General features: G+C 43.8%; 4 protein-coding genes and 1 long non-coding RNA gene across 10 annotated transcripts in view; 4 read left to right on the top strand and 1 right to left on the bottom strand.

Annotated features, from left to right (window-relative positions):
- Positions 1–10910, top strand: part of LOC140635429 (Fc receptor-like protein 1) — a 13873-nt gene extending 2963 nt beyond the window's left edge. The window contains exons 2-12 of one of the 3 annotated variants that reach the window (XM_072830099.1): positions 1116–1142; positions 3325–3594; positions 4079–4129; positions 4647–4934; positions 5097–5372; positions 5705–5818; positions 6840–6867; positions 7856–7938; positions 8150–8218; positions 8875–8906; positions 9825–10910. In XM_072830099.1, coding sequence (XP_072686200.1) covers positions 1116–1142; positions 3325–3594; positions 4079–4129; positions 4647–4934; positions 5097–5372; positions 5705–5818; positions 6840–6867; positions 7856–7938; positions 8150–8218; positions 8875–8906; positions 9825–9905 — 1319 coding nt within the window. In that variant the 3' untranslated portion in view covers positions 9906–10910. The other 2 variants (XM_072830101.1, XM_072830100.1) reach the window with 2 other exon arrangements.
- Positions 10911–17743: 6833 nt separating this feature from the next.
- Positions 17744–35894, top strand: FCRL2 (Fc receptor like 2). Its single transcript, XM_072830098.1, has 12 exons — positions 17744–17984; positions 19435–19455; positions 22083–22349; positions 22584–22868; positions 25361–25648; positions 26045–26323; positions 26630–26746; positions 32024–32051; positions 32993–33078; positions 33344–33409; positions 34561–34592; positions 34682–35894. Exons 1-12 carry the CDS (start codon positions 17951–17953, stop codon positions 34718–34720), a joined length of 1542 nt encoding a protein of 513 aa, XP_072686199.1. The 5' UTR covers positions 17744–17950; the 3' UTR covers positions 34721–35894.
- A 24782-nt stretch (positions 35895–60676) lies between these two features.
- On the top strand, positions 60677–87292 carry FCRL3 (Fc receptor like 3). Its single transcript, XM_072831530.1, is given in 12 exon segments — positions 60677–60707; positions 61424–61444; positions 62445–62516; positions 62519–62674; positions 63125–63388; positions 64731–65015; positions 65326–65604; positions 66349–66373; positions 66375–66619; positions 66988–67107; positions 74927–74954; positions 87094–87292. Coding segments are annotated over 12 exon segments (1725 nt in total).
- A 2915-nt stretch (positions 87293–90207) lies between these two features.
- LOC140635431 (uncharacterized) lies at positions 90208–92404 on the bottom strand. 2 transcript variants are annotated; one of them, XR_012032748.1, is made up of 2 exons: positions 92116–92404; positions 90208–91926 (listed from the first exon to the last, which is right to left on the bottom strand). It is a non-coding gene; the product is annotated as an uncharacterized lncRNA (long non-coding RNA). The 2 variants fall into 2 exon arrangements; XR_012032749.1 differs by having other exon boundaries at positions 92216–92404.
- A 13414-nt stretch (positions 92405–105818) lies between these two features.
- On the top strand, positions 105819–131760 carry FCRL4 (Fc receptor like 4). Of its 3 annotated transcripts, none has more exons than XM_072830097.1 (13): positions 105819–105956; positions 106242–106361; positions 108224–108244; positions 111581–111832; positions 112883–113140; positions 113428–113712; positions 114536–114823; positions 122698–122811; positions 123838–123865; positions 124859–124941; positions 125167–125235; positions 129711–129742; positions 129842–131760. In XM_072830097.1, exons 2-13 carry the CDS (start codon positions 106331–106333, stop codon positions 129956–129958), a joined length of 1578 nt encoding a protein of 525 aa, XP_072686198.1. In that variant the 5' UTR covers positions 105819–105956; positions 106242–106330; the 3' UTR covers positions 129959–131760. The 3 variants fall into 3 exon arrangements, with proteins under 3 accessions (XP_072686198.1, XP_072686196.1, XP_072686197.1); XM_072830095.1 differs by having other exon boundaries at positions 122614–122811; XM_072830096.1 differs by lacking the exon at positions 108224–108244 and having other exon boundaries at positions 122614–122811.
- The last annotated feature ends 12419 nt before the right edge of the window (positions 131761–144179 follow it).

The following is a 144179-nucleotide window of genomic DNA, read 5'->3' as shown; positions in this document are numbered from 1 at the left end:
GCTCTCTACTTTCATTCTGTTTTCTACTCAGTTAGCATCTCTCCTAAGAGTCAAGACCATCCTGAGACACTCCAACCTATCTTGCGGCTTCAGCTCTCCTATAGCACTGATTGCTCTCTGAAATCAGGTTATATATTGATTTGGCTCTCTCTCTAAATTCCTTGATGGCAAACACTGTTGTTCACATTCATTCTTACAAACCCAATCCCACGTGCAGTGCCTGGCACACAGTAAGCACTCGAAATTGTTTGTAGTATGGGTGGCTTAAAAAATGTGATTTTCATGCCAGCTCCACTGATTGCATTCTGCTGAGGAACAAATAAGCTAAAATAGCAGGCTAAGCATCTCAGAGTAAACATGGGCTCGAATAGGTAGCAATAATGAGTAATATTTACTGAATGTGAAATAAATGCCAAGCATGATTCTAAGCATTTTATGGATACCAATATATTTAATCTTCGCAGAAACTCTGGAAAGTAAGTCTATTATTACCTACATTTCACAGAAAAGGAAAGTAGAGCCCAGAGAGGTGAAGCGTCTTCCTGGGGTAGAACAGTTTGTAAGAAAAAGAGGCAGCGTTCAGGTCCGTGCTCTCTGGCTGCAGAGCCTGCAGCTCCCCAGAATGTTCTGTTCTTGATCCTCATGCTGCAACACTACAGTCAAGCCCTTGGGGTATGGGAGGATCTTTGGAGAAATCCAAATCCCTTCTGTGGACCTCCTCTGCCAAGACATTGGTGCATAAAGGGCACTGAGTGTGAAGCAGGACCTAGCTGTTGTCACTGTGGTCGGCCCAGGCTGGGGTTGTCAGGACATTTGAGAGGAGGGATGAGGGCCAGGGGAGTGAGAGCCATGAAACAAAGGCACCACCTCCTAATCATGGATGGGAGCAATGACTGGGAATGATTTCCCAACCACGAAGGGAACTGTGTGGTGATGGGGCACATAGGAGAGGAAGAGGTAAAAAAGGGCAGAGGGAGAAGAACAGGGGGCAAGAGCCAAGGAGAGATGGGAGGGGAAGGGGGGAAGAGGGAGTGGGGGAGGACATGCGGAGAGCAGCATGGGGCTGCCCATGGGCCATCCACACTGGCACTGATGTCTCCTGAATTCTCTCCTAGCTCAACCCCGAGAACCAACCAGTGAAGGTACGTAGCACTTCCCTTTCCTCTTCATGGTCTGCAGGCATCTTGTCACTGGGCCGGTCCATGCAGGGGGCCCGTGGATGCTGTGTGACATTTGGTGACAGCCGCTGAGGTCTACTATGACAGCGGCTCCCCCGGGGACCAGCTGCCTGTGTTCAGACCAGTTTGTGCACCTGACACATGGCTGCTCAGCTAGGAGAGCAGGCCTTGCTCTGACCTTCTCAAAACCACAGTCCTTTCTGTGGGAAGTGTGAGCTCAGGAAGGGAGATGCGCTTCCACAGGAAGTCAGAGAGTGTGGAAGATAGATATTAGAAGAATCTCTGCCTTCCCAGCCTGGGGGGCTCCAAGGCCCCTTGTCTCCCCATAGAGGGCTCCCCAAGGAGTGACGGTGGAAACACTGCCATCTGACATCCGTGGAGGACATGACGGTCGGCCCCTGGGTCATGTGAAAGTGCAGTAGCTCTCTGCCTCCTTTGCATTCCCGGCCCTGCTCTGTCGCCACAACTGCTGCCCTGTGCGGCTTCCTTCTGAGGCCCTGGTTGGTGCAAACCTGCCATTGCTCGGATTCTGATTCACCTTTACCAGACGAAGAGAGGAGGAAGATTTCCCCCAGAAGGAATCTTCCACTGAAGTGGGTTTCAACCCAGGATACATCAGAACTGCTCTCTTATACTTAGGGCACTAACCCCAGGGCTCAAAGAGACTTCCTGTCACCTCAAGAACACAGGTCACACGTACAGCCAGGGGACAAAGCTCTGGAGGGCCAGTGGCCAGAGATATTTAGGGCCAAACCAGCCTTCTGGGTGCTCTCCTAAGGTTTGTCCAAGCTGAACTCAGGCCGAGGGTTAGTGCCAACATGCCTCATGCCTGACCCTTTCACCCTACAAATGCATGTGCCCAATCTGAGCCTAAGCAGAAATCCAAAACCACATCCAGAAGAAACAAAGCTTCCACCCCCCGGCATTTGCCAGGTACTCCGGGGAATACCTGAGAATGATCTGAAACAAGTTCCGAGCTGCAAGACTGAGCTCCCGCCCTTGCAAACTGCCTGTCCGGTGTCTGCTCTACACCACCCGCCCCATTCAGAAGGGTGGGGTCAGGTGCCTAGATGTCTGCTTTATTCCCTTCTTTGTCCAAGAGCTGTGCTGTCCGCAGTGCTCTGGGGACTGCATTTTTCCAAGGAGAGAAAACAGCCCCCAGTGCACAGGAATCCCAGGTCCCAGAGCAAACATCCTGGTACCAGTGTTGGAATTGAGTTTTAAAAGTGCTTGGGTAAAGCATTCGAGGAGCCAGGCTGGAGGATGATAGGTGTTGGTGCAGCAATCACCTCTCTGCGATTGAGAACACTTGGCATTTTCATCTGGTGAGGAGGGAAACTTCCTAAACTTTCCTAAAGAGCAGAGGCTCTGAGTTGGATAGACACATGCCTCAAGAGCCAGTGTACTCAGGGATTTGGTGTTTCCTGGGTGCTGCAGCTGGGCCGATGGAGACGAAGGGAAGCGGGACCCAGCTTTGCCCGTCTGTAGCCCACCCCGAGAAGAGCCCTTACAGCCAACAAGGGAGACATTCCTGAGGGTTAAGGTATGGATTGAAATTGTCCCTCACAACTGTGGCTTCTACAGAGGTTTGCATGAAATCCCAGAGCCAGGGAGCTGGGTGTGGGCACGTGGCACTTTCAGGCAAGTGTGAGCCTGTTCCTTCCATGGGGAGCAGCACTAACAGGGGTGGGAGACAATCCATAAAGAAAGCACTGAATTCCTCTAACTTCCCCTGATTGGCAGACCCTCTGGTGTCACATTCTGTCCATGAAAGACAGTGTGGCTCTGGGATGCCCGGCGGGGTGGGCAGAAGATAACCAACTAGTTTACAACAAGAATGAATGAGACACACTCACTTTTTCTGAAACCTCAGGCTTTACCATCTCTGATAACGGTCATCAGCACCCTGTCCTGTCTCCAAAACAGGGGGTTTTAACTCACAGAGTGGGAATCAAGCTGAAGATGGAGGTTGCCTTGTGGAGAGAGGAGGTGCTGCCCAGGGGCAGGTGGTGCTGAGCTGGGGGGTGGTCTCTGCACTCAATATGCAGGTTGTTTGGGCCTTGTTTCAAATGTTGAGAACACAACGTGCCTCTTACAGGAACTCTGAAACCCATTTCCCTGGCATGTCTTTTGTCCTCCTCTCTAGCACTGCATCTGACAGCCAGGCCCTCCTGGCCCTTGGAGGGGAGATCAATGACCCTGACCTGTGAGACTGAGGCCACTTCTCAGCAGCTGGATGACCAGCTCCAGTTCTGCTTCTTCAGAGATGACCAGGCCCTGGATCTGGGCTGTGGCAGTGACCCGGTGCTCCAGGTTCCCACTGTGTGGAGGAAAGACTCGGGATCCTACTGGTGTGAAGCAAAGACCTCGGCACAGAAAGTCACTCGGAGCCCAAGGATCCAGATACAGGTGCAAGGTGAGCGTGGGGGGCCCTGCACTGGGGGCTGACTCAGGTAGGGCACGGGTTTGCTCTTCCCTGCAGAAGGAGGAGCTGTCGGAAGCTTGCCTGTGCCTGAGCTTCTCTCCTTATCAGAGTCCTTGAGGGGTCTTCCCTTATTCTTGCTAATCCTGCTCAAGTGCACAGAGGAGTCTTAGGAACCCCTCACTGTGTCCTCCGGTGCTGGAGAGTGGGGGTGAATCACTACATAATCATGGCCCGTGATGTCCAGAAGTGCCCTCGGCACTCTCCACGGCTAGGAGGAAACGCGTGGTGGTGGTGGGAGTCAAGGGAGCTGCAGAAACCAGACCTGGATGGTAAGGGCTGGCTTTGTGCAGGAAGCTCCCGGAGGAGAGGCTGGGGCTGGGTTTTGAAAGAGAGGAAGAGAAGGGAGTGTTTTGTGACTCTGAACCATGTCACTCCACATCAGGGTGGACACTCTAACGTCCTCCCCCATTCTCAGACAAGGATGCGTCCATGGTGCCGGGAAGCGGATGTGGAATTCCTCCAGAAGGTTGGCTTTCCTACCCTTGCTCAAAACTCAGCACTGGTGAGGCTGGACCAGAACCAACAACTGCTGGGCAGCAGGCCCCGCTCTAGGCCCCAAATGCATTATGTAATGGAACCGCCCCAGCTGTAGGAGATAACTATCATGACCTCTCACATTGTTTAGACTGGGAACTGAGTCTCAGAGAACAGAGAAGAGAAGCCATTGGAGCACACACAGTAAGATGTACAACCAGCATTCCAGGCCAGAAAGCTTGATCTGCAATCTGGACTATGGCCACTGTATTGCTGTGCCTTGTAGAGTGAGGGTTTGAGAAGCCAGGGTCCTGGAGGGAGGGGGTGCTGTACCCATTGGCCTTCCTCACCCTACCACCATCCACCTGACCAAGGCTGACCCAAATCAGCAAAAACACCCTTCAGAATACCACCACCTGCCACCATTAAACTGTACAAATTATTGGCTTTACCTAAGACCTTTGCTTTCAGGACGGTCACCCCACCTGTGTCACCTTGTGTTTGTGTAGGAGTCCCGGTCTGGAATGTGAGCTTGGAGACACAGCCTCCAGAGGGACAAGTGCAGAAGGGAAAGAAGCTGGTTCTCATCTGTTTGGCCACCCAGGGCACGGGACACATCACCTTCTCCTGGTACAAAGGGGCCCTGGGTTTGAACCTGGAAACAAAGACCCAGCGCTCACTATCCGCGAATTTCGAGATCCCAAGGGTAACGGAGAGTGATTCGGAGAAATACTACTGCACGGCCGACAACGGCTACGGCCCCAGTGTTAGCGAGCTCGTGAGCATCACCGTTAGAAGTAAGTTTGCGACCTTCTGTCTCGCTAGCATCCCCACTAGCTGGGCTCCACGTTCCCCTGGGTTACCCCGGGGAAGTTCAAGGGGGTTGAGCTTGTGTGGGCAGGGATTATGGGTCTGTCACGACATGGGAACCCTCTCTGATGGCCCGCCATCTCCCTCAGGTCCAGTGTCCCGCCCCATCCTCACCCTCAAGGTGCCTGGGGCCCAGGTCTTCCCTGGGGACATGGTAGAGCTTCACTGTGAGGCCCACGGGGGCTCTCCCCCGATCCTGTACCAGTTTTATCATGAGAATGTCACCCTGGGAAGCAGCTCAGCCCCCTCTGGAGGAGCGTCCTTCAACCTCTCTCTGACCATGGAGCATTCTGGAAACTACTCCTGTGAAGCTGACAATGGCCTGGGGGCCCAGCACAGCGAGGTGGTGACACTCAACATCACAGGTACAGCTCAGGCTGTTGAACTGTCTTGGTCAATCAATGCCTCTTTCCAGCATCCTGACCCCACAGAATTTCTGGCACTGTGCTACCAACGATGGAGTGTCTGTGGGTGGTGCTGTCCTGGGAGGTATGTCTGAGGGGCACAGAGCATGTGAAGGCTGGTGCCTCTCTCCTGCCATCAGTGTGATGAGCTGCAAGTCACATCATTCAGGCCTGCCACCCCTGCCCCCCTCACTCTGGAGGAGCAGACCTTGGCCTCAGCCCAGCCTCGAGACATCTGCTCTCCCAAGGCCAGCACCTTGCACGGGGGCTCATGTGTAGACCTCTCCCCTCAGTGCCCGTGGAGGACAGAGAGGAACTGCTCACCTCAGGAATCTTGGAGGGGCTGCTTGGCGTCCTCGGTCCCACCATTATGGCCCTATTCTGCTGTTGGCTCAAGAAAAAAATAGGTTAGTATTTATTTCGGGTATTTTGTTACTGTGACCTTTGTTTTCATGGAAATAGGCACGACTGGGGATGTGTCCATGGTGAGGGACAGGAAATGTCCTGCCAGCAACCCAAACCGCGATCTGCTTCCGGCCCCTAGCAGTGTCTGGTCAAGTCCTGCCCTCTCCCTGCGCCCCGTGATCAGTTGGGGTTCAGCTGATGTCTGGTGCTTCTGGATCTAATCTTCACTCAAAGCTGTGACTCTCTTTAAGATAATTAGTCAGCCACTGGAAGAGAAGCACAGCAATTCCTGCTCTGCTGACCACCCCCCAGTTATAGTCACTGGCTCAGTTCTCAACCCCCCAGAGCATCATGATGTAATTTTCCCCCTTCTGGAATGCTCGTCCATGTATCCTTACATCCTGCTGGCTGCGGGGTCTCTCCTGCTTTTCATCTTAAATGTCTTTTTCCCTGAGAGGCTTCACCCGGCCACACAGCCTACAATGCTCTCATCCTACTCCTCATCAGAGCACCAAGTTATTTAGCTTCACCTGGCTATTACTAATTACAGTTGGTAATTACATATTTATTGGTGTATTTAATGTTGGACTCTTGTTCTCCACTGAGCAAGATGAAGACGGTGTGAGATTCTCATTTAAATTCCAAGCTTGTCTGGCACCTGGGGGCACCTCACCCCATCTGTAACATGGCCGTGGCAGTGTCTGCTTCTGAGGACCCCTGTTGTGACAAGAGTAGGTAGTGTGTTATTAAAGCCAAAAGCAAAAAGTGCAATAGGTGTTCGGCTTCAGAGACTTGGGCTCAGGTCCTCGCTCTGGTATGAGCTGTCTGGGAAGCTCGACTAACCATCCTGTACTGAGTCTCCTTGCCTGCAAAGTGAGGGATCTGCGTAAATGATCGCCAGCACGCTCTCTGGTACATGAGAGCACCCTGGCCCAAAGAGCAGTCCCCACACGAGGCCCATCTGCAAACAATGACATTCACATTCCCCCTTTTGACATGTTTGCTCATCTGCTTGACTTGTAGGAAGACGTCCGGCCAGGGACCTGCCCAGGTGAGGCTCTGCTCCCTCTGTGTGCACCGATAATGCAGAAAAACCTATCTTAACAGCTTTGTGTTGTCCCCTCTCATGTGTTTGTTGCATATTTTATTATCCCACCTTCCACTCCACAGTTCTCTCACTGGCAACTGAGTGTCCATTTGTCATTCCTCTTCGTTTGTGCATTAATTAATTTAAATCCTTCTCTGTCATTCTTCCTAATTTACCTCCTTCATTGAACTACTTTGACCATTTCACACATTCACCAATGAATTGATTCATTCAATCAATTGACCAATATCTGAGGGCCTAGGAGTCATTCTGATGAGGCAGGAGAACAGGATCCCGAGATCCTGGAAGCGTCTCAGAGGCATGAAGATATGTGTGTTTTTCTATCACTCAGGCCAGAGAGTGATAACCATCCTGAAAACTCGCTGGTGAAGCTGTTTAGTTTAGAGAAGGAAAAGATTTTTAAAACACTTGCACCTGGGAATATCAATGATTAGTTGACATATTTTTATGCTGTGTCGTTGTTTATGCTGACAAAAATCAGATTATTTTCCCAAATTGGAGTAGTCTTCCAGGAGTACACGTACCCCCACGTTCACCTTCTTCTTTCCTTTCCACAAGCTGCCTGTCCTGCCTAGCAGCCTGTTCTCCATCGGGAGGAGTTAATATTCATCATTCAATGTTCACTGAGCCCCTGTGATGGGAGGGGCACTATTCCAGGTGTGGGCAATGCCACACTGAGCCCATCAGGTAAAGACCTGCGCTCATGGGCTCTACACTCCAGAAGACTGCCGTGCCCTGCTCGGCCCAGGTACAGGGCTTGTACCACGCAGCTGAGCTGACTGCCGATTTTTCCCCAAAAGTCCTTATTCTGCTCAGGACCCTTGCTAACAGGCTTCTCTGCTTCGATGTCTTGCTCACAACCCTGGATGGTGATGTCTGGGGTGTCTGGGATGCTGTCCCACCTAGTTAGCGTGTGTTTCCCTGTCTGCAGGAGCCCTCCCCGCCCTGTGCCACAAGCTTCCAACTACGTCAACTCAGCTGCCCCACTGCAAGGACAGTCTGTATATGAAAATGGTGAGGTTTCCCAAATGGCCTGGCCCAAGTAGCTACAGTGAGCTGAGGAAGGGACAGGGGGGTGAAGTCTGCTGGCCCACTCCGTGCCTGCTGTGTCCCAGTCACCTCGGTGAACAGACAGCACATCTGTCCTCGTGGTGACAGGTGGTTGGCACGGAGTGACATAAGTGGCAGGAAGAAAGGACTGTGTCACACCTCCTTTCTTTTTCAGTGAATGTCGTAAGCGGGGACGAGATTTACTCTTTGGTGTACCATACGCAGCAGGAGCGGCAAGCAGCAGGTGAGATGTGAGGGACTAAATTTGTCTCTGACTTTTGTCTTTCCTGGAGCAAAGAGGATAAATCAGTGGCCGCGAATGACATATAGGAAGTGTCCTTGGGCGCTGCTGCTCTGCTTTGGAGCTGGCTCTGGGCTCCGCTCTGCCTTTCTGAGCACTGGCCTTGGGTCTGGGGGCCCTGAGTAGACAGCCCAGTGCAGGTGCTAGCTCAGCGCCTACTGTCAAGGTGGCAGCTGGGGTGGTGGTGTCCGCCTGTCCTCTCTGAGTGGCCCCGTGCCCGCACTCTCTGTGGCACCTACACGGCTGCCCACTTGCTGCTGTTGTTCTATCCATACCTGGTGTGTCCAGAAATGTGAAAAGAGTAAATGCCCAGGGAACCTACTCACCTGCCCACCCCTAGGCTGCCCATCATTTTCTTTACAGTGAAGAAATCATGTTTGTGATAGGCAGAAAAGCAAGACTAAAAATATTGATGAAAATCAATGTGATTGATTTAAATTACATTAAATTACGAAGGATTTAAATTAATTAGCTAATGTATAAACGAAGAGGAATAGCAAACAGACACTCCTGCAGATAGGAGAAGAAGCCTTTATTAGCATGAGGTTAGTGAAGGACTTTAAATATAAATGACATCTGACACATCTTTTATTCCCCAGCAAATCCCCTGAGGACACATACCGAGGACCAGGTGAGTTAAAATCCTTCCTGTACTTTCGTTCCTGCTCTTCTCTCTGTCTTCTAGGAACTGGTTCTCAAACTTTTAAAACTATGGCCACTTAGGAAAAACAAAAGATCTCTGTGGACCATCTCTTCCCTTATCTCCCCACACAGTGGGAAAAACATTCCATCATTACAGTAAAGCCTCACTGTACAAGGGAACTGTGGAGGTTTGCACAGGTGTTTCCTTTAGCCATGGAGACATGGATGATTTGTAGTTACACTCTAGTGCATGACTGGTCTAAAAATTCTATTCTTCGAAAATCTTTATCCTGAAATAATGTTGAACCACACACACACCGCTTTGTATTGTGAGGTTAACCACACAATCTGTGGAAAACCAAATTAATATTGAACAAAGCTAAACTGATAGTGGTTTGTGTCAACTCAGTAATTTGTAAACCTTGAAAAATTCAACACATCACTGGTAATACAAAAATACTTCCAGAAAATTGCAGGAATTTTAGCTCCATATATGTGCAAGAACAGTAGGTGCTTTGTAAGTTTGTCTAGTGTGGTAGCGTAGCCAGATGTCTCAGGACAGAATTTGTATCCTTGGTAAACTCTAGTGACATGTTAAATGTAGTTTATGAGTACAAAATCCTTAAAAAAAAAAAATAACGACCACCCGTGGAACTGCCTAAGAGTGGTCTATTAGAACGGGAGTTTGCATGTTTGGTTGAGCATATGGCTCATCAGGAGCACCTCTGCAGCCCACCAGGGGGACACAGGCCTTTTGAAAATGCTCACCTAGGGTCAGTCTTCCACTTTATGTGCTGCGTGGAGTGCACATAGGATGCATCCAGGCTGATTGGGGAAGAGAACCAGATGGAAGCATGTTCCATTTGTCTTCCCTGCTCTGGTCCTATCCATGTGCCTTTGCTTTTAGGATGCCTCAGCCATTTACTTTAGGCTGAAGAATACAAGCGATACAAGTGTTACAGATGTAGACTATGAAGATGCTATGTAAAGTTCTGGAAGATTCTGCTCTTTGGAAACCTTGCATGACTCCAAGCCTCAGAATCAATGTGTTCTTCAGAGACCCTGGGGTAGTCAGCTTTCTGGTACTTCTCACCCAGGTGCTTTGCTCCCAGAGACTATTCTTGAATCTACTGTGAAGTGGAAGTGGTTCTAGCCCTTGAAGAAACCACCCAAAAGAACCAACATGAACATGGCAGTGGGAAGGACCTTGTTACCATAACCCGATTCCAACTGGTTCTTTAAGCACACGTCAAATTGTGTTCTAACTTCTTTTTATCAGAGGAAACAGAGTGGGTGAAAGAACTTGGGACCTCTGGGTGGAGGGACAGTGAAGCTCACTCAGACTGCATGGACACAAGGTTAGTGATTCTGCAGGACAGCTGCACACAGAGGTGGCTGCTGTCCCGGCCCAGGGCAGACGAGCTCTGTACTCAACCCCAGAACAGAACTCCTGCCCTGACTTACAGGACTCATCCTGTTTCTGCATAAAGTATGTGACTCAGTGCATTAGAACTCAAACAAAGTTTCGTAAATAGTTACTGTGGCTACATTCAATTTTAGTGACATATTTGTATGTACAGGTCAATCTAGATGCCCCCAAATTTATAATGAAACACAATCTTTCTACGTTTTACCACATCCAAAATTCTGTATTTGTTGCACCTCTAAAAGTTTTATGAATATAATTTTTCTTCTCTTACTTAACAAATTTTTTAAAATGTGATAATACAATTTGGAGTCTATATTTTAGTTTTAAAAGAATTATACACCAACTCTTACAAATTAAAACAATTTAGAAGTCTATGATGTAAAAAGTTAGAACCTTTCCTACATCTAATACCGCAAGTGGTATCCATTGTTTAAAAACTCAGTGTTGCTAACTAAATATTATCCTAACATATTTTAACCTTTTCAATCACTGATGGATGTTAGGTGATTTCCAAAAATTTTATATTATAAAAATAATACTAAAATAAATGTCATTGAACAAACATTTTTCTGTGTTCCTGCAAATCCATCTGAAGGATAAATTTGTAAATCAGGGATTAGGACATTTTAGGTTGTGAACATTTGACATTCTTGTTAAATACACTTAAACTGCTCTGTAGTAGCCTCTATTAGTGAATACATCAACCAGCAATACATGAGAGAATCAATCTGTGAGAGCAAAGTATCATTGTTATTGCAATTGAATTGTTTTATTTTATTATAAGATTTTATTTATTTGAGAGAGAGAGAGAGAGCGAGAGCGAGAGAGCGAGAGAGCGAGAGAGAGAGAGAGAGAGAGAGAGTTCCAGCAGGGGGAGGGGCAGAGGGAAAGGGAGAAGTAAACTCCCCACTGAGCAGGAGCCCGACAGAGGGCTCTATCCCAGGACTCTGAGATCAGGACCTGAGCCGAAGGCAGGTGCTTAACTGAAGGAGCCACTCAAGTGCCCCTCAATTAAAAAATTTAAAACAACTAATACAGTTGAACATTTTCCCCCATAAATTGGCTGTTAATCTGTAGTTCTTCCTAAAATTTCCTGTGCTGACCCTTGCACATTGTCTGTGTTCATTTGCCTTCTTCTTATAGCTTTTGTAGGAACTATTTATAATTTATATCTAATGAGGTGCACACATTTGAGGTGCTTGGCTCCATCAGTCTGACAGACACATGCACCCAGGTAACCCAAACTCTTGTCATGATGTAAAATTCCTCCATCATTCCAGAAACATCCCTCACATTCCCTCCCATGTGATAATGTTATAAAAATGTTCTTATATTTTCTTAGAATGCTTTCATAATTTTGATATACATCCACAGGATCATATGTATGTTTGGTGTGAGGTAAGAATCTGATTTTTCCTGTTTTGGCATTTTATATTATATTTATATTATGACTTTACTTTTTGGAATTAAACAAATTATGTGAGATAGAGATAAGTATTTTTTCAAAAAATATAAAGAATCTACTGTTTTTTATTAAGTCGTCTGTTCTTTTTTCTTTTATTTCCATGCTACTTTATCTCATCAGATAATACACATCTGACATGAACTTCCTGTTTAGTACTTCTGCTTAACACTAACACCCTTTGAACTTCTTTCAAGGATGACTTTGCCCATTGCAGGATTGGCTCCAACTGTGTGGTCCCCAGTGTTCTTCATGCACACGCCCCATCAAGTCGTACCAGCTCAGGACCTCTGCACCCACTCTTGCCTGTGCCATGATTGTCTTTCTCTGGCACCCTCGCTGGCTCTCATCTCCTCAGCTGCATTTCTCACTTGCATTTCTATTTCTGGCCAATGGAAATGTTTAACTTTTTCTTTTTTAGGACACATGTAGGTTTTTATATTTTACATTTTATCTGACACTGCTAAGTATTTGGACCTTAGAGAGGGCTCCAGGAATGAAGTGGGAGCCCCCAGGGACTAGAAGGTTGAACTCTTTCTGGATTTACAGGTGCATTCCACCATTTACTTACTAGCACTGCAATTTGGTCAAATTAGTTAATCTCTGTGTATTTCTTCATGCTTAAAACTGGGATAACAATTGTTAACTAATATACAACACTGTCTTGCTCATTATGTAAAATCATTTGTTTAAAATGCTTCAAGGTCAACTGATGAATCACCAAACTCTACCTCTGAAACTAACAATACACTATATGTTAATTGAATGTAAATAAAATTTTACTTTATTTTTAAAAAGATTTTATTTACTTATTCATGAGAGACACAGAGAGAGGCAGAAAGAGAGAGAGAGGAGAAGCAGGCAGGCTCCATGCATGGAGCCCCATATGGGACTTGATCCCCGGACGCCCCGAGCCAAAGGCAGATGCTCAACCGCTGAGCCACCCAGGCGTCCCAAATGTAAATAAAATTTTTAAAAAGATTTAGAACATCGAAAAAAAAATGCTTCGAGGTACACACAGCACACATTAAATGCTCAAAAAATTATTGTTATTCCTTTTCAAATTTCCCTTTTTGTTTGCTGTTATGGGTGTAATACTTTATTTTATTATTTTAACCACCTTAAAATGGCTTAAATACATTAAATTTATTGTAAGTCTTAAGTAGCTCTTCTTCCTGAAGGTTTAGGTACTTAAACCTGCATTAATCACGTTTTGAATCTTGTTCATCATAATTTGGTGTGTTTTGTGATTGTTGATGGAGACACTTCCTCTGTACAGTAGGAGCTTCACATGATCTGTGCTTCTGATTATCCCTCAAAAGCCATTTTGTAAGTGCTGCTTCTAAGCCCCGGGGGCGTTTCTAACTTGGGACCACTTTTTATGACAATTATTTATCTCACCCATGGGAGTGGCACAGTTCTGGGGTTTTGATGTCTCAGGGGAAACTATTTCCCCCAGAGCTCATAGAAAGACAAGGTTGCTTGTCATCTCTGGTGGTGGGTGAATCTTTTTCCCACTAAGCCACTCTTTTATTACAAAGAAAGCCTGCTGGTGGTCCAGACTTTATGTGTTTTGGTTTCAGGCTTCTCCCTCTTATAGATGGAGGGTTTTGCCTTCCTAGTTTCACACGGACTAAATGCTAAGTTCACAAAAAGTATCCACTGTGATAGTTTCCTCCTCTGGGCATCAGTAGTGTCAATTTACATACATGTGTAATACTCTGTTTCCACTTCCTTTTTTCTCCTATCTGTAATGGAGGAATTTCCCTTTTTTTTTTTTTTACCTGTTTAAGTATGCATTTAAAAAATTATGCACTATTTATCCATCACTGACTGAATGAATACACGTTTCCTCTGACCGGTGAATCACCACCTCCTGACCTCGGAAGGAGTGGTTAGCAGAGTATGTGAGAAGAATAAGCAAATCCCTGGAAGGGGAATCAAGACCAAAAGCCACAAGTACAATCTGGATCTTGGTTCTTTTTTTTTTTTTTTAAGATTTTATTTATTTATTCATGAGAGACACACACACACAGAGAGAGAGGCAGAGACACAGGCAGAGGGAGAAGCAGGCTCCTGGGCTGAAGGCGGCACTAAACCGCTGAGCCACCCGGACTGCCCTGATCTTGGTTCTTGATCGTCTTCTACCACCAATAGCCGATATTTACTGCTGGGAAGATACTCAAGGAAACAGCTGTGGGTGGCTCTGCTAAGGGTGAGTGTGCTAAATGCCCCCAAATGTCCCCTCTACCCAGATCACACATATACAATTAGAACAGAAAACAGAGAGCTTCAGATTGAATGGTCTTTGATCCCCCCAGGGGCCCCTTCATGCCTGCCACCCCCAGGGAGTCCGGGCAACTTGGCAGGAGGTATCCTCACAGACCCAGGGAGGTCTGCTCCCTGTTGCACATGCTGCTCAGATATCTACTCAGAGCCTCACTAAGTGCCCCTGTGCCCCTCCTCACCTCAGACTTTTTTTTTTTTAAGATTTTTATTTATTTATTCATGAGAGACACACAGAGAGAGAGAGAGGCAGAGACACAGGCAGAGGGAGAAGCAGGCTCCATGCAGGGAGCCCGATGTGGGACTCGATCCCAGGACTCTAGGATTACGCCCTGGGCCAAAGGCAGGCGCTAAACCGCTGAGCCACCCGGGGATCCCCCCAACCTCAGACTTCAAGATGGGGCTCACCTCTATTCCCCATCACAGGAATGGCAAGCTTTCTTCAAAAGGGGTTTGTGATACTTTCTACTGACGCTGAAGAAAATGATCCTCTTCATGGAGAAGAAAAATTTGAGACCTGTAAAACTTCAGTCTTCTAAAAACAATCACTACTTGAAACTAAACTTGCTCTTGTCCTTCTCAGATTGCCTGGAGTAGATGTATGGATAATTCTTGGAGCAACTGGATCTCTGGAGCACCTTCATTTTCATATCCACCAGGGAGGAAATGGACAACAGTTCCCAGGCATTCTTGGTCCAAATTCCCTACCATGCTATCTGGACTATGGAGGACCCATCAGAATTCTAGGAATTAATGAACTGCATTGTAAAGAATCTTCTGGGCAGAAGGGTCTGCGTTTACCTAAATAACATTTGGAGAGCATCTGCAGAGACAACATTGAGATTCCCACTAGCCAGCTCTGCTCCAACAAACATTAGCACCTCCAAAAAAATGTATCTCTTACCCTGGAAATAAAATTTCTAGGTCAAACCTCATTCAACAAAGACGTATCATATTGTTCAAGATAATTATAGTAACAATTGAAATTACTACTGTAACTGCTCCCCCACAAGGATGATGGTGGTGAGTTATCACCATGTCCACTGTGTACAGCAAAGTGTGCATTAATTCCTGCAGGAAGTGAATGCATGCATCATGATATTCAATTCTATCATCCTGGCCTTGCAGGCCCAAGTTCAACCAAATATATCCTCTGAGGTTAACCAGTTTCATTTTCTTGTTGTGACTATCCTGGTAATCAACATCCTCAAATGGGAGATGGTAGTTATTTTGTTCTGAGCTGTAGTTTGTGAAGACTCTGTCTCTGTCCAGTCCTGATGCACCTCATGTTGGCATTGCACCTTGTGTTCCTTCCAAGACATGGAACAGAGTTGACAGGGACACTGTTGCTCTGTATCTGACAGAACACTTTTGTTGCCACCCGCAGGATCTCCAAGTCAAGGGTCTACCTGGTTGGCCCCAGAGGCTTTTGTGTCTATAGGAAACTCTGGTCAAGACTCCATCTTGCTGGTAGCCAAATAACCCCGCATAAGGAATGTTTGTATCTCTCACTTTGGCCAACGCACCCCACCCTACAGTTTCAGTTCTGTCACTGTAATCTTGAACATGAAGCTACTTTGTCCTCCAATGAGCAACTGAGCTCTTCACATCTGGCTGCAGCCGCTCATTTGCATCTGAGTTTAGATGGGCCTGCAGATTGTGTCTGTCCACATGTAAATGTCTGCCATCTGTCAGATGTGAGCAAGCACCCAGGTGGAACATACCATCACCTCAAGGACATGCTGCCACCCTAGTGGCCCACTTACCCCACTGTAGCAACTCAGTTCTCTTCCCCTGCATCACTCACTTTCACACAAAGCACACCCTCTACCATTTGGTAATGCCATGGGAAAAAAATGAATTCTCAACTCAAGAACCCACATGCCCATACAGGACAGAATGCAACCATAAATATTTCTGTGAAAAACCAATACCTATCAGCAGCTCTTCCTCCACCTTTTGCATATGCCTTTTTCTGTATCGTCTTCCTTAATTCACTGTCATCTGTCAGAGTCCTGTGCCATCCCAACTAGGCAGGGCTTGACAAGAAGCTCAGTGAGCAGCTCTGGTGCCAGGGTGAGGAGCATTCACCCTCTTCCAAACACAAATAAACCATTTGTCTCTGCAGAAAGGTGAAATAGCATTGCTTGATACACTTTGAGATGAGAGAGATCCAAAAAAAATGGGTCTTATTTTTTATGAATCTTTTATTTTTATTTTTTAAAAGATTTTATTTATTTATTCATAAGAGACACACACACACACAGAGAACGGGGGTGGGGGCACAGAGAGACACAGGCAGAGGGAGAAGCAGGCTCCACGCAGGGAGCCCGACGCCGGACTCAATCCCAGGTCTCCAGGATCACGCCCTGGGCTGAAGGCGGCGCTAAACCGCTGGGCCACCGAGGCTGCCCTTCTATGAATCTTTTAGAAACATATAAATAGCATGTATTTATTGTAAGAAAGCTAGAACACAATAATGAGCAAAATGAGGAAATTAAAAACCACCTTTAATTACACTAGTGAAATACAGTCACACTAACACTTTGGTGTTTATTGTTCCACACAATTATTTTTTTTATTGGGCAATCAGTGGAGAGGATGGTGTACAGCAGATAAATTGTATTCAGCAACCCCTTTTTCCTTAACAGTATATCATGAACAATTTTTATTGCTATTAAATGTTCTTCAGAACCACTTTAATGGCTGCTTGGTAGTAGTACACTGTTTAACATATAATTTATTTTTTTAAACTGCTCTTTTGGGGTATTCTTAGCACTTACTTTTTACACGCCTTTAAGCAAGGCTTTGATGATAGGATGTACGACATCACATACATACATCAGCACTTCCTACAGGAAAATTATGTTTATGGTGAGTGACAATGTTAAGTATTCCCCTGAACACATGACACTGAGTCTGTGATTCAATTCAGTATGAGTCAGTCCCCATATTACAAATATCTATGATTTTAGGATTTAAAGTTGCTGCCTAAGTGGCAGAAACTTTAAAGTTGCTGCCTAAGTCCACAAAGGCAACTTGTATCTGCCTGTTTAGCCTGCCCCTGAGTGGACTGTTACATAGGACACCTAGGGGACCACATCTAATCAGAACAGGGTGATAATAGGCTTTGGGGATGTGTGCTCTGGAAGGTATGGCCACATTGGGAGCGGTGCACTGTCCAAAAAGCAACATGGATTAGAAATAAAGAAGAGAACAATGTTTTCAATGATACGGAGCACATGTTTTGAATGTTAGCAACATTAGCAGTTCTAGATGGCTAGATATGGGCTGAAGAAAGGGTCACCCGGGGACTCTGAGCGGTTACACCAATGGCCCTGCTATCCTAAGGAACGGTGAGAAGCATTATATATCATGGTAAGATCTGCTAGCATTTGAGTCAGACTGTAAGACAGGGCTGCCTGGGTTTGACTCCCAGCTGTCACTACTGGAAAGTGACCATGCTGATCTTGGTCCATTACTTATCTTTCCTGCTGCCTGTTTCTCTAACTGTGTAAAGGAGATTGTGCAGATTCCAGAAGCTTCTTCAGGACATCAAATAACCCTGTGAGCATAAGGCGCTTAGAACTGTGTCCAATCCGTGAACAGCTGTGTGTCAGTGTTAACTGTCATCAGTGTCAAGAGGAGGAGTTTCTTTGGCATCTAGAGGACCATCCTCATTCTCATAGCACCTACAGAGAAGAAGACAGTGGTCAGACGTTGATAAACCCTTCCACTTCCTTTTTTTCGCTAATTGCTCAAAACTAACTTTGAAAAGCAGTTTCCATTCCCTGCACAGAGACTCCGGCTGGTGACTGAGGGAACATTTCTTCTCGGGTAGCTGAACCAGGTCCTCATGCTGTTGTTGTGGTCATTGCTGGTCATCTTTGGTAAGTCCAATAATTTGAGGTAGAACTGAGGTGGTACCAGAGGAAGTCTCCAGCTCCAGAAAGCCCTGAGGGTTTATCAGAGCCCGGAGACCAGTAGGCAAGCCCAGGTGTCTGCTTCCAGCTTAGAGAGCAGAGTCAGATGCACAGCAGTGGGCCCTGGGCAAGTCAGACTGCAATGCATCCTTGTCCTTAATGTTCAAGGTCGGCTACTTTATTGTTCGTGGGTTATGAGTTTCACGAATTACCATTCGTGAATTATCTTAGGTAATTCATACAGTAATGAATTCTCATAAATACAGTTTTAATTATTTCAACATTTACTACTTCTCTATGAGAACTGTTTGGACAGTTATCTCCAAGTTGGACTTTGGAGACACATGCATACCCTTTGCTCAGGCTCCTCTGTTGAGCCGAAGGTTACCTGGACAGGCAGGCTGCTATAGGGAAATGAGATTCCTTTCTCTACATTCAGGAGGAACTAAGCCAACATTTGTTAATGAGTAAAAGAACCCTCACATAAAATACAGCCAGAGAAAAGGAATCCATTCAAGGTGCCTTCAGTTTTCAAAACTGTGTGTGCCCGTCTCAGCCTATCAATAAGCAAGGTTGTGGCTGGACCAGCCCTCCTGGTTCTTATCATGACTGCAAAACCCCCTTCAGTAATAATGGTCAAGAAACTTTTGAATACTAAAGGTTTATTACTACACAGCACCCCTGAGATCACACAAAGAGGTCGTGGGGAGAGAGACAACATGGGTCTGGGGTTCTGCTCTTATTGGGGTGGAGGCTGGAAGCCCACAGTTTCATGGGCTTGCATTTTATTGGTGAATTCAAACAAATGAGTGGGAATTTAAAGTTGGGAAGAGAATAAATCAAGTGGCCCACATGGTCAGTTATGGAAATCAACCAAGATTTCTAAAACGAAAGCCTCAGAGTGGGGAGGTGGCCTGGCTCTTCATTTAGTCTGATGACTTCAGTGTGTTGTGATGACAGTCTTCGAAGTGGATGCCTTAGCATCAAAGCTTAAGTCAGGCACAAAGTCTGGCTGAGAAAAATCCCAACTGTCAGGGTTACACTACAAACTCTGGGTGTTCCCTGATGGACTCTTGGTGACTTGGGATATCATGTAGCCAACACACTGGGTATGCAGGAGATTGGTGGGGGGAGGGGAAGGACAAAGGATTGAGAATCACTGAACTTCTGGCATCCATCTGTGGGACGTCCCCCAGGTGCTCCCTTTGGTCAAAGGAGAGGTTTGCACTTGCCTTGTGATTGTAACATGAGTAGGGGTCAGTTGGTGTTTGAGGGAGATTGCATTGTTGGTGATAATGGAGTAGAACAGAAAAAGGGGTGATGGGGAGTTTGGGGGCAGTTTAGCAGAGTAATAGAAATGTCTAAATTTTGAAGGCAAATTCTCTGGGCTAACCTCTGGTTTTTGATCCCCTCACAGCTTCCGCCAGTGAAGAGGCAGGTGAGTCACTTGCATTCTTGTCCTTCCTGGGGTCTGGTTTGTCTGTTACCTGGCACCCACGAGGTCCTGTAGAGAGAGATGAGGAGAAGCCACAGAGATGTTCCAATGTCGTTGCTCCCCTGGGCCAACCTGCCACAGGGCCAGTCCGCTTGGCTTGGTGATGGGTGAGAAGGCCTGCCTGGCCTGCCCAAGTGGAGTCCACCACCCAATCACACAGCCCCAGCCATAGAGGGAGTGGCATCTGGAAGAGGGTGTGCAGGCTGGACAGCTCATGGGGGAGGATGGTTCTCTGGGCCAGGGACCATAGCCCTCCACCAGGTCGGGCTAAGTGTCCCCACAGCTCTGAAAACAGTTGTTCTCTCAGAAAAACAGTCAAGAGTGTCTGCATGGTCGGGATGGTGTTGAACCAACACTGCTGCTCTGGCTTTGGGTGGGGAGTGGACACATTGTCCTGCGAAGTCAGAGAGCAACTCTGCAGGCATCTGTTGTAAGCACTGAGCCGCCCTTGAGCAGGACAGCTGCTGTCGGCCACACTTCCTTTCCCCAAATAGGCATCCGGGCAGCTCCCAGACCCTGGTCCGCCCCTGGCTCTAGAGCACTGCCAAATTCTGTGTGCCCACACACGTATGCTACCTTCTTATGGTTGTGTGACTACAACTAATCTCACCTTGCTCTTCTTGACTTAAAGCTGTGCGCACCAATGTATAGAAAGCAAGACTTTATTCTGTATGTACACGAGCCTGGACTGAATCTAGAGAGATGGAGGATTGCTCCTGTGCCTCGCCAGCACCAACTGCCAAGTAGAAGGGGCCCTTAGGGCTCCAAAGCACTGTCCTGGGAGAACAGAACCCTGCCTCACCTATTATGGCCAGACGTTAAGGGAACAGGGATGCCAGGGACACCTACAGGAGCTCTGGCACAGAGTGTGCTCAGGAGCAGGCCTCATCTGTTGCATTTGCGCTCTGCCGTGAACAATCCTTAGCAATGGACTCACAGGCTCACCTGTCAGCTGCAGCCCCAAGTCCGTGAGATTGCCTACCATGTGACTTTTCAGTGGCATCTCTAACCATGACACAGAATGTTTGCCCCCTACCCTGACAGTGTTCTCCCTGGGAATCCTTCAAGTTTCTGGATGAAGACTGTACTAGCGGTTTAAAAATCAGCTTGATTTTAAGTCCCACAGCCAAGTCCCGGTGAGATCTGGTCTCTCCATCAGTGAAGGAGGATGAAAACCTCGAATTAAGTTAATTGTTTCTACAACCCACCTTTCCTGCCTTTCTGATTTCATTTTTCATAACCCAGATTGTTTCCCCCAATGTCCAACAGGTAAATTTGATTCCCCACCTGGAACAGTAGGTAGCATGTGTTCCAAAAATTATGATTCTAAATTTCACGAGTTTTCTGAGGCATTTCAGCTTTGGTTCTGCTGAAGTATTTGATGAGGCCCTTCATCTCTTATTGGGGTGACCTCTACTTCCCTACATTACACATCCAAATTCTGGCAGCCGTGCCACCAATGAACAGTGGCAAGGAGATTGCTGTTTGAGATATAACTTATTTCCTCACCTCGAGGTCAAAACCTTCAACTACAACCCTAAAAGGTAATGCAAATGTCCCAAACCCAGAAGGTGGTCTGGTACCATAAATAAGTGGAGTCACAGGGTAGAATCTGAGAGAAGCATTCCCAGGGGAGCACATTTATTTTTGGCAATGACTTTTCTCACTACAGTCAGTCCCCTAAGACCTTATTACACATGGAATGGACGGGAAGTGTTTGGAAAATAGTCAAGTGGAAAGTTCTGAGGATTGAGATACTGGATCTTATTTCAGTAACCACTTTATTCCCCGGCTATCTAGGCCCCTTGGCTGTCTCCTCTGGTGAGGCAAGAAAAAGGGGCAGAACATAAATTGAGAACACAGTGTAGTGCCTTTGAAGGCTGGATAAAAGAAAACATGGTGGTGGGTAAGCAAAATGTCCCCTGACGACGATGGTCCTCCGTGTGACGTCACCAACAGAGAGAGCTAAGCAAGAAGACCTTTGGCAGGACACTCCTGAACCTATATCTGTGTAAAAAATTCAGACTACTTTGACCTTCCCTGCCATTGATTGAATGTTGAGTCTCACACCCAAACTCGTATGTTGAAATCCTAATCCCAAGAGGATGTTATCTGGGGGTGGGGCCCTTGGGAGGTGATACAGTCCTGGAGGTCCTCATGATGGGATTAGCACCCTTAGAAAAAGAGGCCAGAGAGCTCACAGGTGAAAATACACAAGAAGTCAGCAAGTCTATAACCTGAGAGAGCAGCCTCCCCAGAACCTGACCCTGCCAGCACCTTGATCTTAGACTTAAGATCTTAGCCCCCAGAACCATGAAAAATAAATGTCTGTTGTTGATAAGACACGCAGCTTATGGTATTTTGTTATAGCAGCCCATGCTGACTCAGATACCCCTCAGGAAAAAAGAGGACGTAGCCCCGAGAAGGTGAGGCATGAATAGGGCTGTCTGTCTTGCCTGAAGGTGAAGGGGCTGCTCTGCCCAAGAGCTCAGAAAAGCTCAGGGAAAGGCCAGACATCTGGGTTCCTCGTGGAAATGGCAAATCCAGTCCCCTCATGCCCTCTCTTGCAGACTGGCTGACTCTCAGGGCTCCTTCTGCTGTCTTTGAAGGTGACCGCATAGACCTGATATGCCAGAGGAAAACAGACAAGTGGGAAATCCAGACTATGGCATATTACAAGGATGGAAAAAAGTTACATTTTTCAAATGAAGTCTTCAGCTTTTCTATCCCAAGTGCAGTTCTAAGTGACAGTGGCAGCTATTCCTGTAGTGCAACTGTTAGAATATACTTCTGGTATGACTCAAAAAAGTCAAATAGCATCAAGATTCAAGTCCAAGGTAAAGCCTTCCTTCCTGTGGGAGCCAGGCTGGAGGAGACTGTAGCAGAGCAGGGTGGGTCCCTGGAGGGGAAACCTGCCCCCACACCACATATGAACCAGAGTCCTGTAGTTTGACTGCAGGAGGGGGTCGTGATGGGTGACAAGTTTGTCTGAATGCCTTGTTTGCTGGGGTTGCTTTTCAGCAGGAACCATCAATCTCACTGCTTGGGGCACTTGTGATCCTTCCTTCTAGAGCTATTTCCATATCCCGTGCTCACCGTCAGCGCCTTCTGGCCCACAGAGGGGAGCCCAGTGACCCTGACCTGTGAGACCCAGCCTTCTCCACAGAGGTCAAATGCTCAGCTCCGATATCGCTTCTTCAGAGGTGGCAGGGCCCTGGCGTCCAGCTGGAGCAGCTCCCCAGAGCTCCAGCTCCCTGCTGTGTGGAAGGAGGATTCAGGGTCCTACTGGTGTCAGGCAGAGACAGTGACTCCAAGGGTCACAAAACAGAGCCTCCAATCCCAGATTCTGGTGCAGAGTAAGTATCAATGGGTCTGAGCATGGGCAAATCAGGAGTCTGGCAGCTTCACTTCGGGCTACTTGTCTTTTGGGTACTTGTGTAATTCCTATCCTTGTGGAAAGTCGGTCCTGAGCTAGGGAATGGGCAGTTCATAAAAATAGCAAATGAACAAAGCTACTGTTAAAAAACAGAACCCAATGGAGCAAATGTGAAGATGGAATTGACTTTATCAAGCCTTCATGAATTGGCAGGATCCCAACTAGCAAGCAGAGAGATGCCCAGAGGAGTTGTAGGAAATGGAAGTTTTTTTTTTTATAGTAAATTTATTTTTTATTGGTGTTCAATTTGCCAACATACAGAATAACACCCAGTGCTCATCCCGTCAAGTGCCCCCCTCAGTGTCCGTCACCCATTCACCCCACCCCCCGTCCTCCTCCCCTTCTACCACCCCTAGTTCGTTTCCCAGAGTTAGCAGTCTTTACGTTCTGTCTCTCTTTCTGATATTTCCCACACACTTCTTCTCCCTGCCCTTATATTTCCTTTCACTAATATTTATATTCCCCAAATGAATGAGAACATATAATGTTTGTCCTTCTTCGACTGACTTACTTCACTCAGCATAATACCCTCCAGTTCCATCCACGTTGAAGCAAATGGTGGGTATTTGTCATTTCTAATGGCTGCAACTCAAAAGTCTTAAACCTGCATTGCTCAAACTTCAGGGCTGATGCACAAAGATACACTTAAATTGGAAGTAAGAATGTTGGGCAATGCCCCAGAGGTCACTTTTCTGCAAGTGAATCATTTGTATTTATTTAGCGATTTAATCATGAATATCCATAGTTTTATAAACTTGGGACGAATTTCTATCACTAGTAACAATAAAGCAGCACTTTAAAATAGCTTTGTCTTCCAAAAGCATGCTCTGTTGTCTACTGTTTTAAAAACCAACCAACCAACAGAATAACAAATTGCTCCCTCACCGCTTGTTCTTCCATAGCTAGTATTCCATTTCTCCACTCCTTTCCCAACAAAACTTCTCAAATGAACTATTTTTTTTCCACTTCTATTTCTTTGCCTCTCATTAGCTCCTCAACCAATTTCACTTCATCTTCCATTCCACCACTCACTGAGACTGTTCTTGTCAAACACACTAGAACCTCCTTGCAGCAAAGCCAATTGTCACCTCTCCCTCTCCGTTACCATCTTATTCAACCTCTTGGCTGACCGGTGCTCTCTCACAGTTAGACATTCCCCTCTCTTGACTCTCCTGGTTTTCTCCTGCCTTATGGCCACTCCTCCTAGGTCCCTCTACTGCTCTCTCTTCTCTGTTCACTTTCTTCTGGAGTGTTCAAGTCTGACCTAAGCTCTCATCCCTTCAGTACATTTTCCTCCTAGCCAGTCCATCTCACCATGAACCTTGGCCTTAAACACCACCCACATATCAATGACATCTGAGGTTTTATCTCTATCCCTGACCACTCTATTAAAAACCAAACTAATTTACCTAACTTCTTTTTTTTATATATAATAAATTTATTTAATGGAAGTTTTTATAGGCACGAGTGAGGCAAAGAAGATTATTAGCAAAATAAAAGAGAGGATTTCCACAGGCCTGGACATCTTTGGAGAGGAAAAGGAAACGGCAAGGTGTTTTTGTTTGTTTGTTTGTTTGTTTTTTGTTTTATCATGCGGATGACCTCACTAGTGTGGGTCAGATTGACTTTCAGAAGGTCACATTCCAGGGATAGGCTGAAACTGTAATTAAGCCTTGGTTTGCTGTCTGTGGGAGACAGATACTTAATTTTGGCTTTTCTTCTTTTTAAAACACTCCTTATAATCCTGTCTTCTTTATTCAAGTAAAATCCATCAATCATATCTTCACTGATCACTTCATGCTGTGGTGTTTAGGAATGGGCTGGGACTTTTCACAGCAAGGCACCTGCTCTTCAGTGGCTCCACAGGTGGCCTCATGTGCTGCCTTTAAACACAAGTTGGTTTCTTAAAAGGCACCACAGTGCTCCAGCATGGGGAAATAAATGAAGCAACAGAGAAAGCAGAAATCTGAGTGAACCAAGTGGCTGGAGAAGGGGTTGTAATTCTTGTGGACCCTTGACATTGAGAATAATGGAGGAATCTTTATTGATATTGTTAGTGGAAGCAGTGCCTTTTCTGAGGTAGGACTGATGCTACCAGTGACCCCTTCACACTGTGCAGATGGCACTACTGTGCACAGCGACTCCTCCCTCAGGAAAATGTTTCATGTCTCACGGAGCAGATGACCCATCACACATTCTTTAGTGGTTCCATGAAAATAGGGGTGATGGGGAGGAGGTTGGGACACAGTATCTGTGTCCACATTCTTCAAGAGTAATCACCGCAGATTCCCTACTTTGTGTGCTTATAATGGATTACATGAGCCCTACCCATACTCTCAGTGAAGCCAATCATGGGCTGGTCTCAGAGTCCTCTGCAGTCAGCTTCTGACCTGTCATCGTCTGTCCCTCCAGGAGTGCCTGTCTCTAATGTAAGCTTAGACATCTGGGCCCCCAAGGGCATGGTGATCGAAGGAGAGAGTCTGGTCCTCCTCTGCTCGGTGGCAGAAGGCACAGGAAATATCACATTCTCCTGGCACAGAGAGGACACAGGAACCAGTGTGGGAAGGAAGACCCAGCGTTCCCTGTCAGCAGAGATGGAAGTCCCAGCTGTGCAGGAGAGCGATGCCGGCCGCTATTACTGCAGAGCTGACAACGGCCATGAACCCATCCAGAGCAAGGTGCTGAGTATCTGTGTGAGAAGTGAGTTGCACTCTGACTCGTCCAAGACAGAAACCCTAGAGCCAAGGCCATGGTACCAGAGGTCCATGCCAGGGGTCAGTGCTGTGGAATACCAACAGCAACTGAAGAGTGGGTTACCCTTGTACGTTAAACTGTAGATGTCTTTGTTTCCATGGAAAAGACTAGAAAGGGAGCTGGACTTGGCATTAGGAAAACACAAGCTGAGAATGACAAATGACCATGTCTTTAGACAGTACCCCAAGAGTGATATTCCTCCTAATTTCTAAAGAGGCTGTTGAGAATCTTAGAGATACACAATGACCAAGGGGTGAGGCCCTTCGCGAGGTCCTAGTCCGGGGCTCTGTGTGTCTACGATGGCCTCACAAACCCTCTCCGCTGGCCCCCTGTCTTCCTCAGGTCCAGCATCCCGCCCTGTCTTCATCCTCAGGGTGCCCGGGGCCCAGGCCATGGCGGGGGACGTGGTAGAGCTTCGCTGTGAGGCCCACAGAGGCTCTCCCCCAATTATGTACCGGTTTTATCGTGAGAATATAACCCTACAAAACAGCTTGGCCCCCTTTGGAGGAGGAGCATCCTTCAACCTCTCTCTGACCATGGAACATTCTGGGAACTACTCCTGTGAGGCTGACAATGGCCTGGGAGCCCAGCACAGTGAGGCAGTAACACTCTCCATCTCAGGTGGGTTGATGGTCCCTGGTTACAGGAGCATTATGACCAATGGCTCTGCCCCAGCAGTCTTCATTGGTACCATATTGGGGTTTTGGAAGGTAGGTGGAGGTCCAAGGGATGCCTACTCTGTGTGGGAGATTGGAGAAGAAGATGAGTGTCTGGCTGCTTCTCTTTTCTCCACACAAACCTGGAAAGTACACATTATACTTGGATAATATTGTGAGAATTTATATTAACCATTCCTGCAGAGTGTTTGACAAGGGTCCAGGAACCAAGTCTTGACCCTCTGAGGCTGATGCACCTGTCTTCCCTCAGGGACCAGAGGCTACAGAAGAGACCGCATCACAGCCAGAGTTCTTGGAGCACTGTGTGGTGGCCTCGGCTTTATAGTTGCTGTTCTGCTGCTCTATTGCGGGTTCCACAAGGTATCAGGTTGGTTATCTACCATTTGTTTTGATTGCCCTTTATTTCTGTGAACTTTTCCATTACCGATACAAATTGGATTTGAAAAAAAAGAAAGAAAGAAAACCTCCCCAGATCTGATCAATTCTTTTCACACTTCATGATTTTCTAGGGTTTCATGCAGTGGACAATGCTTCCATGTTCTCATTTAATAGTATGTCATTGGCCCCTGTGTATAGATTAAAATAGTTAACACAGTCCTTTATGCTTTCCTTTTAAATAAAAATTTCAAAGTATTAAATCATTTAATAGCTTTCAATAGACAAAATCAGTTTATATGTAGTGGAGTGAAACATAATAAGTAGCTGGACTTAAAGGAATGAAAATAATCTAGTACATTTTCTCCTTCATTTATCGATTTCTTTTTTTTTTAAGATTTTATTTATTTATTCATGAGAGACACAGAGAGAGAGGCAGAAGGAGAAGCAGGCTCCCTATGAGGAGCCAGATGCGGGACTTGATCTTAGGACTCCAGGACCATGACCTGATCCAAAGGCAGGTGCTCAACCACTGAGCCACCTAGGCATCCCTATGGATTTATTAGTTACCTACTCACAGAAAGAGCAGTGACTTCTCTTTGAATTCCTGAGTCTCTTGGATGGGTCATGTGGGGGCATATTCACGCATGCATGATGGCTGGTGCTGGCTAGAGGTTGGGACCTTTGCTGGTACTCTCAGCTACAATACACACACAACCTGTCAGTGTGGCCTGGACCACTGCAGGGCATGACGCCCACAGGGTGGTCAAAAATTTTACGTGGTGACGTCTGCTTCAAAAGTAAGTGTAAGTAAGATAGCTAATCTGCAATGTCTTTTTCAACTAATTTCAGATGACAGTTTCATCAGGTCCCAGTGCCTAGCAAACTTGCAAGAGGAGGCAGCACTGTCTCCACCTCCAAATCAATATCAAATAATTGGCAGCCATATTTAAAAAATTTCCACACAAAGCACAGCAAATTCCCATCCGTGCCTCCCTGCCCCACCAGACTTCCTGAAGCACCGGCCCTTGGGCTTCCCTGTCCAGCCTTGGCAAATGCCCCGCAGGACCAGCGGTTTCAGAGCCAGACCCCTCACCCAGAGCCTCTCCCCTCTCTAACCTGGCTTCAATAGTTCTTCACTTAAATAGACTTCTACCAATATTTTGTCCAATATTTCCAGTTTTCAGAAGAAAAGTCTGTTCAATTTCTTTTTCTGTCATCACTGGAAGCATGAAAGCACTCCCTTCACTGACCAGCAATCCCATAGAGCTGCTGTGTTTTCAGCATGATGATATCTCTTTGTAACATTATTTGTAAGTCTAAGAATTTAGAAGACTCCTGTAAGTGATATCGCATACTGACCCCTACTAACATTCTGCTAGCCAAGACATGTTACCAATGACCAATTATTGTATCTGTTATGTATGGCAAGCTTACACATATTATCTGTAATTATAAAAAATAAGTGTGTGTCATGGTCTAGGTTTAACCATCTTGGGAAGTTAAGTGAGCTGTCTTGTTCACACAGCCACTAGAGGGCGGAGCTAAGACGGAGTCCACACCTCCTGGCCACAAAGCCTGAAGCCTGCCTCTAGAATCTCCTGACCTTCACCATTCTCCTCTTGCAAATTCCCCCCACTTCAGTGGGCTGTCTTACATTAATTTGTAAGATTCAAGACAAGCATGGGGCACAACAGAATCACAAGATAAACTTTTAAGCTCTTGCAAAATGCTTGCTTAGACCTATCAACTACCACTAGGTAAAAGAGATTTTGGAAACTCATCAAATAGTGAAAATGTAATTCAGTTTTTTCAAGTCCAATGGAAGTTATATTTTTTATTTATTTTTATTTTTATTTTTTTTTGGAAGTTATATTTTTTAAACAGACCATCTAAGACTAAGGAATTGTGATTTTTTTTTCTCCATTATACTTTTTAGTTGATAAAAATATATGTATATGAAGAGAGAGGTTGTTGGTTAACATAAAATAATTTCTAAATCATCCGTTGTGATGAATTCTCTCAATTTTCAAGTTACATACCAATATATTAATCACTTTTCAAATATGGAAATAATCTACAAAGCCATAAAACATTTACTTTCTCCTTTTCCATTTTTAAGCAAATTATTTTCTCATGTCTAATTATATACACAATGGCCTCTGGTATCTTATGTGGATAAGCTTGTCTGGTTCCTGTTTTTGAGGGAAATTTTTCTAGTATTTCTATGCTGTGTAACATATTCAAATACCTCTTAACATTTTCTCAGAAACAACTTTTATTTTTTTTAATATTTTATTTATGCATTCATGAGAGACAGAGAGAGAAAGAGAGAGAGAGGCAGAGACACAGGCAGAGGGAGAAGCAGGATCCCCAAGGGAGCCTGATGCGGGACTTGATCCCAGGACTCCGGGATCACAACCAGAGCCAAAGGCAGATGCTTAACCACTGAGCCACCCAGACATCCCCAGAAACAATTTCTAATTTTTGCTAATACTCGTTAGTATTTGTGAAGATAATCACACGTTTCCTTTTTTCATCTATTAAATTGACCAATTACATTATACCAGAATACCTAATATTGACTAATCTTTGCATTCGTGGTAAAAATTCAATTTTAGTGACGCATTTTTAACAGAAACTAGCATTGTTTCAAAGTTTTTTTTTTATTAATAGTAATGTGTGACTTTTGCCGGGTTCCTTGTTAATTGTGATCTTTTCTGGGTTTCATACTCAACATTACAAAGGAAATTTAACACTTTTCCTCTTTTCATACGTCTTACATGTTAGGGAATCGTTTACATGACAATATAGAAAACATGGCAATGTTTTCTAAAGATTTTGTGGAATTGTGCCTGTTGGGGTTTTGGAGGAGCAGCTCTTTGACAGCTGTCCCTAGCTCTGCTCTTATAAGTCATCTTGTGAGAGGCGCTGCTAATGCTCACTGACACCCGGCCCCCCTTTGCCTCTGGGCTCATAAGCAGGTGCATTTCCTTGTCTCCTTGAAGTAGATGCAGACAGTGAAACGTCGGCAGAAGCCGCTTGTGTTATTTCCCGTCAGAAGAATTTATGAGCAGGGCTGTTGCCTCCTTGTCCTTCCCAAGCAATGGTGCTCACGCAAACTCACGCTGAGTGACGGTGTCTTCTCCAGACGGCGTGGCCTCCAGCAGCCTCCTGAGTGACTTACTGGCATATTTTCTTTTAAGATTTTATTTATTTATTCATGAAAGAGAAAGAGAGAGAGAGAGAGAAAGAGAGGCAGAGACACAGGCAGAGGGAGAAGCAGGCTCCACGCAGGGAGCCCGATGTGGGACTCAATCCCGGGTCTCCAGGATCAGGCCCTGGGCCAAAGGCAGCGCTGAACTGCTGGGCCACCCAGGGATCCCCCCCAAGCATATTTTTGACAGGTCTGCGGCACAAGTGGGAAATTCACAAACCTGTGCTGCTTTAAGTCCCTGCAGACTGAAGTTTGTTTTTCAATGTAGCATAACACACTCCGTCCTGACTGCCACATTCTGTTCACAGTTTCTTTGTCTTCTGGGGAATTTTCCTGGAAAACCATCTGTTTTATCCAGGGCCCAAAATCTGCTTACTCGGAGTGGAGTGAAGTGGTGTCCTGTGATTCCTCTAGCTTCTCTGTGGCTACATTTATTTCTCCATACCTTCTCCTTTCGCATTCTTAAGTGGCATAGAAAAAGAGGTATCCGCCCTTCTGATTAAAAGGTGAAGCTGCTAGAGTTATTTATTTGATCTACTATTTGCTTTCTAATTCTGACATTTCTGCTTTTATCTTCATTAGTTGCTGCATTCTGTTCTTGTTAATCTTATTCTTTAGAAGAAATTTGGCATTTAATAGATTTGCTTTCCTTTGTCTTATATATTCATATATGTATTTAGTAGCTGAAGACTTAATTCCCTTAAATGTATATGTTGTAGACCTATCTAGTTTTCTTTATCTTTTTTTAAAAGATTATTCATTTATTTATTCATGAGAGACACAGAGAGAGAGGCAGAGACATAGGCAGAGCCTGATGCCGGACTTGGTCCCAGAATCCCGGGATCGTGACATGAGCCAAGGACAGATGCTCAACCACTGAGCCACCCAGGTGCCCCACATATCTAGATGTCTTCACAGTTTTGTGATGAATTACCAGTTATACTAAGGTCAGAGAAGATAATTTATACCATTATACCATCACTTGTTAGAATATTTTTGGAATTTTCTTTGGGAGCCAAGATATCATCAATTTTTGTTATTGTTCAAAAGTGTTTAGAAAGTAGACTAAAGTCCATTTTTAAAAATAATTTATTCAGGATGGAGTTGCTAGAATCACATACACCAATTTCCTACTGTTTGAAGATGTGCATCCTTTGCCTTATCGTTGAGTGACTGGCTTGGTAGAAAATCCCAAGGTCATTCTTTTTTCCTTGAAGAAAATAAGTTAGTTCCTCCTTCTCTTTGGAGAATACACTTAGGCTAGCCTTCTAACACTGTCTACAAAAAACCCAATACAGTTGGAGCGCTGGCTATATCACCACGCAATGTTTTTCATGATTGCTGAGCTGCATCTAAACTGGAAGTGCTCTGAGTGGGGTTATAAATGCTCCGTGAGAAGCAGAAATGGGCACATCCCCAAGTGCAATGCGACTCTTGAGACTAATCACGTCCCTTGGAGTGGCCTGTGCTCCCATCCATGTGGACTTGTCCCAGAGCTGTTAGTTGAAGGACCAGGAAAGAGCTCCTTCCCCCTGGTGACACAGCTGACACATCCATGCTGACATGCTGTGTTTCTTGTTCTGCATCTCTCTGCAAAGCTAAATGGTGCAAAGAAGAGTCCACTGGGTCTTATGAATGTCAACATCAAGCCTAAACCCAAAACCACTGCTTTGCGGGGGTGGGGGGGGGGCGTTGCAAATATCAGAACATTGAAAAAATGAGAATGTTTCACCTAAACAAGGAGAGTGGTGAAGTCATCAGCAGGTAACATATATTTTGCAATAATTGAAATAGCAATAAAAAAATCCAGAAACAGTAACCTATGCTTGTGGGGTTTGCCATTTGAAGTGGCATATCAGATCAGTGGGAAAACAGAATGGGTTGTCCAAATAACAGTGTTGGAGTAAATAAGTGGTCATCAGGACACAACATAACTGGATCTCTATTCTGTATCTTATATCCTAGCAGTGACGACATGTGGTTAAGTCAGGTCAAAGTTCTAAGAGGTAAGGACACCTCCCCTAAAATGAATATTTCTTTATCTGCTTTTAGGTGGACACTCTGCCACTGATGCACCCAGGTGAGAACTTTTCTTTTTCAAAATGGGAACTCTAGGGGCAGGCTGGGTGGCTCAGTGGTTTAGCGCCGCCTTCGGCCCAGGGTGTGGTCCTAGAGACCCGGGATTGAGTCCCACGTTGGGCTCCCTGCATGGAGCCTACTTCTCTCTCTGCCTGTGTCTTTGCTTCTCTCTCTCTCTGTCTCTCATGAATAAATAAATAAATAAAATTTTTAAAAAAGCAAAATGGGAACTCTAGAGAACTTCCTCATTTATGATTTTAAATACTTACTGCTCCTTCTGCATGTACAGATTACGCAGTATCTTTCTATGATACTCAACCATGTCTGTATTCATTACATTTTTCTATCAGGGTGCTGTCTTGGGGTGGCCCATATGACTCTAGGTGTTATCTTGCATAGGATTCAATGTTTCTAAATTACCTTACTAATTCACATACTCAAGATTATTTATGGAGTATTTACAATACACGAGTAAGTTGTTGTTAGGCTTTTAAAAACGTGAAAATATGCATAAAATGGAATTTATTTCCATAGGACACATAATGTCTTATGGAGAATGTAAGACACATACAATATACAAAAGAGAGATAAATTGAGGAGAAAGAAGCAGATGAAGTTCTAGAAGAGTTTATAAGAGAAAAAATGAAATCTAAGGCAATATCATTCTCTTATTTATAACTTTTGAAAAAGCCAAATATGAGGAATAGAACATGTTTGCCACATCAGAGAGGCTATCCTATTAAGAAAGTACTTTGTGATGCTGTGGCCTGTCTCTGGCTGCCCACCTGAAAGACCATACCTTAAGAGTCTAGATGAAGGGCCATCAAATCACTCAAGCCAAGTGCCCTGTCTTCCTGGCTCCTCCTACTCTCTCCTCAGCCTACCTCCTCTCTGTTCTCACTCGTGCCCTGGGGACTTCATGTAGTTAGTTTGTTTCCACAGAGATGCTTCCAGTGCAAACCCTCAAGGGTCCATTCGCCCCAGCTCACTCCCAGACACTGAGGAACTGCAGCCAGAGTATGTCAATGGTGAGTCTCCCCACTGAAAGGGGCTTTAGAGCTACAACTGAGAGGGAAGAGAAAGTAGGTGAAAGAAAAAACAACGACAACAACAACCATGAGATGGTCTACATGCCCTGACCCCATGAAGCCCAATTTCAATAAATAAATGACCTTCAGAATCATGTTGGGGTTGGGAGGACAGTCACAAAGCAGGGGACTGGGAAGGCACATATGAAGGTTGAACCCCTGTCCGTGGACACCTGTGAACCATTGTGCACACTTTTTCCTGCAGTGAACCCTGTAGATGTGGATGTGGTTTATTCCCAGGTCTGGAGCATCCAGCCACCAGAAGACTCAGGTGAGAAACTGCAAAGTGGTTCTTGCCAGATGCATCTTCCTAAGAAAGTGGCACCATGTGTTCAATAGAGGCTTTCATACAATATTTCACCTTGGTATGAAATCTGTAGATCCAAGAGGGAGCAAGAGATATTTGCAGGCAGATTCTCGTGGAGAAGCTGAATTACAAAACAAAGCAAAAACAGATGGTTGGTTGAGAAGAGACAATAGGGAGAATCTGGAATACAAGGTCCTGTCAAAGAAGCCTGGCAATGACCTTTCTCAACTGGGACAATTCCTCCTGGACTGTACATACCATACTTCAGGTATTCCCACCCTTATGTGATTTTATTTTCCCCTTGTCTTGTATTCCAGATTCTCCCTAATTGTCTCTTCTCAACCAACCAACCTCTATTGTTGCTCCAGTGTCCTTGAAGCTGCAACCTTCAAACATGCCCTTGGCTCTATGCTCCAGCTGTTTCTGCTGGAGTCAGAGGCTATTGGTGCTTAGTGGGTTTCCTGGCAAAGGGTCACTCAGTCATGTTCCTCTGAGCCACAGAGGCTGGGTCCCCAGCCAGCCTTGCTTATGGCTATGCCACTACAGCCTGCAGAGAACCAATGACCCTGTCATTCTCCTTCCCTGTCAGGGACCAGCCTAGCAAAACTGAAAAGGTACAGTCATGTCCACTGCATGTTTATTCTCCAGGCCCTTGAAGTGTTGATGTGTTGTTAAGGGCAGGGGGAGATTCAGTTCCAGTCTGCCCACCTGGAATAAAGAGAGGAAGAAGCAGCTGCCACATGCTCAAGCTGCCGTGTGACTCAGGATCTCCCCTCCTGTTTCCTTCTATATAGTACATCAACCACCTGTGGTCATTATCTGAAGGACATAAAGGGCTGACAGGAGAGTGAGCTATGACAGCATATTGTCAATAATCCATGGAAGTTGCACCAAAGAGAGGAATGATTTTGTTTAGCAAGGGTTGGTGGGGAGCTTAGAGCATGGGCGGTCTTAGAAGGACTGCAGAGTGGACAACATTAAAGCATGGATTCTAGAGAAGAACAGGAGAGGCTGGAACCCACACATTAAGCATCACCAGCATGTGCCCTGGAGCACCATTTGGGCATGAGGTCTAAGTGGAAACCCAAGAACTGAGTAATATTTTTTCTCCATAGCAAACATCAGAAGGACAATTCTGGAGAACAAGGTGAGCTGGACTCCTGGAGAGTTCTTTCCCCTGTTGTCTCCCCCTCCAGCCATGTTCCTTCTCTTCCTTCAACTGTGCATCTCTCCTAGGACTCCCATGTCATCTACTCTAATATAAAGGAGACATAACACTCAGAGGAATTGGGAGACAGATCACCAACAAGGACAGAGCAGCACTAAGGGCTGCGAAAAATGACAAAATGCCCAACCCTCATGAAGCCTCACAGATAGAATGTGCTCCAAGGGCTGAGCAGACCAGCGGGTTCATCATTTTTGTTTTTATCATGTTATTTCCCAATGTCTTCTTTCATTCATTCAGTATTTATTGAGCTGCTGCCGCATTCCAGATGCCTTGTGGGGGGTTATCTTTGTTATCTTCTCTTTTAAAAATTTTTTTATTGAAATTCAATTTAGTTGACATATAATGTATTTTTAGTTTCAGAGGTAGAGTTTAGTGATTCATGTGATGAACACTGGGTGTTATAGTCAATGTTCATCACATCACATGCCCTCCTTAATGCCCATCACCCAGTCACCTCATCCTCCCACCCTCCTCCCCTCCAGCAACCCTCACTCAGTTTGTTCCCTAGAGTTAAGAGTCTCTTATGGTTTGCCTCCCTTAATGTTTTTATCTTATTCTATTTTTCCTTTCCTTCTCCTATGTTCATCTGTTTTGTTTCTTAAATTCCACATATGAGAGAAATCATATGATATTTGCTTCAATGTTCAAAGAGATGAGGAAGAAGAATGAACACAAGAAACAAGTTTTCTTCTTGTCTGAGGTGTTGTGAACAGAACCTATTTCTGGGCTTTGCTTTGTTTTCCAGACTGGGATTTTGTTGTCTTTTGTTTCTACAAACAGACATCTCAAGTTTTAAAGAAATCCTCTCTTGCTCTTGTGAAAACTTTAGAGTTCAGTTTGTGGGAGGGAACAGCAGCTTGAATTAGCTTGCCATATTTGTCCTTTCTTGAATGCTTGGTTTGTATATTGATCCACATTGATTTAAAAGTAACAAGGATATTTATATCTTCTTGAAATGCTAAGTGTTTTATGTTCATTTGCACCATCATGTAGGGAGTAAGGTCACAGCCTTTGAGACCCCCTCCCTAGGGTGGTGTCCCAACCTCATCCCCCACTGAATGTGTGGTCTTGAACAAACTACTTAACTTCTGTGTACTTCAGTTTCTTCATCTTTAAACGGGGAAGACCATTTGTTAAATGTTCATAAATCACATAGAACAATGTCTGGCATATAAGTAGCACTAATTAATTATTCAACAAATAAAATATGCATAATTATCACTTAGCCTCAAACATAGTTCAAAAAAAGTTCAAAAAGTTGAGTAATGAGAATTTCTAACAAAATGACTATCAAATGCAACTATCAGAATTTTTAACACTGTAACTCTTTGAATAACATCTTGTATAATCTACTCCTCTGCTAAAGATAGATCACCAATGGGAAGAACACAGGTGACTGTGGGCTTGGGATTGGCCATTCATCTACAAAGAGGTAATTTGGGATATTTTATAAATTATACACAAAAAATTTGAAGTTTACCAGAAAAAACAATGAGGAATACTTACAGTTATTATTTAAAGTTTTATATTTAAATAATTATATACCCTTAGCAAGATCACATGACCTCTGAGCTCCAAGCATTAGGAACTGAGAGTTAACATATCCCAACAATCTAATTATTACAGGATGAGGGTACTCCCAGCTCTATAGTTAGTGTTGTTACCACCTTAGCAGCGACAAACGCCCCATAGCTGTTCTTTACACCCAACCATCTCTGAGGTATATACACACTGTCATTATTAACAGTAACCCTGGCATAAAAACTTCTAGGGGAACATATGAAAACTGTATATAGGGACACAGGTAAAAAATTTTTTAAGAATTTATTTATTCATGAGAGACACACAGGGAGAGGCAGAGAGATAGACAGAGGGAGAAGCAGGCTCCATGCAGGGAGCCCGATGTGGGACTTGATCACCGGACCCGGGATCATACCCTGAGCTGAAGACAGACACTCAACTGCTGAGCCACCCAGGTGTCTCCAGACATAGATAACTGGATGCATCTCTGCTCAGCCTCCCACTAAGCCACCCCAAATCACCCTTATCCATTACAAGTTACTTATCTACCTATTTCTGGCTTGCCAGAATTGGTGGGAAATCATAGGTGGTCACGAATCCTTCTACATTACCAAGGTTTGTTCCAATAGCTAGGTAACCAATGGGCACTCTGATCCATAGATGGGGACAGTCTGACTCAGAGCTGACCCTTAACGCTCCTCTGTCCACACACTGTTATATGCAGACATGCATATAACCTGACTATTCTGCAATCTGAGGGCTACCACCTGGAGCTGGAAGAAGCTGCAAAAACCTATGGACTTTAATATATAAGATAATGAGATGTGGTTTATGTATACAATGGAATATTACTCAGCCATTAGAAACGACAAATACCCACCATTTGCTTCGACGTGGATGGAACTGGAGGGTATTATGCTGAGTGAAATAAGTCAATCGGAGAAAGACAAACATTTTATGGTCTCATTCATTTGGGGAATATAAAAAATAGTGAAAGGGAATAAAGGAGAAAGGAGAAAAAATGAGTGGGAAATATCAGAAAGGGAGACAGAACATGAGAGATTCCTAACTCTGGGAAATGAACTAGGGGTGGTGGAGGGGGAGGTGGGCGGGGGATGGGGGTGACTGGGTGACGGGCACTGAGGGGGGCACCTGATGGGATGAACACTGGGTGTTATTCTATATGTTGGCAAATTGAACACCAATAAAAAATAAATTTATAAAAAATATAAGATAATGTATCTTCATTGTAGAAAATTTAGAAATGAAGGCAGTGAAACAGGCAACTATTAGATTCATTCATACTTCTATCAGTCAGACAATTGTGCTAATATTTCAATATCTATCAGCCAGAGTATTTTCTATGGATGTCTTCCCATGTATGTAAAAACATGTGATTTTAAAGGAATGATAACTATAATCTATTTTATTCAAAAATTTGTGATGTTTTCATGCTGTTATATGCTCAAAGATCTTTGTGGATCTTTGCTTGGTATTTTTGCATAAATAGTAAGTTGCTTTATAAATTATTTATTTGGGAGCCATTATCATATTGACAATTACTCACTATGATAAACAGTGTTGCAATGAATTACCTTGCTTCTAAGTCAACATTTTGTTTGGGTAGTATTACAGTTTAGAGAGAAATAACCTATTACTCTATTTAGAGTCAAACTCAGCAGGATTTCTCCCAAGAGACTGAAGTGGTTGTGCGAAGGGTCCATCAGCTTATTGTGTGCTATACCATGACACGAAGTGAAGGGACCTCAGAGAACAGAGTAATGTCCATTCCTCTGACTCCTATGTGAGAAAACAGAGGTCAAACCCTGGAGGAGTCTTCTGCTTCCTTACTTTCTTTTCATTCAAAATATCCTGAAGACGTGGATGGAACTGGAGGGTATTATGCTGTGTGGAGTAAGTCAATTGGAGAAGGACAAACATTATATGGTTTCACTCATACGGGGAATATAAAAAATAGTGAAAAGGGATTATAGGGGAAAGGAGAGAAAATGAGTGGGAAAAAATAAGAGAGGGTGACAAAACATGAGAGACTCCTAACTCTGGGAAACGAACAAGAGGTAGTGGAAGGGGAGGTGGGTGGAGAGATGGGGTGAATGGATGATGGGCACTGAGGGGGGCACTTGACGGGATGAGCACTGGGTGTTATACTATATGTTGGCAAGTCGAACTCCAGTATATATATCCTGAAGGGCAGTTTTTGGTTCCTGCCTCCTGTGACTCTTGTAAGACTCCCTCAGGCCAGCTGCTGAGAGTCTCCTCTTCAATAGCTGAGTGAGAAAGAACTTGTGCTGCTGCACTAGGTGCTTAGTGCTGCAGGTATGTGGGAAGTGGGACAACGGGAATGGGACTGGGAAGTAAGAGGATGGAGACTGAACATGTGGGCATCCCGGGGGCCTTTGTGAGGTCCAAGCCTCTGGCTAAAGTGTAGCAGCCAAGCTGGGTCCCCATGGCCAGTCCAGTCTCCAGAGATCTTTGGGAAGATCCCAGTTTCCAAGAGTGTATAAAAGTGGTACATCTCAATTCCTATCAGGAAAAAATATAGTCCATCTTTGCATAAATTTCTATTCCATCACATGGGAAACTTTGTAAATGAATGTAATTAGCATTCTTTTTTCAATACTAAACCCTCCATTCCTCCTTTGTGCGTTTAAAGTGAAAAATGAGATGCTAAACAGCGGGTTAAGGTGCAGTCTGTGGAGAGATGTGGAAAGTGGGAAGACAAAGAGGACAGGAAGGGGAAAAGAGGAAAATTGAAGTAGGGCAGAGACCTGGGCATCACGAGCAGCAGACTTATGCTCAGGCACAGGACCCTGGGCCCCTGAACCCCTTGGCCCTGCACCTGATGCTCTGGGCAGCAAAGACTTGGGTAGTTTCCCTGCTGCTCCATCTCATAGGTTCTGAGAAATGCTGTCCTGGTCAACTCAGGAGACACATGGATTCTGCTCCAGACTCCCAAGGTTGAGGATGGCTCACCGTGCAGGGCCCAGGCCACTACTGGCACATGACCACTGCACAGTGGACAGATGCTGATCGGCTGTCTGAAGCTCTCTGATACTTGACCCTTTCTATCAGGGGCACAGCACTGGTGATGCCTGGCCTGACTTTAGCTCACACACCTCTTTATTTCACTAGCATTTGGGGGGTTTTGTTCCCATTAAAGCCTTTCCATTTGTGGACAAGATGGCTTCAAGCTCTTCCTCCTAATCCATATCTTGGAAATACATAAATAAGAGGAAGGTTGGTGCCTATCAAAACTTTACATGAACTATTATAAATGCAGGACACAAAGATTCACGGAAACAGAAGCTGCTCAAAGAAGAAGAGGCAGACTGGAGGACGTGGTGTTCTCTGGATGAGACCTTTGCTCCCCAACATTGCTCCGAAGGGATCCTTGCCCAACCCTGTGGGACCTTTGTCCCACCAGCAGGAACCAGGCCACACAGGAGCCCAGCTGTTGTGGGCCGCAGATTTAATAGCAGGTGCAGGTGAGCCGCTGGGCTCCCAAGAACTCCCATCTTCCACCATCACCCACAGCTCCAGGATTGTGACTGTCACTGAATGGGGCAGAGATATACTTGGGACAGAACAGTGACCAGAGCAGAAGCACAGAGATGTGCACCGTGGGTGGACAAGTGGGGAAGGACACAGCAGGCAGCCTCCCCTCCACACCCCTTAGATGCATCAAACTGTGCCTAGTTCAAGAATAGCCAAGTCAAGACCACAGATGTGTAAATTATAAAAGTCAGAATAAATAACTGGCAGGTGGATGAATTCACACATGGAATGATACTGAGGAACAAGAGAGTAACCTGGAATATCAGAAAAACTCCCCTGAAAATACATAATGGGGTAGAGAAATGGAAAGTCCAAAGGAAAACAATCTGGGTGCTGGCTGTATCAGGGTCCCTGTGTGTAACATCTGCACTACAGGCACAGATAAGAGAGAAGAAAATCTTGGGGATGATAACCAAGGATCTTACATGAGCAGAGAAAAGAAAGATTTCACCCTGGAAGTATCATAATTTGCTGAGGGACACTGGGTGGCTCAGTGGTTGAGCATCTGTCTTCGGCTCAGGTCATGATCCTGGGGTCCTGGGATCAAGTTCTTCACCGGGCTCCCTGCACGGAGTCTGCTTCTCCCTCTGCCTGTGTCTCTGCCTCTCTCTTTCTGTGTCTTTCATGAATAAATAAATACAATCTTAAAAAAAGGAAGTGTCATAATTTGCTGAGCTGTATAGATAGTGAGAACCAAACATCAGAGTACAGCTGATGAGTGTCAGAGACCAAGGGACTATTCCAAAATATTCAAGAGGGTAAAGCATCATCAGTAAGTCAGTTAGCTTGACTTTCGACTTCCTCACAATAACAATAAATATGAGAAGTCAATAGAAAATAGTATTTTCTTTTTTTAAAAGATTTTATTTATTTATTCATGATAGTCACAGAGAGAGAGAGAGAGAGAGGCAGAGACATAGGCAGAGGGAGAAGCAGGCTCCATGCAGGAAGCCCAACGTGGGATTCGATCCCAGGTCTCCAGGATCGCACCCTGGGCCAAAGGCAGGCGCTAAACCACTGCGCCACCCAGGGATCCCAGAAAATAGTATTTTCGAGGTGGAACTTATCATTTCATATCTAGCTGCCGTTTACTTTAATTCTGAGGATGAATATGATTATCCCTGGCAAAACGGGCCTCAGTGTCTTACACACACATCATGTACCATGCACTACACATACACACCATATTCACACACATACCACACACAGATACACCACAAACACACATACACATCACACACAGACAAACACACATGAACACATACCACACATTATACACATACAACACAGAAACACCACACACAAACATACCATACACCTCACACACACACACACACACACACACACACCTGAAGATATTCTTAAAGGAAGTACTCTATTGAGCAGAAGAATATATTCAGAGATATGCCAGAAGATATAGAAAGCAATTTTGAGTAATTAAACAGTAAAATTTTGTTGTTTATTTTTTATTAATTCAAAGTACATTTATTCAATGCTTATTGTGCCAGGCCCTAGGAGTGTGAAGTTTACTAAGACATAGTCTCTAACCTTAGGTCTAATGGGGAAGACAGAAATTTTTAAAAATTATAAAACCCACAAGAAAAGCAAACACTTCTGTCATGAGAACAGATAGAAGGGATTTTATTCTGCATCCCAAACCAGGAGTAAGTTCTGTCCTTTGATTCCAAGAACTTTCATTCCACTCCTAAAAATATTTATGTCAGGGAAGGTAAACCTACAACACTGAGGGTGGACAAATGACAATCAGGGATTCACCAACTGAACAAAGAAAGTGTAGGTATTTTAGGCAAAGGCAAGTGCAAAGGAACTGGGGCCAGAAAGAGCAGTTCCAATAAAAACATTTTTTCCCAGCCACTAGAGCACCATGTAGGAAAACAGTAACAGTAATGGTGGGCAAAACAGTTTAGTGGGAACCAGGGGCCTGTACGCGATCTATTTTTTACATAGCAGGCAAGGCACTTATGCTTTAAACACAGCTGTTTAAGACAGGACACAATTATGAGGGCTCCGCTTTCTCTGAACTTGACTCTAAGACAGCAGATAACCTGTCATTTATTTTTAAAATTCTTTTTTCTTAGTGATTTAGAGGGGCTACTTTCAAACTACTATAAATATTTTATAAGTAATATCTGGCAGTTTCCTCACCAATTGAGTATATTCTGTTGCGCAATAAACCACTTCACATTTCTCAGGAAGAAACCCCCACACACACTAAATTTGAATAAAGACATCACCCAATGAATTAGGACACAATTAAAGTTTGCTTTAAATATTTCTTTGGGGAAGGGGACACCATACTTTTACTCAAATAAGAGAAAGAGTTTTACAATTTTGAGGTCTTTTTTTTTTTTTTAACACTTATCATGCCATGTATCCGTGGAAAATGGGTTCCTGTGGCTCATGTGCCTTTCCATGGTTCTCATGGTGTGTCTCTTGGTGGGACAGGCTGGTGCTGTCATGGGACCAAGTACCTTTCTCTTTGTCTTCCTTCTCTTTCTGATCATTTTCCTTCACACACTCCAGGAAGCTAGCTTGGCTCTTTGAGTGCTTAATACATTCACTGCTCACATTAATTCTCTTGGTAGGAATCTTGCCCTTAACTTGTACTTTTACAACAATGCATGTGGGGTGACACCAGAGACCCTTCCAGATTTGTCACAATGTCACCTTTCTTGTGGATTTACACGTATGTGGCCAAAGGAGCCGCTCACATTTTCTAAGAAGCTTAGAGAGCCTGTAGCAGATGCCTCTCCTCTTTCTCTTTGTGTTGGTCATTTTGGCAAATTACTAGAAGATGGCAGCTCTGGCTGAAACTTTGTTGCTGAAATAAGCAATTTTTAACTAATAGAAGAAATAAAATAAAATTTTAAATTCTATTACTTCAACCTTAGACTCTGATAGCACAATGGTAATGTGGGAAAGTGTCGTGTCAAAAAATATACATTAGTATTGTGAGTCATCTTAGTAGTTAGTCATGGGCCCCAGAAAACAGAAACAAAGTATGTGACTTAAAGAGAAGCCTGTCCCCAGGCCACAGCCACCGCAGAGAAAATGGCCATGCCTCGTGTGTGCTCACCTGGGCAAAGCTACCTTGGTAGCTTTAATTAACATTTAATTAACATTTAATTAACATGTCTTCACCAAGGGCTACATGTAAAAGGGCTATTCACAAAATCTGATTTGGAAACAAAATCTCAGAATGGACTGAAACTTAACAGCCCAAGCTCAACCAACATGAGACCACCACAGAGAAGGGAAATTTGGAAGCAAGTTCAGGTGGATCAAGTGTGCCCTGACATTTGGGGAGAAGTGGAACACCACAGCACTGGGCATGGAGACCGTCGGGGAGGATGAGCTTGCATGTGCACAGAAGGTGACTTTTGATTCATGCTTCTGACTCACACTGGGGTGGTGGGATAGCTCAACCCAGATAGGATATCAGCAGGTGCACATCAGCCTGGGCTGTGAGGAGAATCTTGACATTACTGGGTTCCGGGTGCTTAGTGCTGAGTTAGCAAGGCCGGGTTGGCTGGCTAACAAATGAATTTTGAAACTGCAAAGTCCTGAGTAATCCAGAGCAACTTTGCTTGGCTCCAAGACTCGTAAGTGAATGGTAGGGCAGAGTTTGGTGGCTCCACTTACCAGAAGGTGAACAAGAAGTTGGATCTCTGGGTTAAAGATGTTTCATCTCAGTGGTGTTACCCATTCAGAAGTATAATTCTAAAAAATTCCAATTAAAAAAAAAAAAGTCCTTTCGGCTAGCTATGGAGATCTGGGATAAAGATAAGAATGACAAAGATCAGAATGCAAAGGGCTTTGGAGGCCCTTAAGCCCTGTGCCAACATGGGGAGGGGGTGGAGGAAAGACCCTGTGAAAATGTTGGTAAGGGACTGAGCGAGATTGAAGTAGCCTTGTAAGGCTAGCAACAAAAATCAAAGTCTAGTGTCTGTGAAGCTCTGGGAAACACCCTCCCTATTGCACTGGGACCTCAAAGGGTCCCACTAGAAGCATAAGAATGAATTAGAAGTATGTTAGCCTCCCTACAAATGGGTGCCTGGCTCCAGCTCCAGTATGCTAGCTTTCCTACAAATGGGTGGCCTTCTAGAAGGCGACCATGCTCAGATGTGGGTTAAGATGATCTTGCACTGGGGTCTGGTGGCTCAGTTGGTTAAGCATCTGCCTTTGGCTCAGGTCATGATCCAGGCCCACAGGACGGAGCCCTCCACCCAGTGTCGGGCTCTCTGCTCAGTGGGGAGTCTGCTTCTCCCTCTCCCTCTGCCTCCTTCGGCCCTTCTGCTCATGCTTTCTCTCTTGTTCTCTCTCTCCAATAAATACATAAAATCTTAAAAAAAAATGGTCTTGTACTGTTAGTGCCTCCAAAACACTGATTTTTCCAAAACGGATTTAAGCAATTAAATATGCTTGGGAAAAAATTAAATCAACCTAGGCTTCAAGTTAATTCTAGAAATTAATTTCTAAATGCAATCTGAACACAAACACAGGCCCGTGAGGAAACAAGACACCATGAGTCACAATCAGAAGTAATGAGAGACAGGTCACACCTGTGGTTGGCTGATCAGGACAAAAGAAGAGAGAAGGCACCAATAACCAAGATCTAGAATGAAGGACATGCCATGATTATATATTCTGAACTTATTAAAAATTAAAACAAGAGGATAATACATAATTTTAGTAAAAGTGAAATTAGATGAAACAGTTCCTGGAAAAATTAATACTTTTTTTTCCAGGAAGAAATATTATAAAATAAACTAAAAAAGACAGCAAGAGAGAAAGAACACCTAACCAGTGTTATAACTATGAAATAAATTGAACCAATAGTTTAAACCTATCAACAAAGAAAATATCAGGCCCAGAGAGCATTGCTGGCAATTCTACCAAGTATTTTGAAAGAAATAATGCCAATTGACACAATGCCTGCCAGTATTTGAAAATACTAAATGCATGTTGTGAGTCATTTTATGAAGTAAGCACAATTTTTTATCACATTTGTTGCCCTTTGCTATAAGAGCTGGTATGATTCTTTGCAGGTCGTTAGGGATAATATCTCATTTCTCTTTGTGTCACCGACAGCAGCTATGGGAGTTCCTGAAAGTTGGTGGCTGGGCTCGTGATTGCTTCCCCAGAACCAGTTCTGCTCCTGTGGGTATCCTCCTGGCAGCACCGCTGAGCAGTGCTGGGCAATTTTCCCAAAGACACAGGGGAAAAATGTTAATTAAATAACTCCAATGTCATTTGGCACCCCAGGGTGAAAATTCCCTTCTAATTACATTTTCCATTCCAAATTCAGTCCAATGAGCTGTGTAGAGGGTCTACGATGAGATTTAACAGTACCCTAAGATCATCTAATAGTAAAATCTGCAACCACTAGATGTCATAAATTTTGTCATTAACTCCTTTCTTGTCAATATACCTGGGAAGAAAATGAGGTTCAAAGATTAGATCACCTTGTTAGAAAAATTCCAGACACACTAAAGTGAAAACAAATCAAACCCTGACATCATTTTCTCTCTTGTGAGTCAAAAGTCTAAAGAAATGAAAGTAACCGCTTATCCAAATTTCTCTTCCTGCTCAATTTCAGCTAAGAAGCAGTTCTCAGCATCTAGGTGGAGCTGAGGCCATTGGAGCAGCACTGTTCCCATAGAACCTAATACTTCTGTCCAGAACTTTAGAAGTTGTATTGATGCAGCACCAAGACTCTCAAGAGCCACGCATGGTTTTAATGATTTCAAAGAATTAATGGGACATAGAAGATGACAACAGCACAGGCCTCCTGCCCCACACCCACTGGATTTTAAGAGGCCAGCTCCCTGAAGCACTTGCACCGAACAGACATACATCCCATAACCTGTGTTTAAGGTCTCCAAAGACCCTAAGAGAGGCCCAGCCACATATGAGTAAAGGGGAGGGGGAGGTAAATTCTCTGTTTGGCTTCAGGAGGATGCCAGTCAGTTGGTGCCAATTAACATAAACTCAGTTGTGAGAAACCTTCCAGCCAAAGGTTAATGCTGTCACCAAACACCTACTATCTTGAGAGTGGGTGGAAATCACCTATTTTGTACCTTCTCTTAACTTTCAGTTCCCCTCCGAATGCAGTACGTGTGATACTGTGGTTCTGGACGGAGTGGGGTCTGAGTGACACAGCGTCTGCACTCTCTATAAGCAGACAGCCTGCTGCTTCTGGAAGAATGGCACTGGCCTGAGAAATATGTCAGATTCATATGCTCCCCACACATATTCCAGGTGGAAGATGTATCTCTGTGGATTCTGGGAATGAAACTGCTCTGTGTATCTGAAGCTCATGCCTCAACCAGTCAGTCCAGTGAGACTGGATCCTTCATACTTGTGTACACCAAGAACATGACCTTCCTCCTCCTTCTAATTCCATAAATTTGTCAGTCACATTCTCAGAGGGCACAGGCAAGCCTTGCATGCCCACTTATAAGACCTACATAATCTTGACCCTTACCTACTAGATCTCCAAATACTTTTACTTGTGAGCCTAGAGAACAGCACAGGGATTCAAGAGTCACCCTCCAGTTTGCATCTTGGGCCTTAAAGCAGGGTGGAATTGGGGGTGACTGATATAGGAGCCTTTCTAGGCCTGATACGAGCAATTTGAAGCAAAAACGGCTACTGGTGCTTTGTGGCACACAAGGAACCTTACAGCTAAAAACTATTCCAGTCATCAGTGCCTTCAGAAGCTTTAGAGATTTCTACTTTCACTAAAATATGCTGCACCGCTGAAGCTGTAACTGCCTCAGAAAGCTACTCAGGCTCCCAGGGGACTTTGTGGGGCCACCCCTGCCGCCCCAAGGCTCTGTTGCTGGGTAGCCCTGTGCCCTCTGCCCACAGTTAAAACTCAGCTCTGATGAGTCTGTGTAGTCTGTCAGAGGGAGAATGGAGACGCGTCTTGGGCTGATGGATACCATACCCCACCCCCATTCAGCACAGAGCAAATGGCAAAAATCACAGCTACCTGTTTCTACCCGAGTTGTAGAGTACCCCCAGAATCTCTGGATGGACTGATTGGTGGGAGTTTTCTCCTGTATAGGTCCAGTCTATGAAGACCTGGAAAGGTGTCTGCTTTGTCTAATGAACAAATGTTTACACAGAGGGTCAAGGAAACTGAAAAGCCAGACAAAAACGTACCAACAAAGTAAAATTTCCAGAAACCAATTCTAATCAAGCAGAATTAAATGATTTCCCTGACAGAAATTAAAAACAATCCCATAAAGATGCTCACTAGAGTCTAGAGAATAATACATGAACAAAGCAAGAATTACAACAAAGGGATAGAAACCATAAAAAGAACAAAACAAAAATCATGGAGCAGAAGAACACAACTGACCTGAAACATTCACAGGAGCAATTCAACCACAGATGAGACTGATGTAAATGATGTGATTTGAAGTTTTGGGTTCACAAGCAAAGGTCTAAGAAAGAATACTTGAGACATTTTTGGTACAAAAGGTGATTTTATTATAGCACAGGAACAGGAACCATGGGCAGAAAAAGCTGCACTGGGATTGTGAGGAGTGACTGATTATGTACTTTTAAGTTTGTGGAAGGAGGGAGGTGGGTAGAGATAAAGCAAGTTCTGAAGAAATTTTGATGCAAGCCTTTCAGGATGTTGAGGAACTATCGGCTGTTAAGATAAGGTTACTCTTAGTCTCTAGTAAAACATCAGTGTTAAGATAGCCACGAGTTCCTTGAGGAAAGTCATCCTCTGCATGTTTCAGGAATCTATTAGTGGAATGAAAGCTGTAAGGGATTTAATTTAAGCTATACTTCTCTCACCTTTGTTTTCCTCATCACTTTCCCTCTGGAACAATTTTGACCCTTAAATCTTTAAGATTGTTGAAGATGGGAAGTCTCATCTTCTGTAGCTTCTTCCTGCTGAATAAAGGTATAGAGATGTCTCTACCTATGGGTTAACATTGAGCAGTTGGGGAACATATAGGAGAGCTAGGAAAGGTGGAGGCAGCTGAGTCCAACATGACAGCAAAGAAGTATCGCTGTGGGTGGTAAAGACCATCTGTCAATGTGAAGTTGCTGTAATGGTGGAGTCTTGGCATCAAGCAAAGAAATATTGGAAAAAGCAACATATCAGGATTAGTATACTATAATAATGAGAAATCCAACAGAGACCTTTAATAATTGACCATAATTCTCTCCCAAAACTAAGAAATCATTAAAAGAAAGGGAAGGATCGTGTAGAACCCCAATTTGGGTATTTCTAGCTTTTAGTAGTCCTGTGATATTTTTATGGTAATCTGGGATGTATAGACAGTATTCTGTTTTAGCAATGGCACATGGACTTCCTTGTACTGTTAGAACGTCTAAAACCATCCCATTTTGTCAACAGCTTTGCACATTTGTGCAAGTTCAGTATTGAGTAAGGAGATGCTGGTTTGTGAATCATTGAGCGCCTTTATGGTGTACTTCTATGTGCCAAATAATGCTTTCTAACCCTACAGATGGAACAAAGATAGACATTAGATGGTCATATCAATGAAAGGTATATTGCGTCCATCTTTGTTTTAAACTGAGAGGATTAGCCAGGATAGTGATGATTTAGTAACGTACCCATGAATCCAGGCAAAACCTACCGTGCAATGACCTACCCAACCTGGAGGAAGCCAGGGCCATAGATTAATTTCATATAAGCAGTGTGTTCCATTTGGAACTAGCCATCTGGTTCCAGGTCACCTTATTCAATCAGTAGCAAATCAATCAGTAGCCTGGAACACAATGGTTTGGGAACATGTTTCTAATAATAGCCATCCTAGATGTGTGCTATTTGCCCAGCTATCATATGTATGATTCCTTTCTTCCCAACATAAAAATGCCTTTTTGATTGAGCTGTCCAATGTTGTATGTGAGCCATAAATATGTATCCCAAATTTGATATATATTCTCCTCAGTATAGTGATAAGTAGGATTTCATAACTTAGACACTTTTTTGAGGGTATAAAAAAGTCTGATTATGTCCTGGTAAATTCCATGTCCTATTAATCATGGACCAAGAAGCAACATTTCAGTTAGTGATAGATTTATCATGAAACAGGATATCATTATATACTATTTCTGAAATGTAAGTATATAGAGACTGCCAATCAGTACCTTATAAAAGGGAAACCCATCAAGGTAACCCAGATGTCCTTCACATGGGCAAAATACCACATAGCCAACAAACTGTCTGATTTTGAAGTTCAGCATAATGTGCCCATTGTAGAAAGGAGCTGTCTTTTAAGATAGGTGAACAGAGAGCAAAAAGAAAATACACATCCTTCATTGTCATCTGAAGAGGAGTTTGAGATCTTCTACAGTTTCACAGCAGTAAGAAGACACGTTGGTTTGCTTGTGGGTTTCCGGTGAAAGAGATACAGATTTTATTCTAGATATATGAGCCCAGGAAGAATGTCCCTTTAATTTTACCGCAGCAGGAGTACATAATATGACCCAAATGGACCTTTCCATTTTGGATTTAAGTACCTCGCCATTCTGGATTTCCAGTCTTTTAAGTTAACCACATCTCCCAGGCTTATGTGGAGCAGACTTTCATTTAGAGTTGAGCCAATTTTGTGGAGCAGGTGATCAGTATATTCAGTAAGTGGCTGATAAATTAAACCAGCCTCGAGTGAATAGTTTTGTTTTTTTTTAATAAATTAATTTTTTATTGGTGTTCAATTTACCAACATACAGGATAACACCCAGTCAAGTGTCCCCCTCAGTGCTCGTCACACATTCACCCCCACCCCCCGCCCTCCTCCCCTTCCACCACCCCTCGTTTGTTTCCCAGAGTTAGGAGTCTTTATGTTCTGTCTCCCTTTCTGATATTTCCCACACATTCCTTCTCCCTTCCCTTATATTCCCTTTCACTATTATTTATATTCCCCAAATGAATGAGAACATACACTGTCCTTCTCCGATTGACTTACTTCACTCAGCATAATACCCTCCAGTTCCATCCACATTGAAGCAAATGGTGGGTATTTGTCGTTTCTAATGGCTGAGGAATATTCCATTGTATACATAAACCACATCTTCTTTATCCATTCATCTTTTGATGGACACCGAGGCTCCTTCCACAGTTTGGCTATTGTGGACATTGCTGCTAGAAACATTGGGGTGCAGGTGTCCCAGCGTTTCATTGCATCTGAATCTTTGGGGTAAATCCCCAACAGTGCAATTGCTGGGTCGTAGGGCAGGTCTATTTTTAACTCTTTGAGGAACCTCCACACAGTTTTCCAGAGTGGCTGCACCAGTTCACATTCCCACCGACAGTGTAAGAGGGTTCCCTTTTCTCCGCATCCTCTCCAACATTTGTGGTTTCCTGCCTTGTTAATTTTCCCCATTCTCACTGGTGTGAGGTGGTATCTCATTGTGGTTTTGATTTGTATTTCCCTGATGGCAAGTGATGCGGAGCATTTTCTCATGTGCGTGTTGGCCATGTCTATGTCATCCTCTGTGAGATTTCTCTTCATGTCTTTTGCCCATTTCATGATTGGATTGTTTGTTTCTTTGGTGTTGAGTTTAATAAGTTCTTTGTAGATCTTGGAAACTAGCCCTTTATCTGATACGTCATTTGCAAATATCTTCTCCCATTCTGTAGGTTGTCTTTTAGTTTTGTTGACTGTATCCTTTGCTGTGCAAAAGCTTCTTATCTTGATGAAGTCCCAATAGTTCATTTTTGCTTTTGTTTCTTTTGCCTTCGTGGATGTATCTTGCAAGAAGTTACTGTGGCCAAGTTCAAAAAGGGTGTTGCCTGTGTTCTCCTCTAGGATTTTGATGGAATCTTGTCTCACATTTAGATCTTTCATCCATTTTGAGTTTATCTTTGTGTATGGTGCAAGAGAGTGGTCTAGTTTCATTCTTCTGCATGTGGATGTCCAATTTTCCCAGCACCATTTATTGAAGAGACTGTCTTTCTTCCAATGGATAGTCTTTCCTCCTTTATCGAATATTAGTTGACCATAAAGTTCAGGGTCCACTTCTGGGTTCTCTATTCTGTTCCATTGATCTATGTGTCTGTTTTCGTGCCAGTACCACACTGTCTTGATGACCACAGCTTTGTAGTACAACCTGAAATCTGGCATTGTGATGCCCCCAGATATGGTTTTCTTTTTTAAAATTCCCCTGGCTATTCGGGGTCTTTTCTGATTCCACACAAATCTTAAAATAATTTGTTCTAACTCTCTGAAGAAAGTCCATGGTATTTTGATAGGGATTGCATTAAACGTGTCCAGTGAATAGTTTAATAGAGTATTAGAATCTTCTTCCAATAAGAGAATGAGATGCCTTTCCATATAATAACTCAAAAAGGCTGAGGCCTAGAGGTTGTATTGGAGTCATCTTTACCCTGAGAAGTGCTATTGGTAAGAGAGTGGCCCAGTTTTCCTGGGCCAATGGACCACATTTAGTAAGGTGTTGTTTTAAAGCATGATTAGCTTTCTCTACCTTTCCAGAGGATTGTGGATGTCAGGCTGAATGTAGGAAATATTTAATTTTTAAAGCTGTGTTATTTGTTGAGTTATTTGTGCAGAAAAAGAAAGACCATTGTCACTTTGAAGGGATTGTGGTCGGCCAAATCTAGGAATAACTTCTTGCAACAACACTTTGGTTACTTCTATGGCTCTTTCGGTTTTACTAGGAAAGGCTTCTATCCCTCCAGTGAGAGTACCAACAAACATTAGTGGGAATTTCTAGCCTTTGCAAGGAGGCATCTGTGTGAAATCAAGCTGCCAGTCCTCTCCTGGATATATTCCATGCCTTTGGACTGGTCTTAAAAGTGGAGGCAGACTGCACCTTCTCAATTTACTTGTGTACAAACAATATAAGATTGGCAGACCTGTTTTATTATAGTTTAAATTTACTCTGTCAGATACATTTTGAATTATTTAATCTATTTTTTTGCCCAAATAAGTAGCCTGGTGTAAACCTCATATTACCTATCATTGATTATTTTTGAGTATAAAGATTTTCCCTCATCATTAACAAGCCAGTCTTGTGCATTTTTTTAATATTTTCATTTCTGGGCTATGTGAACTTCTTGGTCTGAACAGACTAGAGTTATGAACTTTATTGGAATAAATACTGGTATAAAATTTAATATTTGTTTATTTAGTGCTGTCTGTTTGGCTGCATGGTCTGCCAAATTACTTCCTTTAAACTCTAACGTCATATCCTTTCGATGTCCTCTGAGGTGAATGATAGCTACCTCTTTAGGTAGGTGAGTAATTATTTCAGGCCCATATTTGACTGGGGAGTTATGGCTTGACAATAACATCCATGGGCATGTAGTATCAGGAAAGCATATCTGAAGTCAGTATAAATATTAATTATTAGGCTTTTTACCAATGAAGAGCATGGGTAAGTCTTATTAATTCAGCCTTTGAGCAGAAACATTTTCTGGAAGGGCTTTTGCCTTAATGGTCTTAATTAAACTAATTATAATGCATCCAGCTTTTCTTTCTCCCTTATCCAGGAAGTTGCTACATCTGCAAACCAACTGTCATCTGCATTTTCAGTAGGGGAATCTTTTAAATCTGGTGTGCTAGAATAAACAAGGTCAATAATATCTGAACAGTCATGTTCTAATATAGAGATATGATAGTCAGATCCAGGCATAAGGGAAGCTGGCTTTAAAGATTAATGGGTTTTAAGTATTATTTCAGGTGTGTCCAAAAGAAGAGCCCAGTATCTAGTAAGCAGCCCTCCCATCATCCATTGGTGGCCTTTGGTCTCTAAGACACTTTGAACCTATGTGGAGTCATTATTGTTAAAGACTGTCCCATAGTAAGTTTTGAAGCTTCTTCTACCAGGAGGGTTGTAGCAGCCCCTGATCAAAGCCAAGCCAGCCACCTCTGTGTTGCCTTATCAAATGACTTTGAAAAATAGCCCACCAAGCTTGTTTCATTTCCTAACTTTTAAGTAAGAATTACCAAGGCTTGTCCCTGTTTTCCTGCTACATACAAAGTAAAAGGTTTTTCTTAATTTGGTAAAGCCAAAGCTGGGGCTGACAAAAGTTTAGTTTTTAATGTTTGAAAGGCCATTTCCTAGGCTTTAGTCCAGAGTAAAGGTTCCTTCATCAGGGCCTTTAACTGAGTCATATAATGGTTTGGCTAAGAGGCCAAATCCAGAAATCCATAGGCGGCAAAAGCTGGCCATGCCTAGGAAAGTATGGAGTTACTTCTTTGTATTTTGGGGTCCAAGATCTTATATAACTTTTTTTTTTGCCAGCAGATAGGGCACAGTGTTCTGGTGTCAGTTCATATCCCAAATATTGTCCTTTTGTCTAGATACTTGTGCCTTTTTAGGGGAGATGGTATACCCTCTGTCTGCCAAGAAATTAGAGTTATAGAATTACTATCAGACCATTCTTTTGTGGGACTACAGATTAAAATGTCATCCACTGACACTTTGAGTAATAGTCCCTTGAGGCAAGGAGATATTATAGAGATCTTTCCTAAGTGTAGCCCCAATGAGTGAAGACTGTCTCTAACTCCCTGGGGCAAGACTGCCCAAGTTCAATTAAAAAAAAAAAAAAGACTGTCCAAGTTCATTCAGTAGCCTGTGGGCTTGAAGATGAGGCTCATTCAAAAGCAAATAGTAGCCCTGTTTCCTCGCTTAGAGGGATACAAAAGAAGGCGTACTTTAAATCAAGTACTGTAAACCAGTTGGCATCCCTAGGGACATGGGTGAGAATAGTACGTGGATTTGTCATTACGGGACGTATAGGCACCATTGCCTCATAAGTGCTCTTAAATCTTGTACCATCCGATATTCCCATTTGGCTACTTTACTGGTAAAACTGGAGTATTATAAGTAGATTGACAAGGCCTTAAAATGCCATGTTTGAGGGGTGTCTGGGTGGCTCAGTCAATTAAGTGTCTGCCTTGGGCTCAGGTCGTGATCTCAGGGTCCTGGAATCTAGCTCTACTTTGGGCTCCCTTCAGGGAATCTGCTTCTCCCTCTCCCTCTGCCCCTCCCCATGATTCATGCTCTTTCTAGCTCTCTCTCTCTCAAAATAAAATAAAATAAAATAAAATATAAAATAAAATAACATACCATGTTTGAGAAACTTATAAAAAAAATGGTTGTAACCCAGATTTTGCCTCAAGTTTTAAGGGGTATTGTCTTTCATGAGGTATAATGGCTGGGTCCTTTATGGTTACTTTAACTGGCTGGGCTTTAAGAACCTGTCCTGGGACATCACTATCTCAGACTTGTGGGTTTACTTCCTCCCAGATATCAGAAGGGGTACTGGGGTAAGGTTTTAATTCCCTAGTTAAAAAGAGAATAAGCCTTCCTCTTCTTTAGTAAGAGCAAATCTGCTGCCTAGTTTATACATTAAGTCTCATCCAAGTAATGAAGTAGAATAAGACAGAAGGACTTGAAGAACATGAATAACCAATCGGCACTGATTAAAGGCACTGTCTACATTTACAGATTAAAGGCACTGTCTGGTGACACATTTTAGGTTCCCCCTCTATGCCAACAACCTGATGGTTAGAAAGACAAGTAGGATCAGAGTGCTGAATAAGAACAGAGTAAGTGACTCCTGAATCAATAAGAAAATTGATAAACATATCTCACACATCTGGGGTAACCAGTGGTTCAGTCATCTTGCTGTCACAGGGAGCCAGAACAATCTCAGGGCCCCATCATGCCAGATCCTCCAGTTCTTGCTCTTGCAGGGAAGTGAGTTCCTGTCTTCCTATCTCTCTGGAGACGAGGACAGTTTCTCTTCAAACATGGGTGTTTTTGTTTTGTTTTGTTTTGTTGTTGTTGTTCATACAGACAGGACATGGCCCTGGGAGAGAGCCTTTGTTCAGACATTCTTTTCTTCAATGTCCAGTCTGGGTCTTACCTGATCCTTTGTGTGATACTGCTCTTTCTTTGGCTCCTGGTTAGTCTGGTGTTGTGGGGAGTCCACAGTAGGGGAGCCAGTACTTGAGCCTGGATTTAGCAATTTTAGCTCTCTGGTCCTTTTTTTTTTTTTGACTCTAAGGCCTCATCTCTATTATTAAAGTCTCCAGTAGCTACCTCTAGTAGGTGTTAGGTGGAGATTTGAGGACTCAAACCATTTTAGTCAGTTTTTGGCTGATGTCAAATGCCAACTGACTTATAAAATGCACGTTTAGTATAGTTGTTCCCCCAGATGAGGTTGGGTCTAGATTTGTATATTTAAGAATGGCTTCTATTAAACGACCCTGAAATAGGGCTGGATTCTCATCAGCTCCTTGAGTAACTTCATGAATTTTGTCAAAATTTACAGTTTTAGAGAATCCTTCTTTTTCTTTCTTCTATTAAACAGGTGATCACATGGTCTTGTCTTTCCCTTCCTGTTTTATCCTCTTGGTAACTCCAGTGTGCCTCAGCATTTGGGACAGCAGGGTCCCCCTACCAGATAATGTTTCCTATCTATCCTTGCTAGCTCATCAGTGAACTCTTGAGCCCCTGCCCAGAAATGGTTCTTTTCCTCAGGAGTGCAGCAATGAGTTGATATGATGGATATATCTTGCCAGATCAATTCAAACATAATAGATAACGAAAGCCCCCAATAAATTGAGAGGGGTTTTCAGACTCTCATCCTAATTGTTGTTTTATCTGAGCCAGGTCTACCATGGAGAATGGGACATGGACTATAATTGCACCCATTTCTCCGTTAGTGACTTCCCTAAAAGGATGCATTCCAATTTAGGTGGGGCTCCTGCTGTCAGGGAGCCCACTGGAGTTCCACTCTTGGTATGTCTCTCTGGTCTGAGAGCAGATGAATCATGGGGGTTATAAGGAGGAGGGATAGAAACAGAGTCAGTGTCCTCTTTGTCTGGACTGGCCAGTGATTCCTCTTGTGGCCCAGGAAGGAGTGTATTTACACAATATAGATTGTTCAATATGTCCAAAGAGGATGTTTATTAACCTGGCTGGTGGCTAGACACATTCTGCAAGAAGCCCTTAGGTCCAGACGCTGATTTAGGGCCATGAAGGCCTAGACATAGGGTACCTCACTCCATTTTCTCTGTTTCTTACAGAAGTGATCTGATGGATCATATTAAGGTATAATATCTCATTAATGAGCCATTTTCCCTCATCTCCTAAGGAGTCCTGAGGCCAGGTAGTATTACATAAAAAGGTCAGTTCATTCATTTTATTTCTTCCGTCCTTTCTTTTCTTCTCCTTTAAAATTTTTCCCCCACTCAAAGAGTACTCCTCAGTATTTCTTTCAAGGCTGGCTTAGTGGTCACAAACTCTTTTAGTTTTTGTTTTTTCTGGGAAATTCTTTATCTTTTTTTCTATTCTGAATGACAGCCTCAATGGATAAAATATTCTTGGCTGAATATTTTTCCCGTTCAGTATGTTGAATATATCCTGCCCCTCTATTCTGGCCTGTCAAGTTTCTGTGGATAAATCTGATGTGAACCTGATTGGTCTTCCTTTGTAGCTTAAGGACTATGTTTCTCTTGTTGCTTGTAGGACTTTTTCCTTATCTGTGTATGTTGTGAATTTGCCTATGATATGCCTTGGCTTTTGTTGAATTCAATGAGAGTTCTCTGTGCTTCTTGGATTTTGATATCTGTGTTCTTCCTCATATTAGGGAAGTATTCAATTATAATTTGCTCAAATAAACTTCCTTCCCTCTTTTGTCTCTCTTCATCTTCTGGGACTTCTTTGATATGAATGTTATTATGCTTTAAGGAGTTGCTGAGTTCCCCAAGTCTACCTTCATGGTCCATTACCTTTCTTTCCCTCTTCTTTTCAGCTTCATTATTTTCCATCTTTATCTTCTATATCACTGATTCACTCTTCTGCTTTATCCACCCTCATTTTTATGGCATACATTTGGGTTTGCATCTCAGTTATAGCATTTTTAATTCTGGTTTGACTGGATTTTAGCTCTTTTGTCTCTGCAGTGAAGGATTCTCTAGCATCTTCTATGCTTTTTTCAAGCCCAGCTAGTATCCTTATAATTGCTGTTTTAAGTTCTAATTCAGACTTCTTACTTATATCTGCATTGATTAAATCCCTGGCCATGAGTTCTACTTTCTGTTCTTTCTTTTTGGAGAATTTCTCTATCTCATCATTTTGTTCAGAAAAGAAAAGAAGAAACAAAACAAAACAAACAAAAACAATGAAAAAACAAACAAAAAACCACCCCAAAAAACTAGATTCTGGGTGTACTCTGGTCAGTTTGTTAGAAGAATCTAGGTCCCAAAATAAAAATAACAAATAAATAAATAATAAAATGAAATAAAATAGAATGAAAATAAAACATAAGAAAATATATTATGTATAAATTAAAAATATGAAATTTAAAAGGGAATTGAAAATATAAGAAAATAAACGAAAAAAATAATGAAAAAATAAAAAATAAAGTTAAAAAGGAAGCTAGATCCTATTCCCCTAGAGCTGAAGCTTAAAGCACTCTATGATCTCCTTACTCTATGATCAGTAGACTTGATGCAAGTGAGTTGTTTGTGCTGTCTTTTTAGGGAGGGGTTTCTTATGCTGATTCTCCAGCTGACGTGTTTCATTGGGAAAAGCACCTCCAGGGCACAGGTGGGCAGGGCTCGGTGCAAGTGGCTCTGGACTCCACTAGGTGGCGCTGTTCTGCTCCCTGAAGCCTTCTAGTGCTGGTGAGTGGGATGAACATGACAGGCTCAGCTCTGTAGCCCCAGAGTAGAAAGTATGACCCATCCACTCTTCGGTAAGCCCTCGCAGGAATGCAATGAATCTTCTCTCCTGTGTCCATGTTTTCCGTCTGAACCCTGCATTCATCCTGCCTGTGTCTGAGCTGTTTTATCTCAGGCACACAATTGAGTTTCAAAACTCCAAATTTTAGGGACTCCCAAGGTGCAGACCTACACTGCTTTCTGAAAGTCTCACCCTGCTTTTGCTGTTTGCTGGCCACTTCCAGGAAAGCAACCACACAGGAGTTTGTAGTTATGGCAAGGCAGAGAAGAAATTTGGCACCGAGACGTGCTGCTCTCAGCCAGCTTCCCCATGCCTATGCCTGGCAATAGTGCACACATTGGCACCACTGTTCTTTTTGTGACCCAGGGATTCCCTAGGCCATGCTGTCACTCCTGGCACTCTGCCCTGCTTCACCACCTGAACACCTTTAAGCCTGGCATGTCCCTCATGATAGTGGACTTCCTTGTTCTGATTTTGCATTCTGCTGCTTATAATACTTTGCAGTAGTCTCCATAAGCAGGCTCCCTCCCTGCTGCTGTACCCACAGCTATATCTCCCCCAAGTCAAGTTTCTGCACCTCCTACCTTCCAAAATGTGGTCACTTTTCTACTTGTAGACTTGTAGTTTTTGTTTTATCAGAACTCTGATTGACTTCTCAGGTATTCAGAATGATATGATAACTATCTAGTTGTGTTGGAAGGAAGAGATAAGCTTAGGGTCCCACTACTCCTTTGCCATCTTAACTCTTCAGTTTTTTCTTTCTTAGATCTTGCAATCTGAATTGATCCCAGTGGGTGAAAAAGCATCCCAAGAGAGAGTCCTTGGGGACTGAAGAAGATCCATGTTCCTGGAAAAGTGGAGAAAGTCCATTATCAAAAATCCTTCTGACTCCTGGATGGTGTCCCACACAAGATATGTTAGAGGTCCCAGGTCTCAAAAGCAACTAGAGGAAGGAAATTGGTATTGATCATCATTCTGTTATAAAGGCCCCACAGGAGGGATGCCAGCCAAAAGGCAAGCTTTATCCTCACCACCTAGTAGCCATGGGCTAGAAGATTGTAGCCTGAGCAATGGATATGAAAGTGTTCCAATAAGAACATACTCCTTGAAAAGTCCCTGGAATGAAAGTAAAGGGAGAGGAGTGGAAGTACTCACCAAATTTGTGCCAAGGTTCGAGTACAGATGAGCAGACTCAAAACCCCATACTGGGCACTAAATTATGTAAATGATGTGATTTGAAGTTTTGAGTTTGTGAGTAAATGGCTGAGAAAGAATTCTCGAAACATTTTTGGTATGAAAAGATGGTTTTATTATAGCATGGGGACAGGACCTGTGGGCAAAAAGAGCTGCTCTGAGGTTGTGATGGGTGACATTATGTATTTTTAAGTTTGTGGAGGGAGATGGGATAGAAATAAAGTAAGTTTCAAAGGAATTTTGAAGCAAGCTTTTCAGATGTTGAGGGGCTTGCTGATGTTAAGATAAGGTTACTTTTAGTCTCCAGCAAAACATCAACATTAAGACAGGCATGAATTCCTTGAGGAAAGCTACGGTCTGCATGTTTCAGGGATCTTTCAGTGGGATGCAAGCTGTAAGGATATTAAATTTAAGCTATATTTCTCTAGCCTTTGTTTTCCTTATTAGAGACCCAACAGAAGAAAGGACCAGAGAACTAAAGACAGGTCACCAGAAATACTTCAGTTAGGGGAGCAAAAAAGGAAAAAAAGTCCCTGAGACAGAACAATACTCACATTGTGAGAGTTTCAGAAGAGAGAAAGAATCAGAAAAATAAGGAAATAATGGCTAAGAACTCTCCAGATCTGGGAAGGGAAATTGACAAACTTTGAGAAATGTTCCTGGAGTGGAAATAGGAAGTAATGATAAGAGACCCTTGGACCACAAGACTGCATAGGGCCCTTCTGGGGACGATCCATGTTAGACACTGGGCTTCTGTGTAAGTGGATGGGAGGTTTCCATTTTGTAAGGATGTGCCTGCCTGAAGCCTGTGGTTCCCAGAGCACCTATTGCATGATGGTGGCCCCTAGCCTCTGAGACCCAGCCAGTGCCCTCCACCCCAGGCTCCTTTGTTTCAGAGATCTTGGTTGATTTAGCTAACCGACCATTTGGACCACTTGTTTTTCTTCATGCATTTAAATTTCTGCTGTTGTATTAAATTCACTGATGAAGAGTAAGCCCATGAAACTTGAAGTGCCCCCCATTTTGATCCCAATAAAAGCAGAAGAACCTCAGGCTTGTGGCCTCACACTGTGGTCCCAGGTGTGTCATGTACTTTCCAGGACATGTGAGTAATAAACCTTCCCCACTCCCTGCCCGTGTTTCCTAATGGTTATTGCTGGGGGCAATAATGAGCACCACAGGGCTGGTCCAGCCACAACGCTGGTTGTTGACAGGCTGAGACCCACACAACACAGGTTCCTGTTTGTGTGCTTGTCCATTCATCCTCTAATCTGCATAGGTCCAGGTGGCATTTAGAGAAGCCTGTTTTGCTAATCTGCAAAGGGGTGTTTTTGTTTTTTAAGTAGGCTCTACACCAAACATGGTGCTGGAACTCGTGACCTTGAGATCAAGAGTTGCATGCTCTATTGAGCCAATCTGCAAATCTCTATTATTTTCCTCTTCAGCAACTTCAGGACAACCTATGTAAAGGTAAAAAAGACTTTTACAACTGCTTTAACCTTTTGACTTTGTGGGGCTCACATCATAAAACATCCTGAAACCACTTACCAAGTGTGTCTATATTAGGACCTCATGTGACACTAAAGTTTGTATGACTTTAAGGTGATAAAGGGCATTTCCATTTGAAAAATGAAATAAAAGTTATTTGAATACTAGTAAATCTACAGCTTGGTATTTTCTGAGGACCCAGGCACAGTCTTGGAGACATTTTTCCTGACAGATGTGAATCACTGGAAGGTGGCCAGCAACACTGAAACTGCGCAGCCATAAGCCCTGAAAGACAAGCAGCATTTAGGAAGGTAGACACATTCACATTTTGAGAACACAGGCAGGATATGATTATTTTACTTCCCTTTTCTAATTCTTGCAGGCCTTATCTGAATACCACCACTCTCCATCTCCTTTGCAGATGAGAGATAAGCCTGACTTTCGGTGAGATGGCCTTTCCCTGCCGTCAGCCAGGTCAGGTCCTCATGCTTGTATGGCTGCTGCTGCTGATCTTGGGTGAGTAGGGGCCTGACTGGGATAGGAGCCTAAGTTCCTAATGTCAGCTGGGGGAAGCCCAGGGGGCTTCTGTCTCCACTTCTATCTGGGCTTCAGAGACATAGCAAGAGGTAGAAAATGAGCAGAGCCAGGTTTCCAGGAAAACCAGAAGGCTCCAGAGACCACCCGAGAAAGCATGTGTGGCACCTTGGCTTCCCACCTGCTTCCTTTCTCACCTCATAGGAAGCTTGGATTTTCTCTCTGCCAAATCACATGCCTAGACCCTCAGAGAAACAATTACTGCCAACACAGGCAAGGGAGGGCAGGTCTGCAGAGCAACACAACTCCCTTCCTGAGATTTTAAGCCAATATTTAACCAGAGATTGAAAAGGTATGGAATACAGTGCCCAAGAAGTAAGGTAGGGGAGATAAACCATTTCTCCAAGCTGTTCTCTGCCTCTGCACTGCCCAGTTCAGGCCAGAGAAGAGAGGGAGATGGGCCTATAAGCTGCTACGTGCATAGCAAGGAGGCCAGTGGTGTGGGTACAGCCATTCACGTTCATCACATGAATCATAGGTTGTATTTTTGTTTGGAGGTATGGAATGTGGGCAAAGAAATAGGAGGAAGAGCCCAAGAAGGGGCTGTAGCTTGGTTGCTGGGGAGTTTCTCAGAATTTAACAAAACATTGGAACACCATCACCCCGTGCTAACCTTTAACCTTGTCTCTCTCTCACAGCTCCCGGACAAGAGCAGTCAAGTCAATCTTCCATTCTTTCTCCTTCCTGCTATCTGGGCATTTGTCCTCCCAGCCAGCATGCCTGTCCTTGTAAATGGGGACTAGGGGGATATGCCAACATGAATGGTGCTGCCACTCTGGAATCACAGCTGTCACCATGGAAGATTAGCAGAGCCTCCTGTGAACTCTGCAGCCTTAAGTTCTTTCCCCATCGGTGCAGGGAAGGGAGTATTTGCAGAGACAGTAGGCTAATGCCCAGAACCTTCCAACTGTCTCCTTTCTTCCCTAAGGAACTCCCTCCTCAATATGTTCAAGTTAGAGCCACCATTAAAAGGCAGAGAAATAGCTCGCATTCACAGAGGAAGTGCTACAACCAAATCTTTATACACCTCCAAGGGAGCTCATGTTGCTATCACGCTTCGATTTCTGGTCCCATTGGTCAGTTGCAATTTTATATACAAATATGGTTTCTCAAGTAGCTCATACCTCTCTATTCAAATTCTTTATGTCCCTTAATCTTTTACTGTGTCTGACTTAGATGGAGTGCAGACCAAGGTTGCCTTCATCATAGAATCTCAAGTTAAACAAAATTTAAAAGTAACAAAAGGAGAAAAAAATGTTGTTCATTATATATGAGCAACCAAGTAGGAAGTGGTTTTTCAGAGTCTAGAAACTACATTCCAGGCCCACCTGTATCTTGACAGGAATGTACAGGACAAGAACATTTCAGAATCAGCCACCTTCAGAGACCCTCATAATGTTTGCCTTGCTATGTATCCCATCTCTCAAGCTTTTCTGAGCCCATACCAGGGACTTGAGACCTCTCCCTATGACACCCACCTGCCCACCTCTGGGCTAGGAAAAGAGTGAGGAAGAGTAGGTTCTACCTAAGGCATGTCCCTGGGTTGTATCTGCTCCCTTCCCAATGGGAATCAGTCCAGCTACTGGCTGGCCCCTCCTCTGGGTTTGACCCACATCCCACTTGCATTCACCTGCCTGCACCTTTCTCTTACCTATTCAGGAACACTTCCAAAAGCTTTCCTTCTCCTCACACCTCCATGGTCCACAACCTTTGAAGGAGAGAAAGTGACTCTCACCATTCTCTGGCCAAGGGATATATAACTTGGTATTACAATGACATTTTCTGGTCACGCGGATCTGAAACAATCCAAATAGATGAGTCTGGATATTACACGTGCAAGATCCAAAGATCTACCCTCAGTGATCCTGTGCGTGTGGAATTTTTTTCTGGTGAGGAATGAAAAGGGTGAGTCTCTGAAATCAAGTTGCTGGGCACCATGTCTGAAGGTTGGGTGAATGAGGGAACCCAGAGAAGGTTGTAAACAGGCATGAGGATATTTGATGAGCTGATCCTAGTAGGGAGAATAAGGAGATAGGGCTATGGAAAATAAAACACTGTCTATCTCCTCCATCCAGAGACACATGAGTAACCCAGAAGCCACCAGGCAAAAAGGGACTCAGTTATGAAGAAAGATATTGTATAAAATTCCTCTTTCAACGATATGTATGAGGATCTTTTAAGTACATTCACTCACAAGGGAGTACTGGGTATTGGGGCCACATGGAAACATTGGTGTAGGATATTTAGTGGTATGTGCAGGGCTATAGCTCTTCCCTCATGGGCAGAAATGAGAGTCTGAAGAAAGAAACAGATGGAGTATGCTTGTTCACTCTTTGCAGAATGGCTGATCCTGCAGGCCTCATATCCTATCTTTGAAGGAGATGATGTAGTTCTGAGATGCCAGGGGAGGAAAGAAGAAAATATTAATGAAAAGACTTACTACAGAAATGAAAAAGAAATTAGTAATCATCTTAAAGGGAGCATCATGCTACGTTCAGTCTTCAAGAACAATAACCAATATCATTGTACTGCTTCTGGGAAATCTATTTGGGGATCATGGGAAACAACTTCAAATCTTTTAAAGATCCAAGTTCAAGATAATGGTTACACTCCTGTGGGTAATAGGGCTTGGCAGCGAAACCATGTGTGGAATCAAAGAGGGGTACTCATCAGTGGGGACTTCATGAGAGGCCTCTTCTGAGCAGCCATGGGAAGGAGATGGGAGGTGGCTCCATGTGCATGGGTACCTACTTCCTGACGCTGTGCTGAGAACTCAGGTGCATGTTTCTAGGAGCTCAGAGCCTCACTGCCCTGGAAACTATGTTTGTTCTTCTTTCTAGAGCTGTTTCCACATCCTGTGCTGAGAGCCAGCCCCTCCTAGCCCATCGAAGGGAGCCCAGTGGCCCTGAAATGTGAGACCTGGCTCCCTCCACCAAAGTCAAACATTTGGCTTCAGTTCTGTTTCTTCAGAAAAGATCAGGCCCTGGGGTCTGGCTGGAGCAACTCCTCAGAGCTCCATATCCCCATCATTTGGAGTGAAGACTCAGAGTCCTACTGGTGCCAGGCAAAGGCAGTGATTCCCAATGTCATAAAAAGAAGCCAGAGATCCCGGATACATGTTCAGAGTGAGTGTCTGTGGGGCAGCTCTTCCAGAGTGAAGGCAGGGAGCAGAGAGCAGAGCATGACCTCTCCTGCTCCCTGAGATAGTGAATGTGGCAGGAGGAGCTGCCAGCCACCCCGCTATTCTTTTCTCTTCGGCTTAATGATGGCCTAACTTCCCTATAGCATCCTCTTCCATCTAAGTTCGGTGATAGTTGTTATTGATCACTTACTGGGTGTACAACCTGTTGAGGCCACAAAGACATTCAGGGTACATCTTCTTGTGGGTCAACAGTTAACGAGAAGCACTGTTGACCACATGCAGTCTGTAGAGGCCCCTATGGGGTGTCCATGTGTTAGCTGAAAATTATTCAAAAATAATTAGAAAAGAGGAAGATAAACACAAAATGGAATAGTCAGAGAAGAATGTGAGGAGCAGTGCTGAGACTGGAAGAGCCTTGGAGAATGGAGAGGGGTTTAGGTTCTGAATCAAGTCACTTCAGGGTACGAAGAACCTTCCTTGTTCTCTCTTTTTATGTGGTCCATTGATGCATCAGATATGCCTTAGAGATAAAAGTCTATAAAGTCTGACTGTGGTCAACATTAGGTTTAAAAGAAGATCATAGGCCTGGTGCTCACATTATCTGAGCATGGGAAATCTTGTGTGTAGGGGCAGGTACTGCTCCCTTCATAGTAATGTACACAACCACTTCCTTATTTCCACTTTAGACTCTTGCCTATTGCACTGTTGCTATTAGCTTATTCCTGACAACACCAGCCTTCCTTCTCTTTCACCCTGCAGCGTCTGCCTTTGAGACTCTCTCAAGTCCTTCTCTGTCCTCCTAGGGATCCCTGTGTCTGATGTGAATCTAGAGATCCAGCCCCCTGGGATCCAGCTGATTGAAGGAGATCTTTTCCTTATCTGCTCAGTAGCCAAGGGTACTGGGACTGTTACATTCTCCTGGCACCGGGAGGGCTCAGGGAAGAGTCTGGGCAGGAAGATGCAGCGTGCTCTGCCAGCAAAGCTTCAGATAGCCACAGTGAGGGAGCAGGATGCTGGGAGGTACTACTGCTCAGTGGACAACATGCATGGCCCCATCCTCAGTAAATGAATCAGAGTCACACTGAGAAGTAAGTCCCTCATTCCTTTCACTCAGCCTTCTTCCCAAGCCAGGGTCTAGGTTCTCTGTCAGCCATGAGGATCTTCTGAAGGAGACAGGAACAGAGGTGTGAAAATTTTAATGCCAACCTAGGAATGGAAAGGATGGAAAGTAAGTTGAGACAATTTACTTCTTGAGAAAACTAAGTAGTAATGAAAACAAAATTATCCAGGATCCCTCCTCATGGTTCAAGGAATACATGTACATCTAGGCTCCTTAAGTGGAGCCATTAATCTGTCACAGTGTCAGGGACCCTTTCTGATGGCCCCTGTCTTCCTCAGTTCCAGCATCCCGCCCCATCCTCACCCTCAGGGCACCCAGGGCCCAGGCCGTGGTAGGGGACATGGTGGAGCTTCACTGTGAGGCCCAGAGGGGCTCTCCCCCCATCCTGTACCGGTTTTATCAAGACGATGTCATCCTGGGGAGCAGCTCAGCCCCCTCTGGAGGAGGAGCACCCTTCAACCTCTTTCTGACTGCAGAACATTCTGGAAATTACTCCTGTGAAGCTGACAATGGCCTGGGGGCCCAGTGCAGTGACAGAGTGTCACTCAGCATCACAGGTAAGCAGGATATACTCACAGCAGTCACAGCTAATAACAGATTATGTCTTCTCACAAACAGAGCCCCTCTGCTCTTTTTGCTAGTGTGACATCCCAGCATACTTCCCACTTCTGCTTCCACCTGGGACTTCTGGGACTCTTCCTGTGACTACACATTAAGAAACTAAGACCACTCCTTTATTTCTTCTGTCATTGTCATGAACAGCCCTGTATTCCACTCAGCCTTTCTACTAGAGGCTCAAAGACTTTCCAAAACACCAGATACATGATGGCTCAGCAGATAGAAAGCTATATTTCTAAATTCCTTTGTCCAAGAACAAATGACCAGACCAGTCCTTGCCAACATACTCTGCCTTGACTCCCATTCAATCTAGATTACTACCTGGGTTATGAGACAGCGTCTCCTCTTATGGATGCACACAGTCCCAGAGCAGCAGAGCTTTCTCATGGCCTTCAGACCCTAATCACCTGCTGGCCTTCTCATCTTCCCCAAATGCTTTCCCTCTTTTTGAATTTTAGGGTATCGGTTAATCTGATGTTCTCCGTTCAATCTCAGAGAGATTAAACATTTCAAAACATCAAGGTCATAGAGCTGATAAATGGCAGAGACAGGAGAGTCTCAAACCCAGGTTCTCCTGATCGCAGGTCCGTATTCCTACTACTAAATTATGATGGATATTTTCCTTTATTATCTTGTACACGTACTCAATTAAAATTGCCTATGAGCTATTTTTCCTCCTTCAGTTCCAGTGTCTCGCCCTGTTCTCACCTGCTGGGACCCAGGCTATGGTGGGAGATTTGTTAGAACTTCACTGTGAGGCCCAAAGAGGCTCTTCTCCGATCTTATACTGGTTTTATCATGAAGATGTCATCCTGGGGACCACCTCGGCCCCTTTTGGAGGAGGAGCATCTCTTAACCTCCTTTTGACCACAGAGCATTCTGGAAACTACTCCTGTGGGGCTGACAATGGTCTGGGGGTCCAGAGAAGTTACATGGTGACACTCAACTTCACAGGTGGGATGGGGGCACCTGAGCTATGGGTTGCAGTTAAGGTCAATAAAATATTTTTCCTACAGGCTGTACAAATTCTACCCGCATCAGAGAGTTTTTCAACATACACACCAAGGCTTGGGGCTTCCAGGGATTGTGCTGATTTCATGGGGGAAGGAAAGGGAATAGCTTTCAGTCTTAGATGCTGACAATCATGTGAATCAAAATTCAAAATTTATTTTGAAAATTACAAATTATACTGGAGATTATTCAAATGGAGGAATCAGAATCTGGAAGAAAACAGCCCCCATAGATCTCTAGCCCCCACCTACGTGTTACCTAGATCAGAAACATTTGCCACTGGAACTCAAATATAGGTCTTCCCAATTTAGGGTTTTCCATGAACAAAGTAATCCATATCACTGTGGGAGTCATCGGGGGGCTGCTAAGTATGCTTGGCCTTGCTGCTACTGTTGCTCTGGTGAGTCACTACAGGACCCAAAGGAAATCAGGTGGGTGTCTATGTCTTACCCTTTGATGTTGTGACTTTTGGCATTGTTATAATAATTTGGACTTGTATGGTGCATCCTATTAAGGTCATTATTCTCTTCCAAATACTAGACCTTCAGTTCTCCTACTCACTGGCACTCTGTAGGCAACAGTGACAAAAAGGTAGAATGCATTTCTCAATGAAGTTGTTACTCCATGTGTTTAATTTGCAATTTAAATCAGATAGCGGAGTTTCACTTCCAATAAAAATTAGAAAGATAAGTATTTACCATTTCACCCCTGATTCAAAGCTTACTGAGAACAAAAAGAACAATAATAAAAAGTCTTCCATCTGTAACAACAAAAAGTAGGTAATAGCCATGGTGCAAACTATAAACTCTGAGATATATTTGAGTGCCAGTCAAATATTGTGAAATTTGGAAAATTAATAGAGATCCTGAGGATGAAATCAAAATTTCAGTCTTTTATCTTTGCTAGTATATAGAAATACAACTGATTTTTTTATATTGATCTTATACCCTACAACCTTGCTATATACATACTTATTAGTTCCATTCTTTGTTTTGTAGATTCTATCAGGTTGTTTACATAGTGATCCTGTCACTTGCAAATAAAGATAGTTCTACTCTGCTCTTTCCAATCTGGGTTAGTTTTTTTTTTTTTTTTTTTTCTTGTCTTAATGCACTGGCTCCTCCTGTGCCATATTGAGTAGAAGTGGTGAGAGCAAACATGCTTGTCTTGTTCCTGATCTTAGGGGAAAGTGTTTGGTCATTAAGTATGATAATGTTAGCTGTGGAATATTTATAGATGCTCCTTATTAGCCTAAGGAAGTCCCTATTATTTGTAATTTACTGAGAGTTTTTATAGGAAAAATGTTTGTCAAATGCTTTTTCTACATCAATTGAGATGATCATATGGTTTTCTTTTCTAGTCTATTGATACAGATTTTGAATATTGAATCTTAAACCAGCCTTGCATTTGTGAGGTCAACTTCACTTGGTCATGATTGTTGAATTTGATTTGGTAAAATTTTGTTAAGAATGTTTACATCTATGTTCATGAGGGATATTGCTTGGCAGCTTTATTTTCTTATCATGCCTTTGTCTGACTTGATGTCAAGGTAACACCTACTCAGTTACCACTTGTAGTATTTGTCATTCCTTTTTGTGTCTCCATATTTCCATATGGTATAATTTTCCTCCTGCCTAAGGTACTTCTTTTTACATTTCTTACAGTATGGGTCTGCTGGTGAACTTGACTGATAGTGTTGCTAAAGTCTAGTATATCCTTACTGATTTTCTACTTGATCTATCTATTATTAAAAGAGGGTTATTGAAATTGCCAACTATAATTGTGGTATCCATTTCTTAGAATTCTATCAAGTTTTGCTTTAGGTATTTTGAAAGTCTTTTATTAGGTGCATAAATGTTTATAATTGTTTGTGTTTTTGATAAAATGACCACCTTATCCTTGTAACATGGTATTTTTATCCATGATAGTGTCATCTACTTTGAAATAGTCTTTCAGAGTACTGTTCATGTAAGTAGTATTAACATGGTATTTCTTTACCCATCTTTTTACTTGCAACCTATTTGGGCCTTTATATTTAAAGCATTTTTTATAAATAGATAGTATACTATTAACTCTTGCTTTTTAAACCAATATGACAGCCTCTACCTTTTAACTAAGGTGTTCAGGCCATTTACATTAATGTGATAATAAGGTTAGATTTAAGTCTATTATTTTGCTCTTTGTTTTCCATTTGTCCCATCTGTTCTTTGTTTTCCTTTTCCTTTCTTTCTACCTTCCTTTAGACCAACTGAGTACTTTTTATGATTCCATTTTTCCCCTTTGTTGGCTTATTCGGTATATAATTCTTTATTCTGTTTATTTTACTGGTTGTTTTAGCATTTATAGTATGGATATGTAACTTACCACAGTCTTTTTTCAAGTGACATTAGAGAACTTCACATATAATATAAGAATATTGCCATTGTGAGGTGTCTGGATGGCTCAGTGGGTTAAGTATCTGACTCTTGATTTTGGCCCAGGTGGTGATCTCAGGGTTGTAGAATTGAGCCCCATGTTGGGCTCCTTGCTCAACCACAGAGTCTGCTTGAGATTCTTTCTCCCTCACCCTTTGCCCCTTCAACAGCCACATTCCAAATAAGTAAGTAAGTAAATAAATAAATAAATCTTAAAAAAATAATATTACCATCGTGTACTCCATTTCTTCCCTCGTAGCTACAGTGCTATTATTTTTGTAAACAAACACTTACCTGCTAAAGAGACAAGTATAATTTAAGAATCTTACATATTTACTTAGGTAGTTACCACTTCTGATGTCCTTCATTCCTTTTTGTATCTCCACATTTCCATCTGGTATTATTTTCCTTCTTCCCAAAACATTTCTTTTGTGTGTCTGGGTGGCTCAGTCAGTTAAGCATCTGCTTTTGGGAGAGGAGGCAAGATGGCAAAAGAGTAGGGATCTTGATTTCATCTGGTCCCCCAAATTTAGCTAGATAACTTCCAAACCATCCTGGACACATATGAATTCAACCTGAGATGTAAAGAAAGAACAGCTAGAACTCTAAAATAGAAAAGGGACCACTTTTCTAAAGGTAAGAGTGCGGGGAAGAGAAACAGAGGAGATACATCAGAAGATAATAGCGGTGGGGGGGGTGGTCTTTGTCAGCTGGCTGCAGGAAAGTGATACAGCCCTAGGACTCAAAATCAGGAACTTTAGAAATCTGCTCCTGAGAAAGTCTTCCCCGCCTGAAAAGTGCTCAGTGAAACAGGGCAGAGTCACAGGACAGACAGTGAGGTCTCAATACTCCTGGAGGTACTAAAAGACCAGGGGTCCCTAAGCCAGCAGAGTTTCCAAGCATTGGAGCTGTGAAATGGATTTAGGTCAGTGACCCCGGAAGAAGGCTCAACTTATGACATAAACTGGCAAACCACAGATGGATTAGGGGACTGCTGTCCATGTTGGGTCCCTGCAAAGGACTGGAACACAGCAACCCTCCACTTGCATCTGGGAGATGCTGAGCAGGTGCGTACTCTATGGGGTGAATGCTCTCCGTCCCAGGGCCCTGCAAGGCACAGAAGCAGGGTAACCCTCTGCTTCCTCCAGGAGGGGTGGAATGGGTGTGTGCACAAGCAGGCAAAACCTCTCTCACCACTAGGTGCCCTTCAAATTCTGCAAATCAGTGTCACCCTGCCTGCCCCCGAGGAGGATCTGAATTGAGTGGGCTCTATAGGAGTCTTCAGTTTAGCACACCTCTTGGCTCCAGGGCTGGAGATCTGGCTGTGACCATTTCTTTTGGTTTTGTATTGTTTTTCTTTCACCTTCAAGAGAAGCTCAGCCTCCAGGGAACAAAGACCTTACAGGGCAAATAACTTACACTGATCTAGGCCACCTGGCAAAGGGCGGGGCATCTCTGCCCAGACACAAACACCTGAGAATCCGCAGGGCAGACCCCTCCCCTAGAAGACCATCTGGAAGAACAGTGGAAGAGCAAGTTTACTGACCAAGAAGCACTGGAAAGCATCAGGACTGAAGGAAAATAGTATATAGAACTTGAGGTTTTTTCCTTATGATTCATTTATCTTTCAGTTTAAAATTTTCCAATATTCTTTCTTTTTTCCTGTCTTAACTATATTTTATCAACTCTTCATTTTTAAGTTTTTTCTTTTTTGACTTTCATATTTTATAATCATGTTATAGATATATTCTTCATTTTTTACTTCCTTTCACTATATTAAATTTTATTTTTGTATATATAGAAGTTTTGTTAGTTTATTTTGTTTGTTTATTTGTTTTATAATTTTGGGATTTAGTACCTTCTAACATACAGACCAAAATACACTCAGAACCAAGTGGATCACCATCTTGGTCCATTCTGTAAGATTGTATTCTCTTTCCCCCCATTTCCCTCTCCCATTTTTAAAAGTTGGCTTTTGTTTTCCATTGTCTTTTTTATTTTATTTTCTGGTCCCTGACCTCTTCGGAATTGGCTACTGTGTTTTTGCTTGGGTCATGGTTGATATTTTTGACTACTATTTTTTGACTACTATTTTGACTACTCACTCATACAGCCATTCTGCACTGGACAAAATGATTAGAAGGGAGAATTCACCACAAAAGAACCAGAGGTAACACTCTGCCACAGATCTAATAGATATGGATTTAAGTAAGATGTTAGAAATAGAATTTAGGATTACACTTATAAAATTACTAGTAGGACTTGAAAAAATGCATAAAAGACTCTAGAGAATCTCTTACTGCAGAACTGATATCTTATCAGGCTGAAATTGAAAATACTCTGAGATGCAGTCTAAACTGGATGTTCTAATAGCTAGGGTAAATGAGGCAGGAGAGAGAGTAAGTGACATGGAAGACAAGATGATGGAAAGAAAGGAAGGTGACAAAAAGAGACAAAAACAACTAAGAGCCCACAAGGAGAGACTCTGAGAATTAAGTGATAGTTTGAAAAAGAATAATGTTCATATTATTTATATTTAGAGGGCGTGGAGAGACAGAAAGGACCAGAAGGTATGTTTGAACAAATCATAGCTGTGAACTTCCCTAATCTGGGGAAGGAAACAGGCATTCACATCCAAGAGATAGAGAGAACCCCTCCCAAAATCAAGCATCTGCCTTCGGCTCTGGTCCTGATCCTGGGTTCCTGGGATTGAGTCCCAGGTGGGGCTCCCTGCTGGGGACAAAATCTTTTAAAAAAAACATTTCTTTTAACATTTCTAATAGCATGGATCTGCTGGTGATGAATTATTTCAGTTTTTCTATGTCTGTAAAAGTCTTTATTTTGCATTCATTGTGAAAGATGTTTTTGCTGTTGTTGAATTATAGGTTGAAATTTTTTTCTTTTAGTATTTTAAAGATGTTGCCTTACTGTATTCTTGTGTGCATTGTTTCTGACAAGAAATCCACTATCATTCTTTGTTCCTCTGTGACTGTTTTTTTTTCTCTCTAAATGTTTTGTCATAGATGAGGGATTTTTGAATTAATGGATTTTTAAATTCAGTGTCTTGGGTATCTGTAAAGTTTCAATACTTTACATTTTGGAATTATTAAAACTTTGCTTGCAGTCTGCCTCTCCCTTGGCATAACATGGCATTTCCTTTTCTGTCAGGCCAAATGCTTCTGTTCTGCCTTTCTTAGGACTCATATTGAAAATCAAGCAAGTAAAATAACATATAAGGGAAGGGAGAAGAAATGTGTGGGAAATATCAGAAAGGGAGACAGAACGTAAAGACTGCTAACTCTGGGAAACGAACTAGGGGTGTTGGAAGGGGAGGAGGGCGGGGAGTGGGAGTGAATGGGTGACGGGCACTGGGGGTTATTCTGTATGTTAGTAAATTGAACACCAATAAAAAATAAATTTAAAAAAAATGAATTAAAAAAATAACAGATAAATAAAACATTTGGATCTCAGTTTAATGAAAAAACTTACATATTTTTCTTAATGATTCTGGTCTAGCATTGTCTTCTTACCCTTTTCAGGTTGATCAATGAGACTCTGTCCTATTTATTTGCATGAAAAATGGCACCAACATTTTATGATTGATATTTTAAGGGTACTCAGTATTTTCTTAAATAACATTACATTATAAAATTAAGTGTATATATTACTTAAAAATATATAAACAGAATAAAAGCACGATCCCCAATAGTACTCATCATAAAATGTATCATTCATTTAGAGCCCATTATATGCAATTTTGTAGTTTGTCTACTCCCAATTATTCAGTAACTACATTTCAGTTCAATTCAATATTATTATCACCATATTAGAGATGAAAAAATGGGAGATATTTCATAGGTTAAATCATCTTTCCAAATTCATATATCTTTTAAGAGTCAGAGTTAGGGCTTACCCCAGAGTCTTCCTAGCCCTTCTTTTCACTGCATCTTGGTGACTTATGGAAGGCTGGTCACACCTCCTACTTTCAAAACTCTTTTTTAACACCTATGTGGGTGTCATTTATTAATTAGAAACATACTAGAAGTGCAGTCATTAAAACCTTACTGTTGCAGTTAATAACGTTCAAAAAACAGATTGCTCAGTCAATACAACAGCAAACACAGGAAAATTGAGATTAGCAACTTATTTTATGTGATCCATGAGAATAAGAGCCCAGGAGGTTCTGACCTCCAGATCTAGAGGGAGTCTTTTAAATAGCAAACTCAGTAAGAAATTCTGACAGTCCACCAATCAGAGGGTATCTGCCTTTCTCATCCCAAAATCTTGCTGACTGTACTTCCCTCGTAGCAAAGTCTTCCTTCTCATTATCCATTAGCTTTCTCAGGGAGGAACTCAGCTCTTTCCAATTTTTCTAAAATTGCTCTGCTCCTTAAGCCTGCATGTATTCATCCAGTTATCAAAGGGAGTGATAATGTATTGACTCTGTGACTGAGTTGCCTGGATGAAAATTCCAGTAATGTAACTTGCCAAACACTTGATATTTGGCTGGTAAATTAAACTCACCAGTTTCTTTATGGGCTTAATAACAGTATCTGCCATTTTGGTGCTTAGCACTGTGCCTGGCCCACTTGTCCTCAGTGTTATTAGCTTGTGTTATGTAAATAGCCACCTTCCGGGTCTATTCTCTCTTTTACAAATAAAGAGATAAACTGACTTGCACCCTGGGACATACCTAACCCATGCACAAGGGAGAACATGGGCTGCGGACAGATGTGAGTTGTAGTTGCTTTAAGGAGGGAGATTTGGGCCAGGATCATGCATCTCCAGTTTAACTCAGGGTTTGCAGGCTTCAATCAGTCATTTTTCATGAGGATGTCTACTTGGGGCAATAACTGGTAGTCTCTAAGACCAGTGCCACAGATAAACAGGCAAAAGTCAGGAATGGGAAATAAGGAGGAGTCCTGCATTGGGGCAGGTCAAAAAGATTTCAGTGTTTCATTGATGATGGAAAAAACTGCCATATTTTCAAGCCTGATGGAGTAGGCTCCCCGATTAGGTTTACATATAATCATCTATTATAAAATTATCAACTGGACATTTTTTTTAGTCCTCAAAGTACATACTTTAATCTGTTCAGTTGCTGAATAAACCTTTATTGAATATTGTCAATATTCTAGCCACTGGGAATATATAAAAGATTAAGACAAGTTTCCAGCCTCAAGTAACACTCTTTCATGGTGGTGAGAGTTAGAGGGAAACATACAAATAGGTAATTACCATCCAGTATGGTGACTTTAATATTGCAGAGTCTACGCATGGAAATAGGTCACTTCATACAGCTCTCTGGCCCCAGAGAAAGCCCTGGAGGAGGAAAGCTCGGTGGGAATTGGCCAGGCGAAAGAGAAGGAAAGAAGGGGTATGGAGAAAACAGGACATATCCATGGTGGTTGGGTTTGCAAGGGCCACAGGTACAGAGAAGGCTGAGCTTGTCATGGGAGCCTTGTTGATCCATACTGTGTAGGCACTCTGTCTCTCATCTCCTCCTAGGGCCATGGTCAGGATAGAGAAGAAACACTGGGAGCACTGGGCCCAGAGTTAAATACTAAGTCAATACTCTTGTGCTACTCGGCCACACCTCCTTAGGGGGCATGCTGCTTTTTTTACTGACTGAAGGAGTATGATTCTGGACAACTCTCTTTCAAGACTCCATCTTCCTCATCTATAATATGCCATGGGGGGTAGAGCTGGATATTCTCTAAGATTTGCCATAGCCAAGATCTAGAATGAATCTGATTTCCAGGAAAGGACATTCTAATGTAGGGCAAACTACCTACACAGCTCACTTACCATCTGTGATCCTCTGTTTGTTTTTCAGGAGGACTCTCTGCCACTGGAACACCCGGGTGAGATCTCTGCTTCTTGTGCCGACAACATTGTCATGATTTATTCATACCCACAAGACAGGGGCACAGAATTGTATACATTAAAAAATATTTGACTGGACTTCCTATCAACATTTTCAAATTCTTATGAAATCCAAAAATGTGATTCAGAAAACTACTTCAGTGATATTTATGAATAATACTCACTTTGACCTACACATACACAGAACTCATGTCATTTGCACTCATGTTAATCTATCTCCTTCCTTAAATGGGCCCTGGTGGAGAGCTGACACTCACACCTTAGTGGCATCATCTTCACAGGGCTGCACTTCACTCTTCCTTGGCTCATTCTTCCACTACACACTCTTTCAGGACATACTTATTAAATGCTGGCAGTGTTTAATTCACAATATTAACTGCAGAAGGAAATAGAATTGGGGGGAAAATCACCCTTTTCCCGGAGAGCCTTCACAATATTTTACAGGAAAGGTAGATTATTGTAATATGAGTTGAAACACTGAAAGGGACCTTTTAAAAAAGACAAAGGTCAAGTTCTGTGGAAAAGTAAAAGTCTGTGTATCAGTGTTTAAATTTTTGAAAGCAATAAAAAATTAGGCAAATATAAGTGCTTACCAAAAAGACCTTGAGACTGTGTGCTTTTACCACTGATCTGGCCTCAGTTGCCCTCTCTGTTAATGTTGCCGTAAGCTGCAAGTCGCATCAATAATGCGTTCTGAGTTTTCTTGAGAGAGCCATGCAGACTCAGGGTAGCCAGCCATGATATTTTAAAACCATTTTCTTTCTTTATTATTTGAGAGAGAGAGAGAGAGAGAGAGCATGTGAGTGAGCACAAGCAAGGAGAGGGCCGAAGGAGAAGGTGGGAATTCGCTGACAAAGTATCCCAAGCAGACTCTACACTGAGTCTGGAGCCTGACACGGTGCTCAATCACACAACCCTGAGATTATGACCTGAGTCAAAATCAAGAGTTGGACGCTTAACCAACTGAGCCACCCAGGCATCCCAGCAGCCATGGTTTTTACATGGACCTCACTGGGCTCCCCCTGGACAGTGGTTTTCCTGAGACTTGGTATGATCCACAAATGCTTCTCTCCCTTGTGTCTCTCCCTGTCTCACAGTTGCAGTCCTGAGGAGCATTGCAGGGCTTCCTGGTCTGGACCGTTCCTCATAGGCCCCCAAAGTCTCCTCCACTCTGAGTCGCCAACCCTGATGGAGCTGCAGCCATTGTACAGGAATGGTCAGGATTTCCTAAGTAGCCCAGGGCTCCAGGGATGAGCCAGGGTGGGAGGAGAGATTGAGCAACTGCCCATGACTCAGTCACTTTCAATTTTAAAATGACATTCCTGACCCTGTGTCTGAGGCAGAAGGTAGTTATGAACTTAGTGGCTGAGACGAGTCTAGAATGTGGGCTCTTGACTATAGCTAGCTATAATCTATTTCCTCACAGTGATTTCTTCAGAAAAAGATGACAAATTGATTTATTCCCAGATCTGGAGCAGCCAGCATACAAAAGAAAATCCAGGTTAGACACCTTCCAGGCAAGTGGAGGTGGGGCATCAGTGTGTGAGCAGATCCTAGGGGCCTCTGATCAGGCCTCTCATATAGGAGTGGGACATGGACGGAAGGCAGCATCTGCACCTCCTGCACTGTTATCATATGCCTGTGTCCCTTCCCACTGACCCATGTGCACTGCCACCAGAACTCCATACACTCTCTGTGGGCAGATGCTATTGTTTTTCACTAATGCACTAGTAGCATCTACTGCAGTGCTTACAAAACTATAGGCCTCTTCAATTTTTTTTTTTTTAAAGAATGCATGACCAGTTATTTCTAGTCTCAGCCTCTCATAACCTAAGATGTAGGCAATCATAATTCACCTAACTAGTCTGTTTATTTCTAATCTTTTTTTTTTAATTTTTATTTATTTATGATAGTCACACAGAGAGAGAGAGAGAGGCAGAGACACAGGCAGAGGGAGAAGCAGGCTCCATGCACCGGGAGCCTGACGTGGGATTCGATCCTGGGTCTCCAGGATCGCGCCCTGGGCCAAAGGCAGGCGCCAAACCGCTGCGCCACCCAGGGATCCCTGTTTATTTCTAATCTTGTCCTCCTCTGGCACCCCAACAAAATCCCTCTGAGAGGCTCATCACACCGTCGCCTGGATTAACTGCCTCTGTGACTCTTCAGTCCAAAGCCTCCCCCTGAATCTTGGCTCCTCCTCAAAGCTCTGTCCTTCTGACTCTTCCCATTTTCCTGATCCTATTGGGCTGTTCCATGCTTTGGTGTTCTTACGTCTTATTTGTCCAGAGACATCCTTACTCCCACCTAGTTTACCCTGCGACCCCTGTTCACCTGTCAAGAGGTAGCTCAGGTACCTCTGTGTAACATGAGATGGCTCCCACTAGCTCTCCCCATGTCCAAGCATGGGAGGATGGGTTACCCTTTGTGGCAATAGCAGAGCTCAATAGATATTTTGATCTTGGTCCCCATAATACTTGTTGCATACATTGACATGTCCTTTGTTCCCCTTAAAAGTTGTAGGCTCCTTGTGTATATGGACCGAGTTTGCATTGTTCTCTGTCCTTGCAGTTTACCAGTGCTTCACTGAGCACTTACTGGCTGAATAAATACATGAAAGAGATCCAGAGGACCCCTTGGAAGGATAAAAACACACATACTGAGTTTTCTTTTCTTTTTTTTTAAAGATTTTATTTTTTATTTATTCACGAGAGGCAGAGAGAGAGAGAGAGGGAGGCAGAGACACAGGCAGAGGGAGAAGCAGGCTCCATGCAGGGAGCCCGATGTGGGACTCGATCCCAGGACTCCAGGATCACGCCCTGGGCTGAAGGCAGGTGCTAAACCTCTGAGCCACCCAGGGATCCCCCACACTGAGTTTTCTTAATGCTTCATTACAAATCTTCATCAGGAATTTGCTCTGTGGCCTCAGAATGCCATCATCCTCCCCAGCTTCCTCCTCTTCTCTCCCAAAGATTTTTTGAAATGCGTTGTGAGTGGGTTGTAAGTTGGAATATGTTGCCCACAGTCTAATACTTTTCTTCCCTCCTCCCATCCAACAGCACATTCAACAAGGACACAGCAGAAGGATGAGGTGAGTCACCCTTTCTGGCTCCCTCTCCCCTCTGCTCCTCCTCACCTGTACTTGGGTACTTACTGTTTGTGGGCTTTCCACCAGGAACCTGGGATCGTCTATTCAGAGGTGAAGAAGGCATATCCAGATGACCCTGCAGGGCAGGCCCATGAAGATGCTACAGAAAACTATGAGAATCTTCCATGAACATCACTGGCCCTGGGACTGCTAGTCCCTTACCCAGAACAGCTCACACAGACCCTGGGAATAGTCTTTGCCTTCTCCCTGTTTTCCACAGCCACATACCCTCTTTCTGTCCAGGAGGCTGGGTGGAAGGTCTGCTCTACCCCTCCATGCCTGAGTCTGTGTGTTCCCTGGGAACAGGAGGGGCGACATTTCAGTAAAAATGCATTTCTTCACAGTAGAGACACATGTGAAAGCAGGGCAGGTGGACCTTCACCTCCTGAGCTCATAGAACAGAGGAGGGAGGGCGAATGGTCCTGCCAGGATCACAGGGGTGCAATCATGACCATGTGCTCCAAGTGTGATTGAAAGCTTTGGATATGTGGTCTCTGCATAAACAGTTTGTTCTAAACACTTTTGTTTCCTTTTTTAGATAGATGGGTGATAAATGACTGATGATAATATTAATGAATAAGATAAATGCAGATATAAGAGAGACACAACCCAATCCACTCAGAATTTGTAGGCTTCATGAGTCTTCCTGTCTTACAAGATCAAACCTACCCCCCTACCTATAGCAGCTGAGTCACACTGTTTAATTGTTCAACAACCACCATTTGGGGGGTCCAGAAGCATCAGCAGCAACCCTGGAAGCTCAGTGGAGCCAGTGAACTCTCAGGACTCAGGGCAAAGCCTGGTGTCGCTCAGGAGCTTGCATGGCCTGAGTTGGCAGAGGAGGTAGGGATGCAGTCAGCCAGTAAGCCCATGGGAGACAACCCTCACACTGCCCACCAACTCCCAGTCAATTCTTCAATGGCCTGAAAAGCACTAAGTGTCCATGATGGGAGAAAATATTTAAAGAACATGCCATCTGTGTTTAAGTCTCTGGAAAGGTAGCAGAGTTGCTTTGAGTGTCTTTTATTCATAAGGAATATCTGACATTGTTAGCCTGTGTCACCTGGGATGACACTGAACTTTTTATAGCTGTGAAAAAGATAGGCCTTAGCAAGCTAGTAGGTTCACTGATAACTGGTATACATCAACTGACACAAGTTACAGACAGCATTGATTTTACACCTGCCTTGTTTATGTCTTTAAGTAAATAATGCAGTGATGGCAACCTTTGAAATAACAATAATAAGAAGTACTAAATGTATTTCAAGTGTTATTCCTTTCCCTGTGGGTGTCAGAAGCTTAGGAAATGGGAAGTGTAACATACAGCAAAATACAATCCAATTTGAGGTTTTATCTTAGCCTTATGAATTTGACTGACAAGCTAATTTGCTGAGGGGAAAAAAAGTGATGTTTTTCATAAAGAGGAAATACAAATTTTTGTTACGAAAGGGGGACTTATATGTCTTGTTTCTGTATTAGCAAGTACAAAATGCTACCCAGAATGCATGCTTGACCTTTAGAGAGAGTGAGAAATCCAGATGTCTATGCTTATTTTTTTAAATAGATTTTTATTTATTTATTTATTCATGAGAGAGAGAGAGAGGGGCAGAGACACAGGTAGAAGGAGAAGCAAGTTCCCTGCAGGGAGCCCGATGCGGGACTCCATCCTGGGTCTCCCGGATCACACCCTGGGCTGAAGGCGGCACTAAACCACTGAGCCACCCGGGCTGTCCAGATGTCTATGCTTAAATTTGGCTCTGAATGCCTCCCAACTTTGGGCTCCAGGAAGAATAGAGCCATATAGGGGGAGAGGAGGATGCCACGGGGTACTAGCTATGGGAAGCCCACCCGAAAGAGTGGTGACAAAAGGCTAAGGCAGTATCCCGGGACTGGTAAGAGTCACTCTGCAGGAGGGCATGTCAGCTGTGGAGCTGTGATGCCAGCAAGAGATGGGGACAGCATGGGTTCTCTGGTACACAGAACCAGAGAGGGGGTATAGACCCCCCTTCCAGGACTCCTTATCCAGGTCCTCAAGCTGAGGACAAACAGTATCTGTGAACAGTCATGGAGAGTCTAAGGAATAATTGGGAGAATATCTAAGCGGAAGTCATGCTTCCAGTTGGTCAAGAAGATAACATTTGAGGCATCGAGATTTAAGACGTGACTATAATTTCTTTTATTTACATTATATTTATTTATTTACAAATATCTTGAAGAATAATTTATACACAATAAATCACATATATCTAAAGTATACAATTTGATGTTTTGACAGATGTATACATCCACAAAACCACCATCACAATCAAGATCCCAAATATCTCCATCACACTCCATTGTTCTCCTGCCCTAAAGAACACCTCTTTCCCTCCACACCATCTCATGCCATCACAGGATGCTTTCTGTCACTATGGATTAGAGTGTATTTTCTAAATTTTCATGTAAATAGGACCATACAGTATATACTCTTTTGTGCCTAGCTTCACTCCCTAAGCAGAAGAATTTTTGAGAGATTCATTCACACTGTTTCAAATAACCACAAAACGTTCCTTTTTATTAGTAAATAATATTCCATTGTATGGATATACCACATTATCCATTTATCTGTAAATTGACATTTGGATCATTTCATTTATCATTATTAAAAATAAAACTACTGGAGCACCTGAGTGGCTCAATCAGTAAAGCATCTGCCTTCCCCTCAGGTCATGATCCCAGAGTTCCCGGATGAAGTCCCACGTTGGGCTTCCTGCTCAGTGGGGAGCCTGCTTCTCCCTCTCCTACTGCCCCTCCCCCAACTAAAGCCTTCTCTCTCTCTAATAAATAAATAAAATCTTAAAAAATAAATAAAACTACCATGAAAATTCACATACAGATGTTTGTGTCTCCACTTCTCCTCTGTAAATACTTGGGAGTATAATTGCTGAAACACAGAGTAGATTTATACCTAACATTTTAAGAGGTTTGATATTCTTTTTTAAAATATCTGCACCATTTCATGTCCCCGTGAACACTGACTAATAGCTATAGTATTTCCACACCATTGTCAACACTTGGCATTTGCAGACTTTAATTTTAGCCATTGCAAAGAGTGTGTGCTGTAGTGTAGGGTGATCTCACTGTGGTTTTAATTTCTCTGGTAATCCAAGATGTTTATTCTCTTCTCAAATCCTTACTGGCTCTCTGCAAATCTTCTTTTGTGAAGGGTCTGCCCACACTCTCACTTCTTTATTGGGCTATTTGTCTTTTTATTATTGAATCACAAGAGTTTAGTCTTTAGTTTTTTATTCTGGTCTGATTTACATGTTGCAAATATCTTCTCTATGTCTGTAGCCTGCCATTCATTTTCTTAATGATATTTTTTGAAGAGCACAAGTTTTTAGTTTTGATAAAGTGCAGTTTATCAACTTCTTAATTTTATGAGTCAGTTTTGTTTCCTATTTAGGAAAGTATACCCAAGGTCAAAAGATTATGTTCTGTTTTTCCCTAGAAGTTTTATCATTTTCACATGTACATTCGGGTCTATGCACCATTCAAAGTGAATTTTTTGGTGTGTGTGTGTAATATGGGGGAAATGTTCTCTTTTTTTCCTGAGAATATCCACTTACTCCAGCACCATTTGCTGAGTAAGCATTCTTTTGCCTCTTTTTAATCTGAGTTGTTCATCTCTTATCCAATTACTGGAGTTATTTACATATTTGGGAATGTATCCCTGTGTCAGATACATGTTTAGAAAATATTTCCTTCTAATTTGTGACCTACCTTTATATTCTATTCATTGTGACTTTCAAAGATCAAAAACTTATAATTTCATGGAAATTATTTATCCTCTTTTTCTCTTACAGTTCAGGTTTTTATAGCCTTTTAAAAACCTATTTGCCTAACTGAATATTATAAAGTTCTTTGTCTACATTCTCTTTTAGAAATGTAAGTTTTTAGCTCTTATATTTAAATATGTGGTACATATAAAGTTAATTTTTGCATATGGCATGAGGTGAGAGTTGATGTTAATTTTTTCCTATATAGACATCCAGGTGTTTTACCACCACTTCCTTAAAAAACAAAACAAAAACAAGATAAAACAAAACACTACCTTTTCCTCATAGAATTACTTTGTAACCTTTGTCAACAATCAATTAGCCATTATCAATGTACATCTACTTCTGGGTTATCAGTAGATGATCTTACACATCAATCTTTATGCTCCAAATCACACTTTCTTGTTTACTGTTGGTTTGTGTTGCGTCTTGAGATCAATTAGTATAAATTCATCAACTTTGTTGGTTTCTTTTTTCAAAATTGTTTTAACTAATCTAGGGTTTTTGCCTTTCCATATGAACTTTTACATTGATTTTTAAAAAGTTTTTATTTATTTATTTGAGAGAGGGACCACAGGTAGAGGGGAGGGACAGAGGGAGAGGGAGATGCAGACTTCTTGCTGAGCAGGGAACCCAATGCAGGGCTTGATTCCAGGACCTGGAGATCATGACCTTAGCCAAAGGCACTTAACCAACTGAGCCACCCATGCACCCTTTACGTTGATTTTTAAAATTTATTTTTAAAAGTCTATTAGAATTTCGATTGGGATTGCATTGAATCTGTGGATGAATTTGAAGAGAACCACCATCTTAACATTGTCTTCCAATCCATGAACTTCATACAACTTCCCATTTCTGTAGTTCTATTTTGTACATTTTATATTAAATTTATTCCTAATTGCTTTATACTGTATACCAATATAAATGGAGTTTTATTTCATTTTTAAATTATTATAAGTCCTCTTTGGTAATAGTCCTCAATTTTCTGAAAGATTTTGTGTATAAATGAAATTTTTCCCTCTGGACATTTGATAGAATATACCAGCAAGGCTGTTTGGACCTGGATTTTTCTTCACAGGAAAGTTTTTTGATAAGAAATTTAAGCTCTTAATTGATAGAGGATTATTCACACTTTTTTCTCTTTTTGTGTCAATTTGGCAGGTTATATTTTTCAGGGAATTTGTTCACTTCACTTAGTTATCAATTTTATTAGCATAAAAATTTACACAATATTTTCTGATATAGTAATAACTGTCCTTCATTCCTGGTTTTGCTAATGTGTTTGCTCTTTTTCTTTTTGATCCGTTTAGCTAAATTTCTCAGTTTTGTCAAAGAACTGACTTTGGTCTTTGTTACTTGATTCTAATTTTTTCTCTCCTTTTTTATGTTATTGACTTATGCTATTATCTTTATGGTTTTATTCCTCTGACTTACTTTATGGGTGATAGGCAGAACTATTTTGGTATTGTGGACATTGCTGCTATAAACATTGGGGTGTATGTGCCCTTTCGAATCACTGTGTTTGTATCCTTTAGATAACTACCTAGTAGTATTGTAGGGTAGCTCTATTTTTAACTTTTTGAGGAACCTCCATTCTGCTTTCCACAGTGGCTGCGCCAGTTTGCCTTCCCATCAACAGTGTAGGAGGGTTCCCCCTTTTTCTGCATCCTCACCAACATCTGTTGTTTCCTGAGTTGTTAATTTTAGCCATTCTGACAGGTATGAGGTGGGACCTCATCGTGGTTTTGATTTGTATTTCCCTAATATCAAATGATGTTAGCTTTTTTCATGTGTCTGTCAAACATTTGTATGTCTTCTTTGGGGTAATGTCTGGAGAATGAAACTGGACCATTTTCTTACACCATACACAAAAAATAAACTCAAAATGGGTGAAAGACCTAAATATGAGACAGGAATCCATCAAAATCCTAAAGGAGAACACAGATAGCATCTTCTTTGCCTTGGCCACAGCAACTTCTTCTAGAAACATCTCCAAAGGCAAGGGAAACAGAAGCAAAAATTAACTATTAGGATGTCATCAGGATAAAAAGCTTTTGCACAGCAAAGGAAACAGTCGGCCAAACTAAAGGCGACCTATGGAATGAGATAAAATATTTGCAAATGACTTATCAGATAAAAGACTGGTATCCAAAAATCTCTAAAGAACTTATCAAACCTAACTCTGGGAAACAAACAAGGGGTAGTGTAAGGGGAGATGAGTGGGCGGATGGGGTGACTGGGTATCAGACACTGAGGGGGGCACTTGACGGGATGAGCACTGGGTGTTATATTATATGTTGGCAAATTGAGCTCCAATAAAAAAATATATTTAAAAAAAGGACTTATCAAACTCAACACTCAGAAAACCAAAAAAATCTAGTCAAGAAATGGACAGAAGACATGGAATAGTCTTTTTTTAATGAGTTGTATGAGTACTTTATGAACTAGGGATACTAATTCTTACTATGTTATTTGTGATATAGTTATTCATGATGTGTCTTATACTTCTGTTTGTGGTATTTTAAAATGCCAAAGTCTTCTCATAGATTATGAAGATATATTCTTTACTAAGATGCTGTCTTCTACTTGCGGGTTGTGTGTCATAGGACATCTCCTGAGACTTCTCTAAATTTCTTTAAACATGAAATCCAGACTTCGTCTCAAGAGAGGAAATATTTGTGTGAATGTGGGAGACAAGCCACTTCTCCAATTGTGTTCTCCAAAGCATAATGTCTTTTTTTAAAAAAGATTTTATTTATTTATTCATGAGAGACAGAGAGAGAAAGACAGAGACAGAGACACAAGTAGAGGGAGAAGCAGGCCCCATGCAGGGAGCCCAATGTGGGGACTCAATCCAGGATCTCGCCCTGGACTGAAGGCAGCCCTAAACCGCTGAGCCACCCGGGCTGCCCCAAAGCAGGATGTCTTGATGGTCTTATTGTTAATATGCAAACAAAAACAGTGCCTCACTGATAAAAAAAAAAAAGAGAGAGAGAGAGACATGCATGTCAAGAATTATAACTGATATCACAGTGGCCTCTCAAAGACCCCTTTCACCTTTGTTTCCTCCTGAGACTGACCTTTCCATACGTGAAATCTTATTCACAAACTGTCTCCTCCTCATAGCTGTAAGTCTCCTCTCCCTTCCTTGGATTGGAGGAAATTGAATGGATTTATCTACACATGCCACTCTGAAATCAATCTCTCCTCTCTTCCTTATCAGTGAATAATTAATGTGATCTGCTTCCACAACTGTCATTTCTTCTGCCCTTGAGCAAGGCCAGAGCTGCTTTACATGTGGTGGGAGGGGTAAAAATGGAACAAGGGAAGTACACGCAAAAGGAAGAAGTAGTGGTTAGCGGTCTGCTGAGAAAGTTCTCAGATGACAGCAAATAAAAAATATTAGAAAATGAACAACTCTGTGCAAGTCTCTGGTTTCTTCTCTTTGGCAGTTCCAGGCAGAAGAAAAAAAAAATCTGTGCCTTGGTCTATTCTTTTAAGATTTCCAGGCAAGACTAGCTCCCTGGTCAGTGCCCAGAGGCTCCTTAGTATCTACCTAAGCCCCTTTTAACAGTGACAAGAGTGTGATCCTCTATTACTTGAGGCCACGGGGAGCTCTGTGGTCACCCATGCCTGCCTGCCAATCTATATGAGCATGGCCTGCCTTACAGGTAAGCCTGTCTTCTGAGGAATGGCAACAATGGGACAAATAAGATCTCCAAAGGGAAGGGCAGGTTTTACAGGTGCCTATTGATGAAACAATGTCTGAGCTATAAATCTGCTCACAGTTCAGCAGCTGACAGACTCCAATGAGATGAATCTGAAAGCAAGCATGTACCAAGGGAGTCTTACTGAAAAGTCCCTGCTTCCTGCCAGAATCAAGTGGTCTCGCTGAATCAGCATCCATTTTCAATACCCAGCCCTGCCACTTCGCTTCAACATCAGGTTAACAAGGCACCTGGAATATTTCTTGGCACAAAATCCTTTTGCTCCTCTGTACCTGGATGGAAAGAAAGGTCCCCACACCAATTTGGAAAAGAGAAGACACTTGCTCTCCAAAAGGCTTAAATATACTGAAAGTGGGACTTGCTCTTTTATTTATAAAGTATCAACAAGCTTCTTTTGGAATCAGGAACATGGACCAAGTTATATGGCCTTAAATAGAAATAGGAATTTTTTTAAAAAGATTTATCCATTTATTCATGAGAGACAGACTGAGAAAGAGAGGCAGAGACACAGACAGAGGGAGAAGCAGGCTCCATGCAGGAAGCCCGACGTGGGACTCGATCCCGAGATCACGACCTGAGCCAAAGGCAGGTGCGCAACCGCTGAGCTACCCAGGCGTCCCATAGAAATAGGAATTTATTCCCATTGGGAATGGCTTTTAGAATACTGATCAGGAAGGTCAAGAACAACCTGGGATCAGAAGGCAGCTTGCAGGGGGAAGCTGGTGGGAATCTGCCCCTCTACCTGTCATCGGTAGCCTACTCAACTTCTCTATGCCTCCATCTCCTTATTGTAAGCTGAGCATAAATGTGCACCCCAAGATCTTGTGAGGATTAAATGAGTTAATGCATGTGAGTGGCTTAGAACAACATCTGGAATGTACCAAATACTTAAATCAGTGATTGCTTTTGCTGGCTGACTCATTTTACCTGCTGACACATGAGCTTCTCTCACAGAACGTCCCATCATCTGAAGTCATCTTGTTTGCCTAACTGTTCACTTGTATGACATTGGCCTTCCTTCACCTTCATGGAGTCGGTTGGGCTGCTTCGCTGCATGCTGCATGCTGGTGCCGAGAACTCAGGCTGCCTCTCACCGATGGTCTGAATGCTTCTGCTCTGGAAACTGTTGCAGTCTGGGGCACCAGGGCTGATTCTGTCTCCCTGGGGAAGGCTGGACTTCTGGGCTTGGGGAGGCATGCACCGTGAGCCTCCACAGAATGCATGGATTAATCAGAATTAATTGGTTCAAGTCAGATTGATGGAGGAGATGACACTCGAAGTCCTGTCCCTGGAGGGTTTCCTTCATCACCTGCTTTGAGGAATGATCCTGGTTGGGGCTGCCTTGCTGCAGCAGACCCACTCCCATTAATTCCAGCACACTGTACAAAAACACCTGTGAAACATGCCCTGGATCCTCTTCTCCTAGTTCCTCTACTTCAGGTAAATGGTTGAACGGAGTTCTACATGAGGCCATAGGTGTGGACTACAGGAGAAGAGGACAGGCAGCAAAAGTCAAGCTACCCACTCATACAACTCCTGTCTGCCAGCACAATCCCCGAGGAGGGACACTGCTGTGCATGAACAGCCTTGTGGTCACAGGAGACTTGCTCACGATGAGCACTTAAGATTGCTTCGTCCCTGGATGTGCCATGATTGAGCATTCAATTTCCAGTAAGATCCAGTGGTAAACTGGATGCTTTTTCTCTAAAATCCTAGGAGCCCATCCCCTTATTCTCTTTTCCTGGCTCCTCAGAAGCCCCAGGCAACACCCATATTGGCTATAGTCACTTAGGGAAACACAAGACCTGCTGTATCCCATTTTTCAAATGGCCGAGCAGTTTCTGTGGCAATTGAAGCTTGCAGATCCTTCTCTTGCCCTGGGCCTGGCTCAAAACTGACTGCCTTGTGGGCTACTTGGCGATTGGGTAAGAATGATACACTTAAATGAGGAATATGTTGCTTCCAAAATTCAAAGAAATCTGCCAAGTATTGTGTCTCTTCTTCACTGACAAAGGGGTGCAAGTGGCAGTAATTTGCTTTGACTTTGAAGATGTCCTGAAATGGGGTTGATAATGTCATCTAACTTAGAGGAATTCTGTGGGAAGAAAATTCTGAACCAACACATGGCATTGAGCAAGTGCTCCTAAGTGTTAGCTCTGACGATGATGGCCATGCTAGTTATGTTTACTGCTGTTGCCATATTTGAAATTTAAGCAAGGTTGCACAGACAAGGCCTCTTTAGTTTTCTAACAGCCTCCCTTGTCCCCTTCCTGGTCATGGCATGCCACAGTCAGCCAGCTCAGAAGGAACAGCAGTAATGACTGACATAGAAATGGAGACACATCTCTTCTTAAAAAGCTGCTATCAAATTCAAGAAGCCAGTATATATCTGCTCAAACAGCTCTTGGGCATCTGAATCATTTTACATGTAGCAATATGTTCCATGGAAGACCCGGACGGTTTTATGGTTTTCAGCAAGAATATGATAGGAAATGTCCTCTGTCCTTACCTCCTGTGTATGTTCATGTGAGTTGTGTACGCGAGGCAGGGCTGTGGGGAAAGATGGGGAAGCAATAGCAAGAGAAGCTGTGGGTTTTTGGATCTGGAAACAGAGCCGGGAATCCCAAATTCATGTGTGGAGTATTTGCTGAAAAGGGACAATGGGGCTGGAAAGAGGAGGACAGAGCAGGACAGGTGGGAACAAGGGTTTATTCCAGAGAGGTCCTGATGCCATCCTGAACCCCTCTCCTGTCTGCTGGTGCATCAGGACCAGAGACCAAGCATCACAAAACTTCAGAATGGCCACCAATTTCCTCTTCCTTTTTTCTTTTTCTATACTGGGTGCCCATGAAGATGGTCCAGAGGCTGAGCAGGATACCAGTTTCCTGGGAGGTGCAATCACCATGGACAGAGAGCTAAAGCTAGAGAGCAGCCAGGTGCCAGGACTGAGCTGGCAGGAAGGCACATGTGAATCAGAGAAGACAATAGTGAAGCAGTGGGGCATGAGGAGATCTGAGCACGTAGCACAGACGGTAGTGTGTCCCTCCTGTGATGTCTCTGCAGAGGACGGCTGGTGCTCCCATCACCCTTCCCAGCCCAGCACATTCTTCCCTGGAGCTGTCCCAGCTGCAGGGGGATCAGGCTCCTGAGGTGAGCACACAGCCCAAGTGAGGAGGACAGGGTCCTGCCTCACACAGAAGCACATTCATAGCTGATACTCACCCTCCTCAAGCCCCTCTGAGTCCGGGTCTTGCTGTAGTGATGGGGACGCTGCTTAGTTTCCTGGCCACTCAGTTCCTTTATGTACAGTTAAGTCCCCTGAGTAACTCAGATGCACAGCCAGGTTTGGGCTAGTTTGGACTAATTAGCAAAACTAACAACATAGGTAATATTGAGCACCCACCATGTGCCGGCTACTGTTTCCATCACTTTGCACGCATCGATGAATTTAATCTCCATTTGAGAGGTATTATTACTATTTTTCCCATTTCACAGATACAGAAACCAAGGCACAAGGAGGTTGAACAACGTACCTGAAGTGGCCTAGCCAGTAGCAGGCGGAGGAGGCATGGGCCCAGAGCCATGCTCTGTTGCACACACATTACTCTTAAAAAGTACACCAAGGCCCACAGGAGCTTAGTCATTCACTCAGGCTAGCCAGCCAGTAGCCAAATCACTAAATTTTCCAGGTGTAAGGCACCTTCTGGCTACCCTTGGGAAGACGGGAATTTCACATTTGTCATTCATTCCGCTAGCATGTATGCAGCATGAGCTCCCTGCCAGGCACTGTGCCAGGAGGGAGAGACAGCAGGATAGTCTGGAGCACCGACAGCCAAGGAGTAGAGGACAGCGGTCCCATGACGCGTGGGGTGCTGGTCCTGACTGCACATTTCTGGGCAAGGAGCCGGCCAGACCCACTTCCGTGGTGCTAGGATGAGGAGACCCCTTGTGTGCCCCACAGAGCTGGCCCTTGGCTGGCACCAGTGCTCTGCTGTGCAGGAAGGACATCGGTGCCAACCGTAACCAAGGCTGCTGTGTTGAGTCCCCACTTATGGGCTGGTTCATTTAGTCAAAGATTATTGTGCAGGTACCATATGCTAAAGATACTGGAATTCTCCTGGCTTAACATTCAAAACACAGAACTCAAGAAATATCTCAAAATAGGAATTTGAATGTGCTGCGTTCTACATTTCTTGCCTTCTCTGGCTCTGAGCCCATGCTGTACTTCCTGAGATAATAGCTTCTGCCACCGACCACCCTGCCGCTCCGTCCCCATCCCTGGCTAACACCTACTTCATATTCCAGTTCAGTGCTACTGTCTCAGGGAAGTCTCATTGTTCCCCCAACACTACCTTTGGAAACAATGATGAAAAATTGTCATTCCTAATGATAATAATAGCTAATCCTTAACATAGCTCTTACCTTGTGCCCTGTACTGTTCTAAGAGCTGGATGTATGTTGATTGATTGTATGCAGTATTGTTTGCATACGAGGGAATTAGACACAGAGAGGATAAGCAAACTAGTCAAGGTCACACAGCTAGCGAGTGATGAAGTCTAATTTTGAACCCAGAAGTCTGGCTCCAGAATCGATACACATGCCATAGATTTAAGACAATGTTTTATGACACATTTCAGAACACAAAAAAGAAACACTGCATTAAATGTACACTAAAACCCTGCCTTGATGACAATTGATATCTATTCACATAATTTTATCCCGTTTTCTTCCTTGATGTTGCATTTGACTCTTGTGTCCAAGACTCCTTCTTGTTCAGACTGTGAATCTTCGTCTAAACCACTTTGGCCAGCAGGATGCATTGCTGCCTTTAGATGTAATAATATAGTTTCAAGACATATCAGAGAACACAAAGCTTTGTTTGAAGTCAAAGTTTCATTTCTTATCTGGGTTGCACCGTGAGTTACTGGGAGTGACGTATCTTTTCTGGGACATGAGCCCAATATGATAGAAAGATACGTTCATGGTCTAGATCTTTGGAGGAAATGATAATGAGCAATGCCGTTGGTGAAAATTTCCAATCATGTGATTAGTTTTCTCTGAACTTGAGAGAGAGAAAGTTTCCCAGCTTAGATCCATCTTGGTCATGCCAGACCATAAGCATTGCTCCTGGCTGACCTCACCTGCACTGCCCATTTCCAGGTGTATCAGGCACCAAGCGAACCAGCCTTGCCAGACCCTGTGCCTCTCCCAGTGCTGGATCCCCTGACACTATCTACCTTTTAGCCACCTGGCCAGCATTTCTCCCCAGTTCACTATCTCAGGGACTGACCCATGTCTCTGTACTTTCAGTAACCTCTGCAGCTCAGGTATCTAACTCACTCTTCCTAGCCAAGGACCAGGAGCCCATAGAGAGCTAGGGTAAGTACTGCTGTCAGGTAGAGGCTTCAAGGGAGGGGCTCACCTGTGAGGTGAGGCTTGTAGGGATGTCCTTTACAGCCCAGGTCCTGCTGAGACTCTCTTGGGCCATCAAGGGAGGCACGCAGCAAGTGGCTGGGGAAAGTGCTGTTGGTTGCAGCCTTCTGTCTAACCTTGTCTTTCTTCCAGAGGATCCAGTGTTTCTGGATGTGGCTTATGCTCAGGTCTGAAGTGGCTATCAGGGACAGGAAGTAGCAGGTGACTTTTGGGGCAGTGCATCTGTCTTTGCTGGAGCTGAGCGAGGTGGAGGTTCAGGGCCCAGCAGAGCCCTGCCCAGCAGTGGCACAGACAGCGACCACGCCTCGGCATGCGGGAAGGGTGCTGGTTTCTTTCAGAGCCTGCTGCTACTGTGCCTCTTCTCTGTCTGGGCCGAGAGGCTGAAGCCCTGGGAATTGAAGTTTCAGAACTGGGCTGTAAGAGCCTCATTGTTTCTTATTACTCCTGATTCTCTCATTTCCTCCAGCAGAGCCTCTAGGAAGACCTAGGAAGGCCAGGAGGGTCCAAGTTCCCAGCTCTTCTCTTCTAGGGACTTCCTCTCCAAAGAGTAATGTAGTTCAGTGCATTAGGCATGGTGGGCCCTCAACATACCTTATCTTCCTTCGCCTTTGAGAACACTTTCCTCCTCAGGATCCCTCCATTGCCTGCTTCACAGTGAAGAAAGATACCCTCAGCCAAGCAGCCCAAGCATGGAGAGAACCCCAGAGGGAGCTACAGTAAGTGAGCAATGTCTTGCACTTGTGTCTTGATCTTGACTCAGTCGTCAGGGTCTCCAGGTGCCAATCAGGACACCTGTGTACCTCCTCCCTGGAGTCCTCAGCCACTGCTGCAAGAAAAAAGAGAAATATTTACCAGGGGTCAGCGAGGTGACCAGTGACTCAGAAGTGCCCCATGAGGATGCTAGCTAGGTTCTGAGGCTATCCCGTCCATGATCTGCTCATGACCCAGATCCAGACCATCAGGGAGCAGGGCTGGCCTGGCTGAGCTACCCTTCCAGTTCTCTCCGTCCCCTCACCCACGACTATGCTTCTTGCAGCCTGAGGTGAAACCAGCACAGCCCCAGGGATCATCAGCTAGGACAGCCAGGCCACTGAGGGGACACAGGCTACAGGAACCTTGGTGAGTAGGAGCTGCCCACGAGTCCCCAAGGGCCAGTAGTGCCGAGTCAGCTGCTGCACACAGTGAGCAGGAGCCCAGGACAGGACACAATTAGCGGAGCAGAGCCCCTGGGGGACATGCTGCCACGGTCCTTGGGTTTGGTGGTAACAGAGGACCTCAACTGGGCAAGTCGTGGGAGGAGCCGTGGATGCTGCCACTAAGGGCAAACCCAATGTCCCTGTCAGTAATTATGAGTCACCATGCCAAAACAAGACTCAGCAACAGCTCTTTGCTTTGGTCACAGGAAGACCAAAAACTGAACTTTCAGCCACTTGAACACCCGGTGGGCAGGACCTTCCAGTATGATTTAAATCTTGATATTTGAATCTTGAGTGTCATGCATATTTCTATCACCCACCTCAGGAGGCCTGTGTAAAAGAATAAATTAAACATAACCATGCAGTGTAGACACTTCTGATTGCACTAAGAAAACCAGCTGTGAGAGTAAGCTCCTACAACCACCCCCTGCACCCATGGCAGACTTCTGTTCCTATCACGACAGTGGGGCATGCAGACTACATCATACCACATTAATTTAATTATGTGGAAAACCACCCTCAAGCCAGTGAGTTCTTGGCTAATGGATTCCCTTCCTCACTCTGCACCCTTTACTTCCCACTCCTAAAAAAAAAATAATAATTCTTAATACAGTTTTTTAAAAATATTTTACTTATTTATTCATGAGAGACACAGAGAGAGAGAGGCAGAGACACAGGCAGAGGGAAAAGCAGGCTCCATGCAGGGAGCCCGACGTGGGACTTGATCCTGGGACCCCAGGATCACAACCTGGGCCAAAGGCAGATGCTCATCCACTGAGCCACCCAGACATCCCAATACAGTTTTAAAATTAACTTCACATCAATTTAAAAGGAAAAAAAAAAAAAACCAACAACTTGACTTTCCTAGGCAATTCGAATGTGAATATTCTCCCCCCAAATGTGAATTCTTTTATACTCACTCAGCCTTAAAATCATATCAATTCAATCTTCAGTCCTAGAAATTTCAAATAGGTATGAAATCAGGCTTTCATATCAAGAAATACCAATAATTGAGTCAAATATGAATCTGTCTTTACAGGATAGTTCACTGCAACTATTCCTAAAGCAGACTTGCCTCTTTTTTTCTTTTCTGCCAGATTTCTCTGAGTCCTTGTTTCCCCAAACAGCACAGACTCTCTCCTTCCCTCCCCTTCAGCCCACTTCCCACCATATACCATCATTAGCTTCCTGGATTGCAGGAAAAATGAAAATCCTTGAAATGTTTTCAGAAACATGTTTAGGCAAAGAGACAAGACATGCAATTCTGAATTAAAAGCAGGGGAAAATAAATCCTAAAAAAGAGGAACAATGTGACCCATATCATTGGCAGGCAAGATGGAAAAAAAAATTGAAGGAAGGAAAATCTGATGAAAGTACCTGGGGTGAAATCGAGACATGTGATGGTGAATTTTACATGTCAACATGACTGGGCTCAGGGGTGCCCAGATAGCTGGGACAACATTAACTCCAAGCGTGTTTAGATGGTATCTCTGAAGACATCAGCATTGGAATCTGTAGGCTGGGTAGAGAAGGTAGCCCTCACCAATGTGGGCAGGCACCGTCCACTTTGCTGAGGACAGAACAAAACAAGAGAGTGAAGAAAGGGCTTGAGGAGGCACACCCTCACTCCGGGTTCTTAGGCCTCGGACTTGGACCTGGACTCACACCATTGGCTCCTGTGGTTCTCAGACCTGTGAATTTGGACTAGAACTCCACCAGGGGCTTCCCTGGGTCCCCAGCTTGCAGATGGTAGACTGTGGCACTTCTCCATACAAAGTAGTATGTAGTATGGGTTATGCTCCCATATTTGAATGAAAATATCCCTCATAATAAACCTCTTTACTCTGGAGAACCCTGACTGATACAAAGCACAAAGAACTATCTAGTACAACAAAAAAAGAGGATATGTTTGGAACAAGAGCAGCATGTCCTCTGTGCTTCGGAGCTGGTGATCCTGCTTGGCACCCATGAGTAAGTTACAAACCTGTAAGATCTAAAAATGAGATGAAGGTGTGAGAATATCTGCTTGATACATGGATAGGAAAGATCAGTGCAGACTCCAGAATAACAACATTGGTTCTCAGGGCATATTTAGGAATAGTCTTTATCCCATTCTGTTTTTTGGAAGACAGGTGACACAACAGAACAAAAAACAAGATTTGGGCTGGGCACGAGTGCTGATCATCATGCATGTTGTCTGACCTTGGGAACTTGTCATCCTCTCCTAGGCTCCGGCATCTTACCTGCAAGTGGGAGCAAACACCCTGTCTAGTAGGGTTATTGGAAGCCTGAACAAGATCTTCTAAGAAATGCCTGTTGCAAAGAAGGCATATCATCAATGGCAGATTTAATATTGGATCATTGCTACCATTTTTATGATGGGAAGTAATGTCTCTTTTAGACATTTTAAAAGCAACTCACAGGAGGTCTCCAGTGAATCTTATTTGTGTTGCTACCACTATATTCTCCATCCTGGGTGTCCAAATCCAGGCACATACATAGGATCCTGGGTGCATTCATCTATGCTCATCCAGTCTTCAGACAGTATTTCATTTTTTTTTTTCAGACAGTATTTCAGTCAGGACTCTTGGTTTAGCAACAGAACAACTCTGGCTCTCTTTTCAAAAGGGGGATGCTTTACTGAAAGTATACCAAGGACTCAGAAAATGGGAAAACAAGACTTAAAAATGAGTGGGAACAAATGGGAGCTGGAAGCCCGAGTGTTAGGAGCCACGGCAAGTGTCCTGCTATAGAAACATGACCCACACACTGCCCCATCCATGGTCTTGGCTCCACAGCCCTGTGCCACCAGCAAAGTTTCAAGGAAGATGTCTGACTGGCTGAACCCAGGTTGCAAGGCCACCCGAAGGTAGCTCAGACAATGGGGGATGAAGAGTCTTCTTCCTTGGGCTTTTAAAATGAGAGGCTACCCTCTCCCCACTGAGCTCGTGCTTCAGGTGAGTTCGTCTAAAGGGAAATCAAAGAACTAATGGAAAGCGTGTGTGGTACTCAAGACATCAGATAAATAAATAACAAGAATCTGCTGAAGACAGTAGCTTGATCATCTGAGGATCTGACTGACTCACACAACCTTACTTCCCTTCTTAAATTTCAGAGAATGCTCTTGGGGATAAGATTCTTTGAACTTCCACTTTTAAAATTTCTTCATCCTGACCTCATGGGACTCTCCTTACCACAACTCTGACACCAGTTTCAGAGCATCAAGATTTTCCAAGTCAATGGTACCATGTGTATTCCCATCTCTATCCCTGGACATCTGCATGAAAGCACCAAGGTCGAGCTAGTCCCAGCCCTACAGGTAACTGTGATGATCTGTCCACAGCCTGCCTGCCCTAGCACGCTACCCCTAAGCCTTGACAAGCACACAGCCTCCACACACTCAGTCCTTTTCCTTCCAGGAAAACTTGGAAATTAAAGAACTTGAGTCTGAGAAGTTCTAGATTCTGTATGTTCCAATTACAGATTTATCTCATTAACCAGTTCAAATATTTTCTTGACTCTACTTTCTACTCTGAAATGGGAGATTTTTTTACTAGATACGTTTTGTGATCTTTATAAAATCAATATACTTGGTGGTATGACTCACCCCAATACAGGAGAGTCAATTTCCTCTTATTTCTTCTTAAGAAATCATTAACTTCTACAAGCCAACAATGACCCCATTATAGCTCTTGCTCAACACATATGGTGATATTCCCCCCCTTCTTTTTAAATTCTGGAGTTCTTCAAGGTAGGAACTCCATCTGATTGCCAAGAATTAGATGAGGAGACCAGTTTAAGAAATCCCCCAACTCCCTGAACCTAAGAAGTATCTTCATGGGCTCACAAGAGCCTTGTATTCAGAAGTCACTGGATGGATGGAAAGGGAGAAGATCACTAAGCAGAGATCTGCTTTGAAAAATAGTTTATTATTCTTCATCTCTTTGGTGTAACTGACTTTTTTCCCAACCATAAGCTGTTCCATAACCAAAAGAGGATGCAAGAGGGCTTACCACGGAAGGAGTTCATAACTATCAAGCTCCATAAGAAAGAGCTTCTCTGTGAAAGAGAAGAGTGGCTTACCATATTTAGCACAAGGAGCTACAGGACAGGGAGCTTCTTTTCTTTCTTCTTGAGACCAAGTCTCCTTCAGAAAGCCTCCTCATTGGCCTCCTGCCACTCCTGTCTCCTCTTTTCTTCCCCAACTTACTCCACCACATCCTGAAGCAGAAGCAAGGGCAGGGTAGTGAAAGCATTGTCCTTCTCTATTTTGTGCCCCTTTGAAGAATACTCTTCCGTCATCTACTCGTGCATTCAGTTATCTGGTCTGTGTTTAGAGCACTTTGCTCAGTACTATGTGTTGACCCTAGGGGAAGTATAAAAAGCTTGCTGCACACATGTTCATTTGGTACACATTGTTGACTCACATGGTCTTTAAAGGATAGCTTAAATTAGTTGAAGTTAGGAAATCAGGATATTTCACATAGAAATCTGTATTTGGAGCTTCTCTTAAAAATTTAGAAAATCAGATTATGTCAGATCTTCAGACTTGGTAATGATACTGTGGTTGAATATCTGGCTCCTTTCAAATGCAATGTGTATATTCTCCACCTGACTATAGTCTCCACCAGCCCCTGTCATCTCTTTTTTTTTTTTTTTTTAAGATTTTATTTATTTATGCATGAGAGACGTATACAGAGAGAAGCAGAGGCACAGGCAGAGGGAAAAGCAGGCTCCACACAGAGAGCCCAACATGGGACTTGATCTCGGGTCCCCAGGATCACGGCCCGGGCTGCAGGCAGCGTTAAACCACTGTGCCACCGGGGCTGCCCCCCTGTCATCTCCTTGAATCTGAAGCGAGATGACAAGCTGCCATGTGTTCTCTCAAATACCCAAATATTTTATTTATAGTAGATTTAAGAAAAGAGTGACTTTTACCCACATCTCTACCAAAAGTGGGAAAACAAGATAGAAAGAAAACTTATAGTTTCAAGAAAAAAGAGATACTTTCTTTGTGAAAAGTAAAAAATAGTTCTAAATAAGTATGCAAATAAGGTGTCCCTTTGTCAATTAAATACAAATAAAGATACTATTATGAAATTAATTATAGTAAGAATTATAGCAGGCTCAAGAAAGATGCATGCTAAAGAACTTAATGAACTAAAAAACAGAACAGAACTTTTTTTAAGATTTTATTTATTTATTCATGAGAGACAGAGAGAGAGAGAGAGAGGCAGAGACACAGGCAGAAGGAGAAGCAGGCTCCCTGCAGGGAGCCCAATGCAGGACTCAGTCCTGGGACTCCAGGATCACACCCTGCGCCGAAGGCGGGCGCTAAACTCCTGAGCCACTCAGGGATCCCCAGAACTGAACTTTAAATGGAGTTTCTTTTTCATGTTCCTAAATTAAATGTTACCACTAGAAAATTCAGCTATGTGTTTAATAGAAGGTTTTCCAAGCACAAACACTTTCATAGAGGGCAAATCTGTAAAAGAATGTCTTATTAAGGGCAAAAAATATATTGTTTCCTAAAGAGAATCAAGCATTGGCTGATCTTCAGGAAGTAGAAAATATCGCTTAGAACTGAAAGGCTAAGTCTATGAAAATTTTAATTAATCCATGACATTTTTCTATGGCAACTTATAAGATTATAAGTATAAACAATACCACTTGGAGTAACTATATTCATTTCAGTATCATTAAGAATTAAGATGAGACTTTGGTCATGGTGTCAACAGTATACTGAGTAAATCATATCAGGTACTAATTCTATGTAACAAACCACCCTAAAACTTAATGGCTTAAGTCAACAGCCAGTCATTTATCTTACTGTTCTGCAGTTTGGCAGCATGAGTTGGATTCAGCTACACGGTTCTTACCACCTAGGCAGTGCTGGCCTGATTTGTCAGGACTCTTTTATGTGTTTCTGTTGTTAGCAGAAGAATGGCTTTGGGCTGCCTGCTTTGTGATGGCCTCACTTGCATGGCTGGGATAATGGAGTCCTCTCCCATGGTCTTTTATCCTCTGCAAGCTAGTCCAGGCTTGGTCACATGGCAGTTATTGTCTGCCTAACATTGAAGGCAGATGCATGCAAAGCCTCTTGAGAAAAACACCCAGAACTTGCACAGCAGTGCTCCTGCCCCTTCTATTGGCCAAAACAAGTCACAAGGCCAGACTATATTCATGACATACAGAAAGAGATTTCCTCTTTATGAGAAGAGCTACAAAGTCACATTATAAAGTCATTCATGCAGAGAAGGGAAGAATTTGTGGTCTTCCCTAAGTCATGAAAAGTTGAATATAGTCTAGACAAATTTAGTAAACAGAATGTAGATATGTCCCTGTAGTGTTCACCACTAACACTGACTCACTAGAAATTTAAGCTCAGGAGAACCTGGGTGGCTCAGTCTTGATTTCAGCTCAGATCATGATCTCAGGATCATGATATTGAGCCTCATTTCATGTTCCCACTGGATGTGGACCCTGCTTAGGATTCTCCTCTCCCTCTGCCCCCTACCCCTCATGCTTACTCTCTCTGTCTCTCTCTCCCTCAAAAAGAAGGAAACAAGAAAGAAAGAAAGACAGAAAGAAAGAAAGAAAGAAAGAAAGAAAGAAAGAAAGAAGAAGAAGAAGAAGAAAGAAAGAAAGAAAGAAAGAAAGAAAGAAAGAAAGAAAGAAGAAAGAAAGAAAGAAAGAAAGAAAGAAAGAAAGAAAGAAAGAAAGAAAGAAAAGAGAAATTTAAGCTCAAGTTGGCAATGTTTTGCAATAATAGGGAACTTAAATCCCTCATTACATCATTTACTAGAAATCAGTCTGCACTAAAAAGTTATAGAACACATCTTAAACTCAGTAATTAAAACCATGAACTACACATGTACCTAAGATCAAAGAGATCAGCTCATTACCGGAGAGTAAGAGGCAGAGCATGGTGCTCATGCCCTGAGCACCATGAAGTGATAAGAATCATGAAGCTTAAGAGTCTTGCTTGTCACAAGGCATCAAAGGGAATAGAAAAAAATAACTTGCTCCTGTCATCCGAGGAGCAGTCTGGCCTCGGCTCCCAACCAGAGATTAGATTGAATACATGGCCCTTTCACTGGGTGATACAATCCATTGAAGCACTAGCCATTTCTCCGAGAAGTGCTCATTAGGAATTGGCCCAAATTAGGGATTCTAGTCGTTGAAATCAGTTTCAAGAAATAAAAGTGTGGATTGCACTGCATAATCCCGAGTCGTGGAACCGAAAAGTGAACGTGGAAAATGAATATCTGAAAATAAACCAGCATGGTTAAGTTGGCCTTTCTCAGTGTCTATAATCATTGTCGATATCACACCAAACAACAAATATGGCAGTGGGGGGAATGCCAGAACTGTATGTACCCCAGCAGCAGCTCTCCTAAATACAAGAACCCCTGTGCAAACTTTCTACCTCTGATCAGGAGTGCTTGTAAACTCATAAAGCAATAAAATAATAACACTAAAGATTGTGATAAAATTGAATTCCACATTGCATATACACTATGAAATGTCAATTCTGGTACAGATTTCTTGATGCAGAAGAGAAGACGTCAGGTTTCCAGTTTCCAATTTAAACATAATGAACAATGAAAGAAAAATTAATAGTTTAATTACATCTACATTCCGACTTGTTTTTTGCAAATTTGAATTTAGAATATAATCTCCAACTTCCCGCATTTATATTATGTGGCACACATATCCAATAGTTCAGTAAAAATAATTAAACTTTTGTTGCATTCTGGCAGTTGATTTTTCTCACAGCTCACTTTCTTTACTCCACACTGCCTGCCAGCATCCCAAGGCTTTGAATTCACACCCCTTAAAATAAGCTGAGTCAGATTAAAACAGATGCCTGGGGTGCCAATTGATGAAAAGCAATTAAGCCAGAGTTTAAATTTACACTTCTCTAAAGCTTTCTCTCTGTTGAGGTTTCTGTGATGTGCAGTTCCAGCTAAAAATGGGTAGTCACAGATGAAATTTGGAAGCCAAAGGCATAGTTTAATGTTGTTTACTAGTGGATGGGTGATCTTATTTTGGTACTGTGAGAGAGCAATAATTCCTCTCCCCTTCATGGTCCTTCTTGCTGGACCAAAGGTCCAGTTGACATGAGACAGATTAACAGGAGGAGATCAAATTTAAGTTTGTATGTAAGGAACCCACAGAGACCTGGAAATTCCAAGGCTGTTGGGCAAAATGAGGTCTATATGTCATTGAAAACTAAGGAGAAGGGGGCAGGGGCCTGGGACTTCAGAGGGAAGGAATGTAGTTCACAGGGCAGAGAAGAGCAGGTGTTTGGTAATTAGATGTTTGCCCTGCCATACAGATGGGCCACTCAGATAAAATTCATCTCTGCTAATAACCTTTATTCTGGGAAAGATCCCCAAATTAGATTCTTCTGTGTGGTTAAGGGAGGGACAAAAGTTTCTCTTGAGCCCACAGGGCCTCAATTGCCTTCATGCTAGAGTTGCTCACCTTGGGGTAGCCTGTCTTCAACCCCTACAAGTATCTAAATTTTATTTTTTATTTTATTTGTTTATTTATTCATTCATTCAATTTGAGTATAGTTGATACATAATGTTATACTACTTTTAGGGGTACAACATAGGTATCTACATTTAAAATTTTTTTAATATAAAGACTTCCAATGAATTGCCAGGTTTGAAAAAAAACTGAACTAAAAATTAGTTTAAAACAATTTTTATTTTGCTGATATTTTTTCAAAATATTTTAGCCAATGGAGGTGAAGTAGTAATTAAAAAAAAAAAAGTTGTTTTCCACTCTTGGAGAGGAAAATTCTTACCTACCGTTCAAAACTCTTCTGACTGGTCTAAGAATTAAACTGACATGATACAGATTAACAGGAGAAAATAAAATTTAAAATTTAATTACATCTGTATTCGGGAATCCACATAAACATGAGACTCCAAAGATGTTGGGGAAATGAGGTATTTATGTCATTCTGAACTAAGAACTAAGAGTCTGGGACCAGAGGGAAGGAAAGCAATGCATAGGAAGATGGAAAAATGTAAATGTTCAGTAAACATATGTCTGCTGGGCCATACAGCAACAATGGAACACAGTGAGGAATTCTCACAACAGACATTGATAAGTTCTTTCTGTTGGCCACCCCTAGTTCATATTATACTGTAGTTATCTATGGTGAGAGCTCCCTTCCTGGAGCAGATCCTCTGTCCAAATTCTTTTAGGCAGTAAAAGGTGGGAGGTCAAAATTTCTTTCTGAGTCTGTTGGGCCTTAACTGTTTTCAGTGCCAATTTGATGTGCAGAAATAATCTGCACATCAAATTGGCACATCTTGGGGTGACTCATTCTAATCCTCACACTACATATAAGTGAAATCAGTGGAAAGCATTATGCCTCTTCCCCTTCTAATAAGTGTTAAGTGTCGTCTCCCCACCCCCTGCCCACATCTGGCCTAGGACTATGGTACAAATGGAGCCCTTCACAGTATACTTCTGGAGGTTTAAAAGTTACAGCTCAATCTAGTAAACTAATAAAATAAACTTTATCCTCCTGCCTTGACAAATAAAGCTTTATTTTGACCTGGTAGTCTAGGTTCAAATGGAAAATTCTTGGATCCTTAGGATTCCCTACAGAACATAGCAGTGTAAGGAAGGTAAGCTTCTGGTCACTGGCCCCAAGCCTGCAGGGTCCTCCTTCTCTCCTCACGGCTGGCTCCATCCCACAGCATAGTACATGTGGACAAGCCCACCTGTGGACACAAGCTTCTTACATATCCTGAAAACAGTGTTGTCTTGGCCATCCCTCAGAAAAAAAATAAGAAAATCAAAATATTGACAATTGATGAATCTAGGTAAAGAACACACTGGTATTTGTTGCATTATTATTGCAATTCTTCTAAAAGTTAAAAAAATTTTTAATGTAGGAAAAAAATTGTTTTGTTAATTAAAAAATAAATAAATATCAAAGTAGCAAAGGGGATTTACTTTAACCTGTATGACTTGCAAGTGGCAGAGCAAACCCACAGCCAGGCCTTAGGCTGCAAATCCAGTATTTGTTCCACATCTTCCAACACATATATGTGGGTTGTCATGAGTCTGGAATGCAGGGCACTAAAGAGCTATGATTCAGTTCTCACTTGGCCCAGTTTTTGGTTTGTTTTTTTTTTTTTAAGATTTATTTATTTATTTGAGAGAGAGAAAGAGCATGTGCATGCATGTGCATGTGGGGGGGAGGGGCAGAGGGAGAAGGAGAGTCTTAAGCAGACTCTAAGGTGAGCATGGATCCTGATATGGGGCTTGATCTCACAACCCTGAGATCACGACCCGAGCCAAAACCAAGAGTTGGACACTTAACTGACTGAGCCACCCAGATGTCCCTCATTTGGCTCAGTTTTTGAACAAAAAGATCTGTATGTTCATGAATATGGAGGAGTCTACACTTAGAACCAGCAATCATCTTGGAAAATTTTCTAATACCAAAGAGGATCATCTTGTGCCATTGGAGATTAGAACTATCCCTATTTGTGTGTAGGGAAAGTGAAAGAAGTCTTCCAGATAACACTACCCTCCACAAAAGTGTAACTGAGTGGACTTGCTACCTTTTCTCTGAGGGTCAAAGTTGATGATTCTAAGGATTTAATCCTCCATCACTAGCAAGTCAGCCTTGGGACAATGGTTACAGAAACCATACCTGCTGGTTTGGGAGGAGAGGCTATCAATAACAAGAGTTATAACAAATTTATCTTTTCAGTAATTTTCCACTCATAAAGTACACTCAAGATGACAGATTCCCTGTTTTGTACTTAAAAATGCATAATTTCCCCCCAGTAATGAGGAACATACCCAGCACCCAGATCTCAGTTTCTAAATGCTATTTTCCTCAGAAAAAGACCAGGAATCCTTGGAGGAGTGGCTGATTCTAGAGCTGGGGCAGGAGATGACAAGACAACCTAGAGTATCTTGTAGTGCCAGAAAGTCCAGAAGTGCTCAGAAAAAGCAAAAGGATGAGGGCAATTCAAAGGGACACAGGAGCTAATCTGAAAGATCCTCCAATGTCAAAACTGAAACATTTTGAGCAATGAAGTAAATAAGGTAGCATTGGATTATCACCCAAAGTACAAAATAAATATACATGAATCTGTGGTGGTATAAACAAATGATTGATTTATTGAATGAATGAATGAATGAATGAACACACAAATAAATGAAGGAGAAGAGACAAGTCTTCTTTACAGAGCTGGAACTTAATGGCTTCCTCATCCCACCTGCCAGAGGGACTGGACCTACTGGCTTATCTCCAAACAACCAACAGTGCAGATGGACAGTATTTCCATGTTGAAAACCTTGTGAACACCAACAAAATGAAGTGATCAAGATGAACACCATCTGTAATACTCATGTTGCCCTCATGTATTCCCTGATGGGATGTGACAAGGAGTACACTCAATTTCTATGGCATTCTTTCTGAAAGCCCATAATCCTAGCCTCATGTTTTCATGAGAAAAACACCAGACAAATCCAGATAGAAGATATTACCAGATATTTGACCAATATTCCTCAATATCATCACAGTCACAAAAAAACTCAGAAAGACTGAGAAACTGTCACAGACCAGAGGAGCTTAAGGAGATGTAAACAAAGGTAATGTGATATTTTGGATTGGATATTGAAAGAGGAAAGGGATATTACTGGAGAAATTGGTGAAATCTGAATAAAGAGTAGAGCTAATACTAATGTACCAATCCTGGTTTCTTAGTATTGACAAATGCACCACGATAGTGTGAGATGACAATGTTCAGGGAAACTCAAACAGACTGAGAGATATGTGGGCACTTTCTCTACTGCTTTTGCAACTCTTCTGTGAGTCTAAACTTATTCCAAAATTTAAAGTTTATTCTTAAAATGTAGAGCTTTAGATGCTTTTTTCTAGCATATGAAAAAGATCAGGATTTTCACAGTTCCTCACAGTCACTGAATACAACTTTTATTATCCTCCCTTAATATAAAATCTAAATGTCGTCCCCGATGAATCAAGCCATTGCCTAGTAAATTGTGGTATATGCAATCCATGGCTGATGTTTCGAAATGAAACCTCAGTTTTGGTACTCATAACTGAGGCATTCATCTCAGTGACTCAAACACAGCAATTAAAAATAGCACCTGATTTGTTTAAAATATTTAAGCTTTTAGACAGTGGTTGCAAACATAGCTTGTGTGTTTGGACATCTTATGTCATAAATGTAAAATTTTATTTGCTATTTGAAGTTCACTCATTCAACAAAATTGATGGCAGAAGCAGGAGAACAGAAAATAGGACTTCAACTTCCCCTCAAGCCCTAGTCACTCAGTAATATTTGACTTCTCCACTTATGTAAACTACTCTTGTCGGTGAAAACTATCAATCATAAAGTGTTTTCCAGTTCATGGACCTAGAATAGCAGTAGTGATATTGAATATTTACATTGTTCTGGGCACTGGGCCACGAGCTTCCACATCATTGCATTCATACACATGTTGCTATCAATACCCCCCCATAAGTGGATATTATTTTTGACCTCCTTTGTATCAGTACTGACACTGAAGCCTGAGGAGGCTAAGTACTTGACCAAGGTCACATGACTGGTAAGAGGCAGAGCCAGGATTTGAATCCAGGTTCATCTCGTCTCAGCCCTCCTGAGACAAATGAAGGCAGCTGAGACAGGGCACAGAGGTCAGAGGTCTAGGTGAAGAAGGACTGAACACCACTTTGACATCCTTTACGTCCCCACAGTGCTGTGTGTCTGTGTGGCTCTTACCACATTTTATAAGTCTTTGAAAGAAATATATATGTATATTTTTTCATCTTCTTATGCTTCTAAGGTCCTGGACGTTGTTTGAAATATAATTAATGTTCAAATACAAGCCCTCATTAGAGAAAGAAGCAGTTTTATTTAGGTGCATAGAAACATATCATTATATTAGAGCAATACAGACCACTAATAATTCATCCTCTGTCTGATGTCTTCCATTCATGGAAAAATCAAGGGTCATTCACTCATGGATATCTTGAGGGTGAGAATGATGGTGATCGTGATCGCCTTCCACCCTTGTCCATGCTCATCACTCAGGCCCAGAATGATGCCTTCTCAACTTTTCCACTGAAAACCCTCTCCTACTTCTCCAGAACTGGGTTAGATTTCCCTCCTGTTGGACTATCAAAGCACTTTCCTCTCTATATTCGACTCCCCGTTGGTCCTTCTGCCTGCCCCATTAGAATGAAAGCTTACTGAGTCTTGCTTACCACTGTTCTCCTAGCACCTCCTCCCCTGCAAAACATACTATTATAGAATCCATATGTATTTGTCAAGACATGCCTGTAACAAATTTTAAATTCTAGAACTCTAAGTTAAAAATTTTATAGTCCATTCTCCAGGAAGAGTGAGATGGAGCTATACTTTATTTTTCAGTCTACCTCCTAATCAAGTCAAAGTGTATAGCTTCCTCTAAGACAAATGAGTCAAGATACTTTCATATGTGCTACATAGTCTGTGAGTTGTCTTATGATTCAGATACTCCATCATATGTGGATGGTCAACTGGAAGTGGCCCAGCAGAAGCCTCAGATATCAGAGGAGTGCATCTCTGCATTCAAGGAGAACTTGTCCAGCTCTGGAGTGATTCAGGTACATCCTCGGATTACATGAATCTACAGGATTGTAGTCTTGCCTGGTGTCTGGTAGCAGAGAGAATGTGTTGCATTTTCCTTGGAAGACAGTAGCTGGAAGTTTCTGAAAATATGACAACTAAAGCTTTGGGGAGCTTTTCATATCAAGAAGTTAGAGCAGTACTTAAGGCATTCTGTTAAAGAGTGACTTTTGTCATTAGGAGTCTCTCATACTGGGTATGGGTAACATGCTGGTATTTTAAGAAAGATTCCTCTACTTCCCCCTTTCACTTCATTACTGCAGCCAGCTGTTCTCAGAAGCACCTTGCTGCACTCACGCTGGGACTGGCCGTGTGGGAGCTGCTGCTCGTCAGGATCCCGGAGCACGCTCCCATGCTCCTGTGGGCATCCTTGCTGGTCCTTGGTAAGTGGTGGACGGGAAGCCTCTGCTCAAGAAGGAGCCAGAGTCTCCCCATGAGCAAAGCTTCCCCTCTGGGCTGTGAAACAAATGGATTATGCTCCTATTTCAGAGCCACAGAGAATGAACAAAGGGGAAGATATTGATTGAATGAATGGTATGAATTGAATGAATGAATGAATCAATGAATTCATTGATTGAATGAATGGTATAGGGGGATGATTTCCAAAGGTGCATTCATCACTTACTTTTAATTGCCTACAAAATATTCCTCCTCTTCTAGAAATGGGCTTAATTTTCCATGTTAAAAAAAAAAAATCTACAGTTAGGGGCTGCCGGGCTGGCTCAGTCGGTAGAGCACTTGACTCTTGGCCTCAGGGCTGTGAGTTTGAGCTCCACGTTGGCTGTAGAGATTACTTAAAAATAAAATCTTTAAAAAAAAAATCTGTAATTCGATTCAGTTACCTTCCTAATCACAGATCATCAAGACCCAGGGTGAAAGATGAACTGAGTCTGTGGGAAGGGAACATGTCCTAATTGTGAACTGATGTAGAAATGAGCTTCTGCTGAGAATGTTTATTTCCTTCTCTGTACCCTATGATCATGCTTGTTCTGATAATTGCAAAAAGCATGAGGGAAGAAATAAGATAATTTCCCCTGGATTATTTCCCCCTGCTTCTGTCCTAGTTTTCAATATTTGTTCAAGTGAGGCACTGATTTCCTAGTAGCACAAGCTAGGGAAATAAAGACCAGTCACTTGTAGTCAGTCGTTTGCACATTAAATTTTTATTAAGCATGTTTGTCTTATTCCCAGCCACATGTCCAGACCCTAACTAAAAGAAGAGTTATTAGTGTGGCTGGCATATCGTGAGAACTCGGTAAAAAGTGAATGAAAGGGGACACTGGGCACAGCACAGTGCTGGGCAGCAGGAGAGCACAGGGTCATAGAGGACACAGTCTCTGCCCCCAAGAGCTGACCATCTGATGAGGAAATCAAGATACAAATGCAAGACCATTTGACTTGAAAACACACAAAAATATTATTCAGTGAGTCATAAGATAATGTGTGATTACTATTAATTCTTGTTAATAGGAATTATAATTAATTGCTGAGCCCTGACTATGCCAGACACTTCTAAGAATACTCCATGTATTCATCTACCCAATCTTTTAACAAGCAATGAGCTGGAACTGCTACAAGTCTCACTTTCCAGGCAAGGGAGCCAAGGCACAAGAGACAGTCTCTTGCCTTTAGCTCTGTGCAATGGCAGAGTCAGTGTACAAGGCTATCCCCTGACATTGGAACTGTGCTATTAGCCACTGCCCCATACTGCATGTCTGATTTCCAGTCCCAGTGAGCTGTGATTGCTATGTTCTGAGCCTAGAGTAGAGTCAGGGCACTGCAGCCCAGAGGCATCTGTGAGGGCTTCATGGAGAAGGTAGCTTTCATCTGGGTGTCAGGGCTTGAGTGTGATTTGACTGTTCTTGGTACTGAAGGAGACTAATGTTCTAGCCAAAGAGACAGTAAAGCCAAGTCTGAGCAGCAGCCACAGCATGGTCATGTCTAACAAATAGTGACAGTGGCCATTGATGGAAGACTTACTAATTCAACTCATTGAAATAGAACTATGAGCTCACCTTTATGGTCCCCGTGTGACAGATGAGAAAAGGGGAGCTTGAGAGCTTACCACAGGTAGACAGTGTTGCCCTGCTCAGCTTCAGACCTCTGTGGCTCCTGGTTTCTCTGGGCGGTGGAGCTGGGCTCTCCTCTCCTGCCCTCAGATGCAGTGGGGAGGGCGGTGGGCTCTCTGGGTGGGAGGGCTCGGCCCCATGCCTCGTGCTGACCTTGGCCCTCACCTCTCTTACAGCTCCAGTCAGTGGACAAATTGGTAAGTAGGTCCCCTCTTTCTTTTCTCTTTAATGTTTCTAGATATTCTAGTGACCATCCTCTGTGTGGAATGCTTGTCAGAGGTCTGGTCCCCACATCCTTGTCCTGAGGACTTCAGGCAGGGCAGCATCACTCCATCCTATGACCCTGACCTAGGAGCTGGGGAGTCACACTTTTGGGCCAAACCTGTCATCATGTCCAGTGAACCTGAGGGGCCTGGGATGCATGTCACGGAGGCCAAAGAGGAGTGTGCCCCATCTGATGCGGGAGATCCTGGAGGGAGGCTAGAATTCGGCTGAGACCCCGGTGGGAGTGGAGGGTCGGAGTGCAAATAGCTCTGCTTCTCCACCTTTCCAGCCCAACACAGCACGGTCACATCCTAGGGGAACTGCTCCACCCCAAACTCCTACATGCGTGTGTAGACATTTTTCTGTGAATAGCTCAAGTCACGATGCCTCTGAGCCCCCACCATGCTGGTCAGCAAAAAGGCCAGTCTTTTCTGGGAGCTGTCTCCAGGTGTTCTGGTAATCCCTGAAAATCCCTTCAAGGCCACTGGGTTCATCCTGGGGCTGCTGGCTATCATCAGGCCCCAACCAGCAGAGCTTCACACTGTCCCCTGCCGCTTGGGGCTGTGGACACAGTCCATCTCCCACAAATCCCTGCTGAACAGGGAAGAGATTACAACTTGACAGGACTTTGCTAAATGCTCTAGGATGGAGAAATAAATTACAGAAAGTGTCTTAGATCAGGTGCTAGATGTGGTTAAGCTGAGAGCTTCTAGCTCAGTCCCAGCCTCATGAGGCCCCGACAAGATCTGAGCCTTCTCCAGCACACAGCAAGGGCAGTTCTGGGGGCCAGTGAGGAATCTGGCTGCGCACAACAGCAGAAGGTTTCTCCTGCCCTGGAGGTGAGACCTGCTGCCCAGTCTCCACGTCCTAGCCAGGATGCTTCCCAGGAACACAGACAGCCGAGATTTCTATTCTCTCCAGGAGAAACACGACTCCCTGCTCACTGGGAAAACAATATTCTGTAGAATCCTCTAAAGAGAAAGAAAAAGTCTGCAGAAACACCTGAGGGTTTGCATTACCAAACAGAACATTGAGCTGCTTCCTCTAAAACTAGTGTTCAGGTTATTCTACAATTTTTGCTCCCAAACACAGAGAGAATATTTCCTTTACATTTGGGTGTAACTGAAAGACTTCAGCATTCTTGAGACAAAGGTAGGAATACTTAAAGTCTCAGGCTTTAAAAAAGCAACCATTTGTATGTCTTAAAGGTAGATCATCCTCCTTATCTGAGGCTAAAGTTACCAAAGAAAAAAACACACCTCAAGGTGATGAAGTTTTAGAATATAGGTGAGGCCTGGAGCCAACGACCAAGAAAGAATTCTTGAGACGTCTTTGGTGCAAAATGGTGGTTTTATTAAAGTCACGGGCAGGAAGAGCTGCTGCCCCGGGCCTGTGAGGGGTGGCTGCTTATATACCCAGGAGTTGGAGGGGTTTGGCAATAGCGTACTCTGAGGAATCTTGGAAGCAAGGTTTCCAGGACCTTGAGGGGGCTAGCTGTGGTTGGGGAAAGGTCACTTATTACCGTCTGATAAACTCTGAGTCATGAGACCCTTCAGATGGATATCGGTGGGCCATGTGCTTGGGGGATGACTGCCAACATGTATCTTGGGGGGTAGAGATAAAGGACATTTCTAAAGGAATTTTTATATGTTAAAGTAGACTTACAGGCTTCTGGGGGTCGGGCTAAGATTGCCTTTTGCCCTCAGCAAAGTATGAACATCGAGGCAGTGGAGTCCGTCGAGGAATGTCCCTTTGCCTATTTCAAGGACTTGTCAATATGCTGTCCCAGGCTCATGCCTTGTCCTCAGCTAGCCCTGTATTCCCCCATAAAAGGGATTCCGCTTAAAATTTTATGGTAAATTACGTACCCTCATAATTGAGATTTTCATTTTGAAAGATAAAATAATGCAAATAGACATAATCTGTTTTTTTTTCCTGCTTCACAGAATTTAGATTACACAGGCAATTTGCAGAACAAATTGAATCGAATATTGATTTTTTAAAATGAGGTAGCTGCCACACTTCAAGCATCCTAAATGCTCAGAGCAGGAAGCTGGGGAGGAGGGAGGCAAATGAAACTTTAAGAGACCTCCCCCCACCCCCCCACACCCCCCCCCCCCGCCAGTCACCCTACCCTCAATTCTCCCCTCTGCCTCCACCCCCACCCCCCACCTCCACCTGCTTGTTCTTTTATTGCAGGGGCGAAACCTCCCTGAGCACCTCCACCCCCCCACTCACTCCTGGCTCTAGTCCCCTGACATCTTACGGAGAACCGGATCCTGTGGCTACTAACTATTCCCCACATCCTGAATTCCTGCCTCTCCACCAAAATCCGAGAGGGCAGTTTCCCTGCACAGCTGCGCACCACGTTAGCTCATCAAAATGCCAGTCTTCCAGCGGGCTGCCAGCAGCAACACCCGGGAAGGTGTGCGGGAGGGTGTTTCCAACAGCGAGTAACAGTAACGTCTCAGAGAAGAGAAACGCCTCCTTCTTCTCAAGTTTATCACTGGGGCCCATCAATTAAACAGACAAAAGATAGATTAGCAGGAGCAAGATGTGTATTGGCTTCTTACAAGGGTGTGCAGAGACTGGGAACCAGGGAGGGGGTTAGGACTTGGGGCTGGGATGCCACCTGAGCAGGGCAACAGCCAGGATGTGGTGGGAGAGTGGGGAGGGGTGGGGGTGGTGTGATATTCAAGAAAGATAACCGGCCCTTTGGAGAACAGGTGGTGACTATGGTAGTTCACTAGTTTGTGACCATGTCTGTTGAGGCTCTGGTGATAAGGATCAGTCTTTCATGGCTGCTCCTGAGGAGGCAATTTAGAATGGGGTTCTTTTGGGAGGCTCGGCTGTCAGGCAAGTAGGGTATTCAGAATAAAAAACACACATAAAACCTATTCTGAAATGCTTTCAGCTCAAAATAACTTCTTAGACCACGGTGGTGTCTTCTGGATCCCTTCAGTGACCAAGCCCTGGGCAGGAGGGAGTCCAGAGGGACTTAACCAAGGGCCAGGCCAGTGTCACTGTCTTCCCACAGTGACTGAGGTCCTGCTGGGGTTGTCCCCTTGAGGCCAGCCTGCTCTTACAGATCACAGGGTAGCCACTGCACTCCCAGGAAAGAGGAGCACAGTTGGAGAAGCTGCAGTCCTCCCAGGGGCTTCCTGGGGGGATTCTCCAAAGCCTGGTCCTAGGGTATGACCCACACAGATGACTGCAGTGGGGACCATGGGGGTCTTCATCTCAGACTCTGTCTTTTCTTTCCTCGGCAGCTGCACCCAAACCCGTGATTTCCCTCCATCCTCCATGGACCGTCGTCTTCAAAGGAGAGACAGTGACTCTGACTTGCCATGTACCTCACCTCCGTGCAGCAGAGTACATAACATGGCACCTGTCGTACTTCGGAAAGGATCTACTACATAAAACCCCAGGAAACACCCTCAAGGTCCATGACTCTGGAAGGTTCAGGTGCCAGACCAAGGACTCGCCCCCAAGTGACTCTGTGAGGTTGATCTTTTCTTCAGGTGAGCAGCAAGAGGGTGAATTAGTTAAACTTTAGGAGTCGTTTCATTGCGTCCTAGCCCCCTGGAGCTGGTGACCCCTGAGGTCCTTCTTCCTTCTGCTCTAACCCTTGACCTCTGTCACCTTCATGTCCTAGGGCCCTTCATGTCTACAGGAATTTTCCAAACTACTGTTGACGTTAAAGTTTCATTATCTAATGTTAATCAGCAGACATCCCTGCACATTTACCATTGGAGGAAGGAGTTCATTTAGGGGATTCAAAACTGAGCTGTCTTAGCCCCTGCCCACAGGATAAACGACAGAGACAGGAATGCACTGAGCACCAGGAGGTGCAAAAAGTAGCCTTGGACCAGAGTTCAGAGGAGGGGAATCTCCACCTCAGGCCCGTGTCCTCACCTGTCCTGGTGCCGGTCCTTTCTCTACTCCTGCTTTCTTGCCTCGGGGCACCCACTGTCTTCCTGTCCTGCTGTGCCTGCTTCACAGAGAATGGTTCTGACCACTGTATGGCCCTGCGCTGGGGGAGAGGCAGTCCCTCAGCCACCTCAGAGGGGTCAAAACTGACTGCTCATGCAAATTTGAAGAGCCAGAGGATGTCTGCATGGGATCCCATTCCATGTCCCTTGCCCCTGGGTGTGTATCCAACGACAAGTCTGCTGCAGAGCAAACCCTGGTGCCTGGTGACACTTCCTAGTCTGTTCCCTCTGCAGTGACTCCCATTCGGAGACAGGGGGAGCAGGTTGGTGGCGATCTTAAACCGTGTTCAACAATGTTGGGGTGTTGTTACATCCCATGCGCTCTTCGTCTCCGCGTTAGAATCCTTATACGGTGTACCTGTCCCGAGTGTCACGTAGGTGTCGAGTTGGTGTGTTTGGGACTTATGATTTACGAATTGCCTCTGAAGCAGGTCATTAGAAGTCGGAAGGAAAGAGTGAGCCTGGGGCAGGAGACTAAATCCTGTGGAAGACAAAAGAAAACCAGTCAAGCGTTGTGAGCCAAGCCGACGGAGGAAGAGGGTGCGGTCAGTGACAGGCTCTGTTGTCTGTGTTTTCCAGACTGGCTCATCCTTCAGGCTCCACACACCGTGTTTGAAGGTGACACGCTGGTCCTGAGATGCCAGGTTAAGGGGAGACAGAAACTGATCACTGTGAAATACAGCTGGAATGGGAAAGTTATCTCTGTCTCTAATCAAGGCCAGGATCTTCTGATACCACAAGCAAGTTTGAACAACAGTGGCCACTACCAATGCATTGGATTTCTGGAGAGAGATCATTACGTATATAAGTCAAGTACCAGAATTATTAAAATTCAAGGTAAACCCTTTCATATAGATTTGCTTAGTGATGTCAGGGTGGGGAACTGGGTGTGACAGAGGATCCATATGTTCATGTCCCAACTCTGGACAGCGGGAAGTGTGGGTCGTCCAGCAGAGACGGCAGGGTTGTCCCACTTGGACCCAGGGGAGGGTAATGGGATGGCGGGGCCGATGGGGCTCTGTCTTACCGGGGGTCTGTCCGAAGCTCTCTAGGACGGAGAAGCCAAGCCTGCCTGTCCCAGGGCCCTACATGTTCTGAGAACTCGGTTTACCTCTTCTCTCCAGAACTATTTCCATATCCAAAGCTGCAAGTCACACCCTCCCAGCCTACGGAAGGCAGCTCTGTAAACCTGAGCTGTCAAACACAGCTGCCTCTCGAGCGGTCAGACACTCTGCTGTACTTCACCTTCTTCAGAGACCGTGGGGTCATGCTGTCAGACTGGAGCAGGTCCCCAGAACTGCAGATCACAACCATCTGGAGAGAAGACTCGGGATCGTATTGGTGCACGGCTGCTACAGCAATCCCCAGCATCCAAAAACACAGCCTCCCACTGCAGGTTCACGTGCAGGGTGAGTGGGTCCCCAGCATCCGCAAATGCAGCCTCCCCAGCAGGTCCACGTGCAGGGTGAGTCGTGGGGAGGCGGCGGAGAGCCGAGGCCGTGACACCCTCCCTGATGTCTCCCTGTGGCTCTGTGCAGGGTTTTGTCATCCTGATGGAGGCAGGCTGGTCCTGAGAAGTCAGGTACTATAATAAAAGAAATGCAGGGCTTGTTTCCACCACTATTTTTCTAAAAACTCAAAATTCCTTTGGAACTCTAGTACCTTGAAATGAGAGAGATTGTTCATGAAGTTAGATATGAGAGTTAAGGGAAACAAAAGTAAGAAAACAAGGTGCCCTGAGCTGACACATTCTAGATGGCCAGATCGTGGGATAAACCACTAAGGAAATAAGCACGGCGTCTTCCTAATCAATAGCTACAAATAGTGGGAGCGCCTGCCATGTGCAAAGCACCAGAGAAGGACACATACATAAAGATAAATGTGATAAATATCATCTTGTCTCGTACCAAAGCAGGACTCCTGGAAATGGATGTGGTCCAGCAGCATCCAGGTGGCCACTCTCGCTGCCACCTATCCCTGTGGATAATTCAGACTGCCACTTAGGACATCAGACAAAACTCAAAGGCTTCTTCAGGGATAGGCAATTTTTCTCTCCCAGGGCCTCATGTGTCAGGATGGAGCTATTATTACATCTGGTGATGTTCCAGTCCATGGGCTACAATGTTAGCACCTGCTGGAGTGTACCTTAGTCACATAGAAAGTGAGCCGGTCCAACATGCCAGCCCTGCCCTCCCCACACATGCCCTCACCTGCCCTCTCATGTCCATGCAGGTGTCCCAGTATCCGGAGTGCTCCTGGAGACCCAGCCCCAGGGGGGCCAGGCGCTTGCAGGGGAGCCTCTGGTCCTCGTGTGCTCCGTGGCTGAAGGCACAGGGGACATCGCATTCTCCTGGCACAGAGAGGACACGGGGGAGCATGTGGGGAGGAAGCAGCAGCGTTCCCAGAGAGCAGAGCTGGAGATCCCTGCTGTCGGGGGGAGCCACATGGGGCGCTACTACTGCACGGCTGACAACGGCCATGGCCTCGCCCGCAGCGGAGCCCTGAATGTCACTGTTACAGGTGAGATTTAGTCTCCGTTGACCTTATTCATGCTCAGTTTTTTTCAGGTTAGGGGTGAGCATGGCCAGGACTCCTGGTGATTCTCTTGTTTCTGGCTCCATTTTGCAACGTGTAGTTTCTTCACACAAATATTAATACTCAGGCTACAGTGAGGTTCTCCAAAGAGGTGATGCTGGGCAGGAGGCTTTTCACACCCTGGAGATGACTGTACGCCTCTGTACTCTGATCCATTGTGCGTTGATGTCAAAGAGCAGTGTTAGCCCTTTAGCCACGGGCAGGGTCCTGGGACCCAGCCTGCACTTGCCTCTCCGGGAGCCGTCACAGCCCACCCCCCCTCACAGGGCCAGCCACAGGCCCTGTAGGCCTGAGAACCTCAGGGCCCAAACTGCCCACAGGCCAGGAAGCTAACGGGGGCCCCGGGAGCCAACACAGAGCCCAGTCACCTTCTGCTGGGTCCCATGGCTCTGGCCTATGTCTTTCCCTCCCTCTGTCCTCAGGAAGCCACACAGCCGGGCTCCCAACGCAGCCCTCCTGGCTCTGCTGAGCTTCAGTCCCATCTCTGGCAGGCTCGGCTGCACCCCTGTCATCCGATAATGACATCCTCTTACGAGGGGGGCTGCTGGGAAGCAGGCTGCCGGCTCTCCATTGCAGTGGACTCCTCAGGAGAGTTAACCCTGCTCACTCCCTCCGCTTCTAGTCTCTCTCAGCCCCTCAGTACCTGGCTTGCTTCCTGCCACCAATGTCACTCTGGTGAAGATCTACTGCCCTCCTTGTTGTTTAAGTCAGTGGTAATTCTTTCCCACACCACTTAACTCCTTGCAAGCTTTGGACACAACTGGCCCTCCCCTTCCTTCTTGGACCGCATTCCTCCCTGGCTTCTCAGACACGGCTCACTCTTGGTCCTCTGCGCATTCACCAGACACTCCTTCTAGGCTTCCCTGACTGGGTTCCACCCGAATCTCCAGCTCTGAGTGTGGGGCACATGGCTGTGTGTCCTCAGATCCCCCAACTGCGCCCACTGTCTGCATCGTGTCATCCTGTCTTGTGATTTTAGATGCACCTTTGACATCTATAAACTGACAACCCCCAACATCGACCTGCAGCCCAGGCCTCTCGTCCGAACTCAACACCCATATATCCAAGTGCTTAAATAAACTGCTCCACAGAAATAGCTGTCATCTCAAACGTAATTCATCCAAAACCAAAGTCTTGATTTTCACTCCAAATCCATTCCTGCTTGGAGCATCCCCTGGCTAAATGTAAAACCCCACTCTCCTAGTTGCTTAGGCCAAAACTTGGGACATCATTTGTGACTCTTCTTTTTATTTTGTCTTCCACATTGAATCCACCTGTCAGTCCTGCTGGCTCTACCTTCAGGATATAGCCAGGATGGGACCCATTCCCACCATTTCCACTGCCACCCCCTGACCCAAGCCACCTCTATTCCTTCCCTGGATTACTGCAGTGACAACCTCATGGCCCTCTGCTTCACCCACTGCTGTACACAGTCTATTCTCAGCATATCCTCAGAAGGAACCTCTAAATCGTGTTGCTCTCCTGCACAAAATCTTCCTTTGGCTTCTCATCAACTTCAGAGTAACAGCCATCATCCTCAGTGGCCTGCTCTGGCCTGATTGCCCTCCTTCTTCCCCTTACCTCCTCCACTCTAACCACCATGGCCCCTGTCTCTTCCTCAAGCTTCCAGTCATGCTCCTACCCACCTCAGGGCCTTTGCACTGCTCTTCCGTGATATTCTCATGCTCACCCCTTACTTCCCCCAGGAGTTTACTCACCTTTTTAGGGAGACTTTTTCCCAAACCACCTGTTTAACCCAGTAGCCCTTCACCGTGGCACTTTCTGCAGACCCCCTGGATTCTCCCTCAAAGCACTTACCCCTGACCGCCATGCAAGGTCCTTTTGTCCCTCTCACTTTTCCCATACTTGCCTCTTGAGGGCAGGTTGTTATTTGTGTCCCAGGTGCCTGGACTAGGACTTAGCCCATATTAGGCTTTCAATAAATATCTACTGAATAAGTGATTTTCACACACATCATTTTATTGACCATAGTAACAACCCCAAAAGATAAAGACATTGGTATCTCCATTCTACAGAAAAGGAGTATGAAGCTCAGAAAGGCTTAGTGATTTGCATAAAGTCAGAAATTGTAGACCTGCACACAATCATTCAGCTCAGAGGGACCGAGGGCATTGCCAAAGTCCTTCGAAGACATAGCACACAGTCAAGTTCCCGCTGCCCACCATGCTACACAGATGGAGAACCGTGCCATCTCTGTGAGCAGTGAGCCCTGACAGGACCGTGACCTGAACAGTCGGGACAGTAGCTGTGGGAAGGGGTGCAACAAGGCGGCCCAGCTGCTATGCTGTTTCCCCCTCAGCTCCCTGGAGGCAAGTCCTGTGACCAAGGGGACCTCCCCGGGCGGGTCTTCCCACCAGCAGATGCCACAGGACTGTCTGCCTCTCAGTCTGGAAATGTCTCAGTGAACTGTAAGAGTGGGTGTGATCCCCAGCACTGAAGGCCAGAGACCTAGCCTGGTGTCGTGTTGATGGCATTTCAAGAGGGAGAAGAGTTTAGCAGAGCTATAAGCTGCCGAGGGGCACCCTCTGAAGACCAGCCAGCCTGAAAACCCAGAGGGGCTCTGGAGGCAGGAGAGCTGCTTCTCCAGGAAGGCTCTTGTCCTGAAAAGGTGTCCTTGGGGAGCCCAAAGGCTGCACTCCCTGAAGAGGGCAGTAAGGAATCTGTGGGAAATGACACCTCAGTGTGAAGGCGTTCATCTTCCCTTTGGAGTCAAGGTCAGTAGAATCAACCCACCTCTGTGGCCAGCTGGCTGCCTCATGCATGTCATCGGGCTGGCTTGCACGACTTCACAAGGCAGATGTCGTCCTCCGTTAAGGAAACAAATGCTCTCAGAGATTTAGCAGATGTCAAGGATTCAGATGACATATGGCAGAGCAGGAATTTCTTATTAAATCTTTTTTATTCGTGGACCTTATGGAAAATCTCTGTGCTCAGAAATAGGAGAATTTCTAGCAGCAGAGAAACTCTGGAGTAGCCTGGAGTACCAGGCTGTCGTAGCTCATGTGTTTTTTTGTTTTGTTTTGTTTTTTGTTTCTTTTTTGTATTTTTTTTTATTGGAGTTCTATTTGCCAACATATAGTATAACAAACACCCAGTGCTCATCCCATCAAGTGCCCCTCTCAGTGCCTGTCACCCAGTCACCCCATGTTCGTTTCCCAGAGTTAGGTGTCTCTCATATCTTGTCACCCTCACTGATATTTCCCATTCGTTTTCTCTCCTTTCTCCTTTATTCCCTTTCACTATTATTTATATTCCCCAAATGAATGAGACCATATAATGTTTGACCTTCTCTGACTGACTTACTTCACTCAGCATAACACCCTCCAGTTCCATCCATGTTGAAGCAAATGGTGGGTATTTGTCGTTTCTAATGGCTGAGTAATATTCCATTGTATACATAAACCACATCTTCTTTATCCATTCATCTTTTGATGGACACCAAGGCTCCTTCCACAGTTTGGCTATTGTGGACATTGCTGCTAGAAACATCGGGGTGCAGGCGTCCCGGCGTTTCACTGCATCTGTATCTTTGGGGTAAATCCCCAGCAGTGCAATTGCTGGGACGTAGGGCAGATCTATTTTTAACTCTTTGAGGAACCTCCACACAGTTTTCCAGAGTGGCTGCACCAGGTCACATTCCCACCAACAGGCAAGAGGGCTCCCCTTTCTCCACATTCTCTCCAACATTTGTTGTTTCCTGTCTTGTTAATTTTTCCCATCCTCACTGGTGTGAGGCGGTATCTCATTGTGATTTTGATTTGTATTTCCCTGATGGCAAGTGATCCAGAAATGGGTCCTCAGCTCTATGGTCAACTAATATTTGACAAAGAAGGAAAGACTATCCACTGGGAAAAGCACAGTCTCTTCAATAAATGGTGCTGGGAAAATTGGACAGCCATGCGCAGAAGAATGAAACCAGGCCACTCTCTTACACCATACACAAAGATAAACTCAAAATGGATGAAAGATCTAAATGTGAGACAAGAATCCATCAAAATTCTAGAAAAGAACACAGGCAACACCCTTTTTGAACTTGGCCACAGCAACTTCTTACAAGATACATCCATGAAGGCAAGGGAAACAAAAGCAAAAATGAATTATTGGGACTTCATCAAGGTAAAAAGCCTCTGCACAGCATAGAAACAGTCAACAAAACTAAAAGACAACCTACAGAATGGGAGAAGATATTTGCAAATGACGTATCAGATAAAGGGCTGGTTTCCAAGATCTATAAAGAACTTATTAAACTCAACAGCAAAGAAACAAACGATACAATCATGAAATGGGCAAAAGACATGAACAGAAATTTCACCAAAAAAAGACATATACATGACCAGCAAGCACATGAGAAAATGCTCATGTGGTTTTAACAGAAATTCATTTCTCATAGCCCTGGAGGCCGGAAGTCTGAGATCAGGGTACCAGTGTGGTCAGGGTCTGGGCAGAGCCCTCTTCCTGGCTTGCAGACAGCCACCTTCCTGGAGCAGATATGTCCTCACATGGCAAAGAGCGGGGAGAGAGAGAGATGACTCTGGTGTCTTTTCTTATAAGGACAGTAATCCCATCATGAGGGCCTACCCCCCAGGCCTCACCTAAACCTGATCACCTCCCAAAGGCACCATTCCCCAAACTGGCACAGTAGAGGTTAGGGCTGCTTCAGCACGTGAGTTTGAGGATAGACACAATTCGATCCATGGAATGGGCCAAAGTTGGCTGGGGTGGTGCTGTGTGGGAACAGGCCTATCCCCTGTATGGGGGTGCCCCCTGAACTGATCAGAGGGTAGCATGAAGTTCCTGGGGGAATAGGATGCAGTGTGAGGGCCCCAGGGGAGAACTAGTGCTGACGTAGAGACAGCAGGCACCATGAGTCGGGAATGGTTCAAAGCACTTCACACATATTAACTCATTTACTCCACCAACAACAGTGGTACCTTGGTTAGCACCATCCCTGTGTTACAGATGAAGAAACTGAGGCACAAAGGTATTACATTCTTTTCCTTGGCCACACAGTGAGGATATGGAGGAGCTGGAACTTTAACCCAACAATCTAATTATAGAGTCCACACTATTCTCTTTTTTGTCTCCTACTATCGTTGGGATATAATTGACAGAGAACCTTGTATAAACTCAAGGTATACAACTTAATGATTTGCTCTCTCTATATTGTGAGGCATGATTACCACAATGGTGTTAGTTAACATCTCTGTCACGTCAGATAATTATCATGTGTGGGTGTGGGTATGAGCATGTGCATGTGCTTGTGTGGGGAGGACTCTCGGCATCTTTCAGGTGTATGACACCGTGTTGTTAGCTATAGCCACCATGCTGCGTACCACATCCCCAGAATGTACTCCTCTTATAACCGGAAGTTTGTAACTTTTGACCAACATCCCTCCACTTCCCTCACTCCCCAGAGCCACCACCAGTCGTTCCATTTCTATGACTTTGGTGTTTTCAGATTCTACATCTTAAGGGGGCTCGTAAAGCATTTGTCTTTCTGTTTGACTGACTTCACTGAGCACAATGTTCTCAAGTTTCATCCATGTTATTGCAAATGGCAGGCTCTCCTTTTCGTGGCCAAGTAATATTCCACCGTATAAGTGCATGATGAAGTGTATGTATTTTCTTGATCCATTTGTCTGTTAATGGATGCTTAGGTTTGTTCCTGTGTCTTGGCTGCAGTGAACATGAGGAGGCGAATGTCTCGTCCAGACAGTAATTTCATTTTCTTCAAATGCATCCTCAGAAGTGAGATTGCTAGATCATATAGAAGTTCTGTTTTCAACCCCTTGAGGAATCTAACCCCCAGCCTGTTTCCCACAGTGACTGCACCAGCCGACATTGCCACCAAACAGGGCATGAAGGTTACCTTTCCTCCACCTCTTTATCAACACTTGTTACTTCTTGTCATTTTGATAATGGTCATTCTAACAGGTGTGAGCTGATATCTCATTGTGGTTTAGATTTGTATTTACCATGTGATTGGTGATGTTGAGCCCCTGATCATGTGCTCATTGACCACTCATATATCTTCTTTGGAAATTTTTGCATCTATGTTCATCAGCAACATTGATCTGTATATTTCTCATGGTGTTCTTATTTGCTTTGGTGCCAGGGTAGGGTGATGCCAGCCTCATAAAATGAATTTGGAAATATTCACTCCTCTTCAAGTTTGTGGAAGACTTTGAAGGGATTGGAGTTAATTCTTCTTTAGATGTTTGGTAGAACCCACAGGTGGTACCATCTGGCCCTGGACTTTCTTTGATGGGAGAGTGTATTACTGAGTCAATTTCCTACTCATCACTGATCTTCATGATTCAGTCCTGATAGGTTGTATGTTTTTAGGGATTTACCCATTTCGTCTCGACTCCCTTACTTATTGGTGCATAATTGTACTGAGCCTTTCAGACTAAGAGAAATTTCAACTCCTTCCTCTAGAGTAGCCATGTCTTCTAGGAGTACAGGGTTACCAGGAAGGGGAGAGATTTGCCCTCTGCTCATTGAATCTGGAACCCTGGGTTCCCTGGCTATGGCTCACTCTGATTCTGCATAGGCAGATGCCCTGGCATGCAATGGGGAAAGATTCACTACAGGACACAGCTGAGCTGCTCTGTCCCTGGATTTCTCCCCAGCACTCCACTCCTCTGGTTTAGCTTTCATGGTGGGGAGGCTGGGCTGGTGACCTCCACTGTCTGCAAGTGGAACCACTCATTGGTCAGATATTAGCTTTGTTGATTTTGTCAGGAAGAGAAAGCATAGAGACAGCAATGTCACCAATGGCCAGTGGCTATGTGTACTGAGTACCTGCTTTGTGGCAGGAATCATGGATGCAGAACACCATGCAATAAACGGGAATTATTATCAGTGGTGCTATTGTTGGGAAACATGAATGTTTTCCTTGTAATCTGTGGCCCTGGCATCTGAAGTCTGAATTCGGGACCAAGGACCTGCATGTGAAGCACCCCCACCCCCGCTCTTTGCCCCCCTCTTCTGCATTTGCTTTTTCACAAATGTATTTATTTGTTTATCTGCCTCCTCTCCCTCCACTGTGAACTCTTAGAGGCACGGACATCACTGTCTTGTTCATTGCTCTGTCCTCAAGGCCTGACATATGGCAGGACTCAGTAAATGTCTGCTGAATGAATGAATGGATCTGCCAAATGAAGTCTCTTGAATGATAAGACAGGAGAACAGACCCAGTAGAAAAATCAGAACCCCCGACAGCTGAATTTGTTGCTCCCACCACTTTCTCTTCTCTCCTACAGAGCTTCTATGAGGAAGGAGGTGGTGCTTTTTCCTCGTGGTCTCCCAGTGTGTTTTTGTCATGGCGAGCAACGTCACTTCTCATGCCCAGTGGGTAGTGTCGGCCCTACGTTATGGGCTGACAAATCAGCATCATGTCACATTTCCCCAGGTGGCCTGGGGAAATCCCCAAGAGGTCAGATTACTAGAATATGGGACATACAAAAAAAGAGATGCCCCTCAAATGCTAATTTTTAAACCAATGTCAGTGGGTTGGTGGAGGTTGCTGGCTGTGTTCTTCCCCTCTGCCATGGCCCCCAGACCCTCAGCCTGCACCTCTTACCAGAGCACAGAGTCCCATCCTGCCATGTAAGCTCAGAGCTGGGTGGCCCAGAGCAGAAGGTTGCCTCCTGTGTGCATCAGCATCGTCCATTAGATTTCTCCCTCCCCAGGGCTCATGACCCCAGCAGCATTGAGGAAAGGAACCAGGGCCCCATGGCCCTCTCCTGGGGCTCACGCAAGCTCTTCCCTGTCAGGCACTCCGGGGAACAGAAGTGGCCTCATTGCTGCAGGAGCCACTGGGGGGCTGCTCAGCATTCTTCTCCTGGCTGTGGCCCTGTGGATGTACCACCAGCACCAGCGGAAGTCAGGTTTGTGTTCTCTCACCCTCTGCTAGAGGTCATGCCCTGTCCCTGGCAAGCACCTTGGCCACGAGCTCCCCACCACCCTCCCCCTCACCACCTCCAGCACCCACAGACATATACCATCAGAGGTGTGCCGAATAGATGCTGTGGTTGAGGGTTGCTTGTACTAGCTGGGTTCACTAAGAAAGTAAGTAAAATTTTTCAAATAAAATTTCAAAAACTTAATTCAGTGGTTTCCCTGGGCAGTTTTTTGGCTCATAGACTGGTCAACTACTTCCTGCAGCCCATCCTAAATCCCCCATAAACGGGCAGTCACTATAAGTCAAAGGCTCTGAGAATAAGAGCTGGTTAATCTCAATCCTTCCTCCCCTGAGACTTCCCCATATCAAAGCCTGAACCTGCCACCCTATGCTCCAAGGGAGGGCTCCCCACAGGCCAGCCTGCCAGCTCCTCCCCTACCTGGGGGAGAGCCTTGCTTCCAGAGGCTTCTTGCCTTGGCCCCGCTCAGGCTAGTCGCAGGTGCAAGACCTAGTGTAGAAGACAGGCACAGAAGCTGTTCCGGTTCTAGAACAACTACCCATACCCTCCAACTCTTGTCTCTTGGTTTAAATCAGCTCAGTTCAACCCACACACTGTTCTCAGTGCCATGTGCCCTGCATGGGCTGCTTTGGACCTCAGACAACGAGTCATCTGGGCATGACCATGGACTCCTCAAACTCTGCTGGCAGCCCCATACTGCTCTGCAAAACAGACTATTTGGTCCTGTTTAGTATTTCTTGAGGTGTATCATCACAGCCTCGAACTTTAATCAAGTCTCAAATAATTGCATGTTTAACCCAGGAATGGGTGGCCCTGTCCCCAGCGAGTTATACACTTTGTTCCATTCTTTTCCAGATTATTTTCCTAAAAACCCAGGACAGAGTGCATGTTTGAGTTGACTTTTTCTGTTGACCTAAGGCAGTTCCCATGCATGAACTTTTTGAGAACGAGCTCCCTCTGCTGACACAAACATGCCTTTGCTCTGTTTTGCAGGAGGTCGTTTTCTGGAAAACACAACCAGGTGAGGTCTCAGCATTCTCGGTCTTCCAAAAATAGAATATGCAGAACTGTGGGTTTACAAAATTAGGTCAAGTCGTGTCTCTATGTCCCTGTGGCTAGGTGCCCACATTTTCACACCCCCTGATATGACCAAAATCACAATTTCTAGGGCCTTCTAATAGTCCATATCATGGATTTTACAGGTATTTAGACCCATTTCTTATTTGAAATTTATCCATTCATCCAAATGGGTGGTACCAAGGATTATAGGTTTTCTAGGTGGTCAAAGAATATTTCTGGTTCAGATGGGGCTCTAGTCAGACAATGTGTTGCTGTGATTATGTACATGATGACTGTGCCAGATTTTCCAGGAAAATCTTGGTTTCTAATCATTTTCCTTTGCCCCACACATGCACATATACTTATCAGACTTCAGAAGACATGGTCCTGTACCATCTACATGCCTAGGTCCTTATATAGCCAGTGACTTGGAGCACAGATTGTGTCCAATTCTTCTTGAATTGTCCAGGCAGGACGCTGTGAAGACATGTAATCACCACCTCCTGGTGATGAGGCCAGGTTTTTTAACCAGTTGAGAGCTGCCCTTCTGTCTCTGAGATGGTTGTTACTAAGATGTCAGAGACTGGCTGGCCTTGTTCTCTGGCAGCCAGCCCATTCTGTGGTCCTAGGGATGCTCTCAGAAGAAAAATCTGGCTCCACATGGACCCACTGTAGGTCCAGTTAAATCATTCCCAGTACCCAGTCCCCTGCCATCAACTGCCACCCTCCTCTGCTTCCCCACCCCACCATGCCCCTTCCTCTCTGGGTTCTTCATCCTCTGCCATCAGCTGACCACCCCCTTTTTGCTCTGCCTACCCCACCATGCCCCTTCTTTGGGTCCCTGGTCTCCTACTCTCTACTGACTTCTTCTCCCGTGCCTCTTCCTCTCTGGCCATGCCACTGCCCTGCATCGTATGCCATTTCAGGGATGATCATGCATTTCTGTGTCTTACAGGAGCACTCCTACCATAGGCCCTGGAGAGGCCCCCCATTCTGGGTGCCCTGCCCTGGTGGAGCTGCAGCAATTGTATGGCAATGGTGAGAACTCCCCATAGGGAAGCCATTCCTTCTGGAGCCAGGGAGAAATAATGTGCGTGAGGCCTGGTGAAAGCCTGGTCTCCTTACGGTATCCCAAACTCAGACCTACAGGAAACCACTGCCGTATCCTTTGTCTCAGAAGCGTGGGGAGGAGATTTAAGAAGAGGCCTCTGTAACACATACCTCTAATGGGGGTGGCCTAGAAAGTGCTGTTTCTCCCTTCAGGGTACCTCGAAGAGGAAAACTTGGCATATTCTGAGATCCGTATTATTCAGCTGGGACAAGAAGAGGCAGGTAAGTCCCTGGAAAAGACCTTGGCTTCAAAATATATTCCTTTATTAAATGCATGTTTTTACTGAGTACCTCCTATGTGCCAGGTACTGTGGAACGTACATGGGGTCAATCACCGAACAAGGCAGATAGAAACTACAGTGGTGCTTAGATTCTAAAGAAAGAAAAAAGACACTAAAAATGCATCATTTATCTTTGTTGATGATTAAAACAAAAGTTAAGCAACCTTCTGATCAGTATTGTGATCGCGAATGTTTATGTATGAGCATTTCTTTTAAGTAATGAATTAAGTAATCAAGTGATGAGGTTTACAAGCCACCTACTATGTGGTAAGAACATTTATAGATACATGTTCACATAAAGTGTATATATACATAGACATATGTTCAGTTAGTCCATATAAACAGCCCTGCATAACCAATATACTGAACAAGCAAGACTTGTGACTTCATTACAAAAAATACGTTTCCCACTGTTTCTTGAAACTTTGTGGGAGATCTTCCCGGGCACTTAGGATGAAAATTTGGCAGTCTAGGCTTTAGGCTTTTCAACACATTCTCTAATTTCTTAGGTAATGAACAGCAGGTGAACACCATTTGTCACAGTCTCAATTCAGCAACTAGAATACCCAGTTCAAGATGTTAATCAAAATTAGCCCTCCACTAGTTCAGGCAGATTTGAAAATGCGAACTGGCGGGGACAAGAGAACAGCATGGAATTGGCTTTTCTATTTCTGTGGCTGGCCTCCCCTCACAAGCCTGGATGGTGCAGGGGACCTGAGGGGGAAGGGTTCCGTCAGCTGCTGCCCGGAAGCTGGTATCCACCTGTCTGGCTGGCACATGCAGATGTGAGCCCTACCCGGGGTGCCTCAGTGGCTCAGTCAGTTAAGCATCTGCCTTGGGCTCAGGGCTTGATCCTGGGATATTGAGATGGAGCCTTGTGTCGGGCTCCTGCTCAGCAGGGAGTCTGCTTCTCCCTCTCCCTCTGTGCTCACACACAATCTTTCTCTCTCAAATAAATAGTCTTAAAAAAATAGAAGTGGACCCTCCCAAGAGGTGCATGCATGCTCTCTTCTGCGGTTCCTGCCAGATGCTTCTTCCTGCAACTTTTTTGGCACAGTTGGCCATCTCTAATCCCCACAGGTGTTTGTGACCCTTCAATGGCCTCATCCCCATCACTCACATCTAGCTTCTGCTACTGGAGTCCCCTGGTACCTGTGGGCCCTACCGAACAGGGTCCCCTCAGCCACACCCTTGTCCTTGGTCCAAGCTGGATCATGTCTGTCTGTGGGGACACTTGGGGGTTCGTGTCCACGCTACCTCAAAAATGTCCTGATCCCATCACCAGTTGCGAGTCAACACTCTTCAACCCTCTAGACTGGAGGCTCTCAAATATTTTTTATTGTCATCCACAATGAGAGATACAGATTGTGTTGTCAGCCAGTGTGAATCTGCACACATACACAAATAGTAATGAATAACTGAAATGCAAGTATTTTATAATACTTAGTGTGATGCACTTGAGTTTCTATTCTACTCAAATTTATTGTTTTAATCAGATTTATTGAGGTATAACCCACATACAGTATAATTAACTAATTTTATTTTACTTTTTTTTAAAGATTTTATTTATTTATTCATGAGAAACACACAGAGAGAGGCAGAGACACAGGCAGGGGGAGAAGTAGGCTCCTGTGGGAACCCCAATGCAGGACTCAATCCCGGGACCCTGGGATCACTCCCTGAGCTGAAGGCAGACGCTCAGCCACTGAGCCATGCAGGCATCTCACAGTTCACTAATTTTAAATGCACAATTCAACTAATGTTAAGAAATATAACCAGTCCCAGACTCACCACCACCTTCAAGACACGGAAGGTTTCCAACACCCAAGGAAGTCCCTTCCTGCCTCTTTGCAGATGACTTTTCCAGCTCTGCCCAAGCCACCACTGACCCACTTTCTGTTTCTAGCATTTTGCTTTTCTACAATTTCATGAAAATGGAGTCATACGTAATGTAGTCTCTTTGGCTTCTTTCCCTTAATGTAACGTTTTCAAACTCATCCATGCTCTAGCATATTGTAAGTAACTTACTACTTTTTTTTTTTTTGGCACATATACACACATACACAACTGGATGATTTGAGGATAAGTATATGCCAGTGAAACCATCAGCATATGTATCATCTCCTAAAGCTTTCCTCCACCCCCATTATTACTATTATTATCTGTGTGCATGGTTAGAACACCTAACCTAAGATCTACCCTCTTAGCAAATTTTAAATATCCAATACAGTATTATTAGCTATAGGCATGATGCTCTCTAGTGGATCTATAGAACTTATTCATCCCACATAACTCAGACTTTGTTCCCTTTGACCATTACTTCCATTCCCCTGGTTACCACTGTTCTGTTGTCTGTTTCTATGAGCTTGACTATTTTAGATTCAACATATAAAGTGAAGACATACACTATTTTTCCTTCTATGTCTGGCTTATTTTACTTAGCATAGCATCTTCCAGGTCCATCTATGTGGTCAAAATGTTAGGATTTCCTTCTTGTTTAAGGCTGAATAATACTTCACTGTGTGTGTGTGTGTGTGTGTGTGTGTGTGTGTATATATATATATATATATATATCTCAAATATTCTTTATCAATTCATCTATTAATGGACACTTAGGCTGCTCCTGTCTTGGCTACTGTGAAAAATAATGCAGCAAACATGGGGTGCAGATATCTCTTCAAGATCCTGACTTCCATTCCTTTAGATATATACCCAGAAGTGAGATTGCTGGAGCATGCAGTAGTTCTATTTTTAATTTTCTGAGGAACTTCCATATGGCTTTTCCACAGCGACTGCCTTACACTCTCACCAGCAGTGCACAAGAGCTCCCTTTTCTCCATAACCTCACCAACTCTTGTCATCTCTTGTCTTTTTAATGGTAGCCATCTTAACAAGTGTGAGGTAACATCTCATGATAGTTTTTATTTGTATTTCCCTAATGATTAGTGATGTCAAATATCTTTTCAATATCTGTTGGCCATCTATATGTCTTTGGAGAAATGTCTATTCAGACCCTTTGTCCATATTTAATTAAGTTAATAGTAGTACTTTGGCTATCAAGTTGCATGAGTTCCTTATATATTTTGAATATTAACCTGAATAGTCTGCAAATAAATATATTCTCCCATTTCATAGGTTGCTTTTCCAAATATGGTGCCTCATTAAGGAATTTAAAATCCCCAATATTTTTGTGCATCGTAGAAATTTCAATTGCCACCTGGTCTTGAACTTGTTTTACAAGTGATGTAAACCACCACTGCCCCCAATGATCACAAAACCTGCAAAAGACAAAGCTAAGACCAAGTCTTCTGTCTTGCTGTATTTGCTGCTTATAGAACCTATCACTATATTTTACCAACATGGATCAACTGCTTTGTTTATCACTTTGCTTTCTCTGCCATCCCCACTAATCAGGATCTTTTGAATGGTAGAATTAGAATTGCCTCCAAGTTGTTTGGGTTAGTTGAATGCATCTTATAGAGTTAGCTTGATCATTTACTATTCTTTGCACTATTTCTTTGATGTATTTTGTGAAAACACCATTGAAATTGAGCACTCTGTTGGTGGACTAGTTCTATTTCAGATACTTTATATATTAATTGATCTGTAGCAAGATTTCTTCCACAGTTTCTTGAGGTTTGCATGAAGCCCCTAAAATTGTATGCAACATTCCACATATATGACTATTATTCTGGGAAGAGACTACATAGCTTTCATCACATCATTAAAAAGATCTGTAACCCTGAAAGTTCAATGGTAAGAATATGGTGACAAAGAGAGGAACTTCAATTGTCCCAGAGGCATCTCTCTTTCTCTCTTTTAGGCTCTTTCTCCATAAATCACTATGTGGCTCTGATGCTTCCATCCTTTTCTGAAACTCTCAATTTCTCACATGTAGGTTCTGGCAAATCCCACCTGCTAAACTTCCCTCTCACTGAAGCTCCATCTCTAGAAAACTGTGGAAATAAACTTAAGAGCTAGAACACATTAATGTGAAAGAGTTTTCCCATAGGCACGCATGTGAAGCTCTCTCGTGGGAGCTTGCTGAGCAATCACGGGGTGTTCTGAGGTTGGAGTGAGACAGAGAAGCTGTAGGTTAGGAGAGGCAAAAGTTAAAGCAGAGAGACATTCTCTATCAACATCTGACAAAAGAAGGGAGCAAGATTTCTTGGTGTGGTAGTGAGGAAGGACCTTACAGATCAATGGAGCTTGTAAAGAACTTGCAGAGGGCAGGACTAAGAAATGGTAAAACAGAAAGTCATATGTGTCATAGGACATTTTGGGGGTTGGGCGGGGGGAAACATAACCGCAGGTGGAAAAGTTTCAATGGCTCCCAGCCTCTGGGGAAAAACTTGAAGCCTGTGCTCTGAATGGATTGTGATGCCCATAGTTCAGTGAGTCCTTTTCCCTCCACAGCCAGTACCTCCAGAACATCTCTAGAGAACAAGGTGAGTGCCAGTCCCTGACTTTTTTCTCTCCCACTGCTACCTCCAGCCCCCGCCCCCCTCTATCTTTCCAGTTCTTCTTCTATCTCCTTTCCACCCCAGCATACTTCAGTTATCTACTCTGCGGTGAAGACACAGCTCCCAGAGGACTCAGCTGGAGAGGTCAGGTCTCAGGATGAAGATGCCATAGAAAATTATGAGAATGTCCAATTTGCATGACTTGTCCCTGATGCAAAGCTCCCAGCCCAGTGCCATCTTCAGGGTTTCTGGAGTGGCCAACTAGTTCCAATGTACCAGTTCTTCCTGCCCAAGTGCATTCATATACGACTCCTAATTCACCTGCTCTGAAGTGGTGATGGGGCAGCCACAGAGAGACTTGCTCAAGTGACCAGGGTCCATGGATAGACAAGACCCTGAGCACCTGCTCTGAGCCTAACCCAATGCGTTCCTCAGGGTCTGATTTAAGGGAAAGGAGGAAGGGGAGAGAAGTACTCCTGCTGAAAAGCAGAAATACAAATGTTGGTGAATAGGAATTTGCACATAGATGCAACTGAGTGACTCAGATATCTGCTCAACGTGTCTCCCACCACTATCCCATTGGGGATCATCTGCAGCAGCTGGCTTAACTATGAGTGGTGCCCACGTGCTTCCTAAACAATGCCCAGAGCCACCCCTCCTGCATACCCTGTTTCCACTGTCAGGATTCAGTTGCAGACCAAAGAATCCACTCCAGCGGTTTACAGAGAAGAGAATTTAAGTAGGATATTAGGTACTTTACATCTGAAGAGCTAGAGAAATGGGCTCTAGGCTGAGCTTCCAAAAGCAAAAGGCAACAATGTTAATGTTACTTAAGACAAAGATTTTTAGCATTAGAGAAGAGAAATAAAAAAATAAAATTGGGGCGCCTGGGTGGCTCAGCAGTTGAGTGTCTGCCTTGGGTTCAGGTCGTGATCCCGCAGTCTGGGATCGAGTCCCACATCGGGTTACCTGCATGGAGCCTGCTTCTCCCTCTGCCTGTGCCTCTGCCTCCCTCTGTGCCTCTCATTAATAAATAAATAAAATCTTTTTAAAAATTAAATTAAATTAAATTAAAAAGTTAACTAATAGCCATACAGATCTAAATTTGAGTTGGAAGTACCAGTATAAGCTGATGTCAAACTCTGCTTTTTAAAAAAGATATTTATTTCCTAGGTCTGTACACTGAAAATGCCTAGAAATAATTATAAACCTGACAGCAGTGAGCACACCTTTCATGGATTTTATTCTACAAATACTATTTCCCACCCAAAGGGTATTGGACTGTCTTTCTTGAAAGAGACATGTCCTTAGTTACCAAATAGTTGCTGTGGGAATAAATAATTCTTCCAATAATGAAGAGGGAATGAAAGAAGCAGAAAAGCATTCTTTTGATTGGATATTTCATGGGATGCCTACTGATTAAGTTAACATGAAAAATCAATCAGGCTAATATTATGTGCCTCCTAATGGAAGTATTTAATGTCACCTACAAAGTATTCATGCCCAAAATATCAAAATTGAATCCAACCAAGTTTCTAGATCTAACCATCAGCTTACAGGAACTACATGGAGCTACAGAATAGTGCCATGAGACCTACAAACTAAATGAGACTTGACATACACCAACCAAAGGCACAGCCAGCCTTGTTTGGATCCTGACTCAAACCGAGTTAAGAAAAATACCACTTGGGAAATTCTAAAGGAAATTTGTACAATAATATTAAATTATTTTATGTTTGGATGTAAGTGATAGTGCTAGAGTCATGTTTTATTTTTAAAATAAAGTGTCTTTAAGAAGTCATACTGAGGTATTTGTAAATGAAATGATACAGCCTTGTTTGAAATAATCTAGTAAGAGCAGGGTGAGTGGGATGGTGTGGAGCTGGCCATGTGTGCAACGTTTCTGAAGCTGGGTGACAAGTACATTGTGGGAGAAAAGGGGGATTACACTAGTCTCTACCTTTGTATGTTTTTAATTTTCCACAATAAAATACTCAAATATCCATGCCCAGACACTGTCTCATTCCATGACCATTGGTACATCCACCCTGGTGGAGACCCCCTCACCCATCAGGCAGTGGGCTCACTGTCCCCTTGCTGATGTCTTTCCTGGTACCACCTATTCTTAGTCCTGTGGTCTCTTGCTCAAATTCTCACAGTGAGTTCTTACCTCCCTGACAACAGACGCAGAGTCCTTGCATGCCCACAACACCCCACCAACCTCCCTCCCTTGGCCTCCCAGGCCTCGTTTCCTGCTTCTTTACCCCTCATCACTCAGCTGCAGATACAGCTCACACCAGGCAAATGTCCCCACTCCCCACCCCTAAAGCTTGCATGGAGAGCTCTTCCCCCTAGATGCCCAAAAAGGCCTTGAGGCCTACCCTCAATCACATGTTTTTTGTGAACTATTATCCCCCATCTTCAGCACTGCTAATCTCCTTATTACCTCCGCTTTACTTTTTCTCCCCATAGCACATCACTTTAAAACATAATACAAAATTCACTTACTTATTACCCTTCCTATAATAGGAGGTTTCATAGAGACAATACCTTCTGTCTTTTTGCTCATATCCCAAGCACCTACAACTGACCTGGCACATAGTAGGTGCTTAATAAATACTTTTAGTGAGTTGATTATCTATTTCATTGGAGAAAATCCTGCCCTCCCTGTGATGGAAGAGATCCATGTAAACAATCTACTACCACGTAGCAACCTGGCCCCAAAGGGTCTCCAGCTCTATCACAAGCTGAGGTTTGACCCCTGTGTCTGCCAGTGGCTAGACTGGCCCTGGAGAGCAGGTGTTGATATAACTGAGCCCGAATGTAACCTCTGCATCCCGCATCAATGCCACTTTATACATGCACCCCTTGAGTAAGCACAGGGCTCAGGTTAGAAAAGGTGGACTGAAACTCACCTATGGCAGGTTATCAAGTCACCCAGTTTAGAGACCCTTGTCTGTGCAAGGCCTGGGGAACACTTGCACTGGGCACAAATGGTGTCTCTGGACCCGTTCCCACAAGTTGTACAGCCTACCTGTACAACTTGTCCCTAATCATCCAGTTTTGTTCTTTCCAAATGTCTGACCACATGGCCCCAGCTCATGGGTTAGGGCAGGCCTGGGCTCTGGAAAACTCCTCTGGCAGGCGAGTGGGCTGACGGATGTGCCACCACCTGCTCTACTGTCGGCAGGGCTCTTTTTCACACTCCTTCGGGGACTCCGCAAAGTGGGGCTGCAGTAGCCCCCTCAGCCGATGCTGGTGTATTTAAACCATGATAGACTTTTTTCCTCCCTTGTTGACTAGTCACAGGGAACTCCAGCCAGCCACAGTTGCTGGCTGAGGGCTGGGCGGGACAGCAGCAGAATGGAAGCTGGTCCCCCTTCCAGTGTCTTCAGGTGCCAGACCTCCTGTAAACCCCTTTTACCTGGTCCTGGAATCGTCCTGGATGTAGGAGCTCTTGGTTAGTGGATCAGACTACCTCCAGCTCAGGTTTCTTTTTTTTTTTTTTTTTTTTCATGATAATTTTTTTTTAAAAGATTTTATCCATTTATTCATGAGAGACACAGAGAGAAAGGTAGAGACACAGGCAGACGGAGAAGCAGGCTCATGCAGGGAGCCCGACATGGGACGTGATCCCCGGTCTCCAGGATCACGCCCTGGGCTGAAAGCAGGCACCAAACCACTGAGCCACCCAGGCTGCCCAGCTCAGGTCTCTATTGTGCCACATTCAGGTGGTCAGTGACCATCCGACCTGGTGCTGCCCACAAGTTTTCTCAAAATAAACCGTAGGTACCTGCAAAGATCATAGGTTTGCTTCAAAATCCTCAGCTCATCGACTGCTCTTCCCATCAAGGCTTGCTGCAGACCTCACAGAGCATCCTGATCAGCACAGCACTTCTGCACCCTTTGGGTACGCTGGGTCTTAAAATCCCACACATTGGTTGTGCTATAGCCTGAACAAGCAAAAGGCGTCTTGCTTGCCCAGGGGCCCACTCAGAGATGAAGCTTTATGAGTTATTCGGTTACAGAGCCAGAGCAGGGCAGCCAAATGTGATATGCATTGCTTCCAACATCCAGTGGCCTGTCAAGTGCAGGGCTTCTCTCCAATAGAAGGGAGCAGCAACTAGTCTGTGTTTGAAAGGACTGTCTCAACATGTCCCGATGGGCCAATTACACTGCGAAACCCAGAAGAGGAGTGATTACATGTCACAAGAATTAAAAGAATTCACTAATTTGTGACAACCTAAACCTGGGTATTTTGCCAAGAATAGGAAACCAGGAAGAAAGAGGATAATTTAGTCTGGGGTTCAGTTAATGGGATTTGGTGCACTTGCCAGGGTCTGGGTTCCACACAGCAGCACAGTGGTCCTAATCAGCGGCCCTCCTGGTGGTGTAGAACTTTCACCATTACTCTGTGGTGGCCTGGGATCGGTGAAGTTAGGGTAACAGCAATCTCATGGTGTAATGTCATGCGAGGATTCAGGGTTTATACAGATGAGGTTGTAGAAGTGGGTTTATCGGGTCTGACCCACTCACATACACCTTGATTACATTTCTTGAGAGGACCCAGAGGATAATGCTTTCCATACACAGCACTTAAAAGTAAAAATACATGTGAGAAAAGTCCGAGCCTCTCTTAAAAGCATAATAGAAATAGGCCTGGGAGGAAGGTGAAGATGCTGCTTCTGAAGTGGGCTCCCTGAGTATGGACAGATCTGGGGAGGCAGAGCTCCGGGAAGGCTTGGCTCCTATCATAGCAAGACCAGAATGGTCGTCAGAATACGGCGGCTGACCAGGACTTCTGATCATGGGACCAGAAGAGATAAGCAGGCCATACCCGTATCCCTGAAAATGACTGGAAGCCTGGCTTGAATCATCCCAGTGAGTCATCGCCACCTCATTTGTTTGTGCTGATTGCTACAGCAGTCAGAGTTCATGGGCAGACAAGAGAATCCACTGCAGTCGATTCAGGAAGAGAGGAATTCAATATCAGCATTGAGGGGAAGGCTGGAGAGTGAGCCTCGAGGGCTGAGCTTCCAGGAGCATCTCCCAGAGGCAAACTGGCCACAGGGGGGCAAGAGAATAGCCCTCCGCCGATGCCACAGCTGACCCAAGGTCAAGGGGCCTCTGTGGCTACCAGGAGAGCTGCTGTAACCAGGGGATCCAAGGGGTGACGTGCCAGGGCTGGGGACAGCCAGCTCTGCACACAATGTTGCATTTCATGGGCCAGGATTTAATTGTCTACATTTGCTCCCCCCAAAACTGCTAGAAACATTGAGATTCACATGAGCTTTCTCTCCCCCTGGCCTAAACGTTTTTGTTTTTTGTTTGTTTGTTTTTTCTTCTTAAGAATGTCAAGTGCTTTTGACAATTCCTTGCCTTTCCACTTGAGTCTCTGTAGAAAGTTGACCTAGAGGATGTCTCTGCCCCTTCCAGCTATGATCTGATGACCCTATGATGCCCACCATCTGCCTTCAGCTCACAGGAGCTCCATCCCCACTTCTTGCTTATTACATTTAATAAAATCTATTAAGACTGAGCATGAACTGGAGATAAAATATAAAGCCAGCCAAATGTCAGCTCAAGAGTTTCAGAAAGAGGAACCCCAAGATAAATATAACACTTATATTTATGCAAAAGTGTGTTGGGTCTTCGGACTTCCCAGAGGTATGGAAAAATAACACCCCCAAAATTTACATAAGCTGGAGGGTGGGGGACGGCCTCGAACCACTTGGCTTCTGTTATTGTCTGTTTAAAAAAAAAGAGAGAGAGTTTTCATTAGGAAAGGAAGTCGGCTCACCTGCACAGGGCCCACCTTCCCCAAGAGCACAGAAGGCGGAGCTCACCACTCCCCTCCCGGGGGCTGCTCAGGACCACAGACAAGAGAATAGGGTGCAGGGCAGGGCCCAGTGAAAAAGGGAAATGCAAGACCCCTTGTTCAAAAGGCAAGGGGAAAAAGTGTTGCTCACCACACAGAAATATAAAGCTGCTTTCTTTTTCCCATGGTCTCTGCCATGACCTACGATGATGCTTTTTGCTACCTAATTCTTAGTCATTCTAAGAAGAGAAAAAATAAAATTTTAAATCATTAGCATGAATCTTATTGTTCATCTTTATATTTTAACTATGAATATAAGAACATTTCCTGCATCCGAGGTTAGACAATTTCCATCTCATAGCTCATGCATGCATATGCATTCTGTTCTTAGGAGAAGGATGGAAATGGCAAAATCAACCTCTCAGCATTTTGCATTCATTTCTTCCTCTGTGCACCTCTTGCCCACACGCTTTGCCCTGAGGCAGCTGGTAAGAAAGGAGGTCTGCGAGGTAAAGGGTTACACATGGGCTGCCCTGCCTTCTTCTCTCTCCTTCATGCTGGTTCCTATCCCAGTGATGAGCTAATGCAGGGAGGCTACAGAAGGAGGGATAAGCAGGTTTCCTTGTTGCTCAGGTTCTTAGAACACAGCTGCCTTCTTATAACATTCGAAGCAAGTTCTGGTTCAAATGGAAAGCGTGGCTTCTCAGGGTTGCCTGTCATCAATGCAATAACATGCTTGCTTTTCACTCACTGTGAGCGCTGCTGACTCGCATGCCCTGTAGGCCCACCTGGGGTTCTGTGTTCATGGGCTGGGGCATGCGTGGGGAAGGCGGGCACACACGTGGCAGGTATTTCCTCTGCCCAAGTGTTGACTCCATGGACCCATTAGACTTCATTTACAAAATATAGGTTCAGGGCGCCTGGGTGGGAAGGTTGGTTAAGTGTCCAACTCTTGATCTCAGCTCAGTTCATGATCTTAGGGTCATGAGATCGAGCCCCGCATTGGGCTCCACACTCAGCACGGGGTCTACTTGAGATTACCTCTCTCCCTCTGCCCCTCCCCACCCTTTTCCTTCTTTTAAAAAAAAAAAAAAAAAACTAAAAAAGAAGAAAAAACCCACAACACAAGTTCAAAGAGAAAATTATCAGGAATTTCAAGATTGTAACCAAGCTTAGGACCTTCCTGAGCACAGCACCCTGGGTGGTGGTACAGCTCCTACTGCTCCAGGCCAGCTGCAGTTTGAGGCTTCACATCGTGAGGCATTGGTCAGCAACCATTTCCAACTGGGAACCAACATTCTAGGATCAAATAGGCCCCAAACAAATTCTAGCTCTATTTTTCTAAATTCTTCACAACTATTTGAATGACTGTTGGCTTTATTTTTTTTTTAATTTTTATTTATTTATGATAGTCACACAGAGAGAGAGAGGGAGGCAGAGACACAGGCAGAGGGAGAAGCAGGCTCCATGCACCGGGAGCCTGATGTGGGATTCGATCCCGGGTCTCCAGGATCGCGCCCTGGGCCAAAGGCAGGCGCCAAACCGCTGCGCAACCCAGGGATCCCGACTGTTGGCTTTATAATTGTTTTAGTCCTGGGGTTAGAAGGCACTTGCACCTGCAAGCCCTGGACTGGGAGCAGCCTGGTGACACAGCTACTGTGTAAAGGGAAAGTTCAGAGGTCAGAGGTCAGGGTGGCAGGCTCTTGAGCCTCCTAACTGTCTTTTGTGCAGGATCTTCTTGGTGCTGGTGGCACAGACTGTTCAAACATCTGATTCGGTCCTGACGGCTAGGCCTCAAGTATAAGTAACAGCTACTTTATAAATGAGGTCACTGGGGATCAAACTCTTGTGTATTTTGTCCAAAGTGACCCAGAAGGTAACTGGCAGAGCTAAGATTCAGCTTTGTATCTGCCCAACTCGAGCATCCACAGGCTTCCTACACAGCAGGCTTCCTCCCTGGCCAGTGACCAGAGTCTGAACAGACAAGACAGATGGAGTGTTGAGATGGGTAAGCTGGAAAAGAAGCATGCAGAGAAGAAGGGTCTCTGTACAGAGGTTTTGGGTGAAGTTCACCTTGGCACGTCTCCAAGGCTAGGGGTGAGTGCCTGCCTCAATTATTTTTTCTAAGTATTACCAGGCAAATTAAGTAATTCATGAGAAATAAAAAACCGTGTAAACAGATTAATAGAGGGCATTCAGAGGTTGAATTAGGTGGGAAATGAGGGCATGACTAGAGGACCAGCAACAAGCTGGAAGTCTGGGGAGTGTCTGTCCCTGGAGCACTGTGCAAGGTGTGGAAGCCACCACACACAAAAGAAATGGGCAGCATTTAAGGATGAGGTTGAGGGCCAGTCTAACCCGACCTAATATCCCCTCTGGACATGGTGAGGAACAGCAAGTATGTAAAGTGACCTAAAGGCATGGGTGGTTTGCCTCCAGAGCCCAGAAGTTCTGACAGCAGATGGCAAACATGTTCTTTCTTCATTATTTCTGGCTCTCACTCTTCTTTATCAAACTTAAGTTGCTGTAGGTGACCACTCTAAAGGAAATTGTGAAAAACTCCAGGAGATTCATAATAAATCTTGTTATCCTAGCCAAGAAGATTCACACCACAAAATATCCATTCTCAGAATACGGAGGCTGACACAAGAATGAGCCTCAGAAACTTATACTACCTGAGAGAAGCCAGACCCAGAAGAGCACCTATCATAAAAATCCATGTCTATGGTCGGAATGGGCAAACCTACAGAGAAAGAAAGTAAATTAGTAATCTGTCACCTGGGGTTGTGGGTGGGAATGGAAAGTGCAGATGGGTGTCCAGTTTCTATTTGGGGCAGTGGAAATTTTTAAAGTTTACATTGTGGTGATAAAACAAGTGAATTTTATCATTGAAAATTATACTTCAATGGAGTTATTCAATATATGTGCATTCACTCTGTGTTTTTAAATAAGCATTGATGACCACAAGTGAAGGCAGTTTGGTAGAATCACGGAAGTGTAGGAAGCTTGAAAGAGCAGCAGGCTTTGTCGCAAGCAGGTTGGGTTTTGAACTTGCTGAGTATAAGGTTTTCACACCAATCCAATGACATGGATGTCATTGCCTCTGTTTTTAAAGACAAAGCAACTTGGGATCAAGTTCAATAATATGTTTAAGGTCATGCAGCTGGTAAGTGGCAGAGCCCTGAGTCTCTCTGATGACAGAGCCTGTGCCCTGTCACCTATCTCGACAAAACACTGCTCGTTAGATTTTCTCTCATCAAAATGACTTAATAGTACCATTTAAGAAATTAAATTCTCCTCTGTCCTCCTCCCCTGTATGTGCCCTCTCTCCCCACTATGTTCCATGAGAACTTTCCCTGTGGTTTCCTTGACCAGGAGCATCTGGGGGTGCAGTGCCTTGGATGGACTTGGATGGACTGAGAGCTCTGAAAGGATCAGATGACTATAGTTAAGCACCCTTCCCACTAATTGTGTTTTCGTGTCCTCCATAAAGCTTTAGTACAAGCCTTTGGCTTTGTTCTGCGCATACATAGTGCAGTGGTAAGTATATATATATATAGTCCAGCATTTATTTATAACTTTCAGAACCTGGGGTTTCCGGGTTTCCATTTCCTGCCACCAGGGACTCAGAATAGGCCCTTAATTGCTTTTGAGAATCATTTAACCATAGAAACTGTTACTTTAGCAGTGTTGTATCTAGATCTCTGTTCAAATGTCAATGACCATTGAATCTCTTCACTTTGCTAGGCTCCTGCCCAGATAGATGTAGTTTCCAGCCCTGGCTCCCCAACCTATGAGCTGTGAGTCTCTGGGTTCACAAGGTATCTAAAATTATGGTTCTTTATGTCTTTGAGTCCTTTAATCTTAAAATTAAGATAATAATACCTGCCTGATAGAACACTGCCTGTCTTATTCACTGTCCAATGTGCTTCAGTGTTGCTGCAGAGATTAAATAGGGGGATATAGACAAAGTACCTGGTGTGATGCATATTACAGTAAGTGCCCAGCATATAGTAACTCTTAGAATAAGGATCTTGTTCAGTTCACAATAAAAACATATTTACCACGTTTTACTTTCTAAGACCAACCACAAATGACAAAAAGGATGTAAACTTCCATATTGAATGAAACTTTTGAAAAATCACATTCCCTACTCACATACTAGGAAGAACGGCTTTTAACCACAGTGAAATTCAAATTTAAAATCAAATTAAGGGAAGAAAGGTGACCGTGAACACGGAACCCTACACAAACCTCTAGAAAGAACTCCAACTTCTCCAAAAGTTGGTTGACAAAACTCTCAAGGTCCAAAACTTCAGTAAGTGACCATTTACTCAAAAGGCAAGATTTGGGGAGTTTGGAGGCTGCAGAAACACCGGAGTCCCCCTGAGCCCCTCTGGGGCCGGGTTGTTAGGGCTGAACAAAGCACCACACAGACACGGGAGGATATGGTGGGCAGTACTGGCTCTACAGATGTAAATGCTGTCAGCTGGAGAGAGTATATGCTAACCCTGTCATGCAAAAATGCCTTGAAAGAAAGGGCTCCACTTCAAGCCAAGAAGACCTCCTCTTTGCCCCCAAGACAGAGACCATGGCAGAAATAGTAAGGAAATGTTCTGAAGCAACTTGGCTAGGTAGGAGCTGTCTGCTGCCAGCTCACACCCCTGATCTTTCCCCACGCTGTTCTTCAGCTGACACACAGCTAGGAGAGCTTGAGCTTCATTCAGAGATAAACTGTACTGGAATCTTACTAGCATGAGGTTCACTGTATGGATGAGTAATTTCAACAAAGAGCATGGCCAGACGTAGAGCCATACCACTAAGTCAAAGGGGTGAAATCAGATATTATCTTCTCCACAATATCAAAGGAGTTCTTTTAAAAGTTCTCTTTTTTATATCATAGATATATGTAATAGACATAGTGAAAAACAAAAGAAAAAAACAAGTTTGGAGGTGAAAGAATAAATGGAAGCAGAAAATCAGCCATATTTAATTCGGAAAGCAGAAAAAGAATAAAAGCTGCTACAGTGTACCCAGTGATGAAAGATAGATTTGAGAAAAGTAAGCAAACTAAAATAGGAAAAAATCAGAAGGTTAAAATTATTAAAGGAAAATAACTTAAATGAGTGACAGAAAGAGCCAATATACCCATTCATGGCACACTGAGCAAAACCAACAGAATAAATGAAAATGGAAAATATCTAAATATGTGATAGAAGAGAACATCTGGAACACTGAGACAGAATTGCCAATGAGAGATTCTGAAGAAAAAGATTCCAACTGGGTGAACAGGAAGGAGTCAAGTGGTGGGAATTTTAAACCCAGATATCTTAAGAATAAAGACAAAGACCAACTCTTTCTAACATGCAAGAGCTCAGTGACTGTGGCACCTGAGCCCTCAGGGCAAAATATGACCTAGAATTGGAGATGAGTCTTCAACTCATGTAAACATGGCACCAACACTATGCAATTATGAGAATTATGGTTGTAGCACTTGGCATAAAAGGTATAACTTTGGAAAATGTGGAAATTATATTATTACTAACCAGGAAGTGAAAGAGAGGAAAACATGGGGAGAAGTAAAGTGGGCTGATTTTTTTTTAAATCAGGAAATAGAGTCAAATTAAGGAAAAGAACTTTAAGAACACTAGAGTCATAGAGTTAAACCACTAACAAAACTGAAAAGAAGCTATAGCCTCTTTGAAGTATGAGCAATGTAATACAACCTTAAAGGAAAATACAGACCAGTGACTGAAAGAAAATAAAACAACTAGAAGAGAAAGTTTGATAACACAAAATTAATGACAGAATGAAGACCAACATAGATGTCATATGAATATATATGTGATAAATAAATGTTACAAAAGCAATAGTCACATTTGGGATCTAAAAATAAAACCCAATGGGTTTTTGCATGTACTGTATGCAAGAAATAATTCTAAAAGTGACCTAAAGCATAGAGTAAATTGATACTAAAAGCATACCCAGCGGACACACAAACAGGAACAAGAATCCTGACATTAATAACAAACAAATCTAATTCAAGCAAAAAATAAATAAATAAAAAGTATTAAATTGTACCAAAAGAAAGGTACTATGTAATAATAAAGAGAATATAAGAATTCTCTTATATTCTCTTATATATATTTATAAAGAGAATATACGAATTTCCATCTATCAGATCACATAATTTTACAATTTATAAATCAACCAAAAGTATTACATGAGAATACTAAAGATCTACTTAACACATTTAATCAGCTGGCTATGTTAAACACATGTAAAACTTTCTGTCCTGAAGATAAAGAGTACACATTCTTTTTAACGCAGTGCTTATCAACAACAACAATAAAGACCAAATTAGGGCACAGAAACCCTCAATAAATTCCAGAAAGTAGGACATGTATACACCATGTTCTTGGATTAAAATGGAATGATTAACAAAATGTCATTATTAATAACAAAAATAGAAAAAGAAAAATCAGGCAGCCCCGGTGGCTCAGCGGTTTAGCACCGCCTACAGCCAAGGGACATGATCCTGGAGACCCGGGATCGAGTTCCACGTCGGGCTCCCTGCATGGAGCCTGCTTCTCCCTCTGCCTGTGTCTCTGCCTCTCTCTCTCTCTCTCTCCCCTCTGTGTATTCTCATGAATAAATAAATAAAATCTTTAAAAAAAAAAAAAAGAAAAGAAAAAGAAAAATCTACCATCTAGATATTTGAAAACTCTAAAAATTCCTGTTTCAAAGAGAAAATCAAAACTGAAATTGTAAACTGCCTAGAACATGCTGTAATAAAAAGACTGTATCAGAACTCACAAAATATGACTAAAGCACAGAAAGTTCATAACCTTGAATATTCATATCGCTAAAAAGGAAAAAAGTTAAAATAGATAAACATTTTATTGACTAATTTGAGGAAAACCAAAATACATCTAAGAAAAGCAGAAATGTGTTCATCACAAAAATAGGAAAAAGAACTGTAATAAAATTCAACAGCTGGTTATTTGGAAATAAAGAAATAAATACCAGGAAATAAAACCCAGGAAAAATAAATAAAATAAAAATAAAAATTGTCCTGAGATAAGGAAAAAAGTTTGAACAGATAAATTATCCTGGTAGAAGTTGAGACCGTTGCTAAGCAACAGACTTATTAAAAAAAAAAGCATCAGGGGATCCCTGGGTGGCGCAGCGGTTTGGCGCTTGCCTTTGGCCCAGGGCGCGATCCTGGAGACTCGGGATCGAATCCCACATCGGGCTCCCGGTGCATGGAGCCTGCTTCTCCCTCTGCCTGTGTCTCTGCCTCTCTCTCTCTCTCTCTCTCTCTCTCTATCTGTGACTATCATAAATAAATAAAAATTGAAAAAAAAAAAAAGCATCAGTTCAGCGATCCCTGGGTGGTGCAGCGGTTTAGCGCCTGCTTTTGGCCCAGGGCGCGATCCTGGAGACCTGGGATCAAATCCCACGTCGGGCTCCTGGTGCATGGGGCCTGCTTCTCCCTCTGCCTGTGTCTCTGCCTCTCTCTCTCTCTGTGACTATCATAAATAAATAAATAAATAAATAAATAAATAAATAAATAAATACCTTTAAAAAAAAAAAGCATCAGTTCAAGATAGTTTCACAGTTAGACTCTTGTAACACCATTGACTATATTCCTTACTATACCCTAAAATTTAATTTTTTTCAAGCTACACATCTAATATCAGTCAGGAGCTCCCCTGATGGGAAGGGAAGATGACTCGGGCTTCACCACTTTGTACCTGCACTCTCTGGAACACATGGGCCATTGGGACATGGATAGGGCACACTTGCTCTGGTCTGTTTCAGCCTGAGAGTAGCTGGGACTGCCTTCACTCACAGCCCATCAGACATATCTACTCACATGGTCCTCTACTATTTGGGAGCTGGGAAATGTGGAGCATATGGCTATTCATTGACCAGACTAAAATTAGTAAGGGTGCAGATTTTAATGACATGATTAATAACTGCTTGATCTAATTAGAAAAATAAACCTTAAGACAAAGGCATTATTAAGGGTAAATGGATTATTACTTAATGATAAAAATAGCATTCCTAAAGAGGCTATAGTAAGCCAATCTCAGTTACCTATTGTTGCATAGAAAACCATCCCAAAACCTTCTAGCTTAAAACCACAATGATTCTGTGGGTTGTCCATGCACCTGGATCAGCGAGGGTCCCTCAGGTAGCTGCATTCACTTGGGAATGCAGCCAAGTGGGAACACGCAAGATGGCTTAGTTTACATGTCTGGCGCCTTGTCTGGGGAGGCTGGAGCAGCTGCAGTTGCAATAGGGCAATCAGACTTCCTACACAGTTCAAGGCTCCAAGATAATAAAAACAAACACTGCCCAGACTCTGAAGGGCCAGGCTCAAAATGTGCTCAGCTTTTCTTCTGCCATGTTCTATTGGCAAGTCACAGGTCAGCTAGATTCAAGCGTAAAGAATATATAATGAACTTTTTGATGGGAAGAGCAGAATGCACATACAGTTGTAAGAACGGTCTCGTAGGAGACAGTCCACCCTCTAGTCACAAATATTCACATCCTTCATATATGAAAAATAAGCTCACCACCTCCAGAGACTCCCAA

This window comes from Canis lupus, chromosome 6, assembly GCF_048164855.1.
Source record: "Canis lupus baileyi chromosome 6, mCanLup2.hap1, whole genome shotgun sequence".
In the NCBI taxonomy this organism is placed as follows: domain Eukaryota; kingdom Metazoa; phylum Chordata; class Mammalia; order Carnivora; family Canidae; genus Canis; species Canis lupus.
Note: the sequence above shows the minus strand (reverse complement) of the source record. Positions and strands in the feature narration are given on the sequence as shown.

Coding starts and splice junctions, on each gene's coding strand:
- FCRL2 (XM_072830098.1), top strand. CDS start 17,951: ATGCTGTTGTTGTGGTCATTGCTGGTCATCTTTG. Junction 22,869..25,360: donor ATCCCAGATTCTGGTGCAGA/GTAAGTATCAAT, acceptor CTGTCCCTCCAG/GAGTGCCTGTCTCTAATGTA. Junction 33,079..33,343: donor GCAGCCAGAGTATGTCAATG/GTGAGTCTCCCC, acceptor TTTTTCCTGCAG/TGAACCCTGTAGATGTGGAT.
- FCRL4 (XM_072830095.1), top strand. CDS start 106,331: ATGCTCCTGTGGGCATCCTTGCTGGTCCTTG. Junction 113,713..114,535: donor ACTGCAGGTTCACGTGCAGG/GTGAGTGGGTCC, acceptor ATGTCCATGCAG/GTGTCCCAGTATCCGGAGTG. Junction 124,942..125,166: donor GCAGCAATTGTATGGCAATG/GTGAGAACTCCC, acceptor TTCTCCCTTCAG/GGTACCTCGAAGAGGAAAAC.